The 123,908-nt window shown below is 39.3% G+C and overlaps 2 protein-coding genes and 2 long non-coding RNA genes across 5 annotated transcripts; 3 read left to right on the top strand and 1 right to left on the bottom strand.

Annotated features, from left to right (window-relative positions):
* Positions 1–10,801: 10,801 nt before the first annotated feature.
* Positions 10,802–43,407, bottom strand: LOC114458560 (protein NLRC3-like). Its single transcript, XM_028440977.1, has 9 exons — positions 43,322–43,407; positions 35,743–35,817; positions 35,530–35,640; positions 32,194–32,268; positions 31,760–31,870; positions 31,126–31,195; positions 22,398–22,449; positions 20,403–22,198; positions 10,802–11,337 (listed from the first exon to the last, which is right to left on the bottom strand). Exons 3-9 carry the CDS (start codon positions 35,574–35,576, stop codon positions 10,870–10,872), a joined length of 2,619 nt encoding a protein of 872 aa, XP_028296778.1. The 5' UTR covers positions 35,577–35,640; positions 35,743–35,817; positions 43,322–43,407; the 3' UTR covers positions 10,802–10,869.
* Positions 43,408–46,313: 2,906 nt separating this feature from the next.
* LOC114458565 (uncharacterized) lies at positions 46,314–76,350 on the top strand. Its single transcript, XR_003673062.1, has 3 exons — positions 46,314–46,340; positions 69,339–69,440; positions 76,144–76,350. It is a non-coding gene; the product is annotated as an uncharacterized LOC114458565 (long non-coding RNA).
* Positions 60,529–64,578, top strand: LOC114458566 (uncharacterized). The gene is made up of 5 exons (XR_003673063.1): positions 60,529–60,783; positions 62,407–62,535; positions 63,433–63,509; positions 63,919–64,049; positions 64,181–64,578. It is a non-coding gene; the product is annotated as an uncharacterized LOC114458566 (long non-coding RNA).
* Positions 76,351–98,739: 22,389 nt separating the features above from the next.
* Positions 98,740–104,417, top strand: LOC114458561 (E3 ubiquitin-protein ligase TRIM39-like). Of its 2 annotated transcripts, none has more exons than XM_028440978.1 (3): positions 98,740–98,871; positions 101,331–101,462; positions 102,746–104,417. In XM_028440978.1, exons 2-3 carry the CDS (start codon positions 101,442–101,444, stop codon positions 104,321–104,323), a joined length of 1,599 nt encoding a protein of 532 aa, XP_028296779.1. In that variant the 5' UTR covers positions 98,740–98,871; positions 101,331–101,441; the 3' UTR covers positions 104,324–104,417. The 2 variants fall into 2 exon arrangements, with proteins under 2 accessions (XP_028296779.1, XP_028296780.1); XM_028440979.1 differs by lacking the exon at positions 98,740–98,871 and adding an exon at positions 100,817–101,083.
* Positions 104,418–123,908: the final 19,491 nt, after the last annotated feature.

Raw genomic sequence — 123,908 nt, 5'->3', positions numbered from 1 at the left:
GATGAACTCCAGTGAATCCTTGATAAAGGAAACCCCTTCTTCACAATGGAGCTGAAGAAACGTTGGCTGAGATTTTTTTAACCAGGCACAGTTTTATGGGGTGTTCAAAAAAATCATAGGACCACCACTGCAGGACTAAGGTAAGGATGATTTATTTGCTGTTACCCACATACACAAAGACCTAAAATTATTATGATATATTATTATTGTTTAAAGAATGCACTTGCTGTCCTGAAAGTACTGCCTCAGATGTTCCCTTCGCATGTAGCTCTGCCGAAGAGGTTGGGACACCCAAGTGATGCTTTGATTCACATTTTGAAGGTAAGGTTAATATACATATATACACACACACACACACACACACACACACACACACACACACACACACATATATAATTAGAATATCATGAAAAAGTTCATTTATTTCTGTAATTCAACCTAAAATGTGAAACTAATATGTGATATAGACTCAACATCCAAAGTGACATAATGTCAAGCCTTTATTTTTTATAATTTGGATGATTATGGCTTACAGTCCATTTTCAAAATATTCAAATTTTATGAGATTTTTAATTTGGGGTTTTTACAAGCTGAGCCATAATAATCAAAATTATAACAAATAAAGGCTATACATATCTCACTTTGCATGTAATGAGTCTATCATATATTAGTTTCACAGTTTAAGTTGAATAACAGAAGTGACTTTTTCATGATATTCTAATTATAGGACGAGCACCTGTGTATATATTAGAGTGCTGCAACCCGACCGAAGTCCGACGGGACCTGTCGGAACCCAACGGATTCGGTCGGGCTCGGACAATTATTTAGAACTTATCTAGAAATATCTTAATGCCTATCGGGCTCGGTTCGGATTCGATCACTGCTCTGTCGGACGAGGGCGATGCAGTTCCGTCTTTGTGTGTGTCACAGTTGTTAAGGAGTGTTTCTATTATCATGTACTTTGTTCAAACTTATATATTTGGGTGAAGATTTAATGAATTGTTTGTTTTAGTCAGCAGAGGACCCCAACACTTACCTTCAATCAAGACCCTTGGTCAGCCCTGTGGTGATGGTCTGTGAGACAAACTGCATCCTGGTCATTGGAACAGTTCCTCTGCTGACTTTCCCCAAAGAAGACCTCAGTGAAAGCGTGATGTATCTTCTTGGCTGTTATTACACCTTTCACCTCACATATCCCAAGTGCATTGCTACCCTCCTGTCTGTGCTACAGACAGAGGTTTTGTTAGATGCCATCCATGAGAAGGACATGACTACTTCCTACAAAAAATCTATGGCTGAATGGAGAAAGTTTCATGATTAAGACAGTTTAAACATCAGTTTTAGTTTAAGTAGTTCAGCAGCATTAAGTCCCTCCTTTTAAAATGTGGCTCCTGTTCAATGATGTTAAACTACAGTCGTGTGGGGCTATTGGTTATTGCTCTGGTTTGTGGTCTTGACATTGTGATTTTTGCACAATAAAGTGTAGAAAGATATGTCTCAAATGTTTGTTTTGTTTTTTAACTCTTATTTTAAGGTAAATTGTCTTTCATTAAATTCTGATTTTAAGCATTATTTTCTTGTAAACATTATCATATTTAAGTGAAATGTGCTTGTTTTTGGAATAGCTGTTCCTATTTCAAGTTTTATTTACGAAGCTAATTTTTCTTATTTACAATAATCAGGTCTAAATAGGCCAAAAATAAGTGAATATTTCTGATTTTAAGAAAATTGTTTTAAATATTACAGCTTGAAAAAAAGATAATATTGCTTGTTTTGAGTCTAAAACTACTAATTTCAAGATTGCTGTGGGTCATATGGGGCTAGTATTATTTTCTTATTTTTGAAAATCTTACCAAGTAAAATTTTCTTGTTCTGTTGGCAGATATTTTTGCTTATTTTAAGTGTTAATTTTCTTATTTTTTAATATTTTTTTCTTATTTTTTAAGTGGAATTTTTGCAGTGCAGACGTGTATTGGTGTTATTGATCTCCATTCTGCTGATCAGTTCAGTCACTAACTGCTGTACAGTAGATGAACGCAGCCGTCCCACCTCCAGGACGCCTTCATGGTTCACACTCTGTGTCCTCGTAGCTTTCCCCCACCTGAAGGAAACCAATCAGTAGCTTTATTAGAATCTAATTCAACAACATGTTCCATTAATCAATCAATCTGGAAACCAAACTAAACACCAAAAAGGATCAAACCGTTAACGTTTGTTAAATGTTTCCTAGGCTAAAGGAGGTTATAAAGGAAGCATTGAGCCTCTTTACCTTAGCTTAAAGAGAACTTGGACACTCTTTATCATGGCCACCACTTAAACACTTCAGAGGGTGAAGGAACAGTGGATAGGAAAGGAGATAGGAGGGAACATTAGGATACAACCAGAGAGAGTAGCAACAATTCCGTTCACTCTAATGGTTAATTTTATTTACAGCGATGGCGGCTCATGGAGTATACCATTGTAGCACATTGTAGCTACAGTAGATTAGACAGTCTGTGATGAACTTTTGAACAGTAAGACGTTTAAATAATCATATTGGATATTATTATTATTATTATTATTAACGTGTTGTTATGGTCACGCGTCGGACTGTCTTGCCGGCCCAAAGCCACTCGACAGCAGGGGGGGTACCAAATTTTTCCTGAGAAAAAAAAAATGTCCCATTAGTTGCTATGAGTACATAGGCAATTACTTTTCAAACAAGAAGTCCTGGTTTAATGTGAAGAAAAAGGATAAACCTTGCTAGGGAAAGCGCTCTTTGGGGAATAGCGGTCCACCTGATTTGATACATGCTTGGTAACCGAATACCGTTCTGAACAAATTTCTACGTTCCCTTAGAGTGAGGGTTATTAGAGGTTGCGTGCTCCGTTCAATCTTAGAGGTGCCCAATAAAAGTCCTGACAGTTGTGCGAAATTTTCCCTCGGTTTGGTACCGAGGTTGAGTTTATGTGTTTTCCTTCGGTTTGGTACCGGAGGTTGTTTTCCTTCAGTTTGGTACTGTTGTGTTTTCCTTCGGTTTGGTACCGGAGGTTGAGTTTTCCTTCAGTTTGGTACTGTTGAATTATTCTCCCAAACTCTTATTTTCAAGAGCGGTGGTTGAGCCCTGCTGATTCAGAGATTCTTTTTTACATTTCTGGAGACGGACGGCGGGTGAATTTCCCGCGGTTTGGTACCGCGGTTGAGTTTGTTGAGTTAGACACGGCTGTGCTATTCCTGCCTGATCAGCAGATGAGCAGACTGTCAGTACCGCGGGCGATAATCTAAGACTCCGCCAAGGCGGAAGTAAAAAAGGAGCGTACCTCTTAGTAATCAGACGATACCAGTAAAAAGCAATGAATTAACACTAAAAGGTTGCCAAGCATGGGGGGGCAATAAGAGCTCATTGACCCCGAGAGAGGAGGTGGACTGGCTATCGCCATTGGTGGGTTAGATGAGACCTATATTCTACTTAGACACTATGCAGCAAAACCTTGTGAAATGCATGGACGTGAAAATTGAGGCATGAACGTGTGCGGTGTATGAATGACTGAATGATGACACGTTACGTATGCCTGAGAGAACCGCGTTGTGAGTGCGAATGTGCCATGGACGTGTCATTGAGTGATTGACCGATGAATGGCTGTTTGACTACACATGTTCCTCTGTTTCACCTTCCTTTCCTCCTGGGTTTTGATGTACTAGATCTTCTCCCTGTTTTTGCCAATTATGTAGTGGGGTGTTCAGAAAACACTGCTGCTTGTTAAAAAATTATGGTTTTAGGCCTTGGGCCTTCTAAAAAGTCTACCAGGTTTTAAAGGTTTTTTTTTTTTCTGGGTGTTTAAAAACACCAAACGACGTTTTTTTTATATATGATACCACTTTCAGTGGAATGACTGGTTTTGACCTTGACTGACCTTACTGTTCATGTTCAGTGTCCATGTTTTTGTTGTTATATGTGTATACTCGTTGTGGTGTGCACTTGTCTATGTCTTCGTCTTAGTTGTCGTTATTATGTAGCTTTTTCCAAAATACAGGTCGCTGGCTGTATACTCAAAGGAGACGAATCAAATCCAACTAAAGAAAAGAGATATTTTAAATTATCCAGTTAAGTCTTAATGGTTTCCTCTCTTTCTGTTTCTGAGTGTTTCCTAACAGACAATGCCACCGCCTTCTCGACTCCGATCCTACCTCTTCGCCGCCATGCCTGGTCACTGCTCTTATGATGAAGGATGAGAATTAAAGGGAAGTATTGTCCATAACTGCAAAGGGGAAATAGATTGAAATAGACACGTGACAATATGACATATTGTGGATGTTCTAACATAATATCTATTCCAGAGACTACAGAGACTTCCAATCCAACTGCAAAAGTGGGGACAGATCTTCAAATTTCCAAAGGGAGCGTACAGTTGACCCTGGCTTTGACCTTTTAAGGCTGAGGAGGAGGAGGTCGAGGAGGTTGGAGGGCACAAAGGCAGGCGGACACAAGAGAGAGGAAAATGGAGACACATCCAAAAAGATCAGATAAGTGATTTTCCAATGATATTTATCATATGGTTTTAAGAATCCAAATGTATTCTTATGTAAAAAAGGGAAGGGAGCGGGCCAACGTCCCTCTGATTTTTGATTTATATTTTATCATAGGAAAATAATATACCCCAAAACCCTCCAACCATTTTCTTCTTGGTCCAACAGCACTTAGCGTGCAAGACCATAAAACACCTTCACTGGGTTTAGACACGTTTAAGGGAAAAATTAAGTGTTCTCAACATTGGGTTGGTGGCCCAATCTGGGTCGTCTGAGATTTAAAAAGGGTCCTCCTGAAATTCTTGATAATTGATTGAAATAAGAGATAGTTTAAAGTTAAGTAACTTCCAAGCATTTAAGGAAGCTCTCCAAACCGTGCTGGGGCTCGTCACCCCTACGAATGGGATAAATACAGAGAGCAAAAGACAATATGATTGTTCGACTCAACTTAACTTTAATTCTGTCTAACCTTAAAGGGCCAATAATCTTGCTCAACTCTAACTCAGACACAGAATAGGAGACACTTTTGCCACCAATTGACCTTCAAAATTAAGTAAATTACATCTCAAATAATAATTATGAGGGAAAATAATGAAATAAATGAACTGACAAATTCAGCTCTATAAAAGAATTAGGCTATGTAAATAGGTGTGGAGTGTTAACATTATTCAGAATAAATAAAGGATAGAATAAGATTTCTCCTTCACAAATAAGAGATAGCAAAGAAAAATGAAACAAACAATTTAAATAAATAACATTTATTTATTTGGTTAAACTTATTTAGCTTTCTCACATCTCCATGTCTCCCAATTGTATGTATTCATCTTGAGAAGACATGTAATCACACTCCACACTTCTCCGTCTGACTTGCATGTCCTTCTCCGTCCGACTTGCATGTCCTTGTAAACAGTGGTTCTCAAATTGTTGCTTCTCACCAGGTAAGTAGATGTACCACAGATAATCACTGCAACTCCAGCTGCGCTTCTTCTTACTCCAGGAAAAGAAAATCGAATTAATACTTCCTGCTTATCTTTCAGCCTCATATTTTCCCACTCACGTGCGAATGGGCTACAGAGCTAGCATGGCTAAAAGCTCACTAACCCACACCTAACCATTGTGTGATTGTGCAGCAGCACCTTTTAGGATCTGAAAAGCTCTCAGATCCTGACCTCTGACCTGTCTCTGCCTTCCTGGCCATACTAACTATTCATTTAGTTAGTTAACTAAACCTAACACCCCTAATCTTTTATTTTATTTTATTTTATTTTATTATTTTATTTTATTTTATTTTATTTTGTTTTGGGTGAGTGTTTCCCCCCCCCCCCCATTTTTTTTTTCTGTCCAGGTACCAGCTACCAGCTAAAGCCTCAGTAGTGGGATCGTGCCTGTGTTCAGGTACCAGCCAATCCCAAGAGTTCTGTTTTGGTGTTTTTCCCCCTCTTCTGTTCAGGTACCTTCCGATCCCAAGAGAGGTTGCCAGGTGTGTGGAGACTACCCTTCCTCAGACAACAACCAATCATCTACAATGCCGACCGAAATGAACGACCCACACGGCAGTGAAGGTCGCAGAGCGGGCGACATGGATCCAAGATGATTGCCGAGACCAGCTGATGCTGAGACGGAGGCTGACCGAACAATGAAGGGGGAACCGACAAGGCCACTGAGACACACACAAGAAAACGCTCTAGAACAAGGGCCTAGCTTTGTTTATAAGCCACACCAAATGCTCATAGCTAGGTTGAGGGAGGACAACCTCACACCTAGCTGCAGGAATACAGTCATAAACCCTTCTGCTACAATTGAGGAAAATACTCAAGGTTCTTCACTCATGATGCCGCCAATCAAGTGCGGTGATTCTAACCATGGCTATTGGTTACCCCAGTTACCACTGAACTCAGCCGATGAAGACGAGTGATGTCCTTGATGCAAATGATGATTTTTGCTTATCTAGATGTAATAAAGGATGATTTTTGATGATTCATGCCATTGATAATAATGATGAAGTTTTTTTTAAGGTTTATTTCCACATTTTTCTTGATATATCTGTGCCTCACAAAAGAAGAATATATCCAATGTATGACAATAACGATGCTAATGGTTAACCCTGACAGACAGCAAAGGTGGAATATAATAATTTTGTTTCTTGATTTGGTCGTTGGGGCGACCAAAAGTGGGGAATGTTATGGTCATTTTTATATTCATCATCATATCCTCAAATGTATGTTCATGTGTACAATTTGTCATGTTTTAATACATGACGACTCCATTACTCTTTACACTTTTGAACAGCTGAATCATGATTAAACAGTACAGATCGTATTATTCTCAGTGCAGCACAGTCTCTGCTCACATGCAGATATACACTGACGCACACACTTATCAAGGACAGATAAAGACTGGCACCGAACCTTCTCATAACATCTTCATCATCCTCCAACATTTCCACTATGGGCATCTGACTCCCTCCCTTTTGTCTCTCACTGTTGGGACCTTTTCTTATCTGTATAAAACCTTAAGCTTTGAAACTGTTAGAGGGCGCGGCACTTCCTTCGGACGTCCGCCTGGACGGACGCTAACTTTGTTCCATCTTGTACCTTTTTTCTTAGTTTAGAATAAACTTTTTTTATATAAAATCATCAATGCTTCTCCTGGACTCCATCATTCAACCAGAGCAATGAATCATGTCTCCAAATGAGGTCAACCGTAAATTCAGCCGTAACAGTGTGCATTAAAGACTGTTGGTGCATTATCCTCTGCTAAACTAGATTGAGGCATCATTAGCAGATAATAGATGAGACTAAGATATGCTAACGTTACCGGATAAAGTTAGCATCACAGCCTTAACCATAAGGTTCAATTTTATTAATTCGATTTTATCCAAAGATGTGGAATAAAAGAAAATACTAAATAAAATAAATTAATACTAATAAAATAAATAAAAATCAATAAAACTTGATTTATTTTGTTGTAGTAAATTAAATTAATTAATGAACTATAACTTTAGGACATCTGATTGTACAGTGATGAATATCAGCAGGAAAATGAGGAATGGATTCTGGAGTACGAGCTAGCATGATAAAGTTAATGTAACAAAAACAACAATGTAGAAAGCTATTTTTGTGATATTGTTATGAATTTAAAGTGTATATTAGAGATTTCTAAACAGCAAGCTTTAATATAAAGGTAACTTATGGATTGAGTGTTTTAAGCTTTGTGTTACTCTGTAAATGGGAAAGGTAAGTTAAAAACCATCAGTGAGATTGAAAACACATAAGTTTAAAACAGACCAACAATGATGAAAATAAATTATACTAAACTAAACGAGGAACTATACTTAATACTATAAGTATTATAGGCTATTACTGTATTATACAAGTTATTATATTAATCATGTAATATTGTTAGGGTGTACTGTAAGTGACCTACTGTAGGAACACAGGGAGCAGTGATGTCACAGGACTGGTTTCATATGATGGAGCATCAACAGACCATGATGAGTCATGAAAACATGACAAGGTGTGTTTCAAATGTGTATTAGATATACTGAACATTTTATATGAATTATATTAGTAATCACACCTATTCTATGTAATAATTTCACACTACTACTGCTGTGATGCTGCATGGTGAGGACCTGTGATGCTGCACGGTGAGGAACACTGCTGCTGCATGGTGAGGACCAATGATGCTGCACGGTGAGGACCAATGATGCTGCACGGTGAGGACCACTGCTGCTGCATGGTGAGGACCTGTGATGCAGCAGGGTGAGGACCAATGCTGCTGCACGGTGAGGACCAATGCTGCTGCACGCTGAGGACCAATGATGCTGCACGGTGAGGACAAATGATGCTGCAAGGTGAAGACCAATGATGCTGCAAGTCAGGATGGCTGGATAAATTATGTTCTGTTAGGTTGCAGAGTAGTGATGCTGGCTGTGTGCATCAGTGCATAGTAATAATGTCTATTTTTAAATATTTATAAAAATAATAAATATGTTTTCAATGTGTCCTGTCTGGATTTAATGTTTTTAATTACCTCTTTTTAAAGAAAATTAAAAATACATATTAACACATCTTTAAACAATGTTTTCATTAATACAAATTTACGTTAGGGAAAAAATTATTTATGGAACTACATAAACATATATTGTATATACACATGCATATGGTGTACTGTATAAATATTGTCAATCAATGCAGTTATTGACGACAAATTACCAAAAATCCCAGATATGTCAATGTATTCAAATTGCCCACCACTAACTTCTGGAACAAACAGTTTACATGAATTATGTGATGGTCAAGCATTTTGGACTTTGTCGTACCAAAGCAGTGACCCCCAACAGAATCTGTATCCCCTGCTGCGGAAGTGCGCATGAAGGGCGGAGCTACAATTCTGTGTTTAGATATCAGTATAGCTTATTATAAAAACTAAATGTGGATTGTTACGATCATGCTTTGATTGTTAAAGATGGATAATTATTTATGGTTTCTTTTTTAACATATTATTAAATGTTATTTTCAGAACATCTAATTTTAACTTAATCTAAATCTAACAACAAAACCATGTACGTAAACAGACAAAACTGATATAATCCAGACAGTAAGATTAACAATAAAAAGACAGTTTGAGCTAAATACACAAAATCTAAATCGTTAACAAATAAAAATTATTATATTTTAAATATTAAACCTAATACACATTAAACAACTCATATATACCTTGTAAATCAAATAAAGCAGACACAATAGAGCCCTAAATGATATATATTATTATTAATAATAATAATAATAATGATAATATTCTGTACATACGTGTTGCTGAAGTTAATAGTATTCATAGATCTGCTTGACAATGTCATATATTCTCCTTTTTCTATGATAGTGTAATGTTGCTAGGCGACCAGCCTGCTAACTAAACGTTAGCTAAATACTCTCTGGGTTCTAGACTCAAACACGCTGTAATTCAGTCTTTAGATCAATGTGTCCAACTTGTGATACAGTAAAATCAACACCACTGTGAACATTTGAACACACTGTCAGACTCAGATCCACCTTTTTCACTCAATGATGTTCTGATGAACTTACTGCAGCACTGCCAACAGCAGTTGTTGATGTAACTCACTTTCCTTTACACAGGAGATCTGATCTTTAGATAATGGTGTATTTTTTTATTCAGCCTCTGTTGATCATCATAACTTCATAGCATTTATTCAGACATTCTCAACACAGACACATGGTGATACAGGACTGTGGACCAGAACATGTTATCAGGAGATACAAATGATTTCAGCCTGTCTCACTGTGCCTGATAGAAAATGTATCCCCTCTATAATCCTCAGGTGATGGACTAACATCTGCTTTATTCTGTACACATTTATCATCATTCATAATAAAACTAGTGAATTAGGAACAGTTTCACTTTTGTGGAGAAGAACATGAGACAGATGTGACGTCATGCTTTGTGTTCTCAGATGGTTCCACTTTTAGTAGCGTCTGACGCTAACAGCTCTAGCAGAAAGACAATATATCATGTTGACTTCAAAATAGTGTTGGATGAATCTTATAAGATGGGTGATGAAGAAAAAACAGGCTGTGATCAGTGGGAGGGGCCTATATTGTCACTGGAAATTCCTTCACATTCTAAATGCTATATCTTGGCTAATTTTCAGTTGATTCACATCAAATTTACATGTATTATTGACCCCAAGATGAGCAAAAAGATACATTGTGACCCCGCCCAAAACCAAACAGGAAGTCAGCCATTTAGTCTTTCTGTCTCACAGAGGACTCATAGACATGTCTGTCTGTCTCTCTGTTTTGGCTGTGTGTCTGTCTGTATTTCTGTGTGTGTGTGTGTGTATGTCTGCCTGCCTTTCTGTCTTTTTGTCTGTATTTCTGTGTGTGTCGCTGTGAGTGTCTGTGTGTGTGTGTCTGTCTGTCTGTCTGTCGGTGTCTGTGTGTGTGTCTGTCTAAGTGCCTGTCTGTGTGTGTCTAAGTGCCTGTCTGTGTAGCTGTGTGTGTGTGTCTGTCTGTCTGTGTAGCTGTGTGTGTCTGTCTGTCTGTCGGTGTCTCTGTGTGTGTGTGTGTGTGTTTGTCTGTCTGTCCATGTGTGTGTCTGTTTGTCTAAGTTTATGTCTGTCTGTCTGTGTTTGTCTGTCTGAGTTTATGTCTGTCTGTCTGTGTGTCTGTCTGTGTAGCTGTGTCTGTCTGTCTTCTATCTCTCTGTCTGCCTGTCTGTCTCTGTGTCTGTCAGTCTGTGTCTGACTGTTTGTCTGTCTGCGTGTCTGTCTGTCTGTCCCTCTGTCTGTGTGGCTGTGTCTGTCTGTCTGTGTAGCTGTGTGTGTCTGTCTGTCTGTCTGTCTCACAGAGGACTCAGAGACACAGAGGATTCATTGGACCAAATCCCAAACCCAGGATACAGAGTGTCAGTGAAGGAGGTACAGACGGTGTGGATGAGTGTCAGAGAGTCAGAGGAGACTTCATAGAAGGACAGACGTCCATCAGGACAGTCCACATACACTCCTACTCTACCAGAGGAACCACAGGGACAGGAGGTACGTGTGAATATGTTATTGTGTCTGAAGTAGTAAAAATCACTGTAACAGATCAGACTCCAGGACTGATTATTTAATCCAAACAAACAATCATCACTGTCTCCTTTTCTTCTGATTCCTCTGTAACTCACTGCTATAGAAACATCTCCATTCCTCTCCACCTCCCAGTAACAGTGACCAGTCAGACCAGTACTACACAGAACCTGACAGTAGTGATCAAATCTGTCCTGATGATCAGGATAAAGCTCCTCCTCCTCCACAAATGTCACCATCCTGTTGTTGTCAGACAGTCTGAGGTTTCTGTTGATGGAGTTTGTGTTGAGGTGAATGTGACAGAAATCTGATGAGACACAAAGAAACAACAGTTGATCATGTGATGCTTCATTCTCTCTGTATCACTGACATGTTCATTCACTCAGAGCTTCATGAGGACACTTTGAATGAACACACACACACACTTACACTTCCTCACACCAGCTTTGATCCTCTGCTCTCCTCCATGGTCCGCCCTGCAGGAGCAAACACAGGCAGTGATTTACACACCTAAAGAGTCCAAAGTGCTGCTCAGAAACCTGATGCCATCTCCATCAAGCTCTCCATGTTTCTACTGGTTTGTCTTCAACAGCTTCACCTTCTTCATCTCCTTCAAAGTGTTCCTCTCTTCATCCTCACTGATTGGTTCCACCTCCTCTGATCTTAACTATACACTATTATATATATGTATATATACACTATTTGGTCACCTAGGCTGAAATCCAATCAGAACTCATGTGATCATGTGATCTAACGTATTGATCACATCTAATCTGTCTGTGTTTACAAACATTAATACCATCATAAATCAGGTTGATCAACAGTAACTGAATATTCAGCAAGGCCACAGGAAGTAGGGGTGCTGGGGGTGTTGCAGCTCCCCCTATTGGTGAGAATGTAGGTGTTTAAATGTAGTCTATGAAAAATATTTAGCACAATTTATAAATTCATTATGAATATTTAGGGAAATGATTTTGACACACGTAGGCTCTTACGTGTATTTTGTATTTGAATGTAATTATTTTTAGACCTAATCAACACAGGTTCACGTTGACTTTTGAAGACATGGGTACGCAGCACCATGACCCAGAAAAGACTCTCACACATTTCTCTGATGCACACCCACACACAGATTCTGAACTCCCTGGACATTCATCACCTCATGAGAGACTTTATCTCCACGCCCCCAGAGCACATCTCCACATCTGGACACCTGTAACCATGGCAAGCCTCCCTGCAGCTCAAAGTAAGAGCATGGTGCCACCGTACACTTTCATATCTATTCATACAGTTTAACGTCACACTACAGTATTTTTACAAGGTGGTGGTGATGGAGATGGAGTGTGTTATTATGATTGTGTGTTCTGTGTGTAATGGATGTGGAGAGTTGTTAAATAATGTTTAAATAGTCAGATTATTTCCTTGTGGTGTGCATAAAAGGATTTTGGAGTCACGTGACAAACATAGATGGTGCAGTGACTCAGGTTCATGTCAGCTGATCTAATCTATTGCATTGTTATAGTGTTATTGTGAAGTTTAGCTAATAGTGCATATATTCATCTGAGAACTGATGATGTCTGTGCGTTACAGACCCTGGCTGTGAGTGTGCACCAGGGGCGTAGCACCACATTTTGGGCCCTGGGTACAAACCATCTTGTTGGGCCCCTCCTGTAGCTTTTAATATCTACACTTTTTATCACCTGGAAACTAAACTAGTATTCTGATATAAACTTTATTTTTTTGAATTTTATTTGAACTAGATTTATATATTTGAGAAAGTTAAAGTATAAGATACAGTTATTTGATATTTATTGTATTTGTATTTGAAAAACAATAATTCAAAAAACTTTAACAATAAAATTTTAATCAGTTTTTACCTATTTTTTCACCAATTACTAGACATTTAAACTCAATTTAATTCCAGGCTGACCCAAAGGTTAAAAAACACCGCAATAACCTAATGACTCCATATCCATTGTTTGTATTTTATAAATCTGTTCTCCTATATTTTAATGGTTTATTGAATATTGTGTTTGTGACACACACACACACACACACACACACACACACACACACATATATATATGTGTATATATATATATACATATATACATATACATATATATACACACACACACACAAAGCAAACCTGTACAAAGGTTAATAAAAGGTAAATATAGATTAATTAGAATCATAGGGACACTCTGGACACCTACTTAAGACTTAGTGGCAGCAAAATGTAGTCTTTAAAAATCATCTTTTTTTAAATAAATTTATTTCCATTTAAAATTTGACGTGCAAAAGGAATGTTCCAGCATTTAAATGTGTGAGTGCACGTAGTTAATTTCAAACTAAATAATGTAATAGACATTCATGATTAGTTGTTTGTGTGTTTTACTTTATTTTCATTTCTACTTTTTCCTCTAATTAGAGTTGACATACTGATAATGAACAATAACTTTATTTATGTTTTTGCTGTTGTTTAATAGGATTACAGTAGTTATTTGGGTTAATAATATCAAAACCAAACATTAATTAATTTGTTTAAATGGGTTTTTTCTTTAGTATTTATGTCTTTGTCCTTCATGTATAAAGTAAAAATGCTCTTAATAGTTATAACTTGTAGTTTAAATAAGTTTGGTAGTCGCACATATTTTTTATTCTTTTTAGTTTTTGATTGTGGATAATATCACACACTACAGTATAATTCTCCCTTTAGAAATACATTTGTCTTATGAATTCTAATACATTACAATGAGAAATAAATGAATAAACAAACCTCTTTGTTTCATATATCTTTGTAAAAGTACATTATTCCATAAAACAATTAAAAGAGATGGGATTATTTTTATTAAGGGATTAATAGTAAACAAATAATTTACTCAATTTATTGATTGACTGTATATAGTGATTATTTCAAAAACATAAAAATTAAACATAAGACATCAATACATATTCACAGAAGTATAATTTACTAACCTCTCAACACTTGTCTTTAATAAATAACAATAATAATCTTGATAAAATATATTTATGACTTTGTATCTAAAACTTAAACATAATTCACATAAATGTACATATATTTACACTAACACATATAATTACACACCCATATATAACTGATAAATAGAGATTGATAAAATACATAAACACCCATACATATATATCTACACATAAACACACATGAAAAAAAGAAAATAAAAAGAAACATAGATTTGAACATTAGCTGAACAACTTTACACAAATAATTAACACTAGAAATAAAAATTATAAAATACTTTAGTTTAAAGATATTTTTACTACTTTAACTTTTACAACTAGAATAGGCTAAAAATGAATTAAATGAATACATTTAGACTGAGACACAAATAAATATAAAAATGAATGAATTAAATGAAGAAATAAGTAAACAAATACTTAAATAAGGCAATAAAAAAAAATAATAAAATACTTTTGTTTTAATGACAATTTACCAAAAACCTCTTGGGTAATAATAAAATAAAATAAAAAATCAGGACAACTTTGTTTTTTGAAAATAGCCAAACACACATTATTAAACCTTATAGACTCAAAATGGCTCCATCCAGATAGTTTTGATTATGTTAAACTCAGAATAAATAACAAACTGTTTCCTACAAGAACCCGACATCAAAATAAATAAAACCAGGAAATAACACAAGCACCAAAACATCAGCCTATTGCAAAACAGAAATATAATAATAATAATATGAATAATAATAAACATAAAAATAAGAGTAAGAAAAATGAAAAGAATAACAATAATATGATCAATATAAATATGAAATAAGAATAATGATGATAAATAATCTAAATGAGACTGATCTGGGACATGTCATCTACCAGTGGCTGTTAGTGATTGGATGATGACCGTTGCTATGGATACTATGGACAAATACAGAATGAACTCTGAGGAAACACTCTGAAAAAACTCTGCTACTGGGAAAAGACTAAACTAAAGAGTTCTAATCATTCCCTCCTGATAAAACAAGTAAAGACTGAAGGACACGTCACAGAAAACAATAATGCTGATGCTGCTAAAATATGAAATCTGAATAAATGGAGACTTTGAACCACTAGGAATGAACTTTGACCCTGAACATTGAACATTGATATTACATAGAAGCTTAGTGGTGGTGGTGTCCGCTGGTCTCTTAATGGTTTTCTGGTGTATGTTAACATGAAACACATCAGTTTAGAAATCATTAAATCAAAACTATATGTTAAATTCCCATAAAGTTTTATAGATAACGCTAATAATTCTGTTATTTGTCTCATGTTTAATTAAAAAATTAATACATTAATGAAATAAGATCAAATACTAATTATTGAACAAACTAAAAAACTTGAATTGTAATATAAAATTAGGAAAATAAACTAAAATACATTTTGGTTGAGAAACTTTGTTATAAAAGTTCAGCCTTTGTTTCAAAGTTAGATTTGAAATGTTTCACATAAAAACATCTCCTCCATAAACCAGTAATTATTTTATTGAAAAGTTAAAAATAGGAAACACAACAATATTTCTGTTTTAGTTTGATTTTGAATATTTCATTTAAAATCACTAATGTCCTAAAAAGTCACAACTTTCACATTATTACATTATTTAATAATAATAAACATAGAAACAAAACACACATCAAACAAATGTTTTTCTGATCTTAAATCAGAAATGTCCAAATCAACATATATTAAATTAAAACAGCTTTAATAAATAAACCAGAAATTAATTTCTCCTCTTTTTGACATGAATGAAATGAATGATTATGAAACTATATCTTGTGTGAACTGCAGTGAACTGGTAGAAAGAACATTAGATAACACACAACACAACTTGTTCACAACTGATACAGAAAGAATATAAAAATAACATTGTTTGACCTAGAAAATAAACACTTACACAACAGAATAATTACAACATATAAACATTGATTAAATAAGATATTATGGAAACACACGCACACACGCGCGCGCGCGCACACACACACACACACACACACACACACACACACACACACACACACACACACACACACACACACACACACACACACACACACACACACACACACACACACACACACACACACACACACACACACACACACACACACACACACACACACGTGGGTGAATGAATAAGGATGATGTCATGCTGTATGTATGGGAGAAACGTGTTGTGAGTGTGCTAGTGGGCGTGTCATAGAGTGATTGATTGATGGATGATGACACTTTATGTATAACTGAGAGAAACGTGTTGTGAGTGAAAAATGTACCAGGGCGTGTCTTTGAGTGAGTGATCATGTGATAGAAGGATAGCTGTTTGCACACATATATACATACACACATACAGTACATACACAATGTAACACTCCACAACACTGTACAGTTGTAGCTTGAATAAAAGTCATATTTTTAGTTAAAAGGTAAATGAACTAATGATCTTAATAACAGACATGGATAACATTATTTCATATATTGAGGAATCATATATACTGTATAGACCCTGGCCCAGAATGCAGAACAGTGGCTGATCACCTGAGGTTATAAAAACAACCTCACCACCTAAAACGTCTAATCAAAGGTGGGGGGGCTGAACTGTACATGATACGTGGTCTATAGATTTAACTAGGACTCTTTAGAGAGATAATAAAGACATAAATACAATCACAAATCTGTTCCTTTGTAATCTATATATATATTAGTAAAGGCATAAATTAACATAACACCTGGTTACATTTGTGTTTTGTTCTAATTACTGTTTTATTCTAATGATTTGATTTATTTTACAGTTCTTTGAGTTATTTTCTTACTTTTTTATTCACTTCTTTAATAATCTCTGTCAGTTTGAATACTATGTAACACCTGTGTAGAATATTGTCATTACCCTCTCTTTATGTTCTAAAAATCTCAACTAAAACCCTTTTGTGTATTTATATCCTCAGATAGATAAATAAATATGTAGACATGGATAAAATTAGATAGAAATTATAACTTGAAATATTCAAAAAATCATAATCAATCTTTGAAATGTATATAAATGTAGTTTTTTGTTCACAGGATACAGACATCACCAGCTGAGAACAGAAACCATTGGATAAGTATTTGATTTAGTCTATTTTTAATTATGATTTATTCATTTTTAATAAATATAATATGCTACAAGACAGGGCAATGATAAAATACTTTATATATAAATTAAAATAATCTGAAACAAACCACCTGCTCAGTTAGGAAATAGAACAGCTGATAGAATAACACTAATTAACTAACATGGATTCATATAATTGTAATTTAAATGAGTAAGCGATATCACTGTGCTTTAATTGATTTTTACTTAACAAAGGTTTTTATCTTATATTGATAGATTATTTCTACACAGTTTATATTAGAGGGTGATCACGTGTTTTTGTTGTTTGTGCTTCAAAAGCTTCCATATAATCTTTATAAAGATTCATAGTAATTTCTGAAAGTCATTTCCTGACTGGTCGCTGGGGGCAGGCAGGACCGTGAATGTATTTTTCCTCACTAAGAAATAAGAATCAATCAATCAATCAGTTAAGGTTCCTGCTGTGGGTTTTCACATTCACATGGAAAGAGAAGTGATATTAAAATAAAATACACACACACTACATAGCAATCATAGACTCACCTCACTATGTGGTTGTATGTAATAAAGAAATTATAAAATATGTATTGAATAATTCTTACAACACCTTTTGTAATCATGTGATGTTTTATAAGATTGATTTTGATGAACATGTATTCAGTTATTGTTTGTACGGATAAATATAAGTGGCTAATTTCAAGTTTACTGTGTATATTTAATTTAAACACAAATCATGTTTGTATTTTGTTCTGTTCTACTTATAACTTTTTTCTTATATTAAAACATAGTCTAACAGTAAATCCAAATAAATGTAATAAAGTTAAATAAAAGTTTTTGGCCCACTCTAATGGTAAACAAAATAGGAATATAACTTGAAAAAAAATTCAAGGAAAAATAAAATAAATTAACAAGCTTACTTTAAGTAACCTGATATTATAATTTCCAAATAACGTTAATATAACATATTAAAAGATAGTCTGAATTAAATATTCTGTCTTATTCATAATTTTTTATAGTCACACTATTAAACAGTGTGAAGAGAGGGAATGTTAGAATGGATTATTATTCATGGTTTCTTTTTGTGTGTAATACTATAATTATATATCTTTATACTCAATAAATCTATTCATAAAATATATTCAGGTCAACTTGTTAGCTGTCATTTTCAGAACAAGGACAAACAGTTTCAGAACATCTGATCTAATGATCAATAATAAAGAATAAATCAATAAATCTTAAACATAATTTGTATTGCTTTAAATCACCAGTAAATGACATCTTTAACTAATTACAAGTAGCTGATCATTTGATTTCTAAATATATAAAAACACTGATAAATCTATGTTTGGGGCCCAGGGAGTGAGCAGACCCTGAGGACCACAGCTGTGTTTTAGATGAGTGTCTGTTCTTCTATTGACTTGTTATGACTTGTTGATTCATTTTCTGTTCATCTCTAATACATTGATTGATTGATTCAGCAAAACCTCTGACTATGTCTCTCTGTATGAAATCTCAGGTACTGAACACCAGAGTTAGCTCAAAAACTGATGTTTATAACATAAGTCTACAGTTTGAAATAAATTTAAAACATTTTAAAAACATACATGTTTCTGTTTTAATAATTGTATGAGTAGGTCAAGTTAAACATTGTATTATTTTATTTTATATTATGCATTGTTGGAATGTAACAATGAAATAAATATTTTCATATTTCAAAGGCAGGGTAGGTGATTTTTGAAAGCTAGCATGATTTTGAATGTAGCTTACCCCCCTCCCCTCTGTGCTCTGTCTCACTCACATGCATTAGCACTGCTGCTGCAGAAGTGGATCTAAGCTCATCGTTTGTATTGTGTAGAAACTACGTCGTCTCATTCAGCAGTAAGTAAACACAAAACTTTATCATATACTGTATGTTAAAAAAACATGATCAAAAACTCTGCTTTAAGTCTGTCACCAATGACGTACTCTGAGTGTGGGCTTGTGCACGCGAGGGGTGGAGAACGAGCAGGGAGACAGAGAGACGTGATTGGTTAATAAAAAAACTAACCATATTTTTTCATTGGTCAAAGTTTTTACAGGTTTACAGCTGCTACACATGATGGATTGTATTTGTTCCTTTTTCAGAGAACATAAGATCTCAATTTCTGTCAGAACATTAAGAAAATTTCAACCAAAAACTTAAAAAGTGTATCAGGAAAAATTCCCCTACTCTACCTTTAATTGATTGAATATTTGAAACATTGGTTTTGATTTTTAGTGATTAGTAACATTCACAGCTGGAAATGCAATCATTTATTTAAGTATTCGGGCAGTAATTTATCCATCCCTAATTTTGTGTCAGAGAAAAGATTTAAATGTAATTTCATAAGCTATATTTATATTTTTATATGAACACAATCCTCACTGATTGGTTCCACCTCCTATGATCTTCTCTCTCATTCCTTCATCAGCTCCTCATAGTTCTCCATTAGCCTCTCCTCACTCCACACTACCTTCTTATCTCTGTCCTTCATCCCTCTAACCTGTCCCAGTCCTCCTCCTTTAGTGTCCCACCTCTCACACCTTCATCACATTCCTCTGATACAGCTCTCTGTCACACATGTGATGGGGATTGATGTGAACATGTGATGAGCTGCTGTGATGTGTCTCACCTCAAAGTGTTCAGTCTCTGAGAGAGCAGCTTCACTGCTGAGTCTCCTGGATGGTTGTAGCTCAGGTCCAGCTCTCTCACACTGGAGGAGTTGGAGCTCAAAGCTGCTGCCAGAGAAGCCCCGCCCACCTCTGTGATGACACAACCTGACAGACTGGATTCAGAAAAACATCCACAACTCAGGAAACAAGTGAGGAGACGAGGAACAGGACAATGTTGATGGAACATGTGATCCACTGACCTGAGAGAGTCCAGTTTACAGTGAGGACTCTTCAGTCCTTCACACAGCAGCTTCACTCCTGAATCCTGCAGATCATTGTTACTCAGGTCCAGATGTTTCACACTGGAAAACTGAGAGCTGAGGACTGAGGACAGAGCTGCACAGCTTCTCTCTGAGAGACCACAGGAACTCAACCTGATGAAGAATCAGAAAAACCTTACAGATGTTTGTCTGTGACAGAATTAAAGACATGTTCTTCTAAAGTCACATACTCAACTTTCTTGGAGGCTTTGATCACTGGGAGCAGCTTCAGAAAAGCCTCCTCTGAAGGAGAGAATCTCTTCAGGTCAAAGACATCCAGATGTTCTTGTGATGACAGTAAGATGAAGACCAGAGCTGACCACTGAGCAGGAGACAGTTCCTCTGTGGAGAGATGTCCTGATCTCATGGACTCTTGGATCTGCTCCAGCAGAGAGTGATCATTCACTTCATTCAGACAGTGGAACAGGTTGATGCTTCTCTCTGTGGACAAACTCTCACTCAGCTTCTTCTTGATGTATTTAACTGTTATCTGATTGGTCTGTGAGTCACTTCCTGTTTGTGTCAGCAGGCCTTGTAGGAGCCTCTGATTGGTCGGCAGTGAAAGACCCAGCAGGAAGCGGAGGAACAAGTCCAAGTGTCCATTTGGACTCCGTAAGGCCTCGTCCACAGCACTCTGATGGAGAAGGTTTAAGTCAGGCTGACCTCCACTATGGGGAAGGTTCAGAATTGGTTTTTGAAATAAAAGCATCCATGACTTATTCTGTGGTTGATGTTCCAGCAGGTTGACTTTAGAGCTGATGAAGGTCTGATGGACGTGAAGAGCAGCCAGAAACTCCTGAAGGCTCAGGTGGATGAAGGTGAACACCTTGTCCTGGTACAGGCTGCTCTCCTCTATGAAGACCTGTGTGAACACTCCTGAGCACACTGAGGCTGCTCTGAGGTCCATACCACACTCTGTCAGGTCACTCTCATAGAAGATCAGCTTTCCTTTCTGCAGCTGCTCAAAAGCCAGTTTTCCCAGAGACTCTATCATCTCCCTGTTCTGTGGACTCCAGTGTGGATCTGTGGCAGCTCCTCCATCAAACTTCACCATCTTGACTTTGTTCTGAAGGACCACATAGTGGCTGTAGATCTGAGTCAGAGTCCTGGGCAACTCTCCCTCCTCTCTACTCTTCAACATGTCCTCCAGAACTGTAGCAGTGATCCAGCAGAAGAGCGGGATGTGGCACATGATGTGGAGGCTACGACACGTCCTGATGTGGGACATGATCCTGCTGACCTGCTCCTCATCTGTGGACCTCCTCCTGAAGTACTCCTCCTTCTGAAGGTCAGTGAACCCTCTGACTTCTGTCACCATGTCCACAAACTCAGGAGGGATCTGATTGGCTGCTGCATGCCGTGTGGTTATCCAGAGGAGGGCTGATGGAAGCAGTTCTCCTCTGATGAGGTTTATCAGCAGAATCTCCACTGAGGTGGACTCTGAGACATCAGTCAGGGTCTGAGTGCTGAGGAAGTCCAGAGGGAGCCGACACTCATCCAGACCATCCAAGATGAACACAACCAGGAAGTCCTGGAAGCTGCAGATTCCTGGTTCTTTGCTTCCAGAGAAGAAGTGATCAACAAGTCCCACCAAGCTGAAGCTCCTCCCTCTCAGCACGTTCAGCTCTCTGAAGGTCAGCGGAAATGTGAAGTGGACCTCCTGCTGGGCTTTATCTTCAGCCCAGTCCACAGTGAACTTGTGTGTTAAGAGTGTTTTCCCAATGCCAGCCACACCCTTTGTCATCACTGTCCTGATTGGTCGAGGTCTTCCAGGAGGTGCTTTAAAGAGCTCTTCTAGTGTGATGGCTCTTTCTGCTGTGTCTGATCTCCTGGATGCTGTTTCTATCTGTATGACCTCATGTTCCTGGTTGACCTCTCCACCCCCTCCCTCTGTGATGTAGAGCTCTGTGAAGATCTCCTTCAGGAGGGTTGGACTTCCTGCTTTAGCCACACCCTCAGACACACACTGGAATTTCTTCTTCAACTTGGACTTCAGCTCACGTTGGTATCTAGGAGCCTTTGTTCCTGAATGAAGACAAACTTAATGTTAGAGTGGAGAAGTCAGAGCAGGGTTGAACATTGGAGATCAAAGTGTGTGATGTTCTCAGTCTGGATGGTTCATCAGAATAAATGTGACTGATTGAATCATGCTTTGAAAAAGAAAAGCCAGCTTTGTGTCCTTCATGTGATGTTCCTCACAGTGAAGATGTTCACATGCTCTTACTGCTCTGCAGACGCTCAGCCAGCTCCTCCTGCTTCATCCTCTTCAGGAAATACAGTGTGATGTTCAGAAAGGCCTCCCTGCTCCTCCTCTGCTCCTCATCTTCACCCTTCATCTGACTCTCTGAGCACTCTGGATCATCTCCATCCACAATCTTCTGCATGTGTTTGAGTTCAGCTTTAACAAAGCTGATGATGTTGTCCTCCAGCAGCTGGAACACAAACACATTAAAGGTGATGAGTGAAGTCCTGCTCCGTGTGTGTGTGTGTGTGCGCGTGTGCGTGTGTGTGTGTGTGTGTGTGTGTACAGTGGTTTGATCACAGGCTGACACAGGTTTAGTGTCTTTGTAGACGTACACACCGTAAAGATGGAGTCAGGCTCAGCTCCAGAGGAACCATCCACACCCTCCAAGCTGCTGTGGAGAAGACACAGACACTCAGACATGCTGAGGAGCAGCTGGAGGAAAGCACAGGAAGCTCTGCTAACATCATGTGAACATCAGTAACAGTGGGTGATGTCCTACAGAGCCACAGTACAGTGAGTGTGGAGCACCCTTTGGAGCCCAGCTCACGTGTGGAACATCTCAGCATGTTTCCACTGAACAGGAGAACAAGTCTGTTGGACTGAGGCTTTATTTGGATTCAATCCTTCACAAATCTGAAGATCACACACTGTCTAAGACTCACCTACACACTGGAGACCATTCCTATAAAGCCTTTTCTCTTTCACCTTCCACTGTTTGCTGAGATTTACATCAACACCACTTCAAACAACAAACATAGTCCATCAAAATTGATTTTTTTTTAATTTGGCGCGCTTACCACTCTCAATGGGCCACTTTTCTTCCTGGCTTTTTAACACACCACACTAAATAGGGCAAACATTTAAAACACAATATATATACAAAAATAATAAATAATTATGAAAACACCATACACATACAAAACTAATTAACTAGGGCTCCTGCGGTGAGGGCGGTCCAGGTGAACCAATTTCTTCCAAAGCTGGCGGTCCCGTACCAGCAGATCTGCATCCTCCACAACAAGTCTGTGTTGTCTGAGATCGCCTGCTATGATGTTGACCCATTGTGGGCGGGGCTTGCCTCCTGGTTGTCTCCAATCTGCGGCCCTTGGGTCAAACTGTAGAATAGCTTTCGTCAAATGGTCAGGAGGTAGGTGGAGGACATGGTCAAACCAGCATGTGTGTCACTGTGCAGCCTAGCAAGATGCTCTAGGCTGACATGTGTGGGCTCTTAGCATTTCATTGGAATAAAAATAAACAAACAAATACTTGAAATTGTTAAAACTGTGGACCCTGAATCTATAATCTATGAAAGTTTAACTTTTTTAATAAAATTATGGAAATTAAACAACTTTTCCATGATATTCAATTTTTTATAAAGGGTCTGTATAAGAGGGTGTGCACACTTTCAGTTTTTATTTTTATTTTTACTTCACCTCCCTGAAACGTTTCAGTTTGTTTTTCAATTGCATTGTACAGTGTTAAGGCGAAATTACTAGTTATGCTTAATAATATATTTACTCATATTTTTAATCCTTAAGCCTTGGGTAACTTTCCATTGTGTGATTCTCATTTCTTCAACTTTGCTCTGGGTCAGACCGCCTTGTCCAAAGCACATGATATGCTTACACACACTCACATAGTTCCCCAAAACAACCTCAGGGCCAGATGCGTAGGCATTCTCTGTACACACACTCACATAGCACACATACACACCACATACACATCAATTCACACACACAAACACCACACACGCACACACCTCCGTCTCCTTGACAACCAGCAGATAACAGAACTGGTTGTTTAGACCCAAAGGAGAAACTGTCTCTCTTTTCACCTGCTGTCCCTCCCTCCTCCTTCTCTTTCTATGCTTATCTCCTGGGGGGGAGGAGGGAGGGGGGACTGAGCAGGGATATACGTGATGTGTCAGAATTGTCTCTCTCTCGATCATCGGACCTCCGGCCGGACGGTCACTGGTTTTTGTTTCACTTTGTTCCATCTTCGTCTTTTTTTTTTTTTGCTTAGTTTTAATAAATCTTTTTTATAAAATCATGTCTCCAAATGAGGTCAACCGCAAATCTTGCCGTAACAACAGGTTCTAGGTCACATTAAAGGTGGAAAATACTGTGAAATTATTTATTTATATTGTCCCTCCTCCGGTTACTCTCCATAATAGTTTTGAAGCCCTCTATAGAGACAAACTCAGTCCAATTGAGCGACTGAAACAACCACCAGGAAAACTCCTCCACCACTGCTGGGACTGAATTCCCATCAGTCCAAATCCTCCGTAGCCTGTCTAAAACTTCTCAGAGCAGCAGTACAGAGACACTCTGGTTCCACGTACAGCCCTACAGCCATCAACAAACACCGCTCTACTCCACCTGCTGCAGAGCTGTTTCTACGCAGAAAGACCCCAATGACGGAGAGTCCCCATCAGCCATCAGTGACCCTCTCACCATCAGAGTAACAGGTTCACACACATTCCTAGTCACTCATTATTGGTGATTCAATAACTAGGAACTTCAGATTATTTAATGCCATCACACACTGTATTCCAGGTGCTACAGTTCACACTATCTGAGACAAACTGAACCAAATGTTACCCACGCTGCCACCAACTGTTACTAAAATAGTGTTACATGTAGGAACAAACAACGTTTTAACCTGATCAGACCAGATTATGAAGTGGATCAGATCTGAGGGAGTATAAAAGCTCCGCCTCCTGGTGCACAGCACTATTGTTGCTCTTCACCGTCATCATGGATATAAATTCATGATATTTAATTAATCAATCAATCAAATTTTATTTTTTAAAAAGAAGCACCTTTCATACAGCAAGTGTAAAATCATAAACTGTTCCTACTGTAAAGACGCTCTGCCAGTTTTCTCCATTGTAGTGATTGACGCTGCTAGCTCCACCCCTTTCATGTGAATCCAGGCTGAAAACGATTGGCTACAATTAGCGTGTTGAAATCGACCTTCGTAGGACAGCTTCTCTCTGACAGGGAATGTTTGGTTAGTTGAAGCTAACAGAGATTAATCCAGGATATAATAATCTAGATTAGTAGTATTGGGCCGTGGGGGGGTGGCCTGGGGCTCCCTGGCCCCCGCTCTTTCTGCTGGCCTGGCTGCATCTGCGGGCCCGGGGCAGTTCCTGGGTTTGCGGTAGCGGTTTTTTCACATATACTAGTATACGATGCACTGGCACGCCTTGGGATGTGGGATAAAACTCATATTGGGTTTAACCTCAGACACATTAATCCCAAATACCTGCTTTAGGTACTACCATTCACTCATTCCCCCTGTCCACAGCCACCACCATTATAGCTAAGCTTCACACTTGTCACTATACTGGCTTGATTACACAACATAATAAGCACAATATATTCTACAACTTCACATCTCACCCTCACTGTAAAACAATCTATTCTTCCCCACCCTTTCTATTTCCTACCTTAAGTCTCTCCTCCCTGATGTTGGTGACCCCCCCCCCCCCCCAATAGATTCATTTACTTATTTCTTGTACTTTTTTGTAACATCTAACTAAAAAGCAAAGGACGTCTGTGTGTGTGTGTGTGTGTGTGTGTGTGTGTGTGTGTGTGGAGCAAAAATCTCCCCGACGCGGTGCTAGTTGGACCTGAAACTCGGTCGACTTGTTCCAAATACCCCGAGTGTGTGTATCTGTTATTTTGGAGTAATTTGGTCATTTCCAAATGTTTATTTTAATTTTATTTCACTTCTGGACGGCCCCGAAATGAAACCTATTCAGCTTTTGACCTCAGGGTGTGAGGGGGCGCTAGAGCATCATCTACAGTGAAGAAAATAAGTATTTGAACACCCTGCTATTTTGCAAGTTCTCCCACTTAGAAATCATGGAGGGGTCTGGAATTTTCATGGAAGGTGCATGTCCACTGTATGAGAGATAACCTAAAAAGAAAAATCCAGAAATCACAATCTATGATTTTTTAACATTTTATTCGTGTGATACAGCTGAAAATAAGTATTTGAACACCAACGTTAATATTTGGTAGAGTAGCCTTTGTTTGCAATTACAGAGGTCAAACGTTTCCTGTAGTTCTTCACCAGGTTTGCACAGACTGCAGGAGGGATTTTGGCCCACTCCTCCACACAGATCTTCTCTAGATCAGTCAGCTTTCTGGGCTGTCGCAGAGTAACACGGACTTTCAGCTCCCTCCAAAGATTTTCAATTGGATTTAGGTCTGGAGACTGGCTAGGCCACTCCAGAACCTTGATATGCTTCTTACGAAGCCACTCCTTGGTTTTCCTGGCTGTGTGCTTTGGGTCATTGTCATGTTGGAAGATCCAGCCACGACTCATCTTCAATGATCTGACTGAGGGAAGGAGGTTTTTGGCCAATATCTCACAATACATGGCTGCAGTCATCCTCTCCTTAATACAGTACAGTCGTCCTGTCCCATGAGCAGAAAAACACCCCCAAAGCATGATGCTACCACCCCCATGCTTCACAGTAGGGATGGTGTTCTTGGGATGGTACGCATCATTCTTCTTCCTCCAAACACGCACAGTGGAATTATGACCAAAAAGGTCAATCTTGGTCTCATCTGACCACAAAACTTTCTCCCATGACTCCTCTGGATCATCCAAATGGTCATTGGCAAACTTAAGACGGGCCTTAACATGTGCTGGTTTAAGTAGGGGAACCTTCCGTGCCGTGCATGATTTCAAACCATGACGTCTTAGTGTATTACCAACAGTGACCATGGAAACAGTGGTCCCAGCTCTTTTCAGGTCATTGACCATGTCCTGCCGTGTAGTCCTGGGCTGATTCCTCACCTTTCTTAGCATCATTGAGACCCCACGAGGTGATATCTTGCATGGGGCTCCACTCCGATTGAGATTGTCCGTCATGTTTAGCTTTTTCCATTTTCTAATGATTGCTCCAACAGTGGACCTTTTTTCACCAAGCTGCTTTGCAATTTCTCCGTAGCCCTTTCCAGCCTTGTGGAGTTGTACAATTTTGTCTCTGGTGTCTTTGGACAGCTCTTTGCTCTTAGCCATGCTGACTGTTTGGGTCTTACTGATTGTATGGGGTGGACAGGTGTCTTTATGCAGCTAACGACCTCACACAGGTGCATCTGATTCAGGATAATACAGTGGAGTGGAGGAGGACTTTTAAAGGCGGACTAACAGGTCTTTGAGGGTCAGAATTCTAGCTGATAGACAGGTGTTCAAATACTTATTTTCAGCTGTATCACACGAATACATTGTTAAAAAAATCATAGATTGTGATTTCTGGATTTTTCTTTTTAGGTCATCTCTCATACAGTGGACATGCACCTTCCATGAAAATTCCAGACCCCTCCATGATTTCTAAGTGGGAGAACTTGCAAAATAGCAGGGTGTTCAAATACTTATTTTCTTCACTGTATATCTATTTCACTGCACAGCTCACTTACGGTGCGTGCACAAGCTCCCGTGGACTTCTCTTTTCTCTTTTGAGGAAAAATACTTTTTTACTGTTCTTCATTTGGTGATGACATTTCGAAAATTTTATTTTCATGTTAGTTTGACCATTCGCTATTTAGACCGGACAGACCTCACCCTGAAGTTATTGACGGCAATGGCTGCTGTGTTGAAAGCTGCACATTTCTCAGCAGCGTGCGTGTGAGAGAGAACCAACGGAGGACATTTGTGTCCAAGGTAGAGAGTCACACACACACACCGATCAGGTGTGCTTCACTATCGATCACCGTCTGTGTGTTTGGTGAAAAATACACCAAACGAAAAAAATATAAAAATGACTTAAAATAAAAAAACAACACATTTATCATGCGCATGTCTCATAGAATTAAACCAGGGAAATTGCACACTATTTTACTTTGCACCTGCAAATATACCCCTTTATAATGTTACAGAGTATGTTGTTATTATTATGCCCATAATTGACAACTCTTCTTAAGCTCCCACTATATGAATACATACTTCCGACGGGCACTGTACTCTACTTCAAAAAAATACATTAACAGAAAAATACGAAAATGGCTCAAAATACACAAAACTAAATATTTATACAAAAAATGCACAAAATTACTCCTAAATCACACTACAATAGCAACAAAAACAGTAATTATACAAAAATACATGACTCCAAAAAAACATACATTACAAAAAAAAATTAAAATAAAAAACAGCAAACATTTATGCACAAAAAGACAACAGAAATATACACAAATACACACGACTCCAAAAAACATACGTTACAGAAAAATACACGATACAAAAAAATATAAAAGTGATGATGAAGTCATGCACGTCCCATACAGTGGGGCAAAAAAGTATTTAGTCAGCCACCAATTGTGCAAGTTCTCCCACTTAAAATGATGACAGAGGTCTGTAATTTTCATCATAGGTACACTTCAACTGTGAGAGACAGAATGTGAAAAAAAATCCAGGAATTCACATTGTAGGATTTTTAAAGAATTTATTTGTAAATTATGATGGAAAATAAGTATTTGATCACTTCAAACAAGAAAGATCTGTCTCTCACAGACCTGTAACTTCTTCTTTAAGAAGCTCTTCTGTCCTCCACTCGTTACCTGTATTAATGGCACCTGTTTGAACTCGTTATCTGTATAAAAGACACCTGACCACAACCTCAAACAGTCAGACTCCAAACTCCACTATGGCCAAGACCAAAGAGCTGTCGAAGGACACCAGGAAAAGAATTGTAGACCTGCACCAGACTGGGAAGAGTGAATCTACAATAGGCAAGCAGCTTGGTGTGAAAAAATCAACTGTGGGAGCAATTATCAGAAAATGGAAGACATACAAGACCACTGATAATCTCCCTCGATCTGGGGCTCCACGCAAGATCTCATCCCGTGGGGTCAAAATGATCATGAGAATGGTGAGCAAAAATCCCAGAACCACACGGGGGACCTGGTGAATGACCTATAGAGAGCTGGGACCAAAGTAACAAAGGTTACCATCAGTAACACACTACGCCGACAGGGAATCAAATCCTGCAGTGCCAGACGTGTCCCCCGTCTTAAGCCAGTGCATGTCCAGGCCCGTCTGAAGTTTGTCAGAGAGCACATGGATGATACAGCAGAGGATTGGGAGAATGTCATGTGGTCAAATGAAACCAAAATAGAACTTTTTGGTATAAACTCAACTCGTCGTGTTTGGAGGAAGAAGAATACTGAGTTGCATCCCAAGAACACCATACCTACTGTGAAGCATGGGGGTGGAAACATCATGCTTTGGGGCTGTTTTTCTGCTAAGGGGACAGGATGACTGATCCGTGTTAAGGAAAGAATAAATGGGACCATGTATCGTGAGATTTTGAGCCAAAACCTCCTTCCATCAGTGAGAGCTTTGAAGATGAAACGTGGCTGGGTCTTCCAGCATGACAATGATCCCAAACACACCGCCCGGGCCAAGAAGGAGTGGCTCCGAAAGAAGCATTTGAAAGTCCTGGAGTGGCCTAGCCAGTCTCCAGACCTCAACCCCATAGAAAATCTGTGGAGGGAGTTGATAGTCCGTGTTGCTCGGCGACAGCCCCAAAACATCACTGCTCTCGAGAAGATCTGCATGGAGGAATGGGCCAAAATACCAGCTACTGTGTGTGCAAACCTGGTCAAGACCTCGGATCGTTTGACCTCTGTTATTGCCAACAAAGGTTATATTACAAAGTATTGAGTTGAATTTTTGTTATTGACCAAATACTTATTTTCCACCATAATTTACAATTAAATTCTTTAAAAATCCTACAATGTGAATTCCTGGATTTTTTTTGTCTTTCACAGTTGAAGTGTACCTATGATGAAAATTACAGACCTCTGTCATCATTTTAAGTGGGAGAACTTGCACAACTGGTGGCTGACTAAATACTTTTTTTGCCTCACTGTAGAATTAAACCAGGAAAATTGCACCCACATTTTGCACCCGCATGAATACATACTTCCGACGGGCACTGTACTAGTACATAACAACAATAATAATAATAATAATAATAATAATAATAACTGAAAGCGTGAACAGAAACCATTATTCATTCACTCCAGGCATACTACTGGTGGCAAGCTACATTGTAGCCACAGGTGCCCTGGGGCAGACTGACAGAAGTGTGGCTACCATTTGGTGCCTACGGCCCCTCTGACCACCACCATCATTCATACACAGTTCATACACATTCCTATGGAGTTATTCACTATAAAGTTTCACTCCTCTTTTAACAGTGGCAGAGTTTTTCTTTCTTTATTTTTTAGTTTATGGGTTTTTTGTTTTTGTGGTTGTTTTTTTGTGTGTGAGGGGTTTCACATGTTTGAAAATGAAAAAATTAAATATTAGATTTACTTTACAATGTCATATATCAACTCCTGCAGGTGTAGGGATGTAAAGTCACACACACACACACGTTTTACACCAATGTGTGTAATACATGTTCATCACAATGAAAATATATCATCATGATCATCTTATGTTTAATCAATTGTATCAAATTAAGAAAAGTTGCTGTATGTACGACCTCTGTCCACACGCTTCATAAATACTGATTCTTTTTGTACTGGTGCACATTCTACATTTCATTGGTCTGAACGTATTTAGAACCAGTTCTATGATCAATAAATGAGGCCCCTGGACCATCAGGAAGACAACCAGCAACCTTCTTTATGTGGACTCACTGTGGGTCAGTAGATGGACCTCCTTTGAAGACAATGGGTACATCCATGGACTGGTCACTTCTAAAAAACACACAGCTGGGTCCAGGTCCAGATGCGAGATGCTTCCTGGTCCTTGAAAACACACACACACACACACACACACACACACACACACACACACACACACACACACACACACACACACACACACACACACACACACACACACACACACACACACACACACACACACACACACACACACACACACACACACACACACACACACACACACACACACACACACACACACACACACACACACACACACACACACACGTTTTACACCAATGTGTGTAATATATGTTCATCACAATGAATAAATATCATCATGATCATCTTATGTTTAATCAATTGTATCAAATTAGGAAAAGTCATGAAATATGGAGAAAAAAAAACAACAAATTGAAATGAGCCTGAATGTGTGCTAGCTTTAGAACAGGTGAGATTAATCAACACTGCTGTGTGTACGACCTCTGTCCACACGCTTCATAAATACTGATTCTTTTTATACTGGTGCACATTCTACATTTCATTGGTCTGAACGTATTTAGAACCACTTCTATGAACGAATCAATAAATGAGGCCCCTGGACCATCAGGAAGACAACCAGCAACCTTCTTTATGTGGACTCACTGTGGGTCAGTAGATGGACCACCTTTGAAGACAATGGGTACATCCATGGACTGGTCACTTCTAAAGGACACACAGCTGGGTCCAGGTTCAGATGTGAGCTGCTTCCTGGTCCTTGAAAAAAAAAACACACACACACACACACACACACACACACACACACACACACACACACACACACACACACACACACACACACACACACACACACACACACACACACACACACACACACACACACACACACACACACACACACACACACACACACACACACACACACACACAAATTATCCAGTTCAGACTAAATGTTCAATGTTAAAATGAACAGATTTGAATATATATATATATATATAATATTGAACTTATTTTTCAAGGAAAAATGTTTGTACACTGATGTACAGAGGTGTGAGTGCTGAGCTCTGACGTGGTCTCACCTCTGATCTTCAGTCTGGATCTCATGTTGTTCTTTCACCGTGTCCTGATCCATCTCCACGTCATGAGATGATGAGCTGAAAATATGAGTGTGAGACAGACAGCACTACCTGAGTATCATGGTAAAGAGTGAAAACACACATTAGGGAAGATAAAAGATGTCAAAGCTTTGAGTTTCACAACAAATATCTGGAGCTCTGAAGTTTAACAGCACACTGACTGGATGAGAGTTAGTGCTACACATTGTGATGCTAACGCTAAATGCTACACACTGTGATGCTAACGCTAAATGCTACACACTGTGATGCTAACGCTAAATGCTACACACTGTGATGCTAACGTTAAATGCTACACGCTGTGATGCTAACGCTAAATTCTACACACTGTGATGCTAACGTTAAATGCTACACACTGTGATGCTAATGCTAAATGCTTCACGCTGTGATGCTAACGCTAAATGCTACACACTGTGATGCTAAATGCTCTACTAAACCATTTTAAATTGGTTTAGTTGGTAAACATTATTTTTAATGTTTACCAACCAAGCTAGCTAAGCTTTTTTTTCTCTCAATTTCAGATTCTTCGTTATTTAATTTTACATTGTTAAATGCACTGACTGTAATTCAAATATGTATCGGATCGGTATCGGCCAATAGGAAACACCAGATATTGGTATCGGAGGTGAAAAAAGCAGATTGGTGCATACAGTGTGGCACCAGTATGTGGACAAAAATGGAGGACAACGCCACCTTTGGACTTTCACCCAACGAAACACAAGGCACTCAGGCCTGTATGTTAACATGGTCCCTTTTCAAAAGTGACTTTATTACAAAAACCATTAAAAACTGCATTCATACAAAAAGGGAATAAAATGAACAGAGTATAAGATGATCAGTGCTAAGGCTAACCATGAAGAAGAGGAGGTAATGCTGAGGATCCCAGGGAAAAGAAAACAACACATTCACTACTAAACAATGAAAACTAGAATATTTACATTTCCTGAATAAAATATAAGTGAGGATGCAGGTGCTGGCACTGTATTAGCTTAGCATTAGCATTAACTTTTGCATTAGCCTAGTGTTAGCAATTGCCTCGCATTGAAAAAGTTGATAAAAGCTGAAATGTGTTGATTGTTTTATCTGAAAGTGAACAGACAGATGAACATGTTAAAGGTTGAAATCAGTTGAAGAATGGATGAACAGCTGAAGTTCACTGTTAAAAGTTTAAAACGTTTAAAATGTGGATGAAAAATGAGAAGTTAAAAAGTTAAAGTTTTTTAAAAAAAGTTGAAAAGTTAGACATTATTTAAAACAGCATAAATTAAATTATTTGAACAGTTTGACACCAAACTTGTTGAAAATGCAAGAGTAGTTAAAGCAAGAGGGAATAATAATAATAAAAACTGCAAATGTAATAAACTATCTACTAGAAACTCTAGTAGAAACGACAAAGCAAACACCACTAGAGAAATGAACAAACTACAAATATACCAAAACTTTAACACAATGTACACAATAAGAAATGTCAGGATTAAAGAATAATAACACACGCACACGCACACACACACACACAGAGTGTAGACTTTAGACAATAGTCAATCATCAACTGCCTTATTATCATGGAAACCATTCAAGATACTACACAATACACTGTGGTGTCCCTGTAGGTAAATGACTTTTTGACTCCAAGCTGCATACTGTATATATTATATATTATATACTGTATTACTATCATATATTAATTCAATGAATTAATTAATTTATGACCTCACTCGTCCACACATACAGATCTAGACACAGGCTTCATCAGCTGACTGTGAATGTGTAAAAGCATGAGATTATTTATGATAATCCATTAAATGTGATATTCCATCTAATAGATTAATATCATAAATAATCTCACACTTTTACACATTAACAGTATCAGCAGCTTCCTGTCTGGGTTCTTTCATTCCTACCTTTTCTGTAACAACTGTGTTGTTGTTGGTCTGAATTATGGATTTTAATTATTCATCATTTTAAACTTCAGTAACACCTGACCTGGTCAGACCAGATTATGAAGTGGATCAGATCTGAGGGAATATAAAAGCTCCGCCTCCTGGTGCGCTGCACTACTGTTGCTATTCACAGTCATCATGGATATAAATTCATGATATTTATTTAATCCATCAATCAATAAAATGTTATTTATAAAAAGAAGCTCCTTTCATACAGTAAGTATAAGATCATTAGATGTTCCTCCTGTAAAGACACTCTGCCAGTTTTCTCCATTGTAGTGATCGGTCAGACAATGCTAGCTCCACCGCTTTCATGTGAATGTGCACGTACCCAGACTGAAAACACTTGGCTATAATTAGTGTGTTGTTATCGACCTTCGTAGGACAGCTTCTCTCTGACAGGGAGTGTTTGGTTAGTTGAAGCTAACAGATTAATCCAGGATATAATAATCTAGATTAGTAGCATAGGGCCTTAGTGTCAGACACTTTGTTTATTTGTTGAATCCATAAATAATAAACCTTGATAATGAAACATTAACCTGTTCTCTAGCGCCACCATCAAGACTAACTTTCACTTTTACAGTTAGTGGATCTGGTGAACATTCATAGACATATATATTTACTTATTTTTATCTCTTTATATAATGATAATAATAATAGAGTCAAAGCATCAACAGAAACAATTATTCATTCACACCAGTCATACTAGTGGTGGTAAGCTACATTGTAGCCACAGATGTCCTAGAGCAGACTGACAGAAGTGTGGCTACCATTTGGTGCCTACAGCCCCTCTGACCACCACCATCATTCATACACAGTTCATACACATTCCTATGGAGTTATTCACTGTAAAGTTTCACTCCTCTTTTAACAGTGGATGAGTTTTTATTTATTTATTTTTTAGTTTATGGGTTTTTTTATGTTTTTGTGGTTGTTTTTTGTGTGTGAGGGGGAGATGTAAAGTCACACACACACAAACACACACGTTTTACACCAATGTGTGTAATATATGTTCATCACAATGAATAAATATCATCATGATCATCTTATGTTTAATCAATTGTATCAAATTAGGAAAAGTCATGAAATATGGAGAAAAAAAAACAACAAATTGAAATGAGATGAAATGTGTGCTAGCTTTAGAACAGGTGGGATTAATCAACACTGCTGTGTGTACGACCTCTGTCCACATGCTTCATAAATACTGATTCTTTTTGTACTGGTGCACATTCTACATTTCATTGGTCTGAATGTATTTAGAACCAGTTCTATGAACGGATCAATAAATGAGGCCCCTGGACCATCAGGAAGACAACCAGCAACCTTCTTTATGTGGACTCACTGTGGGTCAGTAGATGGACCTCCTTTGAAGACAATGGGTACATCCATGGACTGGTCACTTCTAAAGGACACACAGCTGGGTCCAGGTCCAGATGTGAGCTTCTTCCTGGTCCTTGAAAACACACACACACACACACACACACACACACACACACACACACAGTGTAACACTGATGTACAGAGGTGTGAGTGCTGAGCTCTGACGTGGTCTCACCTCTGATCTACAGTCTGGATCTCATGTTGTTACTTCAACGTGTCCTGATCCATCTTCACGTCATGAGATGATGAGCTGAAGATATGAGTGTGAGACAGACAGCACTACCTGAGTATCATGGTAAAGAGTGTAAACACACATTAGAGAAGATAAAAGATGTCAAAGCTCTGAGTTTCACAACAAATATCTGGAGCTCTGAAGTTTAACAGCACACTGACTGGATGAGAGTTAGTGCTATACACTGTGATGCTAACGCTAAATGCTACACGCTGTGATGATAACGCTAGATGCTACACGCTGTGATGCTAACGCTAAATGCTACACACTGTGATGCTAACGCTAAATGCTACACACTGTGATGTTAACTAGGGTTGCCACCCGTCCCTTAAAATACGGAATCGTTCCAATTTTGACCTTTGACCTCCACATCCTAAACATAAAATCAAATCCCAGTAGTTTATTAAATCAGTCCAACCATGACGAGTCTACTGTATCATCCTCAGGAGATGATGATGATTGTTCATATCTACAGTGTTGTTTTCCTGAAGCTGTTTGACACTGAAAACTCTCTAAAGTTGGACATTTTTAGGGTTAGAGCAGCTCTGATGTGTGTCGTCTCTCTACTCTCCAACAGTCCCTGAAAGCACCACACACACACATCCATGTACACAGGACACACCACAGAAAGCAGGGGTCCTATGTAGATCCCACCACCACGATGTGGCTGGTCTTGGCATTTCCTGTGTTTTACTTAGTGTGTGACGGTCTGACGGACATGTTTAGTGTTCTGGTCATTTATGCAAATACGGAACAAACAGCATTCTGTTTTGGCTCAGTAGGGGACGCACCATTTAATGGTCAAATAATGTACGATTCTGTATTTTAAGGGATGGGTGGCAACTCTATTCACAACTAAAAAATAAAAACTAGAATATTGGCATTTCTTGAAGAAACTACAAGTGAGGATGCAGGTGCTGGCACTGCATTAGCTTAGCATTAGCGTTAACTTAGCATTATTATTAGCCTAGCATTAGCAATAGGCTAGAATTAGCAATTGCCTAGCATTAGCACTAACCTAACATTAGCTTAGCATTAACAAAAACATAGTGTACACATTATCCAAGCGTTAGCATTGGATAATGGGTTGAAAAAGTTAGAAATTGCTTAAAACAGCATGAATTCATATATATGAACAGTTCTTTTCACCAGTAGGGTTTGGATTAAGAACCAGATTCAACATAAGGAACAGGAACTGGTTCCTCACGTTTAGAACCAGTTCATCACACTGTCACAACTTAAACAGTAACATTCTCAATGAGTGACTTAAAGTCACACTTATAATAATAGTACATATTTCTGTCTGCCACAGATAGTAATGTGAACTGTTCAGCAGGTATTAGGCTAATACAGTAGCATTAACATATATAATATGAATAATAATTATAACCTTTCACTATTTGGCCTTTACAACTACTTGTGGTGCATTCAATGTGCCTTTGAAAAACAGGATAGATTGAAATACAACATAAATAAATGCCCCGTGACCCTGAAAACAGGAACAAGTGGGTCAGAAAATGGATGGATGAAAAAATGGATGCAATCATGGATTTTACTAATGCAGGCACGCAGTGACTGATGCATCTCGATTTCACCCGTCAATTGTACCGATGCACGCTGAATGGATCAATACACTAGCATTGCGCATCTTTGATTAGCATCGATTCATCTCCACGTGCTTAGTTGGTTCAGATCCTTTCACGAGGTTCAATGTTGAGTCAAAGCCAGCTTTGTACTGACCCTCGTTACTGAAGCAGTCTGATTTAAAGTGATTAGCACACACATACAAGCTACCACGAACCGTAGCTAGCACGTTGTCTGTTCTTCTGTAGCTGGGACAGAATATAGGCACTTATGTTGATTTGTACAACCAAAAACAAAGCCATTTGCATGTGTTTAGCTCTGCGCGACATTTAAAAACACTACTGCTATCTCACTGCGGGACACACCAAACTCCACCTCGGGGATGAACGCCCCCCTCTCGAATGTCCCCTATCAGTGCTCAGAGGAGGTCGGCCTATGAAAATGACTCCTTTGGTGACGTCACGACAGGAGCTGAATCTGAACAGCCCGTAGGAACACCGTTTTACCAGTGGGTGGGGCTGCAGAGACCATTCAGGAATCACTTGTTTTCCTCATTCTGGGAGTTGGAAGGATCAGGGAGGACCAGTTTATAGATGGAGAGACCAGAAAAGCTCAAGGTTGTTTCTGTGGAAATAGCATAGCTAGCAGCAACAGTTAGCATAGCTAGTAGCAGCAGTTAGCATAGCCAGTAGCAGCAGTTAGCATAGCCAGTAGCAGCAGTTAGCATAGCCAGTAGCAGCAGTTAGCATAGCCAGTAGCAGCAGTTAGCATAGCCAGTAGCAGCAGTTAGCATAGCCAGTAGCAGCAGTTAGCAGCAGTTAGCGTAGCTAGTAGCAACAGTTAGCGTAGCTAGCAGCATCAGTCAGCGTAGCTAGTAGCAGCAGTCAGCGTAGCTAGTAGTAGCAGTTAGCGTAGCTAGAAGCAGCACGGGTAGCGATGATGCTAATGCAGGAAAACCTGCCTCCAACAGACAGGACACAGGAGGAGAAATTGGTTGGATTTTTTATTTTATTTTAATGTTGAAAGTTTTGTGATAAAATGATGAACTGGTGAAATCACAGCCTGTACATGCAGTATGGGGATGCATTTACTCCGTCTCTGGGTCCTAGTGCCAGCCTCCAGGGAAGCCTGTTCCGTTTACCGTGTTTACCGAGGTCCGTGTGTGTTTAATAAGTCCGTGTGTGAAAGTCTGCATGTTTATGCCTCCGTCCATCCATTCTTTTTATTATATCCATGTCTTTTAAGGCTCTTATTAATTAGTCTAGCCTGGGGTTCGGGCCGCCACCATCTTAGCATATGTCGTCACCAGTGCGTGAATTTAGACTCCAATTACATTAATGTATATAATATCTTCCTTGCAATATAAACTGGCTCACAATATAACATATTTTTTATAGTTTCCACTGTATCCAGAATAATAATAATCTTTCTCAACAAGAACTGTTGATTGATTTGTCACATGACTGCTACAGGGTTTGAGTTTATTTTATTTAGTTTTACATCTACCTGTAGCTCTATGTTTTTTAAACTGGTGACAACTTGTTTGTAGTGTTGTTTCAGCAACATTCAGTTTTGCCATTACAGTTGGGACCTTTGTAAGTGAATACTTTAGTTACATTACAGCAACCAAATTAAACTGTATCAACTCAGTGAATTAATAAAAATAACCTGTGTAAAGGCTTTTTCAAATAAAACAATTATCCTGTGAAATCTGTGACCTGTTGACCTGCACAACTCAAAGAATCAGAATCAAGAATCGTTTAGAGCAGGAATCAAAATTGAGAATCAGAATCGTTAAAATCCAAACGATGCCCAACCCTCGTCCAGAACCATGTCTTGGGTTTTTCTTCCATTGATGGTGATAAAGTTGGCATCACACAGCCAACAAAGTGAGGGATACAGTGTCATCAGAACACTTCAACACATAGTTTACATTAACACTGCTAGTGTTCTATGTTTCTAGTCATAATGTCTTCCTCTAACAGACTGAAGGTCATTTGAAGGTCTTCAGTTAGAACATAAACAAAGCTCATTATGGTTTCTCTTTTAGTTCTGTGGCCTTGTTTCATAGAAAACATCTGTTTGTTCATTAGCTCTGATTGATTTAAGATAAATGGACATTAGTGTTTGTCTAAACTAACTAACATGTGTTCTTTCACTTTGAAAACAAAAATAAACAAAATTGAGATATTATTATTTTATTTTTATTTATTTTTTAGTAAAAATTTTTTTTTATAGTAATGCGCATGTGCATATATGCTCATAATCGATCTCAGTACGAGGTAAACTCAGTCCGTGACACAGGTGTTTATGCACGATCCTCAATCATAACTCTGTTGATCACTCTATCAAAGTCACTGATCCTCCACTGGCAGCTCTTTCCTTTTTCTGCTGACTCATTACATCCATGCTCTCTGTCAGTTTCAGGGGTGTCCAAACTTGGTCCTGGAGGGTCGGGGGTCCAAGGTGTTTTTAATATGTCTGTTCTAACACAGCTGGGAGACTCATTAGCAAAACTGCTTCAGGATATCAGAAGTGTTGGATCAGGGACACATTGACATCCTGGTGGACCACGTTTAGACACCCCTGGTATAGACATATGAACTACAGATACGTGAGGTGTGGCCACACCCCCTCCCATTTGCACCCCCACAGCCCATCAGCCTCGAATCCCTACTTAATTATGCTTTAAAAAAAAATTAAGAATCTGAATTAAAACCCAATTTGTCTGAATAATTAATATTGAATAATTAATGCATTTGATATGATTTTCCATCTTGTTTTTAATAAATGAAGCAGGTGATTAATTATAGATGTAGTTAGTGTAGTGGTCATGTCCTAAACATCTCATGTTCATCCATTCTACTTTTCTTATAAGTGATGCTGATATAAAATACATTTAATGATTTATGAAAAATAGAAAATGTTTTTTCTTTGAAATATATTAATATAGAGCTGTATTACTGTTCTAAAATATGTGATTGCAAATTGTATATTATTTTCTATAAGATTTGAAAAATAGTCAATTTTTTTTTTTTTTTTATCAAAAAAGGTTACTGGTTGACTGGTTTTCCAACATAAAATCTGTGGCCCTCTTGAGATCAAACTGGTCCGTATTTGGCCCCTGAACTAAAATGACTTGGACACCCTGGTCTGGGGCCTCCAAATCACTAGAACAGCCCCTGACTGCAGGAATCACAGCAAAGCAAAGCAGCAGCATCTCCACCTCTCTAAGAACACTAGCTTAGCTTAGCGTAGCTAATGGGAAAGGAGGAACAGGATAAACATACCTGTCAGGTGGTGTCACTGACGCTGAATGGACAGGTGAGCTCTAACGCAGCAGGTGAAGTGGGGCAACGAGGCAACAGCAGCATTGAGAGCAACTAAGAAAATGCTGTTGATCTCTGAGTGTGTAAACACAAGAGTTCCAAACTACACACCTGCTCCACTAACTAACCACAGACAAGAAGCTGGGACACAAGGAAGTGGGGCGGAGCCAAAGCTGAGAGCAACAGGTCCAAAGTTGATGTTTTATAACACCTGAGTGATACGAGCCAATCAGAGGGAGGAGACAGAGATCACCTGCAGGAATGCCAATAATCCTGTTATTAAACATCACACATTTACACTATATTACACCATTTAACCTGTGTTTGACCCCAGGGTTGGCCTCAGACCAACATCCACCACTTATTTCATTAGATCCAGAACCTTCTTTTTATATTTATTATTAGCATCTCATTTACTTTTAGGTGTTTTTTTTAATTTAATAATAAAGTATTATATTTAGACATCTGTGTCTTTTATTGAGTTGAAATCACTGTAAATGTCATTGTCTCCCTCTAGTACCCCTGTAGTGGCATGGCGTACCCCCATTTGAGAAACACTGGTGTAGATGACAATCTGTGGCCTAAGCAGCATTAACGTCAGCATTAGTAAATAGTTGGTATTTCCATTCCACTTCTACATCCCACCTGATTCATATTTCCTTCTGTTGCTGTGTTTACGCTGCTTACGTTCTTTTCTCACATGATTTATTTGATCTACAAACACTCAGATCAGACTCAACTGTGAAGGTCTATCGTCTGCTTTCTGACAAACTATCTCCACAATAATCACATGTAGTTTGTGATTTTAGGATAAAGGAGAAAAAGCTGCAGTTTTTCACATCTTTTCAATCCAGAGAATGTCTGCAAAACACTGGAAAGTACATGTAGAGTTTAAGAGTAGGAACCACACAGCACTCTTGTCTTTTACCAGATTGTGTATATTAATTCTCTTTGAAGCTCATTTACAATACATTTCAATGTCCAGTACAAACAATGACAAATTAAGTCAAAACAGAATGCAATTCTATATTCATTCATCTTTTGTTATCCAAAACCATATGTAATTACTGCTTATTACATTTCCAGATGACTGATTGTAATACCAGAAATTTACACATACTGCAGCTTTAATGTGCTATAGGTTTCTATGTAAATAGCGCAAAACTCAGTTACTCTCCTGTGCCTCTAGCTATGGCTGGGCAAAAAATCGATTTAATCGATTCATCGAATTTGGAGATAAGAACGATTTTTATTTAGCACATTTTAGTTAAAAAAATTATTTGTTATTTATTATTTATTTATTTGTTTACCCTTTGAGTAGGCTGTGTGTGTGTGCCACAGGAATGATTAATTTTTTTTGTCAGGGAGTAGATTGAAACAGCACCGCTCAATCCACCACTTTGTATCCCTGTCTTTGTATTATATTTGTATTTTTTGGCACTTAAAATATTTGTACATTATGTAAATTATATTAAGAATTGGGAAAACTTTTGACCACTAACTTAATGAGTTAAAAACACATTTAACTCATTTAGAAAATGTGAAAGCAGCTTTAAATATCTACTTTTGTGAATGAAAAATGTAGTTTTACAAAAATAAAACTTTACTTCATAACAAACTTAATCTGAAAACCAGAATCCAGACCAAAAATGTAATCCTGTAATGAAATCTGTACCATATTTGTGTGCTTATGTTATGGGCCCCAGCTGGCACGGTGTCCACGTTAACAAAGAGAATGTCTGTAAAGTACATGTAAAGTATAAGAGTAGGAACCACGCTGCACAATCGTCTTTTCCCAGATTGCGTATATTAATTCTCTCTTTGAAGCTCATTTACAATAATACAGTTCAGTGCTTTCAATATCCAGTACAAATGATGAATTAAATCAAAATAAAGTGCAATTCCATGTTCACTCATCTTTTGTTATCCAAAACCATATGTAACAACTGCTTATTACATTTCCAGATGACTTATTGTAATAACAGAAATTGACACATACTGCAGCTTTAATGTGCTATAGGTTTCCATGTAAATAGTGCAACATTCAGTTACCCTTCGGTGCCTCTAGCGACATATATTAAAGGTATTGTAGACGATGTTTAGCTTCCGGGTGGATCATCAAGACTATTGGTCCTCCTAATTGTCAATCATGTTTACGAAAGGCCGTCGTACGTGCTCGTGCCCGGTGCGCACCGGGTCCTTTGAAAATAGATTTTCACTTACCGGTGGCGAGTCTGACATAGTGGGAAAAGTGTAAATCTTCTTTTGTAAGGTAAGCTTGTATGACCGATGTCCACACCAACTTGTAAACAGAGCTGTGCACGAGGAAAACGGGGCTCGTGCACGCTCTCCCGCACACGTAGGCGTGTTTTTTTTTTTTTTTTTTTCTGAATGTGGAGAGAGTGTTAAACATCGTCCACAATACCTTTAACTATAGCGGGAATTACACTAAATATCGCGAGACTACCGTGGCGAGGCGGCTCGGCTCTACCGCTGTTAAAGTCTATAAAACTGACATCACAAGTTGCACAACTTATCAAAACAAAGTGACTTATAAGTAATGAAAGCCTAAAGCTTTCATTAACAGTTGTTTTAAACCAAGCACTAACCTGTAAAGTACATGTAGAGTGTTAGAGTAGGAACCACGATGCACACCCGTCTTCTCCCAGATCACGTATGAGCGGAAACAGGAAGTGAGTCCACACTAATGTAACCGGGGAACTGCAATCTATAGTGCCGAAGGTTCCGCTCCTCTACAATAGTATTTTCACAGGACTACTTTTACTAAGTACTCAATAATAATAATAATAATAATAATAATAATAATAATAATAATAATAATAATAATAATAATAATAATAATAATAATAAGTGGCATCAAAACAATTACTTATAAAATAATATCAAATGTGGTTACATTTTTTAAGTTTACCATACTTACATGTAAACAAAACAAAGCTCAACTGTCTTACTATAAATATAAATATACCTCCTTATCCTCCATGTTTTATGTGATTGTGTTTTCATGTTTCTTGGACGGAGATGAAACTGAAATGCAAATTTCCTCTTGTGGGACGAATAAAGGATCTCATTTAATAAACAATTGATGTATGAAATCATTACATGTGTAAACATTATTTAACAATTTAAATTGACTTTCTTTAGCCTTCAGCAAACACAAATATATCATCAGAATATTTTTTTTTTTACTAAAATCAGAGTTAATAACTTGTAAAAAACAAAACAAAAATAACTTACTTTCAAAGGAAGAAGAAAAACATTATGGTTCAATGCTGTTTAATTATGAAATTTTCTTTAAAAAAAAAATAAAAAAAGAAAAATAAATAAATAAATAAATAAAAAAAAAATATATATAATAATAATAGAAACAACAACAAAAAATTTAAACAAGGCAAAAGCAACTGTTGATTTAATTTGATTTACACAGTGACTTTATTTTCACTGCTCGTACAATATTAATCTAAAATATATATTGTTTCTGAGAACAAACCAATAATAATTTATTCATAAATTAATTTATACTCAACAAATTTCCTCTGAAATCCATTAAATCATCCACAGACCAAATCCTTCAGGCTGTAACTACTTTATTCACTCTTAAATCACCATTAAACACATTTATTCTGACTGGTTTGTCATAAAGTTTATAAAAAGTTGGTTGTAACATCTGCGCGACAGTTGAGTGGTTGCTAGATTGAGTATTTTCCCGCTGATTGTGAGATTATAAAATAACTAACTTAGTGATCAAACAACGTTGGTTAAAGGTGATATTTATGTTTTATTTGGATGATGAACGGATGGTTTTTGGGGCGTTTCTGTGGATATTCAACATATTTCATGCGGGGAATCGTTGGTTGTATCTGGCAACCAGCTAGAGTCAGGAACAAAGCAGTGAAATGGAGGACGGACAGAGCTGGATGATGACTTGTTAATTACAGATGTGTAGAACTGTACATAGAACTATAACATGGTTCCCCAGTTTTGCATTCAATTGTAATGGACAATTTTTATAGAATTTTCATGCCAATTACAATTACAATGTCAATTATTTGAACTCATTTACAATTTGATTAGAATTACAACAGCAACAGATTTTTTAAAATTACCATTATAATTACACCATAATTGTAATTAATTATCAATCACATTATTACTGAAACGTTTATGAATGATTGTTGTTCTTTTAAAAAAAAATAAATAAATAAATCTGATCATTGAAATAAACATTGCCAGTTGAAGGAGTGTGTTAAATTTTGAAACAAAATATAAATAACTCATATAAATTTATTATTATTAGTTTTATTTTCTATTAGTATAATCATATTATTTTAGTATCTGTAATTATTTTATTAACGTGTTATTTGCTGCTGGTATATGGATGAATCCATCTTGACAAGCATGTAACAAGTGTGAACGTCTAAATCAGGGTTTTTTATGTTTTTTTGCAATTAACAATTAAACACACCATAAAACAGTAAAATATTTACACATATATTATAACAATATTTTTTAAATGTCTTACGGTCGTTTCCATTAAAAATATCACGGCAGAATATTATTAGTTTTTTTTTTTTTTTTTTTTTCAAGTGTAGCAAGTGTGACGTCGTCTCCGCGCATGCGTTGAACCGATCGTGTTTCCTCCTCCTCCATCTTTTACTATCTGTGAACACGGAGACATCACTTCTTTAGCACCGAAGCTGATTAAAGTTCACCTAATGCGTGTATCTGATTATGTATCTGTGTTCACGACTGAGTTGTTAGCCATTAGGTGGGCTTTAGATTGGATTGAACGAAATAAACCTGAGATGTCGCATATATATTCGGATTCCATGGCTGCCTTACAGGCAATTTCTGACCATCCCTCCGGGGCTAGGATAGATACTGTGGTAGAGATTTTGTGTTGCCTTCACCGAATAGAGTTGATGGGGTCTAGTATTGTTTTTTCCTGGATCCCATCTCATTCAGGTATTGTGGGGAATGAAGCTGCTGATAGGCTGGCAAAGAAGGCTCTTCTCGAGACGGAAATTGAATATGTGGTCCGATTGGGGAAGGCTGAGTGTGTCAGTGTTTTCAAAGCTACTGTGTATCAGCAATGGCAAAGGGAGTGGGAGAATGAGTCTAGAGGGAGGCATTATTTTAAGTGTCAACCTTGTGTGCAGGGCACTAGACTCCTGTGGGCAACTTGCCGATCAAATCAAGTTAAGATAACCAGATTAAGACTGGGACATTGTGGACTAGCTGCATATTTAAATCGAATAGGCAAACATCCGGATGGATTATGTCAGTGTGGTCAACTTGAGACTATTTCCCATGTTCTATTGGCCTGTAGATGTTATTCTGTTGAAAGGGGAACGTTATTTAAAGAACTTTCAACTCTTGGGCTGACAGTGTTTTCAATAAAGTCAATATTTGCATCAAGAACAGAGTCGATTTTAATAGATAAGGCAGTAGTGAGATATCTCCAATCTTCCAACCTCTATTTGAGAATCTAAAATGGAGTGACTCTAACTGAACAGAAGAGGGCAGCATTACGCTTCTTTTAGTGTACAGCCTGCCGGAAACCATTAGAAGAAGAAGAAGAAAGTTCACCTACCGTCAGGACTGAAGGTAAAAACACTACTTTAATGGTTTAACTGATGGTTTTAGAGTAAAAACACTATTTTAATGGTTTTACTGAAAGCCTCTGATGGTTTTAAAGTGCATTTAGGCTGATGTGGAGGTTTCATGAACACAGACAGGATGCTAACGTTAGCATCCTGCCTGTGTTCATCATGTTATTGTTTATAGACTTAGTGATGATGAAGATACAGTCATTGCTAAAGTTCCTGTAGTTTATCATACACAGCTGGAGCAGATCATATTATTATTCACTGTTAAATATGGGTTAGAAACAGCGAGGCTACGTGGTTAGCTTTTAGCCCGCTAGCTAGCCGGTTCTATAGTTTGAGTGGTGACTGTGTTTAACTGGTGACTGAATTCCGTTAGCGTGGTTTGATAGACTCTAATGATAAAACCAGCTGTGAAGTTTACACAGAGATTGTGCTTGTGTCTCCTTTAGATGGTGAGATATTGATGAGATTAATTCCAATCAGTCCTTATAACTGTGTCCACCGCGGTGAAGTTGGTTTCACGTCGGCTATTCTCCTCCCAACACCAACAGCGAGCGGTATGGTGAGTGAATAGTGCCACTGCTAACCCTAACCTATGGTGAGTGGATAGTGCCACTGCTAACCCTAACCTATGGTGAGTGGATAGTGCCACTGCTAACCCTAACCTATGGTGATTGGATAGTGCCACTGCTAACCCTAACCTATGGTGAGTGAATAGTGCCACTGCTAACCCTAACCTATGGTGAGTGGATAGTGCCACTGCTAACCCTAACCTATGGTGAGTGGATAGTGCCACTGCTAACCCTAACCTATGGTGAGTGAATAGTGCCACTGCTAACCCTAACCTATGGTGAGTGAATAGTGCCACTGCTAACCCTAACCTATGGTGAGTGGATAGTGCCACTGCTAACCCTAACCTATGGTGAGTGAATAGTGCCACTGCTAACCCTAACCTATGGTGAGTGGATAGTGCCACTGCTAACCCTAACCTATGGTGAGTGAATAGTGCCACTGCTAACCCTAACCTATGGTGAGTGGATAGTGCCACTGCTAACCCTAACCTATGGTGAGTGGATAGTGCCACTGCTAACCCTAACCTATGGTGAGTGAATAGTGCCACTGTTAACCCTAACCTATGGTGAGTGGATAATGCCTTCGCTAACCCGAACCTATGGTGAGTGGATAGTGCCACTGCTAACCCTAACCTATGGTGAGTGAATAGTGCCACTGCTAACCCTAACCTATGGTGAGTGAATAGTGCCACTGCTAACCCTAACCTATGGTGAGTGGATAGTGCCACTGCTAACCCTAACCTATGGTGAGTGAATAGTGCCACTGCTAACCCTAACCTATGGTGAGTGGATAGTGCCACTGCTAACCCTAACCTATGGTGAGTGAATAGTGCCACTGCTAACCCTAACCTATGGTGAGTGGATAGTGCCACTGCTAACCCTAACCTATGGTGAGTGGATAGTGCCACTGCTAACCCTAACCTATGGTGAGTGGATAGTGCCACTGCTAACCCTAACCTATGGTGAGTGGATAGTGCCACTGCTAACCCTAACCTATGGTGAGTGGATAGTGCCACTGCTAACCCTAACCTATGGTGAGTGGATAGTGCCACTGCTAACCCTAACCTATGGTGAGTGGATAGTGCCACTGCTAACCCTAACCTATGGTGAGTGATAGTGCCACTGCTAACCCTAACCTATGGTGAGTGAATAGTGCCACTGCTAACCCTAACCTATGGTGAGTGGAATAGTGCCACTGCTAACCCTAACCTATGGTGAGTGAATAGTGCCACTGCTAACCCTAACCTATGGTGAGTGGATAGTGCCACTGCTAACCCTAACCTATGGTGAGTGAATAGTGCCACTGCTAACCCTAACCTATGGTGAGTGGATAGTGCCACTGCTAACCCTAACCTATGGTGAGTGAATAGTGCCACTGCTAACCCTAACCTATGGTGAGTGGATAGTGCCACTGCTAACCCTAACCTATGGTGAGTGGATAGTGCCACTGCTAACCCTAACCTATGGTGAGTGGATAGTGCCACTGCTAACCCTAACCTATGGTGAGTGGATAGTGCCACTGCTAACCCTAACCTATGGTGAGTGGATAGTGCCACTGCTAACCTACCGCAGGAGTCTGTCGTGTGAAATCAACATCTGAACTGGATGACATTACGACGTCGTTGCCAGCTTGAGAAACGTAATATATTGAATTATTTTTCACGTGTTCACAGATAAAGCAGGTCCTATTAGACAGTAATGTAACTATTAAGATAAGAGATAAGATAAGATAATCCTTTATTGATCTCACAAAGGAGAAATTCACTTGTTACATTTGGCATTCAGAAAGATCACTCAGGGTGTGCAGAATAGACAAGAAATGTGCAGACAGTTAAATAGTAAAAAGAGGTATCTTATGTACATTAAGTAAAAGCAAACATCTTAAGGGGATAAATACAAATTGAATAAAAGTTTACAGTTCTAGTGCAGGTTGTCAGGAAGTGACGCTGATACAGGGAATAAAGTGGCGCTGATACAGAGATTATTGCACGTAGTTTTGCAAAGGGGGGTTATTATTGCACATGTTACTTTAGGGTCTTGTTGTACAGTGTAACAGCAGTGGAGATGAAGGCCTTGTGGTAGCGATCCTTCTTGCACTCAGGGTGTCTCAGTCTGCCACTGAAAGAGCTGCTCAGCTCCTCCACAGTCCCGTGCAGTGGGTGGGAGGTGTTGTCCATGATGGAGGTGAGCTTGGCTAATACCCTCCTGTCCCTCACCTCCTCCACAGAGTCCAGGGGGCAGCCCAGGACGGAGCTGGCCCTCCTCACCAGCTTGTTCAGTCTGTTCTCGTCCCGTGATTATTAAACCTAAATATCCTGAATGATTAAATCATCAGCTTGATCTGGTTTAATAATAGTAATCAGAAATAATTATCAACCATAACTTTATGTAATTCATTAGATATAAACTAAACTAGATTCAGCAGCAGTGGTTTATATTAAACAGTAAAAACACTAATGTAGTTATTTTTGCTTTTCATGTGCTTTTTATGTATTTTTTAGAAAATAATTTCATTATTAATAACAAAAAATAATATACAATAAAATTAATGGAATGAAGCATATGCACAAAGTTTTTAATGTGTAAATGTTATTACTGAAGCATATGACATATTCAGTTTTTTTGGTGTGTGTTTGTGAGGAACCTGTTTACACTAAGTTGGGAATTGTTTTATTTATTGTTTTTATTTGTCGTAATTTATCCCAAGCTAAATTTAAAAGATTGTGGCGTTATAGAACAAATAAATGTATGATTTGTCATCTGATTAGTCGATTAATCGTTTCAATAATCAATAACTAGTCGACTATTAAAATAGTGGTTAGTTGCAGACTTAGTCTGTACCAGTGAGACATTTTATATCAGGATTATTATTGTTTTTACACAGCGTAGCTCCACTGTTTTTATATCTTTTTAACCAACGTACATCTTTTCATTAAAAAATAATAAATCCTAAGGCTCATCACTAAATGGAAATGTAAATAAAAACATGACAACACACGACAAAACGATAAATAAATAAAACACTTCCTAACTTAGTGTAAATAGGTTCCTTACAAACACGTCAGCCATGGCGACAGCGTAGTAACGTCATCCAATTCAGACGTTGATTTAACACGACAGTCTCCTGTGGTAGGTTAGCAGTGGCACTATCCACTCTCCATACCAGCGGTAGCTTCACTTAAATGCGTCCCGCCCACTCTGTCATGGTTCAGTGAGGAACATGCTGAAGGCTCTGCTATGAACTTAGGTGCACCACCCTCTCTCCTCCTGTCCTGGCTGCATTAAACTCATCTTAAACCACCACAAACAACCTCTAAAACAACGTAAATCATCACTGACTACTAACTACAGAACCTCTAGTGCTCGTTTAACTTTGCTGTGCCTGTGAAGCTCTGCAAGTGCTTCGTGTAGTGCAGCGGCGCTCCGTGAAATCATGATCAGCTTTAATCATCTTCACCTGCTCAGTGTTCGAACTGTTATGTCTGGTTAACTAAGAATAACTCAGTCTGTACTGTAATTTAGTTATTTTATTCCAGCTTTTTGTCCGTGTCTCGTAGTTACACATTCACAGTCAGCTAGCTACCTCAAGTAGACCTGTTTCAGTGGGAACTTCCAGTTTACAAAATAAAAGTCCATTGGAGCAACATAATTAGAATGTTACATTCTAACATAATCTCATCAGAGCTACAGTAAAATTCATGTTGATATAATAAATTAATAAAAAATGAACTAATGAAAACAAAGTTCATACTTAATTTATATATATATATTAAATGTAATGTTTTTTTTTATTTAGAGAGTGCATGGCTTATTAGCCAGAACATTGTTGTTTTCCTGAAAAAGATGTTTTGTTTTCTTTAGTTTTTTAACTTCAGTGTATTGCATGGTGTTACTTAGTCCTGACTATGAGGGACAAAAGTAACAAAGTGCAACATCTTGTCAACATCAAATTCCACATTACACAGAAGATAGGATCATTTAAATTAGGTTAATTTAAACTAAGTTGATCAGAACTGACACTGACACTACAACTTATATCTACTTTTTAATATTATGTACTTTATTTTTGACTTACATTTTTGTTTAATTATGAGTTTTTTATTTATTATTATTTATTTTGTTTCCTCACAGGAGTTAAAAACTAATATTTTCCTTAAAAAATGATAAATAATTCTAAAAAACGGAATTAAAAAAATTAAAGTGAAAAAAACGGAATTTGGAAAAAAATAAAACTGATTTCATAGAGCCCTACATGTTGTTAGAATTTAGGGACCGTCAATGAAAAGCGTGGGTTAAAAAAAAAAGTTTAAATCGTTAATATAATGCAAAAACACTTCTAATAAATGGAGATTTTATGACAATTGTTTTTTCATATTTTTCAACACAAGTTATTCAATCCCAACGGCAAGTTTTAAACTTTCAAAGCATCTTTTAACTGTTGTTCCGTGGGTCCACGTGTTGTGTTCTTTCCCTCTTTCTCTGCTTCTCTCTCAGTGCTGCGCTGAGTAGTTTTTAACTTTGAGAAGCAGTTTATGACTTGTTTGAATATTTATTCCTAATGTTAATGTTGATGTAATTTAGAACAGAAACTTAGACAGTTTGTTGCTTAATGCACATCTGACACCACGTTATTTTCCTCTGTTAATTTATGGTGTGGGGTTGTGTTGGAATGGACTATTATTCATGGTTTCTTTTTGTGTTTAATACTATAATTATATCTTTATACTCAATAATCCTGTTAATAAAATGCATCTTCAGTCAGGCCAACTTTTGTCAAAGCTATTTTCAGGACAAGGACAAACAGTTCTTTCATAATATTTCATGAGATAACTCACTCTATTTTTTATTTGTTCTTCTTCTACATCACCTGTTTTTATTATTTGGCAAATATTTTTTACTTGTTGTCGTTCTACCTCACCTTTGTTAATTTCAATGAATGTTCCTTTTTATTTAATTGAGACTTGTACCATTTGTTATCATCATTGTGTAATTTTTATGATGTAATTTGAGGGAGCAAAAGTAGTATCGGCTCAAGAAAATCAGCAGTCTGTATCAGTCATCGGGTAAGGCTGATGGGGGAAAAATCAGTATCGGCCCTAAAAATCGGTCAATCCCTAGTTAACAGTAGCATAACCAACTTATCATCTGCATTGTTTCACCTCATGAATTAAATTCAGAGGGTCCAGCTCTGATAGTGGGGTCTCCTAACACTCTTCCCCTGGTCAGGGGTCTGTAACCTTTACTCTACAAGGAACCATTTAACCTCATCTCACCTGGATTAAAGTCCTCCTGGAGCCATAAATACCTTCTCTATGAAGACAATACAGTGTATTACATTATATACAGTTACAATTATATAGAATAATGTTTGATTTATATTGATCATGTAAATGGAAACTTAAAAACAGTTTGAAATAGAATACATTGACATCAAGAAATAAAACAGTATCTTTCATCTTCAAATTCTTACACATCTCAGTTTACATGAACACAATGTTTATAAAGAAGATTTTTTTAGTTAATGTATTTGAAAGGCTACAAAAAGTAGCTTGAATATGATAACACATGATCATGTGATCAACACATGCTAATTACTCATTTCTTGCCACACATGAAACATACATATTTAACCTGTACATTGGTGGTTAAATGAATCTGTTCCCACACAATTAAATCTGTATTTTCTTCCAGAATAGTGTTTTTGTTGGTTTAGTTTCTTACCAGGGATTTAAAATTTAAGGTTAGCCACAGGTGTAGGAAAGTTGATGGTCTGTAGATGTTGCAGGAGGTGAAGTAGGAATGTGCTGAGTCATTGTACAACATGATTTATTTTAGGTTAACTAATTGTTATAGCTTGATTTTATTTGTCATTAATCATTAATAGCCTCTGTAAGAAAATAGCTATTTTTTTCAATAGTTTTTTTTAAAGGTATAAATAGTCATTGATTAGGTTCTCTTTTTTGGTGTGGAATCGTGTATGGGCTGTGCGTGTACGCTCTCTTCACTCCGCTCAGCGCGTTCTGCCCCGCCCCAGGTCCGATAAACGCGCCCCCCACGTGCTCTGCGTGTCTGCAGCAGCAGCTGTGTGTGTTTGTCCCAGTGTCCATGAACGCAGCATGGACCGTGTCTCTCCCAGTGTTGGTGCAGCAGCGTGTGTTTGGGGACATGGCAGCGCATGTAGTGTCCATGTCAGACCCTGATTCCAAGGAGGACGAGGAAGTTTCCTCCTTTTGGATTTTCAAAATAAGGTCTTCATACACACTCGCACAGATACGACCAGTAGAAATTTTCAGTCACACACACTGAAAAAATAGTCTCATATGTGACCAATTTAGTCGCAGTCTCAAGCCCTGTGTATTGTTTTTTAATTGTTGGCACTGGCACTTATAAACACTAAATGGTTAAATTGCAATAAATGGGCTTAGTTTTGGAGCCAAATGTTGGAGTCAGAATAAATACCTCTGTTTTTGTTTTTTTTTAGAAATAAAAGCCAAGTGCTTGATCATTTTACAGCTACATCATTTTTGTTCTGCATTATTTGGTTGTTAGGTTGTTTAAAAACATATCCGATTAATCGATCGATAAAGTGCTAGATTAATCGATTCCAAAAAGAGTCAATCGCTGCAGCTCTAAAGAACATACACTTGTTTATTTTGTGTTTATTGGGACTTTGACCTAAAAATAGTGCAAACACTGTTTATGTGTCTGTTGTTGGTAGGAGTGCTCTTCATTTAATAAGTGGAGCTTAGGCCTGGGCCAATAAACAACTTTGCTCGACGATATATTGTAACACACATTTTTGCCGATAAACAATATTTTGTTGACGTTTTTTTAGAACGAATTAACCACTAATGTAATAACATATCATAAAAATGCAAGTCCACCGTTTCAAATGCAATCAACTTGTATTTTTAACCATTGTAATTGTAATTTTAAGAACTTTTAAACAAATAAAATAAAATGGACTCAGTTTCTGTTAGCAAAAAAATGCACTTTAATAAATATCACAAACAAAAACAATAAAATAGACCCTGACTCTGTTAAGAAAAAAACACCTCAAATGCACACACACAACCAAAGCAATAAATAAAATGGTTTATCAAGTCTCTCTTAAAAACAAAATTGCACTTGAAATAAATATTAAACATTGAGGCACAGAGGTATATAGATGTACATTCCTTAACAGGTAACACTTCCAATCTAGTTAGAACCTTTCTAAACAAAATAGCTTGCGGCCCCGCCTCCCCCTGTTTTATTTAGTTCCGTTTTCATTCAGTCTTAAACCAAACAGAATGGACCAAATAGTTTCTAGTTTACTCCGTTCATTCTGCTATAGAACAAACATGCAGGTGCTAAGAGTGAACCCTCTTGACATCTAGTCTGTTTGTAGGTGAAAGACGAGGAAAGAAAAATACTTAGACTTAGCTTGGTTGCTAGCCCTGCACGGCATCCCCGCTTCTGCTTCCGATCACACCGCATATGTCTTCTCCGCTGGCGGACACCGCTGGTACAAGGCTCTGCTGCTTCACAGGCCGCTGGGTGTAGCCTGCGTAGCAATCTGAAGCTAAGTAGTAGGTCCAGAGTTGTCCCATCTATCGGACTATAACTGTTTGATTTACCTAAATCTAAGATTACCTGGCAACAGCGTTGTAACGCGTTACTGCCCCAACGTCACTTTTGACAGTAACTAGTACTGTAACGCAATATTTTTCTAAAGAAATAACGCCGTTACCATTGCAATATGGTGCGTTTGTCCTGCAGTGCACTTCCTGTTTACAGTGGTACTACATATTTTTGCGGGACGCCGTGCCAAACACGGTAAAACAGTAAAAGAAGAAGCATTGTCAGCGTGTTTCTGTTTACATCACATGCGGCAATCATGGCGAGTCAATGCGAGAGGAGGACATGCTTCTCAGAGTGGAAATACGCGTATTATTTTTGTCTCCAAAAGGTGAAGCTAAGCTAACGCTGTGGCTGGATTTTACCGGACTGTGACTGTTATCCAGGGACAGATCAGCCAAACTATTGCACGGTATGTTGTAAATAAGCAGTCTGTCACTGCTGCTGAGTCACTGCTAACAGCAGCTCGTTAGCCTGATATGTTTAGCATTGTGTAGCTGAGAAAAATGCTGTGAATTTGTTTTTCCACATTTTTTTATAAGCATTTTCAACAGCAGAATGTGCATCTGGAATATGCACAGCTCACTTTACATTACTGTGCTAAGGCTGAAAAATTAGTTTTAATTTTGGAGCAGCTGTTTTGTGCTTTATATGCACATTTTTTATGGTAGTTTTATAGCAGTTGATCAACAGTGGATTATTATATTATTACAGCACTGATATGAAGCTGTATGGACACAAATGACCCAAAATAAATAGTACATTCTTTAATTCTAAGTAACTCAAAAGTGAATTTTTCCAGTAACGCATTACTTTTTGGTGTAAGTAATCAAAATAGTATCTGAGTTACTTTGTGAATGAAGTAAGTAGTAACAGTAATTAGTTACTTTTTTTCAGTAACTACCATAACACTACCTGGCGGTTGTATACTATTTTAGAGTAATTACGCTGCAAGTTCACTGATACATTATTAGAACTGACTGCTGTTTTATGTTTGTTGCTCATGCTAGTTACTGCACCCGCAGCCAACAGGAGCGCCACCAAATACGTATGAATATGGCAATATACCGAGGCCGGAATACTCATCGAGTTAATTTTATTTATCTTCCGGTTAATTGATTTATCGATTTTCGGCCCAGGCCTTGTCCAAATCTGCCTGTTTTTCATGGACTGATCAGAGTTAAGTTACAGGAAGATGGTTATTTGTTTTTTTAGTTTTCTACATTATAAAATGTTTGTGCAGTAGACAGAGAAGTCCATCTGCCTCCAATTTAACTCAAATGTCATTGTATGCTTCTTTGCACTCGCGTCTCCACATTGAACGAGCGAAACGCTAATTTGAATAGGGCAGTCTCCATCACTTCTGCATGTGCACTAATCATTGCTGCATTCTTAGTGAATTCCTCGCAGCAGGTGAGGAAACTGCGTCACTAAAGGATTTAGGGACACAACTGGTATACCACCCTACATACAGCCTTCTACCACCTGAAGAACATCTCCAGAGTGAAAGGTTTAATGACTCAGAAAGATCAGGAGAAACTGGTCCATGCTTTTATCTCCAGCAGACTGGACTATTGTAATGGTCTTCTGACAGGAATCCCCCAAAAGAGCATCAAACAGCTACAGCTGGTTCAGAACGCTGCAGCTTGGGTCTTAACCAGAACAAAGAGGTCAGAACACATTACTCCAGTTTTAAAGTCTTTACACTGAATACATCAGTGACATGTTAGTCAGGTATGAACCCAGCAGGTCTCTCAGATATATGGACACAGGTCATAGTGGAGCCCAGAGCTCACAGTAAACATGGTGATGCTGCGTTTAGTTGTTATGCTGCAAAGAAGTGGAACAAACTGCCAGAAGAGCTGAAGTCAGCATCTAATGTGAACATTTTTAAATCAAAGTTAAAGGCACTTTTTTTTTTTTACTGTGTATGATTGAGAGAGATTTTCATGTTTCATGGTCGTGTTGTTGATGTCATGTGTTTGTTGATGATTTTAATTGATTTTACTGATGATTTTAATAGATTTTACTGATGACTTTAAATGTTCTTATTGATTTTAAACAATTGAATATTTTATCATGTAAAGCACATTGAGTTGCCTTGTGTATGAAATGTGCTATACAAATAAAATTTGCCTTGCCTTGCCAAGGGCACCAAGGGGACGCTACAAGTCGCCCAGGCGCACCGATCAAGCGCCAGACAGCCCTAGTTATAGGTCTGTTTAATATTATTTAAAGGTCCAGTGTCATGCTATTTTTCTCACATCTCCATTTGTTCTAAGAACCTCAACAACATAGTTTATTTTCCCAAACTCACCTGTTTTCAAGAGTTTTGGCCCTCTGAAAAGAGTGTTAAGCTGCAAAGTCACTTTCTTGTCATCCTCTCCTCTTCCAACTACACGAATAGTCCATTTAAAGTGATAATCATTTGTTTTGTCCAACCGCTGCGTCGCTTTGGGTCACAAACACGTCAGATTATGTCTAAGGCGATACAAGGCAGTTTAACGGGTACTAAAAAATGAAACTAATTGTGAGCTCTCACACTGTGCTTTACATTAGCAATGTACTGGATAATGTATATACTGAACATAAATATATTATCTGTGGATAAAGGGACTAGTGGTCAAGGGAGCAGGCTTGTAATGGTAGTCTCATTGGTTCTAATTAGGGATGTAACGATTCACTCAACTCCCGATACGATTCGATTCACGATACTGGGTTCACGATACGATTCTCTCACGATTTATTTTACAAAATGGGAATGTAGACAATTTTTTTTTTGGGAAAAACTAGAAAATACTGTATTATTTTCCTTTTATATTTCATTGTCAAAAGAATCCCTTGATACACTATTCAAAACAATGCAATTTAACTAAAAATAAATCTTGAATGAAATAAATAAAGGAATAATAGAAATGAAAATGAAGCCTATTAATTTAAATTCTGGTTCTATAATAAACAATGCAAAACTGCATAATAGTTCTTTTTCTTTTTAAAAGTGCAACTGAAAATGTATTTTGTGCCTTAACAATTGGACTTTAAAAAAAAAACCGTGATTACACTGATTTACGTCATATTTGTTTGGACCAGCAGAGGGCGCTGGTAACACAGTGGTCGGTTGGCATGCAGAAATTCTTGCAGTGAAGAAGAGAAGCTATGCTAGCAGACAGAGCTAATAGAAAAACGTGACTTTTACAGATATTCAAGTAATATTACAGATATTCTTTCGGTGCTAAAGGGGCAATGAATCATTTATTAACATATTTAAGAGTAGAAGGTAGCTAGAAAGAAAGTATTAGCAGACTCCGCCCGCTGCCTACACTTGTACACTTGCCCTCTGCTGGTTAAAAAAAGTACTGCGATTCAATTTTCAGAAAATCGATATCAACCGTGATACCTATGAATCGATTTTTAACTGCCTTCCGATTAATCGTTACATCCCTAGTTCTAATCTCCCTCGGTCCATCACTGTGGGATGTTGATCAGTCCCTTATATTAACCCTAACAGCTCCCTGGGTGCTACAGCGTGGCTGCCCACTGCTCCTCAAATACACAGAACACATTTAGTGTCTGTAGCTTTACATACAGTATATGACAAAGTATAATGTATATTCTATTAAACCGCTGTGTTTGTTTTACCTGTGAGATAGTTTGAAAGGGAGGAGCTCCCATTTTTATAGGGTAGGAGGAGCCAGGATTGTCAGGAGGAGGAGTTTCCACCCATTTGGAACTGACTTTTTTTTTTAATAAAATGTAGAATAACAAGGGAGAGAGGGAACAGAACTTTTTCAACCTCTGAATGAAGCTACTGTATAGGAATATATATCACTCTAGAAAAATCATTAAGTGATTTATTTTTATAATACTGCCCCTTTATTGTATGAGTAGGGTCACCTTAAACATTTCATTTTTATTTTATATTTTGCATTGTTGGAATGCCAATGCTAAATGAAAAAGTTAATATTTTTGATTATTTTATTCTTTGAGGCATTGATATTAATTTATACAATTGCAATGTTTAAATCTGTTTGAGGTTAGTACACATTCAGGGCCATAAATGCAATGGGACTAATAATCAGCATAATAGTTTATTTTGGTGTCTCGGTTACTGCCCAGAATTGTCCTTTTGGTACATTCATAATTCATGCCTGTTGTTTTTCAGAGGACCTGGGGTTCTACAGGTGGACGGTGTCGTACAAAATGGTCTACGGCCTGGTATTGATCCAGGATCTGTGGTGGGGAACCCTGACCTGACTTTTATCAATAAGTTCAGGTATATGTTGTCTTTTGTTTTATTCACACAAATGATTCAGAAACACATTTATTTATAACAACTATTATTCGTAGTTTGTTGTTCATAGATAGAAAAAACCTCTTCACAAGACATGAAAAAGGTGATTATAACAAATTGTTAAAAATTGCTTTACACTTTAAAATCAGGAATAAATGTATCAGTTTTTATTAGTTTTTTAAGTGGACATTTTTTGTGTATCATGTATTTATTTTGCATTCTCATGAGAAACTTAGTAATCCAGTAATTTTGTATTGTTTTATTTAATTTTTAATCACTCCATTATTCTTTATTTTTATCCAAATTGTCATAAAAACACTAATAAATGGACATGCTATAAACTGATTAATAACTGAATGATGAACCATTTCCATCTAAAACTGAAGAGGAACTAAGGTCATTAGCTACTGTAAAATCTTTTTTTTTTCCAAATTCCGTGTTTTTCACATTTTTTTAAAATTTCGTTTATTTAGAAAATATATTACAAATATATTTAAACAAAAACTGTTTCTTTTTAATTAAATATGTCATTAATATCACCATATTTCCCCTCAGTGATCAATGGTTTACTGAATCTGATCAGGTTTATTGATTAAGTTTTGATCAACTTCATTTAAACTAATTTAAATCATCCTGATGACATCATTCCAGACTATAATGATTAAACAAAAACAAATGCATCAGTTATTTCACCACTAGAGGGCAGAATATTGTACAGTATTAGAAGCTATCAAGTTATCATGAACCTATTGTTAGGTCTAAATACGTTAAGACCGTTGCTCAATCACAACTCAAGGAGAAAAACACTATCTGACTTAAAAGGCGACCAGAGGCAGAGAGGTGCGAGCTGCAGCTCGGAGAAAAACCCAACAAAAAGAGACACAGAAGTCCGATATAAGTTGGATTGCTCTGACGGTGATGCCTCAGAACTAGGTATTTATTATAGAAAACATAGACCACACCCAGAGGGCTGTGCAACAACGCTCTGGGTGCAGGGTTAATACCATATATGGTAACACTAAAACTTTGGGGGAGAAACAGCTCATATGTCCATGCAGTGGGTCACATACCCCCACACTGGCCCAAACTAGTTTAAACCAGCTATGGTGGACAATGGATATGTTTTGCAAACACACACACACACATACACACACACACACACACACAGTTAATCATGGATAATTTCATATTCTAACTATCGTTTAATCATTTAACTATAACTAATAAAGTAATAAAAACCACACACACTATAACATATCTTACATATCCGCCCTGTTGTGGGTTTGGAAAACATCAAGCAGACGGACGTCTTCACAGGTTTACCCGGTGCCATCACAGGACCAAAACAACAGGGATGACCACCGTGAGGTGGGGCGAAAACCCGACAGCTAGTACGGGAAAAATTCCCCACCGTCCCCCCCTGCTGGGGCGAACATCGATTCTGATCCACGGTGATCTGGAAACAGTTCAGGGTGTATGTACAAATGATGACCCAAAACCATGGTGTCGAAAATGGGGCTTTAGGTCTCAGTGTGTTTTTGGAGTTGGTAAGGGAGGGTCAGAGGTTACTAGCACATGACCCTCAGTAGCAGTGAACCTTTACCGCTCACTGTGGTGATGGGAAGATGTGGCAGGGTCTTAGTCCATCAATGGGGCAGAAGGGGAGAGACCCATCACATGGAGTTGGTACTCTGGGGAAGCCTGGACCTGCATAGCACCGATGATCATGTTGTCTATGCCTTTCTTCACACAGGGGACGATGCAGCAGCAGGCAAGACCAACGACCAGCAGCACAGCCAGAAGAGGGAGACCCAGACGTAGCAGAAATTGGAACCAGGAGCCTTGGAACAGCCAGTCCCACCCGGATGAATGGACATTGGACTCGTCAGCTGACATGGCACCTTCCAGGTTGCGGAGTGTTTGCAGGGCGTCCTCGATGGACTCCGAGGAGTTATTAGGTATGTATGTACAGCAGGTAGCACCCACCATAGCACACACACCACCTGTGGAAGCTAAAATCGTATCTAAGGCCATACGGTTCTGAATAGCCATTTGCGCGGTGGCCGCTGTTCTAGCATTCATTTTGTTATTAACAGCTAAAGTAGCATTAAGAAGCATGTGAAGGCGGTATTGGAGGGTCTCTATCATAAGGGAATTCTTACCCACGCCTATGTTAGGAAAAAGAGCATGAACGACTTTTTGACTAGTTGACCAATATCTATGTTCGTGAGGGACATCTGAGCCCCATATTGCATCATGAGGTGTGAAGGTTATAATCTCACGACGAGAACGACTAGGCATTGTCATATGAACTATGAAAGACCCATCTGTGACTGCTACTGGTACACAAACGGCTGACATATTAGTTGGAGGGGAAGGATAAACTTTGTCACCGCACTTCAACCAAACACCGTCTCTAGCAAACATTGGGACAACCGTACTGACGTTCCGAACGGTAGCACAATGGTTTATGTCTACTGATGGTAGACCTTTGGTGTTAGTTGGTGGACTAATAAATCGTACGCATAAAGGATAGCAGTGAGTATAATTACCACAAGGGACATCATTCGTGTTTAGGTGTTTAGCAGCCTGACCTAGGGGTTCGAGGGTCTTTAGCACTGGTAGAACAGGAGGGCACGAGATCAGGGACTTATTTTGTAAACAATCTATCACGTTCTTTGAGTCAGGGGCTGGCAGGGACGCAGACAACAAAGTTGGGGATGTTACAGCATGCGGCAGATGTGAGCAAACATAGCAACTATCATTAGTTACTGTTCGTGCAGATAGTTCTACCATACGGTACCAAGAATTAGCGCGCAGACGATGATGGACGTGATTGTTATGTTCAGACAGTAATGCGAGTAACGAGTCAGGTTCTTCAGTTGACATAGGTTTAGCATTGATAACTCGTATATTCTGTTTAGCCTCAGGAGACAACACTATGTCCGTGCGTGGTTTAATTACAACGGGAGTGGCCGGAGGTGTAATACAAATATCCATCCAAAAAATGGGATCTAATCCTTGTACGTCAGGGCGGAATCCCATAAATAAACAAGAAGGAGGTACCGCGGTGGTGTTAACGGTTAGGAGTAGGATGTTTTGTTTCTGGACAACTGTTTTTCGCAATGACAGATATGCCGCTGTAACGGTACGTGTAGATGATGTGATGGGCCAGGTAATAGGGGTGTAGCTTGTATGGAGGGGTACCTCAGACCAACCATGATCAGCCCATATTCGGTCTGCCCTCAGGACTTGCATGTACCAATCATAATTTGCATAGTCCTTACCATGTTTCCATGGCTCGTAGCCTTTATTAGTCAGGGCCTCTAGTGGAATTGTAACGTCACTTAAAATGTCCGGTATTTGTGGTATGCACATAACGAGGTTAAGGCCCTTGGGGCATCTACCTGTGTAATCATACCAAGGTGAGCTTAGAGCCCCTGCTAGCACTTCCTGGGATCCCACGAGGAGGAGGAGGAACAACAGATCCATCTCTGTGTTTTACTAGGGTGTATCACCTGCTGTGGTGGGTTTCAGTACCTTTTTCCCGTGTGATTGGTGTATCCACGTCTGCCTTTCAGCTATCTTAAATGCAGTTGGTGTGGTTAGCAGAACTGTGTAAGGACCGTCCCACCGTGGAGTACACCAGTGTTTTCTCTTAATCACCTTGATGAGGACCCAATCACCAGGACGCAGGGGATCTGAAACAGGTAAAGAGAGACTAGGCAGTGTATTAGCTTTAACAATTTCAGCATCTGTGAATAATTTAACCATCCATTTTGTTATTGGATCCAACTCTCCCTCCTGATCCTGCACCCACTTAGAACTGGTGAGGGGTAGGTGAAAAGGTCGTCCTGTGACAACCTCAAAGGGGGTCAAACCCTGTGTGTTTGGTGTTATGCGCATGTACATTTCTACCAGGTTAACACACTCTGGCCAGGGCCTGTTTGTTTGTTCTACAGCTTTTTTTAATCTGTTTTTAATGGTACCATTGTTGCGTTCTACCAATCCAGCACTAGCTGGGTGGTAGGAGCAGTGATGTTTTAATTCAATGCCCATGGCTTCTGTCAGCAGGAGTATTACTCTGTTAACAAAATGGGGTCCATTGTCGCTCCAAATCTGTCGTGGGATGCCATGTTGAGGTATTATACGTGTCAAAAGGGCCTTTGCCACTGTCATTGCATCATTTGTTTTAGCGGGCACTATGGTGACCCATTTTGAGAATGAGTCCACCAGAACCAAACAATACGTATACCTCTGAATAGTGTGCAGTGTTATGAAATCCATCATAATGACCTCAAAAGGATATGTACCAGCTGGCGTTTTACCCCGAGGGGGCCTAACATTACCCTGAGGGTTATGACGACAACAGATGATGCACTGACGACAAAAGTTTTTAAAATGGGTTTGGAGTCCTAGTGGTATATGAAATGACTGTTTGACTATGTCTACCATCCCTCCTGTTGAGACATGGGCCAACCCATGGCTCATTCTAGCATCGATGTCAAACAAACATCTAGGCAAACACGGCTTGTCATTTAACATAAATACTCCAGAGTCATTTTTAACAGCACCTTCAGTAACCCATTTTGTTTTTTCATTTTCAGGAGCATTAGCATGCATATCAATCAGGACTTCATCCGGCAAGCCAAGTGGTACAACATCAACAGGCAACAACTGAACAGTAAGTGCTTCAGTAAAAGCAGCTTTTTTAGCTTCAACATCAGCTTTCGCGTTACCCAGAGAGACAGCATCAGTGGCGCCAGTATGTGCCTTGCATTTACATATCGCCAATGATGTAGGTAAGAGGACTGAAGCAAGAAGGTCTTTTAACAAGGAGGCATGTTGCACAGGCTTACCACTAGATGTCTTCATACCTCTCCTAGCCCACTGAGCAGCAAACACATGAACTGTGGAAAAAGCATACTGGCTATCAGTGTAAATTGTGACTTTCTTGCCTTTGAAAAGTCTACAGGCTTCTGTCAAGGCCACGATTTCAGCTGCCTGTGCAGACTGATTTCCAGCCAATTTGCCTGATTTCAACACAGTGTCGCATGTAACTACTGCATAACCAGTATGATTTGTTCCATCAGGTGCTTTGGAGGAGGAGCCATCTACAAACACTACATCTCCGTCTTCCAATGGAATGTCTGTCAAATCTGGACGTGGCTTGCATGTCACCGACACTAACTGTCCACAGTCATGCGGTGTCCCATCGTCAGCTGTTGGTATTAATGTAGCTGGGTTAAAAGCAGCACAGCGCTTTAGAGTGAGGTTGGCTGGGGACAATAAGGTGTTAGTAAGGTGTAAAAACCTGGCAGGAGATAAGAATGACATTTTTGTTTGTGTTAACAGGATGTCAACTGCATGGCTGACTAACAGTGTCAAAGGATGGAACAACACTACTTCAGCAGACGCGTGCACAGCCATGGCTGCGGCGCAAACCGCCTGAACGCAATGGGGAAGTGCCCTAGCCACATCATCTAATCGTTTAGAGTAATAGGCTATTGGTCGTTGCTTCTCACCATATTGCTGTAGTAGTACTGATGTCATGTAACCGTTCTTACAGTCAACAGACTGTGTAAATGGCTTGTTGTAATCTGGCAGCGCCATCACCCCTGTTCCTGTTATGATTTGTTTCACTTTTGTAAATGCTTCTTCCGCTTCAGGTGTCCACTGCAAAGGTGCGCTTAAAGTTTGATGTGTGTCTAACATTAGATTCTGTAATGGGGCAGTTATGATAGCATAATCAACGATCCACGACCTGCAATAATTCCCTAGGCCTAAAAAGGCCATCATTTGTCTGACGGTAAGCGGTTTTGGTGCCATTTGTACTGCTTCCCTACGTGATGTAGTAAGTTCTTTCCCTTCAGCTGAAATGTTATGTCCAAGGAATGTTACTTTTTCCTGTGTAAATTGGAGTTTTTCCAATGAGGCCTTATTTCCTGTTTTTGCCAAATGTGTGAACAGCCTGATTGCCTCTGTTTCATTTTCCGCTTTGGTGGGACTTGCCAATAAAATGTCATCAACATAAACAATTATCTGTGTGGTCTCTGGCCACGTGTGGTGGCTGATGCATCTGTTAATCTCCGCTGTAAAAATCGTAGGGCTATCACAAAACCCTTGTGGAAGGCGAGTGTAAGAGTATTTTTTGTTCTCAAATGTGAATCCAAACCACCCCTGAGCTGTACTATGAAGAGGAATGGAGAAAAATGCATTACTTAAATCAATTACAGTGAACCATTTTTGATGAGGTCGTAATTCATTTAACAATGTGTGTGGGTCTGGTACATTTGGAGCTCGTGATTTAACAGCCTGATTTACTGCTCTTAAATCATGCACCATTCTCCAGCCCCCCTGTGGCTTTTTTACAGGGAAGATGGGGGTGTTGCATTCAGCTGCGTCATGTTCCTGTAACACGCCTGCAGTCAGTAAATCATTAATAACAGGCTTTATTCCTTCTTTTGCATCTGATTTGAGTGGATATTGTCTAATTCGAGGCCTGTGGGATGTGGCTGGATCTATGGTTACAGATGTTGCGGTTGTCATAAGTCCAACATCTGTTTTTGATGTAGCCCACAGACATGATGGCACTGAAGGGAAGTCATCTGATTTCAGAGTGCACACAGACAGTCATGCATCCAAATGCACAGCAGGGGGCGCCAAAGTACACCAGTTCAACATTTGTTTTTTCACAAAGCCACAAAAGGAGCCTCTGTATGTGACTACATTGTGTCTCTCTTTCCTCCAAAGGTCATTCTTGACAGGAAGTGCAGCCAACAGATCATTTGCATCTTTCCACTGTTTATGTGCCGGTTTTTGTAAGCAAATGTGTGGAAACCGTGGGGGTTTATTGGTGTCAGCTCTGGAGGCAACGTCACTCTGATTATAATCCATCCATCTGGAGACCAACAAACGTCTGTCAATGTTATTTTCTGTGGTGACAATCGCAGAAACTTTTCCTCCCAGGCTTTAGCAGCTGCTCTGCCCTCAGGGGACAGGTCTGGTCTCCGTTGCCAGTCTGGTTGACCTGGCAGGGGTCCATCAGGTCTGACATACATCATTGTAACATGTGGTGGCCACTGTGTCTGTGCTTCTGTGGGAACGACAAATGTTTTAGCTATTTTAGCCCGCAGTTCTTCCATAGACCCAACCACTGACCGAGGGCCTGTTGACACTGGATCCAATGTATAGAATTTATTAGGAATGACTGGGCTTTGCAACACCATAAGTGATTCTTTAGTATCTGATAAAAATTTCTTTGGCACTATTCCATTAGCCGTTGGCACTAAACTGATCTGTAACTTACTGAGGAGATCTCTTCCCATTAAATTGAAGGGACAATCAGTTGTCAAAATAAATGGGTGTGTGTAATATGAACCATCTTCATCTTGCACAATGACCTCCTCAGACCAACATGCATATTGAGGCTTTCCACCTACTCCCACTATGCCAATAACCTTTTTGGAAGTGACTACGCCCTCCACCTGATCACGGAGGACAGAAACATCAGCCCCTGTATCACACAGAAAAGTGACTGGTGTTTGTTTTGGTCCCACCAACAATGTACGTTTTGGGTATTTGTCATGTGTTAATGTTACAGCTGCATAAATGGAGAAATCAACAACATGATTTGGATTTAAAGGTGGGGGATGTTCATATTCTGCAGGTAAATCATTGTCATATTGGTTAACATCCTCATCTTGCCCTAAAAAGGCTATGTCACATTCTGAGGTTTCATTATCTGTTCCGGAGTCACTGATTACATTTCCCTCCGGCCAGTCCTGGCGTCACTGCCGAGGAGTTTGCCCGAACGACGTATGGTCTGTTTTTTGCTTTCTTTTTGGGCAATCTCTTGCCATATGTCCTTCCTCATGACAAATGAAACATTGTCTTTTTTCTCGATCTATTTTTGCTTGTTTTTCCTCATCAGGCGTTCTGGTGCGATATGGCTTTTTTCCCTGTCTTTTAAACCCTGAGCGTTGGCTCACTAGGGCTGCAGCCATGGCCTCAGCCAATACATTAACATTAGCTGACTCAGTTTTTATTTTCTTTCTTTCAGTGACTTCATAAGCATGTTCGGCCCATTCCATTAGCTCTGGAACAGTGAGGGTACGGTGTGTGACACAGTTTCTTTTTATGAAATCTGACACGTTTGGCAACAAACCACTGATTAACCACATTTTTAGCTGTATTTGGTATGGATTATCCGCCTGCGGAGAATGAGGAAGCCCGCTATTAGTCCTAAAAACCGTTTCTAAACGGGCACGATATTCCATTGGCGTCTCGTCTGATTTCTGACGACACGCACTTATTTCTTCGTGGCTTGGGGGTTTAGTGTAAGTCGCTCTCACTCTTTGCATCAGTGCTTCAACCTGCTGTCGCAGCTCATTAGAGTTATGTGCTAGGGGCTGACGGTTAACTTGTCTCCCGGTAAAACCGCCCACCACTACTGGATATCGGTGTCTAAGTGTTAGTTTTAAAACCTTTTCCACCTCCAGTCCATTTAAATGCCATGTCTCAATCAACCCACGTACTTGTTCAGCATAAGCAGTCGGGTCATTCTCGACATCACATACGCCCCTACAGGCATCTAATGCCTCTTGTTCCGTCCATGGCCGAAACAACAACAGCTGTGGGGGATGTGCACCCTGTAATGGATCCTGTGGGTTTAGGAGTTCTCCTGAACGAGGATTAGCCACCTCAATCATAGGCAAAATTGGATATAGATTTTTCTCTATTCCCGCCTGAGCTATGTGATATTGCTCATCCTCCTCACTGTTAACACTTTCTTTCATCTGTTTTGACTTTTGTTTAGCTGCCCTAGTCACAGGTCCCTTTGTTTCTTGTCCTACAACTGCACCCCCCTGCTGTGATCCCCCTGCAGCTCCAATCTGTTGCTGATCTGTCTCCTCAACTCTACGCGGTGCACACACGGTCTCATCACAAGGCTGTATTTTAGCTGCTGCTAACACTTTCTGTTTCCTTCTCTCTTCACCTTTCTCTATCTGTGTTTTCCTAATACTCATAGCATCTTTCCAGATACACACTACTCTTAAGTGGTCTGCTATTAACTCAGCCTGCTTAGGACGTAACTTTTTTAATGCCTTCACTCTTTTTCCCTCACACCAGATAGACACTTTCTCTATTCCAGCTTCATCTGACAATTTCCCTGCAAACCCACAATTTTTGTACCAATCTTCTAGATAGCAACAACTACCGGGATACTTTCTCTGCATGAATTTCACATCATTATTTTCCATCAATGCTTTACGCTGCGCGTTACCCATGTTCTCAGCACAGGATTTACAGACACTGTCACAACAAAGAAATACCACACAAAGAAACACCACACAACAACTCCCGTCTGCCCTCTGTCCCTTTACCACGCCGTGTGAGTATTACGTCACCCACCACGGTCTTCACTCCCCGTTGTACGTCACGGGTACTATGGTGAAAAGAAAACTGCTTCTCACCTCGTCAGTGCTCTCCCTGGTTCGTGGGACCCGTCACTCACCCTCCGGGTCGGTGCTGGAACAAGCTGCGACCACCCCTGCAAAGGAGGGGGTGCCGGCAGTTTTACTAATGGTCCGGTTGCGCCCGCACCGATCCAGAAGAAAAGATGTAAGGTCCCGGGTTTCGGCACCAGTGAATGTTAGGTCTAAATACGTTAAGACCGTTGCTCAATCACAACTCAAGGAGAAAAACACTATCTGACTTAAAAGGCGACCAGAGGCAGAGAGGTGCGAGCTGCAGCTCGGAGAAAAACCCAAAAAAAAGAGACACAGAAGTCCGATATAAGTTGGATTGCTCTGACGGTGATGCCTCAGAACTAGGTATTTATTATAGAAAACATAGACCACACCCAGAGGGCTGTGCAACAACGCTCTGGGTGCAGGGTTAATACCATATATGGTAACACTAAAACTTTGGGGGAGAAACAGCTCATATGTCCATGCAGTGGGTCACATACCCCCACACTGGCCCAAACTAGTTTAAACCAGCTATGGTGGACAATGGATATGTTTTGCAAACACACACACACACATACACACACACACACACACACAGTTAATCATGGATAATTTCATATTCTAACTATCGTTTAATCATTTAACTATAACTAATAAAGTAATAAAAACCACACACACTATAACATATCTTACACCTATGATGTTTCAGACTCTACAATCCCTGTCATCGTTGGTCTCGTCCACAACAGAACAACTGCAGCTCTTCACCAGAAATGGCCGTAGCTTCACAGACACACAAACGTTACGTGGGAACTGGTCTGCTCAGTATTTTGGTAGTTTAGACGTGTTTCAGGTGGACGCTTCAACATGTTGTTTAGCTCAGGACCAGGAGGGGTGCTGGGGTGCACCAAATGAACGGTCCCCTGAAACATTTCCTTTTGTCTCACGATGACAGCGTTTCATTCACATTATGTCACTTTCTGCATTTAACAGTGGATTTTATTTTTATCGGTTTTTATTCCGTCTCTTCCATCCTTCAGGTGGAGCTGAGTCCATGCTGATGGTACAGGTGAATGGAGGCATCTGAAGGAGGATTGTGGAATCTCTCAGCTGTGACAGCAAACATGGACTCCTCAGAAAAGGTGAGAAATGAGTGGATTGAAGTCTTTCAGCAAACGTGGAACAAAACCAGTGAATGTGGAACCAGTGAAGGACACCTTTAAAGCTGAACATCAGCTGGACTTCTGGTGGAACATGTGACCTCCAACTGCTCAATGACACAGACAGGAAGTACAACAACAGATCAGCCATAACATGATGAGCCCTGATAAGAAATGTCAGCTTTTACACATATTCTTTAATAATGCAGTGTGTGAATAAGAAGATCCTCCAAGAATCACATGTTGTTGTTAGACTTTATTGTTTCTATTTGTGGCTCTAGAACCAGTTCAGATCAACTTGTTCTCACTGTGTGTGACATCACTGATCTGACTTTTTAGCAGCGTTAGCCTCTGTTACTGCCTTTAACTGAGCTTGTCTCATACACAACACTAGTCTGACTCTTATTGTGAAAAGACTTATTTCTGAGCTCATAGTGCAGAGTTTATTTAGACATCAAAGGAACAGCTACAGTTACAAGCAGCAACTAGCAACACAATCAGAAGGAGGTCATCAGTTAGACAGGTTGCCAATTAATCGTGTATCCTGAGACTTTGCCAAAAGATTTTATGAGGTCAAGTAGAACAGGGATGGACTGTTCAGGCTGTGAGAGGGAAATTACAACGTCGTCCGCGCATAAAGAAAGGTGATGGTCTATATTCCCCAGGTGAATGGGTCTAACAAGAGTGTGGTGTCTAATACTGATGGCAAGAGGTTCAATTGCAATTGCAAACAACAAGGGGCTGAGTGGACAGCCCTGCCGTGTACCACGGTGTGACAGAAAGGGGGCCGACGTTTCTTGATTAGTTAAAATGGAAGAAGAGGGCTGGCCATATAACAATTGAATCCAAGAGATAAACTGATTGCCAAACCCAAACTCCTCCAAAGCTCTCAACATGTATCGCCACTCCAATTGGTCAAATGCCTTTTCCGCATCTAAGCAAAGGGCGGCCATTTTACTGCCTCTCTCATGTTTATGCTCAGTCTCATCCCTGCCCTCCTTCGGTATCAGTGAAATATTGGCCTCATACAAAGTGCGAGGACATTTACAAGTTTCAAATGAGTGTGTAAACATTCTCAAAAGGAGGGGAGCCAACTTTTCAGAGTACTTTTTATATAGTTCAATGCTGAAGCCGACCGGTCCTGCAGTCTTACCATTAGGAAAAGATTTTATGGCATCCAAAATTTCCTGAGTTGAGATATTTAAATTTAAGGCATCTTGTGGAATCTTACTTAACTTAGGAAGAGCTAGACCACCAAACCAGTCAGATAGATTCCCAATTGCTTTTGACATATAGAGTTGCTCGTGATACTCTTTAAAACGATCATTAATGCCGTTTGGGTCAACAACTACTTCTCCTGTTTTTAACCTGATTTTATGAATAGTTCTGCTGGCCTATAAGCCTCTTAACTGCCTAGATAGAAGTTTATGGGGCTTATCCACGAGCTCAATATGTCTTTGCCTTAATTTAAGAAGCTGGTCCCGCACCTGATCAGACAATAGAGTATTATATTCATATTTCAATTTCAGAATATTTTGTAGAGTAGGGGGACTGGGGGATCAATAAGCAGTTTCCAACTGCAGAAGTACATTTTCTATCTCTGCAAGACGCTTCTTCTCCTCCCTCCTCATAGAGGTCTCAAAAGAGATAATATGACCTCTGCTGACGACCTTAAAAGTTTCCCATAGGGTGAGTCATTAACCTCAGAATTGTCATTAGTTTCCAGAAACTCAGAGATTTTTGCAGACATAAACTTAGAAGGAGTGAGGGATGAAATCGCCAGTTATAATATTGTCTCTTATGGTTAAGGTCAAGGACCAAGGATGTTGGAGAATGATCAGAGATTAAAATATTATAAGTTGAAGAGATCACATTAGAAATCAAACTAGAGTCCAATATAAAATAATTTATCCCAGAATATGATTTGTGTCTTAGTGGAAAAAAAGAATAATCTCTTTTTGTGGGATACTGCAGTCTCCAAATATCTACCAGATTCATAGAAGACATTCAATTATTTAACAGTGTGGAGGATGCAGATAATTGGGTTGTATTGGCTGACCTGTCCAAAAAATTATCTAGCACACAATTGAAGTCTCCACCAATAATAATGTGTGTGTCAGGGGAGTTAGGCAGTTTATTAAATATTTTAATGAAAAGGCTGGATCATCAAAATTTGGAGCGTAAACATTCAAAAGCGTAACGTGAAATGAGTAAATATAGCCTCTTACCAAAATATATCTATGGTTTGGGTCACTGATAGTAGAAATATGTCTAAATGGAATAGTTTTACGAATCAAAATGGTAACTCCCCGGGCCTGACTGAAAAGGTGGACTGGAAAATTTGGTTAACCCAGGAACACCGTAGTCATTTTTCTTTGGCAGGTCTTATATGTGTTTCCTGTAAGGCAAGGCAAGGCAAATTTATTTGTATAGCGCATTTCATACTCAAGGCAACTCAATGTGCTTTACATGATAAAACATTCAATTGTTTAAAATCAATAAGAACATTTAAAATCATCAGTAAAATCAATTAAAATCATCAGTAAAATCAATTAAAATCATCAGTAAAATCAATTAAAATCATCAGTAAAATCATCATTACATCAACAACATGACAAAAAATCTCTCTCTCAATCATATGCAGTAGAGAAAAAAAGTCCCTTTAACTTTGATTTAAAAATGTTCACATGTGATGCTGACTTCAGCTCTGCTGGCAGTTTGTTCCACTTCTTTGCAGCATAACAACTAAAAGCAGCATCACCATGTTTACTGTGAGCTCTAGGCTCCACTATCTGATCTGTGTCCATAGATCTGAGAGACCTGCTGGGTTCATACCTGACTATCATGTCACTGATGTATTCTGGACCAAACCCATTCACAGATTTATACACCAGCAGCAGAACTTTAAAGTCTATTCTGAGGCTGACTGGGAGCCAGTGTAGAAAAATAATATCAGCAGACAGTGACTTTAAATGGGAGAAGACCTTAGCACGTTTGAGTACATGACCCATTCCCCTAACATTCCAACTGGTAAAGGTGATACCGCCACCTAGAGGAGGTGAACTAGGATGCATTTATAATTAAAGTAGGTAAACATGCACCCCTAGAAAAACAAACACTAATAATAAAAACAAGACATAAAACCAAACCTAAAGAACATTGCCCCCCTCCCCCCTGCCCCACTTTCCCAAACAAAGTGAGAACAATAACCCTAAATAATCATACAGGGGTTGCCGGACCATATGAAGTCTTGAGCTACAGGTCGGCTCTAACACTAAGTTCTTGTGGCTCTCATTCCAGCAATGCAAAAGAGAAAAACGGTCATAAAAACGTCCTCGTCGGAATAATTGCACAATAAAAGTCACATACCATGATGTGTGCCGATCCATATCTGGTCAATGTAAAGTTCCTGCAAAGTCCTCCGCCTCCCGTGGTGAGGAAAACACCTTCTCAGTGTTACCATGGGTAACCCGCAGCCGTGCTGGATAAATGAAGTCGGTCCGCTCACCGGCATCTCGGAGCTTTTTACGAGCGCCATGAAAAGCCTGCCGCTCCTTCATCACCTCTGCTGGATAATCCGGAAATATGTGGATCGGCTTGCCGTTGTGACTCAGGGGAAACTGATGACGGGCCAGCTGCAGTATCCTCTCCCTCGTCTGGAAATGATGAATCTGGGCAATCATTATGCACAGCCGCGCGTCATTGGCAGAGGGTTGCCTTCCAATGCGGTGTGCTCGATCCACATCCACGGGCTTTGGAAAATTGCCAGCACTGAGAACTCCCGTAATAAACTCCGTCACAAACTCAGTTGGGCGCCCATTCTCAATCTTTTCAGGGAGACCCACAATCTTGATATTCTGCTGCCTAGAGCGAGCCTCAAGATCGATCAGCTTCAGACGAAGCGCACCATTTTCTGCGTGCACCCTTGTGCACGTTTGTTCCAGAGCGGTGAGGCGGTGGTCATACAGTAGTCTGAGCGAGCTAGCTTCTTCCACATCTTTCACACGGTTCCTGAGGCGACCAAAGATGCTTGGGTGGATGCAAGAGACGCCTCTAATGTATCGAAGAAGTCTGTCATCATTTTTCTCATATTCTCTATTGCAGAAAGAACATTCACCGACCCACTTTCACTTCCTGGAAAAACGGGCCCTGCGAGAGGCTCCCCATGCTCCGCCACCGGTGCTTCCTCGTCCTCGCGAGGGCCTCCCTCCAAGTTCTTTCCGCGGTTAGCCTTGGGTCTTGTCATGCTCAATGACTCAAAGATGGAAAATGATGCATATAATTGACAAATTGCTGTAAAATATGGCAAAATGATTGAATAAATTATTGCATGGTGAGCAGCCCAGGTAAAACACGTCTACTCCATACGATACTCACTAGCGCCCCCTCCCTTTTACTTTATTTCTGACATAGATTTTTGTTTAATTGTGGGTTTTTTTATTTATAAGTATTTTGTTTCCTTACAGGAGTTAAAAAATGTATTGAAATTTATTAAAAAAAAGAAAAAAAAGAAATTTAAAAACAAATGATGCGGGGAAAAAAAACCTAATCTGAATTTAAATGTATAAAATATTTTTAAAAACATAAATCGAATCGAAATCACAATATATCAGAAAAATTGCAATTAGGTTTTTTGTCAAAATCGTGCAGCTCTACCATCAGTATTAAGTCTCCTACAGACAAAATGGTAAGAAAATACTGTTAAATGGTTTTTAAATCATTTTTATTTGTAAATAATCATAAAAAGTAGAATAATTTATCAAAGACTTCTTTAACAGTTACTGTAATAGCCTGAAAACAACTGACAGTCTTTATTATGTCAAATATAATAATAATATTAATAAAAAAACACTCTGATTTTCTGATGTTTTTTATTCAATAACCTTAAATACTGTCATTAATCAGCAAGGACTTCTTTTTTTTTAAAAAAAAATCACTCTCATAGCATGAAAATGACTAACAGTCTTTATTAGGTCACATCTACACACACCTCTACTACACCAAATATATTTAGAAAAAACACTTAAATATGATAATAATAATTAATCAACTAAAAATATAATTTTTCATTTAAAAAGTATCGTGTCGATGTTTTGAACCCAGTATTGGTTTGCCAAAAATGAAGAAAAGAACAAAGGCACTCCAAATGCTCCAAGACTCCAGAAGAAAACACCTCTCCCAACACTCTCAACTTTCTCTCACTTCTCACCTGTTCCGTCCACTCCACCTTAGACACTAGATGGAGCCCCAACATAAGTATTAGGTCTTAGCTCCTCCTTCTACTACTTTGACTGACAATCCATTACACCTGTGTGTTTGGACTCTCAGATAATGTAGTGGAGGAGCTCAGAGATGTTGTTAGTGAGTATCTTCAGATTTATTGAATTATTATGGTTTATTTTAAGCTCCTAAAAGCACGTATTTAAGTTAGAATATAGGTCATGTTAAAGTACACAGGCTGATTCCATGTTTATATGTATTTTGACCCAAATGTAAGTTAACTCTACAGCCAAAGTGTTTGGCTTTACCAGTTTGTTTGTTTAGTGACATCTTAGTCAAAATACATTAAGGTAATATTTGATCCAATTGGTATAATATCTGTGATTTCATAGTGTAATTTAGGTTAAAACAATGAAGAATAAAATCACAGATGTTAAGAGTAATAAATATTGGTTGAGTTTCAGATAAATATATTTACATAAATACTAAAATTAATAATTGTTGAAAAGTTAGACTTTAATTAAAATGGGTAACATTTGTACAGCAAAGCACATGATTTAATTTTACAAATAGAAATAGTTAAACATTGTAGGTTGATTTAAAAACTTTAAATATTAAATGGCAGAAAATTAATTCATTTAATAAATAAAATGTTTAAAATAGGAAAAGCTCATGTGGTTCATCTGTTTAAAAACTTTTGATTAGAGCTCATTGTTCCTTTCTCTCTTTTTCATCCTTTTCTTTAAGGTTTTCAACCTGCTACAAAACCTACAACAAAACTGAATAAACTTTTAAAAGCTGAGATGATCTCACGTCTTACTTGTTCTCCATCCATGTTCTTTCAAGCTGGACAAGCATTGTAGAAAATAAGCTTAACAAGTATCTGGTATGGTATTCTGCAAATTAAATACGGTTTAAAATTAGATTTAAATTAATTAATTGATAAAAGAAGTAAAGGAAGTTTCTCACTTTCTATATTCATAAAAAGATCATTTATTAAAAACGTGTGTGATTTCCCTGGTTTAATTCTATGGGACATGTGCATGATAAATGTGTTTGTTGTTTTTTTTTTACTAATTTTTATATTTTATTTTGTTTGGTGTATTTTTCTGTAATGTATGTTTTTTGGAGTCATTACGTGTATTAAAAAGAAAAAAAATGAGGCCAAGATTCATGGCTCTGCCCTGCAAACACCATAAAACTTCATGAAATCCAAAATCCATGGATCTCTTTTGGTGTCCCACTTCTCTAGATGATCTGCAGTGACTTTGAACCCTGTCAGTGAAACACCCTAGGAAAAGTGTTACAATAGGACATTTGTCTCATATTAAATTATCTTCACTCTGTAGGGGGCGCTAACGTGCCAATGTTCATTTTTCCACATTGAGCTGGTTTAGGGCTGGGGGTTTAACAACTGATGTTTGTTTGGTTCCTTCTCTGTGTTTAATTTCTAACTGTTCTACAGGACTCTGGAAGCCAGAACAAAGTGACACCTCAACGTTCTCAGGACCATGAAGCTCAGCCACAACAAAGAAACAAATCTAAGATAAAAACTTCAGAGCAAAGAGTTCAACAGCAGAGCCAAGCTGGAGTTAAAGCTAAACATACATGTGACCAGTGTGGGAAGGCCTTTACCAAGAAATCACACCTCACTGTACATCAAAGAATCCATTCTGGATCAAAGCCGTTTAGCTGTGACCAGTGTGGAAAAGCGTTTAACCACAGTTCTAACTTAATAAATCACAAAGTCGTTCATACTGGAGTTAAAAAGTTTGAATGTGATGAATGTGGAAAGACTTTTAATCGATCTGGAACCCTCAGTCGACATGTCCTCATTCACCGTGGAATCAAAGCTCACAGATGTGAACAGTGTGGAAAGACTTTCACACTAAGATCACATTTAACTCTGCACATGCAGACTCACTCCAGAACAGAGTTGTATCACTGTGACCACTGTGGGAAAATATATAAACACAAACAAACCCTCACTGAACACGAGAGATCTCACACTGGACATGAAGTGTGTCCCTGTGACCAGTGTGACAAAGTTTTTACAACATATCAACAGTTAAAACATCACCAAAGCAGCCACTCATCAGAAAGACCTCATAAATGTGACACATGTGGAAAATCTTACAAGTATAAATCTGACCTTAATCTCCACCAACGAGTTCATGAGAAGAATGTTCTCAGATGTGATGAGTGTGGGAAGACCTTCAGCACTTCATCTGTTCTCCACTCACATCTCTGTGTGGATGGAGACATGGAGCAGGAATCATCTTCAGATCCCAGCGACACACGGATGGTGACGACACCTTCTGGTTCCAGTGTTGGACTGAAGAACCTAGAGATCAGGCTGCACAGGATTCCAACATAAACCTGCTGTCAGCTGGAAAATGGACACCAACAGTTCAGGAAGTTGTTGATCTTTGAAGGTGTGGTCTGAAAGAAAAGATCAATACAATGATCAGTTGGAAAGGAAGCAGGAAGAAGTTTCCCTTTGTTCACTTTCTATACAGGATATACATTCTATAGCTTCTGTATTCATACATGATGTATATGAAGAATGATTCACATTATTATTATACACTAATGACAGAATCTATATCAGGTCTGTTAAACTCATTTTAGTTGATGGTTCAAATACGGACCAGTGTGGGGTCCAAAGGGCTGCAGATTATAGGAAAACCAGCCTTAGTTTATGAGTGACTTTGTTTTAATTTTCTCAAATGTTGTGGAATGAATTAGGAAAATTTTGAGTTCCTGCAACAATTGAAGTTTAAAAGTAACTCCCATCATGTGATGTCAGCATGGGAAACCTGTGAGCTCTGCTAATATTGTGGAGTTTCCTTAACATTTTTTGTTTTTAGAGTGGCTGAGATATCTACAACTGAATTAGAGAAAACATGAATAATTGTAGAAATTATTAACTGTCATTGTTACTTTCTCCTGCAGGCTGAATTAGATGCTCTAAAGGGCTGGATTTGGCCCCCGGCCCTTCAGTTTAACACACATTCTATAAAAAGACAGTCTATGATGTCCATCATGTGTTTGTATACAGTACATAATAATCATTATGCCTTATGCGGCTTGGGGTGTGGTCGTCCGCCCTGGGCGGGCTGCTCCTGGTGCTGCATCCATTCCGGGTCCTCCTGGCCTGGGGTCGGGTCCCTGCTGGCTCTGGGCTCGCCGGCGGGTGCCCGCCGGCTGCCCATTCGGCGTGGCTCTGGTCGTCTGCTGGGCGTGGGCTTCGGCTCCTCCGCTGGGGTCTCGGGCGGGGAGTTCTCTGGGCCCTCCCCTCGGGGGGCTGGGCACGGGGGTGTGGGTGGTGGTGGGGGGCTGGGGGGTTTGGGGGTTGGGATCGGTGGCGTGGTGCGCTGGGTCCTTGGCTCCTTGGGGCCTTCTCGGGTGTGTATGGGGGGGCAATGGCTGCCTCTCGGCTTGGGATCTTGGGGGCGTTCGGGGGGCTGCTTGGCCGTGGGGTGGTCACCGGGGGCCCCTAGATTTCCCGCTCTTTCTGCTGGCTTCTTCGGGCCCGGGGTCGGCTCATGGGTTTTGCAGTAGCGGTTCTTGGAATCACATTTGTCATGGACGCACTGGCCTTGGGCTGTGGGATAACACTCATACTGGGCTCAACCATAGACACGTTGTTCCCAAATACCTGTTTTATGGAATTTCCACTCACTTCCTCCTCTGCTCACAGCCACCACCATTATTCCTAAGCCGCACACTGGTCACCAGACTGGCTTGATAACACAACAATAAGCACACTATACACAACCACAATTTCACATCGCATCACTTGAAACTTTTTGACTATTCCCCACCCATTCGTTTTCCTATCTTGTATCCCTCCTCCCTGTTAACTCCCCCCCCCCCCCCCACCCCCCTCACCCTGGTGTAACACTGCCCTCTCTTTTTTACATCCTCCCTTTAATAAAGTATTTACCCTTCCCTAGGGAGGGCTGGTGATGGTCACAATTATGCAATGAAATAAATTCATTTATTTAATTGCAATAATAAAATATGCATTGCTGTTAAAAGATTGCACTTCTTGTAGTGTTAACCTTCAACAGCATGTGCAGACAAGGTGAAAAAAATAAAAATAAAAAATAAAACTATAGACATTTCAATAGATGTAATAATCAGATCCTAACTTCTAGATGAATATACATGCTGTGTTAACACAGACCATCTTCATCATGTACCTTTGAATCTGTTTCTTTTATCTGTGTTTATAAAGGATTCATATTTGTAATGAGTTTTAAATGAGTATCTAATACATCACATAATAGTATTTTCTTGATTTTAGATGTGATGTGTTTTATATAAAGTATGTTTTTCTACAGTTGAAGTGAATGTGATGAAATGGTTCCTGACAGGGAAACCCTGCCTAAAGCCTGTGAATGGATCATGCAGTGTGCTGAATGAATATCAGGGGAAGGGGAGCCCAAAGTGTCCAAACACTCCCATTTTATCACCATATTTACATTTCTATCAACTCTGTGATTACAGCTCATAGATTTATTCTAACTCTGAAATGTTCTTTTTTTTTTTTTGTATATTCTGTTTATTACAGTTTTTCTTTTTTTTTACAGGAACAATTACACAAACATTACACAATAAACAAATTATACTGCACCAACAACAACAATAATAACAGAGCCGCGAGACTGGTCCCTATAGTAATGTATGTGGCAAACACAGCACAGTGAAATACTGCAACATTTACATATTTGCCCATAGCCAATGATGACATCTACCAATATAATATGTTCAAACCCAAATCAAACTTGTGTCCTCCGTTCAGTGGCAACAAATGAAATAAAATGAAATAAAGTTATCAATTTAAATCCAGATTATAATTGAGTCCCAGAAGTTCCAGTGGTTTTCTCCATTCCTGCAAAAAAAGATGAGTCCTTCCATTGATGCAATGTCCAAGTTTTTCCAGAGTCACAACCTCCGAGATCAGAGATTTCCACACAGAGATAGAAGGAGGGTCCTCTCCAACCCATTTCACCATTATAGCTTTTCTTGCTAGCATTAAAAGGGACTGGATTACATTTTCATTATTTTTTAAAGAGGCAGGGATCTTCCCAAGCAGACGCATAAGTGGGTCTACTGACACCTGTTGACCTGTTGCTTTGCTAACACTTAAACATACTGCCCTCCAGAATGTTTGGACTTTTTTTACATTCCCACAAACAGTGGAACCTGGTGCCTATGCAAGATTTACATTTGGGGCAGTTTGGTGAGGTTCCTGTTCTATACTTACTATAAATTTGCGGAGAGATGTAGATATGGTGCAAGATTTTATACTGTAGTTCTTTATATCTGTTGCAAATTGAAATTCTGGAAGGCAGTCGTAAGATCTCATCCCATACATCATCATCTATTACACATTTAAGCAAAGTGCACCAGGATGTCCTTAAGCATGACAATTTGCTCAAGTTCAAGCTCAATATCTCAGAGTAGAATTTGGATATGAAGTGTTTTTGTTGCTTACACCTGATAAAAAAAACGGTCCAGTAAGTATGAGTCGTTTGGGATTTCCAATGAGTTGTTCTTCGTATACACAAAGTGCCTGATCTGTAAATATTTGTAAAAGTCTTTATTTGGTATATGATACTGATCCTTCAATGACTCAAATGTTTTAAATTTTCCATTCTCAAAGAGATCAAGGATTCTAACAATACCCACTTTTCGCCAAGGTGTAAAGTTTGATCCTGTTCCCTGTGGTGAGAGCTCTGTATTATCTACCAATGTCATTAAGAGTGAGAGAGGATGAGTGTCATTGAATATTTTCACACATTTCTTCCATGCCCACAATACATGAGTTATCAACGGGTTATCCTTAGCTGTGCGTGGAATTTCCTTCAGGCTTTTGCCCAGTAGGTTCACAGGAGAGAGGGGTTTACATATAAACGATTCAATATCTAACCAGGGAGAGTCCGAGCCTCCATTCACCCACGCAGAGATAATCCTGGCTTGCAAAGATAGCACATAGTATTCTATGTTAGGAAGGCCCCATCCACCTTGCTCCCTTGGAAGCTGTAACCCTGCGAGTTTGACCTTCGGTTTCCTGCCATTCCAAATAAAGTCTGATAATGCTTTGTTCATATTTGCAATGTCATTTGCACTTAAATTTACAAACAACATTGATGTGGGGTACAATATTTTTGGAAGGACGGTCATCTTAATAAGGTTAATTCTACCCAGGAACGATACAGGGAGATTCTTCCATCTTGTTAACATTTCTTGGACTTTTTTAACCAGAGGAGTAATGTTTTCTGAATATAACCGATTGAGTTGGGGGACAATTCTAATTCCTAAGTAATCAAACCCAGATGGAGCCCAACGAAAAGGTTGAATATAAGGTGGTTCTATTTTAATGTCATTATCTAGGATCATTATTTCTGACTTATCAAAATTTACTTTATATCCAGATATTAGGCTGAATTCTCTTAGACAAGTTGTTAAAGCTATTAATGACTGAGAGGGTTTTGTTAACGTCAATAGAATATCATCAGCGTACAGTAAAATTTTATGTTGTTTAGTACCAATCGTTACTCCTTGGATATCAGGGTTTTGTCTGATAGCCAACGCTAATGGCTCTATAGCCAGGGCAAACAAAGTAGGGGACAATGGACTTCCTTGAGCTGTACCTCTTTTCACTTTAAAGGGAGCAGACAGCAGACCGTTTGTCAGAACCGAAGCTGTTGGTGCTTTATACAGCAGTCTGACCCACCTCAAGAAGCCACATCCAAAACCAAATCTCTTCATTACTTCAAACATGTACTCCCATTCAATTCTATCAAACGCCTTTTCGGCATCCATAGAAACCACAGCACCCAGCGTTTTGTTAGTATTAAGATGATGAATAATATGAAGTAGGCGTCTAGTGTTGTGATAGGAGTTTCGACCGCAGATAAATCCTGTTTGATCTGCATCCACAATTGTGTTTACAACATTCTCCAACCTAAGAGCCAGTATTTTGGAAAGTATTTTGTTGTCCACGTTAAGGAGGCTGATTGGTCTATAAGAGGAGCACAATTCTGGATTTCTATTCTTCTTTACTATTAGTGTTATGTTCGCCCCATACATGGATTCAGGGAGCACAGACTCCTCAAGTGATTTATCAAAAACCCTTAACAGAAGTTTGTTAATTTTCCCTTTCATCACTTTAAAAAACTCGACTGGGAAGCCATCTTCCCCAGGACATTTTCCCGATTGAAGTGTGGATATAGCTTTATCTATTTCTAATATAGAGATAGGGGATTCTAAACGGTCAAATTGATCCTTCGATATTTGTGGAAAACATAAGTGATCTAAAAGGCTTCCTGCCCCAAGTCTCTCCTTATCAATCTCACTACTGTACAGTTTAGTGTAAAATCTTTTAAATCCCAATCCAATCCACTTTATTTATATAGCACATTTAAACAACAAAACGTTTCCAAAGTGCTGAACATGCGACCACAACAATAAAACCAAAACAATACAAATGAGCTCTGCCACTAAATGAGTATAAAACAATAAATAAAAATAAAACAGTTTAAAAGAATAAATATAAATAAAAACACATTAAAAACTATAAATAAGAATAAAACTCAAAAACATAAAATAAAAGATACAGAGGACCACACAACTTACGCGGTGCTAAAAGCCAGAGAATATAAGTGAGTTTTGAGACGAGATTTAAAACACTCCACGGTGGGGGCCGTACGGATGTGGAGGGGAAGAGCGTTCCACAGCTTAGGGCCGACAACGGAAAACGCTCTGTCCCCTTTAGTTTGACGGTTCGCCTGCGGAACCACGAGCTGGAGCTGGCCCTCAGACCTCAAAGCGCGCGGGGGTCGGTAAATTTGGATGAGGTCTGTGATATACTGAGGGGCCAGTCCATTCCAAGCTTTAAAAACAAACAATAAAATAAAATTTTAAAGCTCTCATTAATTTGACGATTATTAGTTTGTCTTTGTTGATTTTCATCCTGTACAGCTGATATATAGGATTTGATAGGGGCATTCCTTGCTAGGCGTGCTAAAAGGCGATTTGGTTTGTTAGCCAATTCAAAAAATTTTTGTTTTGTGAATAGTATATCCCTTTCTGCCTTCCTTGTTATCAGGTTATTTAGCGCTGTCCTAGTAGATTTTAATTCAATAAGCGTTGCCTCAGATCTTGTCTTGTAGTAGGTTTCCTCTAATAATTTTACTTTATTTTCTATTTCCAGTTGTTTGGCAGCTCGCTCTTTCTTCCTTCGACTTGTATAGGATATAATCATACCCCTCATATAAGCTTTATAAGTATCCCACACAATTCTTGGATCAGCTCCATTTTTATCATTAATTTCTAAAAATAAGTCAGTTTGGTCTGTCAAATATTTAACGAATTTTTCATCCATAAGTAGGGTTGCATTCATTCTCCAGGAGAATGAGCGTTCACTTGGTCTAGGAGGATGCACTGCCATCACCACAGGAGCATGGTCTGAAAGAGCAATGAGGCCTATATCAGTGTGTTCAACTAAGCCCAGGAGACATCTAGAAACAAAAATATAGTCAATACGTGAAGCAGACAGGTGGGGCTGAGAGTGAAACGTATATTGTTTTGAAAGTGGGTTATAATGCCTCCATATATCTACCAGATCGAATTCTCTATTGATATTTAAAACAGCCTTAGCATTTTTAGATGCATTTGCATGAGGGGGGAGTCTATCCATCTTTGGGGATAGCGCACAATTAAAATCACCCCCAATTATGATGTTGGGACAATCCATATCAGCTAAATGTCTAAGTAATGATGCATAAAATGCTTCATCCTGAATATTGGGCCCATATACATTTCCCAATACAATAACTTCACCATGTAGTATCCCTTTAACCAAAACAAACCTGCCTTCAGTGTCTTTAAAAGAGGCTGTAACAGTAAATGGAAGATTCTTGTGCAATAAGATCACTACGCCTCTCTTATTTGTTGAGTGTGATGAAAAGAAAATTTGACCAACCCATTCCCTACGATATTTTTTGTGTTCTTCATCATTCAAATGTGTTTCCTGGAGAAAGGCTATTTGAATCTTGTCTTTTTTAAGAGAATTTAGGACAGCCTTCCTCTTGACTACATTATTAGAGCCCCGAATATTCCATGTATTTATCTTAATAAACATTAACACCCAATTATATTATGAATTGTGAGTCACCATCAAATTTATCCATTTTGTGGAAGAGGCCAGTCTGCAGCTCCAACATATAATAAGTTTAACCAACATAGAAATGTGCTCTGAGCAAAACCTGAACAAGCCCAGAAGCACTACGAACATCAACACATGAAGAGAGTGCATTACGAACGCACACTCCCCTCAGAATAAAACTTAGAAGTGAGAGGAAAAAAAAGAAAAAATTAAATTAAAAGAAATAAACAAATAAATAAAAATATACCTAGATGTACTCTTGATAAACAAAAAAAAAGCACAGCTATGGGGGTCAAAAGCAACAAGAGATAACAGCTTCCCCCGCAGGACTGCAGATGCAATTACCAGCATATCACATTGTGAGAAAGAAAAAGGAAACCTTTAAATACAGAGCACTCTTCTTAAGCCATGAAGCTCATTGTTTATATTGCATTCGGGTCATACCTGGAACTGTCCAAATGTGGTTAACCAGACAATCAGAGGTTATTCAGATGCAGACATTTTGTTGACGTAATCATCAATTTCCTTTGTGGTGGAAAATGAGGAGCTGGTGCCGTCAGGGTGAAAAACTTTGATGACAGCGGGGTACAGAAACGAGTATCTTATTCCAGCTTCTCTCAGCTGTTTACGAGCATTGGCGGACTCCTTCCTCCTCCTTACAACCTCCACAGAAAAATCCTGATAGAATGATACGTTGCTGCCGTCGATGCTCAATGTGCCTCTATTTCTAGCTGCTTGCAGGATTTTCTGTTTGTTGGTATAATCATGCAGCCTCACCAGGACGGCTCTTGGCCCCTCCTTACCAGAAAGTCTTGTCGGTGGGCCCGTGCGATCTGGTATCCACTTTTCAAAAAACTCAACCGGTGTGCGGCCCTCCGAGCCTTCGTTAAGACCAACAATTCTCAGGTTCTGACGTCGACTTTGGTTTTCGAAGTTTTCCAGACGATCCAATGCCTTCTGCAGCTCGCCTTCCAGAGCTTTTACCCGGGGTGCTGTTGCCGCCGATGTGTCTTCGAGGTCTGAGATGCGCTGCTCGGCCGTTCCCATCCTCTGTATTAAGCTGTCGAGCTTCCCCGAGAATTCGCTAACCGGTTTAATTATGTTGGCCAGTTTGCTGTCCAGCATCTTCTCTATGTTTGCAGTAACACAGTTCACTATAAGCTTGTCCCGTTGTTCACTTAACTCTTCGTTGTTGGCGGAAGCAGGCCCATGCACAGCTTCGTCCTCCGGTCCCAGCTCATCGTTCGAGCTATCGATAGCCTTATTAGCAATAGCTTTAGCTCCCTTCTTCCGTTCGTGTTTCTTCTTCTTGTTCGGTCCAGGGTGCGCAAAAAAAGCATCGAGTGACATGATAAATCTATCGTGCACCCGACGGACCTCTCCACTGGTCAGAAAATGTTTGAAAAGTAAAGTTTATAGCAGTCCTGCAGGGAGCCGACAAACTCACGTCTGTTCGAGTGTGTGCATCACGTGATCCCCCCTGAAATGTTCTTTAATCTGTTCTTTAGCCTGTCCAGCCTTTCTTTAGAACTTACAATGTTCTATGTAACCATGATAAATCCTAAAGTTCTTCTTAAATCTTCCTCTGACATAAAGTTTGAACCAATGTAAATGTAATGATATCAAATGTCCAGTGAAGCTTTGTTCCTTTAAATAAAGACGTGTTATTGTCTGTGATGGATTTCTTTGAACAGAGAAACATGTCAGAGAGAGGGAGAGCTTTTCATTGGATAGCACATAATCCTCCATCAAACACACATGGTTCCCATGAGAAGAACATCCACTGGATGGATCTAAGAACAGGAAGTGAAGGTTCCTCTGGAAACTGAGTGTTTAGTGAAGCTGAAGTAGTTTAAAAATAGACTTTAAGAGTAACTGCTGCTTTCACATCCAGTCATGATGTCTTTCTAACAAATTCTGATAAAATGAGTCAAACAAGTGCAGAATTCTTTAGTTTGAGATTGTTCCTACATTAATAAGGCTTTTTATTTAAATGTAGTGTTGTATCAACATCTGAGACAGTGAAAGAGTTCCTGTTTTGGTTCTAGAAGGATATGAATTATTCCCAATGAACAGCACTGATTAAAAGGGGGCGGAGTCTCCCTGTATGTGGACTCAGAGTGGAGGTGTCTCCAGGTTAATCACATGTGTAAGTGTGTAAATGAATATAATATAAAGTTGTATATACAGAACACCAGGGTGGTGCATTGACACACTGAAGAACACATTAGCTGACATGTTTCATAACTCTGATGATTCAATAAAATACAAAGTGTTTGGAGTGACTTCATTATTAATATTATGAATCCAAACAGACACATAAAGACTTGTGATGTTCTACATCCAATGTACAGCTGTGGCCTGTTCTTAGTCATTCTAAAGCCAAGCAGAGTCACATTAGACACTGACACATCCATCATTAACATTTGGACACATTCAGCTGATTGGAAAGTAGATGGAGGATTATTTAGAAGTGATATCAGTGAACAGCTTCCAGTTACAAACCAGAGCTGGGCTTAGATCTATCAATGTGATCATCCAAACAATGTCTATGATGTCTTTATGTCCACATTAGTGATGCTACATGAGAAAAACTGTCCTTTAAACAAAGAGCAGGAAGCAGAAGCTTTAGAACAAGCCTTGGATTACTGAGGCCTTAGAGACTGTATGCACTGAGATAAATGTCCTGAATAAAAGCTTTATAAACCTAAAGAAGCAGAAGATTAGCATACATGATAAAAAAAAACCAATGGGTAAACATTATGACAACTTTAAAATAATATGATATATATTAGGCAGTGGCTATCCGTACGGTTGATGTATCAATATACTGACATTCTGTCTGTACGCAGCGCCCCTAATTGGCTAGTTTAGGTCACTTGACTAAGACTAAACCTAATTCTAAGAATTGTTGTGATTTAAGGTTATAACCTAAACCTAAGTACTTTGGTAAATGTACAAATAGCACATGGGGTTGTCCGTTTGGCAACTGTACAAATACACACTTTCTATATATTAACATGAAAAATGAGAACAGAATAAGAGTAACATTAAAAAACATGGACTGATGTAATCATCAAAAAGAACAGATTATCCAAATAATTTCATAAAGAGTAATGATGTAGTGAAAGAATAACAGATATTAATCCTGAATTTAACAGGTATTTGGTGAATGTTGGATATGACCTCACTAAGGAGATTGTTGAGCCAAGAAACACAGATTAATTCCAAAAAAGTCAAGTCAATAAAAGTTTCTTAATTGTTTGTTTGTTCTGTAGATTAATAATAAATAGTTCACATTGTTAAAAAAAATACATTATGAAATGTCAACCTATTGCTTTAAAATTTACTTTTCATGAATTGCTTTTATCCCTCCTATGACGTCTATCAAGTATGCAAAATATAAAAGATGGAAGAAATGATAATAATTACTGCTATTGTTCATTGTACTTTTTATTTGAAAGAATAAATGTGAAAAATCACAATAGATTTTGTTGTTTTTGTTAATTTGATTTCTATTTAAAACATTTATAAGAATAACTACAGATTGTTAATCACACTTTTTATTTGAAAGATGAAATATTAAAGATCATAAAATATTTGTTCTTTGTGTTTATTTGATTCCTATTAAAGACACTTTGCTAAAAATGACTGTATATTGTAAATATAGGCTTCAAAGTTTCTTCTTGTTGGGTTTTTTCTTTCTTACTATGGACTTTATATTTTGTTAAGCGCACTAACATGACTTTGTTGTTAATGTTTTTATTTACATTTCTAATTAGTGATGAGCCTTGGATTTATTTTTTTTTAATAAAAAGTTGTAGGTTGGTTAAAAAGATATAAAAACAGTGAAGCTACGCTGTGTAAAAACAATAATAATCCTGATATAAAATGTCTCACTGGTACAGACTAACTGCTTGTTACTGCTGTTTTGGCCTTATTGTGTTTATTAATATTTCAGTGACTTGTAGTTCCTAGACTGCTGCTCTATCATCTGCTGACAGTGTAGATGGATTAAACAATACTGTGTGCTAGGGCTGGACGCTCTCCCTACACTACATCTCAGGATTCACTATCTCTACAGTACTTTTTAAAGTTGACTCTTTGTTAATGTTGTTCATTGTCTGTTCTTACTTTTACCTGACCATACATCAAATATGAGTTTATTCTGTTATTAATACTGAGGACAATGTTTGCCTCTAATAGCTCTTTATAATTATTGTGGTGTGTGTCTGGTCCACTTTAAGTGTTGGTCCTGGTCAACTTTTTGATCTTTGTCTTTAGTTTAATGTTTGCAGGTGTTGTGAGATCACCTTGGTGGGCTTAGTGGTGGAGACCCCATGTACCAGCAGCTACGAAATATCACATTAATAAAATACTAAAATATTAATATAATTTATATTTTCTTTAAATACATTTATATATTTACATGTGACACTGAGTGTTTTCAGACATGATTAAAGAGACTTGATTGAAATATTTTGCCCCCCATTTATTTAAAAGTTGGATTCATCTGAATTCATAAAAACAGCTAAGGACTTTAAAACATGTTAAAAGTACTGTATTATTATTATTATTATTATTATTATTATTATTATTATTATTATTCTCTGAGTAACTTAATTATTTTCTAGCAGCTCTGGGTATATTTTACGTAGTAGCAGTACCTGGCCAGTAGGTGGAGCTGTGGGCATTTGGTGTCAATAGCGGACGTCAGTCACCAATAGAGTAAGACGTCAACAGTGCTAGTTACACGGAGCAACACAGACTTAAAAACTGCTTTGTTTTCTCACTATTTCCACAGGTAAGATGCTCAGAAACCATAACCAGAAGAGATATAACATGTATAAGCCTTAGACTGGGACTGAAATACAGTGATTTGGATGAATGGAGACGAGAGAGACGTTGTAATGAGTGCTAACTGAGTACGACAACGTGGCGCTAAAAAGGTTAAAAACGAGCTTTAAAACTGTTTTATAAAAATGAGAAACAATCAACTGTAGATAGTAGCACTAACAGGAATGAGAGTTCTGGTTAACTAGTGAGTTGAGAGGAGTTAAAACTTGGTTTGTGTGGATGAATGAGCAGAGGCTAATGCCACAGATGCTAACTGTGCTAACAATAGTAAAGCCTGCACGCATTGCAGCGTTATAGTACACCGTTTCCGGTTGGGTTTTCAGAATAAAAGCGGAGCAATATGTCAGACATGTAACATTGTCCTATATAAAAATGATTGTTTATATGGAAGATACAATTTCAGTATTATATTTTATTGTCATTGTGGAGTAACATAGAGCTAGACAGAGACAATAATAAATACTGGTGAGTTAAAAACAGTTCTAAGTTAAGTTAAAAAGGTAAAATTGTTCATGAGAGAATAAATATAGATTGAAAAAGCAGTTAAATGAGTATACATACTGTTAAGAAGTTAATTGAGTATAACTACTGTTGGTGAACAATGTTGGTTATAGGATGTACTATTACATAGTCACATGATTGTAATTTGAATGTTTTTGACTTGATCACCTTGTAATATGTGTTCTGAAATACGTCAGTCACCAATAGAGTGAGACGTCAACAGTGCTTGTTATACGGAGCAACACAGACTTAAAAACTGATATGTTTGGTCACTATTTCCACAGGAATAAAAATTAATGTGTAACACCAAGGATCGACCACAGTATCATTTTTATAAGTGTAATAAACACACTCAGTCAGGTTAATTTAAAATGTTTTATTCTTTATTTTTCTCAGACTCAACAGCTTCTCTGATTAGATCCAACCAGACACTTCACTTAAATCTATATCTGCAGGAAAACACAACAGATAGACGTTAAAATAGACAGTACTGGGAATTAATGTTTATAATGTAAATAAAGTAGTTTATTTCTGCCCTAAATGTAAAGTTTTTTACACTATTAATAATAATAAAAGACTGATTAGGTTGATATTTGTTTTATAAAAATAAAATAATATCCACATTAACATATATACAGAAACTGATCAAAACACAATGACAATTAAAAACCAAACAGAAAATAATAAAAAACCAAAATAAATCAGAGAAAACTAGGGATGTAACGATTAATCGTAAGGCAGTTAAAAATCGATTTATAGGTATGACGGTTGATATCGATTTTCTGAAAATTGAATCGCAGTACTTTTTTTAACCACAAGTGTAGGCAGCGGGCGGAGTCTGCTAATACTTTCTTTCTGGCTGCCTTCTACTCTTAAATATGTTAATAAATGATTCATTACCCCTTTAGCGCCGAAAGAATATCTGTAATATTACTCGATTATCTGTAAAAGTCATGTTTTTCTATTAGCTCTGTCTGCTAGCATAGCTTCTCTTCTTCACTGCAAGATATCTGCATGCCAACCGACCACTGGGTTACCAGCGCCCTCTGCTGGTCCAAACAAATATGACGTAAATCAGTGCAATCACGTTTTTTTTGTTTTTTAAAGTCCAATTGTTAAGGCACAAAATACATTTTCAGTTGCACTTTTAAAAGAAAAATAACTATTATGCAGTTTTGCATTGTTTATTATAGAACCAGAATTTAAATTAATAGGCTTCATTTTCATTTGTATTATTCCTTTATTTATTTCATTTAAGATTTATTTTTAGTTAAATTGCATTGTTTTGAATTGTTTATCAAGGGATTCTTTTGACAATGAAAAGTAAAAGGAAAATAGTATAGTATTTTCTAGTTTTTTTCCCAAAAAAAAAATTTGTCTACAGTCCCATTTTGTAAAATAAATCGTGAGAGAATCATATCGTGAACCCAGTATCGTGACTCGAATCGTATCGGGAGTTGAGTGAATCGCTACATCCCTAGAGAAAACTCAAAACACACATTTCCATAATTTGACATGTTGGCAGCAGGTTTAGAACACATAAAACTAATATTTATGAATATTTTTAACTCTATTAAAAATGTGACAAACATGACTTTGTTTTTAAATATCTGCATTTATGAATTTAAAAAATACAATAATTAAAATATAGTTGTAATAAATCTTTACCCTTAAATTTTAAACCAAACTTAATGTAATCAAACTCAAGTATTGGAAAATAAAAAAAATCAATTATGTTATAATTTGTTGGATTTAAGGCTGCAAAGCAGAATTATTAAAAAAATAAAATAATTTATTAATAAGATACAATAGATTCTACATAAAAGAAAGAGCCAGGGGGAAGAAAGAACACATTACAAAAACAGAATAATACAAAGATTAATGCCATTATATATTTTATTCAAGTTAAGGGATGTTATGGAATTTTTACCAGATTATATATTTTTCACAGACACATTAAGTTGTTGGTTTTTCACTGATTTGATCAAAGTTGAAAAATATCTTGGTTCTAAACATGAAGCAAAGGGAAAACTTAGATTATTTGTTCCTTTTTTTTCTTTTATTTTCTTAAAATAGTTTTAAAAAAGGGAAACAGAATAGGTTGATAACCTTAGACAAACACTAAATAATACTCAGTATTATTACCACTGGTAGTGATGAAATCAACTTTCTAAGTCATTTTTACAATTTAAACAAAAGTGTTTTTTAAACTTTTCTAAATCTTTGTTAAAGTCGTTCACAATGTGACTGGTACCAGTTACGTGTTCATGTGGAGTGTCACAGTGTGTGTGTTTGAACCTTCTCAGTTGGTCAAAAGGCCAATGAACACACACACACACACACACATTTTAAATCATGCTTTAAATGTTTGTTATTTCAATGATCATATTTATTTATTTTTATAAAAGGAACAACACACATTCATAAACGTTTCATGGAGGTTGATGTCTTTATTATTCAATTAAAAAAAAAAAAAAAATCATTTCAATCAAAAATAAATATTTTCAATCAAATAAAAAAGTGTTCAAATGCAAAAAAAAAACTTTTTTTTTGATTGAAAATGTTTTTTTAATTATTTTTTTAATTAAATAAAGACACAAATCTACCTCCATAGACCAGATTATAATTTGTTGACAGAAAAAAGTTCAAATTCTAAGACTTTGAACTTATAAAATAAGTCAAAATATACAGTATTACGGAACCAAAAAATACATGAAAAATTAAATTAAAAACTATATATATATATATTTAAATATAATACTGTCTTTTCAGTATGGCTCTTCAGCTCCACCCACTAATCAATGAGGGATCCTCCCACCCTTACAACATGACTCCACCCATCACCCTTAAAGTCCTCTTTGGGGAGGAGCTAGAGAGGGTTATAGCTTGGGGAGTGGTAGAAGACAAAATTGTCCCATGGACAATAAAGAACAACCTGGTTGCCATAGTAACCGATGCCAGGACTGTTTCAAAAACAAGTTTTTGACGAACAAAAAAAAAAAAAATTGGAATAAAACATTTAGTTTCAAGAAATATACCCTTGAGGGTAACCCCCCCCCCCCCCCTACAGACTGATGATTGGAAGGCAGACAATGCTGTTTAAAACAGCAGGGATTGAGGTTGAGCCTCATTCAAAGTGGGAGGCTGCTCCTCAACCCTCCCTCAAAGATGGCTTCTGTTTCTGTTATATTCACATGTTAACTTACTATATGCCTTGTTTCTTTGTAGTTTGAACATAAATTGATGAGATCACCTGGTAAATGACTGACCATCATAATCTACTATTTACACCAACTCTTCTTTAATCCAGCTTTCAGATGCCAGAATGGTGTGTGTGAAGGGGAAAGACGTTACCATGGCAACGGTTACTATGCTAGAGGTAAGTTTCCCTTTGTAATGCAGCTCATCATTTATTGATAGAAAAAACAAACTTTAGATGATACATGCAGTCATTCTATCAGCACACAGTACATTATTCACTCATTTCTACATAGAATGTATGTTCCACATGCAGCGTGTTCTACACACACTTTACTGTGTGTTCTCTATTCATTAAACACTGTGTATGTATACATGTTCCACATGAGGTGTCCTATAGGGAACATACAGTAGTCATAGTTACACCTGTGAAGTCCCAGCAGTGTTAAAATACAACTAGACACATTTATTTATGAAAACCTCACCAAAAGGCTTCTGAGACCATCCAGTCAGACTGATGACTATGGGGAGAGATTTGTCTCAAAAACATTCACAAATAGATTCACAATTTTTACATGTGTTTTTCAAATCCACAAATATATTTACAATTTTGACATGTACTTCTTAGATTTTCACATGTTTTTCAGATTTTCACATGTTTTTCAGATCCACAAATACATCAACAATTTACACACGTGTTTTCTCATTTATGTGTGTATTTATCATGAATTATCATGTGTAAATCCTCAACTGTGATTGTGGATTGAGCAAAGTACGTTTGTGGATCGGCCCGGAAATATAAAGAGAACCAATATTACAAATTTGGAAATATAAAAACAGTGAAAAATAAAAATGTGGAAATATAATGAGAATCAAAAATGAAAAAAAATATACAAAAGTAGTATATTTGTTTTCCATTTTGTGCTTTTTCTGTTTTGTCTTTGTCTTTTACTTCATGACTCAAGCTGTCGTTAAAAGCAAAGGTCAATTCAATGGTCATTCTGCCCAGGCTGACTAGTCGATACCTGATCACATGATTCCTCTTCTCTTGGAGGTAAAGTTAAAAATGGGAGACGTGGATGAATTGAGAAGAGGCGTTCAACGACAGTTATTTGCAATATCTCGGTATGTGGAGGAAAATTCTCCAACGGACTATATTTTAAGGTTGGTGGAAGATGTCATGGAAAGTCTTGGAGAAATATCTGCGCTGACAAATGCAGACATGGACGAAGCTGTGTGGTGCAATCTTGAGGAGGTAAGTGTAAAATACGATGCCGTCATGTTGTCGGTCAGCTTTGTACACAAGTTTTAAGAGGGACAAAAGCTACATCATGACTCTGATTCACATATTAGGCATTCAGCCCTAATTAGCAGCCACAGCCAAAGTTAGCCCCTGCTATGGGCAGACCTGTGTTCAGCTCACACAAACGGACAGATTAGAGCTCAGACACACAGTGTGTCCCAGAGCAGGGATTAGGATGATCCATGGTCTTCTTAAATCACAGGGTGTACAATTGCAAAGTGAGTATTGATGCTGGATTTTTCCAGATCAAAGATGCAATTTAAAATGTACCAAGTATATAATTGACCCAATGGAAATAAATGTAGAAGTGATACATCAATGAAATATTTCAATATTTTCTTTGAAATGCTGTTAATAAAGATTTCCTTTGCAGACAGGTTCCTGGGCCCTGGTAGTCCTCAGTGTTTAGAGCTATAAGGACAACTTCAGGGCCTGAAGACCTGTCAATGAAATAAAAACATTTATATCATTGTAATAACAAACCATGCATTGCTGTCTTAAAAAGATTGTACTTCTTGTAGTGTTGACTTTTGACAACATGTGCAGACAAGGTAAATAAATAAATGAAGACCTGTCAGAGACAGTTTAAATGGTAGCATGGTAATACAGTAATAGATCCTTTTATAAATGCTCCTTGCATTGTGTGTTTCTGGATATACAGGAATGAAAGACTTGAAATGAGAAGCAACAATTATGGTTATGTCATTGGCAGTGATAGAACTTCTAACAATAATAAATTCAAATGTGCTATTGTGAGCAGCTAGACAGATAGAAGTACTACTTTTAAAAACATTAGGACTGTAGTTTGAATATTTTAGAAGTTATGACAATGTGTTGACAAAGAGTTGAAGGTAAAGCTGTCCCTCTACTCTAGACGTTGGTCAAAGCTAAAAATGGAACTCATTGAAGGGCTGTGAGTCAAAAACGGTTAAAGATACAGAAAAGTTGAAGGTTTTCACTAAAAATAAACAAAAAAGCTGAACATTTTAAAAGTTGAAATGGGTTTAAGAACTGCTGACCAGTGGAACGTTACATTTTCATTAAAATTAATTAAAAAGTTGAATAGTTTTAACAGTTGAAAAGTTATTAAAAAACTCAAATTGAAAATGACAAAACACCACAAATACATCTAAAGTGTAGTCTGTAAATCTGCCTTCATCTACATTTTAGTTTCTATAATCAACATCAGATGATGCGTCATACTGTCTTGCCAGCAGATAGCGGTCCACCTGATCTGATACATGCTTGGTAACTGAATATCGTTCTGAACAAATTTTAAAGCAATGTGAAATTAACAATAAATATGCAATGTGTTGACTTGTATATAAACTGTAAGTATATTAAATAAACACATGTGCTTCATATACACATTTATGTTTTTATTTTGGCTGTTTTCTAACTTAGGAATTAGGGCTGGGCAAAAAATTGAGATTCAAGATGTATCAAGTTTTCTTTTTTGGCGATATAGAAAACTATAATATTTCATATATCAATATATATATATATATATATATATATATATATATATATATTATAGCTTATTATGTATCAAAATTCTAGTTTTAAGAGTCACTGCTTTTACTTCTCAGAACAACATGTAAAGCTCAGTTAGATGATTAATAAGTGTCACATATTGATCAGGTGTTTATTAATAAATGAGCCTGTGTAACATTTTCATCAGCAAATTTAACACAGAATTGTCTTTCTGATCAGACTTTATTTGATAAAATTAACTAGATTTATATCATATATCATCATTTAGATAAAATATATTGAGATATGAGTGTTGGTCCATATCACCAGCCCTAGTAGGAATGTTCAAAACATTTAAATGTTAATAAAGGTCGACCTACCAGATTCTAATCACATCATTGTATTTAGTAAGTAGTTGACAAGTGGGTATTTTAGATTTATTGTACATCTATATTAAAATATAAGGAATACTGGAGCTTAGTTGGGAGGGTGGGACGGATCGTAGTGGGCGCCAGAAAATTTCCCTTATTTTCAAATCCAAAAGTTGACAGATATGATCTAAGAGAACCAGAACTGAGATCAACCTTCTGTCTGAGGTTAAGAGAAGATCATTGGTTACTTTTACTAAGACAGTCTCTGTGCTGTGATTGGCTCTAAAGCCAGACTGAAAGCTCTGTATAAATTGTTCCTAAGTAGGTGATCACATAGTTGACCTGTGATGACTTTTTCAAACATTTTGGAAACTAAAGGGAGATTAGATATTGGTCTATAATTGGACAAGTCATTTTTATGGAGAGGTTTGATTACAGTGGTTTTAAAGGTCTGTGGTACATAACCTGTTACTATAGATGTGTTAATACAGTTCATCATATTATTAACCATTTATTAGTAGTTTTAACCCACAACATGAATGGTTTTATCACTTATCAAGTCAGCCTGCTTTGATAACGGACAGTGATCAGTTTCCCTTCATTACTACAACACACATGTTTTTTTATCGTCACGTGTCATCACCTTTGTGAAGAAACTCACTCTGCCAGTTTTCTCCATTGTAGTGATTGGTCAGACTTTGCTAGCTCCACCCCTTTCATGTGAACACGCATGTACCCAGGCTGAAAACACTTGGCTTCAATTAGCGTGTTGTTATCGACCTTTGTAGGACAGCTTCTCTCTGACAGGGAATGTTTGGTTAGTTGACGCCCGTTAATGGAGATTAATCCAGGATACAATTATCTAGATTCATAGCATAGGGTCTTTATGTCCTAAAATTATATCTAATTCATTCATTTAATTTACTACAGCAAAATAAATCACGTTTAAAAGTATATTCTATAATTGTATAATAATGGCATTATTAAAACTGAACCTTGTGATTAACGCTGTGTTGCTATGTTTATCCAGTAACGTTAGCATATCTTCATCTGTTATCTGCTAATGATGCCTTAATCTACTAGTTTAGCGGGGGATAATCCACTAACATGCTTTAATGCACACATGTAAACGTAAAAAAGTGCATCACAAACTGTCTAATCCGCTCTAGGGTGTTTTTGAAACAAAGAGGAAAAGTTTTATAGATATTTATCATAGACTCAGAGCTAGCGAAGCTTTACAAGCAGTGAATATTTGTTTGACTGAAATACCGTAAATTCTGTAATATGTCACACCTTTTTCATTTAAAAATATTGATATGTGACTTATCAGAGCTGAAAGTAATGGATTACAAGTACTCACATTTCTGTAATTGAGTTGCTTTGATGGGTACTCGTACTTTAGTATATTTCTAAATCACTAATTTTATTTGTACAAGTACGTTTTAAAACATTTCTACACCAACCGCTACTGAGTGAATTATTTTCTGTTTTAAAATGATCAACAGACATTGTGAAACTACAAAAAATGAAATGACCAGACAACAACAAATGCATCACATCATAGCCGACAAATCAGATTAAACGTAATGCATCACATCATAGCCCACCAATCAGATTAAACGTAATGCATTAGATCATAGCCGACCAATCAGATTAAACGTCATGCATTAGATCATAGCTGACCAATCAGATTAAATGTAATGCATTAGATCATAGCCCACCAATCAGATTAAACGTAATGCATCACATCATAGCCGACCAATCAGATTAAACGTAATGCATTAGATCATAGCCCACCAATCAGATTAAACGTAATGCATTAGATCATAGCCGACAAATCAGATTAAACGTAATGCATCACATCATAGCCGACCAATCAGATTAAACATAATGCATTAGATCATAGCCCACCAATCAGATTAAACGTCATGCATTAGATCATAGCCGACCAATCAGATTAAATGTAATGCATTAGATCATAGCCCACCAATCAGATTAAACGTAATGCATTAGATCATAGCCCACCAATCAGATTAAACGTAATGCATCACATCATAGCCGACCAATCAGATTAAACGTAATGCATTAGATCATAGCCCACCAATCAGATTAAACGTCATGCATTAGATCATAACCAATCAATCAGATTAAATGTAATGCATTAGATCATAGCGCTCCAATCAGATTAAACGTAATGCATTAGATCATAGCCCACCAATCAGATTAAATGTAATGCATTAGATCATAGCCCATCAATCAGATTAAACGTGATGCATTTGATTATCACCCACCAATCAGATTAAATGTAATGCATTAGATCATAGCCAACTAATCAGATTAGCGCCAAAACAGCATTGAACGCCAATTATTTTCTCAGTTTTAGAGTTTATAAATGTATCTATACTTGGAGCCTGATACTTTTTTTTATTGTGAATTGAATTAATTTGTTATTATTTTTTATTTTTTTTAAATTTACATTTTGACAAACCTTTTATTTAATACAGATGCCTTTGTGGAAAATAAATTAGATTTCAATTGTGAAAGACATAATTTTTTCCTTTTTATGGTTTCTAAATGAGATGTTTACTGTATGTAAGAGAACCAACAATAACTGTGGGGGTGAAAGTAACTAGTAACTTTGACTTTGAATACTATTTAATTGAGCTAATTTTTACTTGTACTTGAGTATTTTATGTATGACTTACTTGTACTTGTACTTGAGGATATATCAGTACTCTTTACACCTCTGCGACTTATTCAATGAAGCGACTTATATGTAAGTTTTTGGCCAACAGCGCCCCCTGGTGAGTAAAATGTTCATTAATTTTCTATTGTTGTATAAGACGCTCTCTCATTGGTAGTAATTATGCCTGATGTAACAGTCCATACATACAGTATATCCACTATGAGGAGTAAAATGTGTGTTTGCATTATTTAATTTAATATATTTGATCTTCCTATGATAATATGACACACATTTATTCACAAAAGGCAACTTCGAACAGCTCAATGTTGACAGGTTGTCATGGCAACTCAGGCTAAAATGGAAGCTCAATGTTGACAGGTTGTCATTGCAACTCAGGCTAAAATGGAAGCTCAATGTTGACAGGTTGTCATTGCAACTCTGGCTAAAATGGAAGCTCAATGTTGACAGGTTGTCATCGCAACTCAGGCGAAGATCAAAGCTGCAGAATCTCCATCATTCAACAGAATCTCCTCCTGCACCGTCAGAAACGACTAAAGTAGTTTTAATAATAAAAATTAACGTTGACCAACGGTTGTCATCAGTGAGCAACGTTTGAGACCAAGGTGAGTTTCTAATAATAATGTCAACTTTAATGACTAATTTAGTGATTTTCCACAATCCAGTGAGTAAATACTGCTTGTTTTAATCTAAATGTGTTTACATATTTAGTCATAATCTTGTGTAAATGAGCTGATATTGTAAAGATCTTTGGAACGACTCAAGCTCCTCCCACTGCTGGTGCAAACTCCATTATTGGTTATAAGATCTTCTTCGTTCTAAGCATTTGGATGATTAGGGGCTAGATTTCCTGTGCATTATATCAATTCTGGACTGGTGTGGGACAACATATATGTTTGGGACGATGCATCAATACAAAACATTTACGTCGACATATTTTTTGTGTCAAATGGGCGGGGCGATATGGCCTTTTTTAAATGTCTGAATATTTTCAAGCTATATGATGATATATGATATACATCTCAATATTTTGCCCTTGCCTTGAGATGATGCTTTGATGTATAAAACCAGAATGACAATATTCAATATATATTGTTGTTTTCTCTGTGATGTAATTGGGGTTTCCCCTATTATAGCATAGTGCACCCTCGGATCTGGGTTGGTTGCGTTTGAATATGCGATCGGAGTATCAAATGATTTGGTCTTGTACTTTCCTGGTGTGCCTAAGGCATAAAGCGGAGGTGCAGAAGGCAACTATATGTGACAGAGAATAATTACAATGACTAGGGCCATGTCTGGTGTAAACCACATGTACATTAGAGGTTGGATAGGGCTTTTGTAGTGGATTCCAGTCCTAGTTTCTAGTTTACTATGTCCTTGAGGTGGTAGATGTTATTGAATGCGACGACTGGTTGGCAAATTAGGAATACCATATCTCGGCTTGTAAGGTTTATTCAGCTTGCAGTTGACGGCTCGTCTGTTGGTTTTGCTGTTCTGTATAGCTTAATTTGGTCTCTGTGGACCCACTTGAGCTTTGTTTGGTCTTTGTGTTGGGAATCTTTATTTGGTACACCACTGAAGACAGTTTATCGGTGACGAGGTAGGGTCCGGTCGATTTGGGAAGAAAGTTCTTATCTAGTTTTGTTGCATGATAAGCGTTTTTGCCGGCGGGCAGAGCAAAACTGTAATATTAGACTCTACCTCCCACCTGTAGTTCGTCATAGGCATGTGCCAGTATCACCCCCCTTTGGTCTTGCGGGACGATAAATGCATGCATTTGTGAGTCAGCAGAAACATGGAACCAAGATGCCATTGACTATCCGTAACAAGTGACGGACAGCAAACAGATGGTTGAGGTTAAGTGTGGAGGCAAAGTCAGAGGAGGAGGGATTGTCTAGTGTATTGTCCCCCATGAGGCGAATCATCAAGGAGATCACGGGGGCCTTGGCCTTGTAACATCATCAGGTCTGGTTTTGCATGCGTAAGCAACAACTGGTCTGTTCGTGTATCTGGTACAGACCGGCACTGAGGCAGTGTGCTGAAAAGCCCAGATGGAATTCCTTGTTGTGGTCAGGGTAGGCGAGGCACGGAGCCTTCGTTAGCATATCGATTAAAGTCTGCATAGCGTGTTGTTGGGGCTCACCCCAAGTGAAAGGGACATCCTTCTTTAGGAATGTGTAAAGAGGTTTTGCTAAATTGGCGTAATTGTCAATGAATTGCCTGGAGTAGCTACAGATACCAAGGAAGTTTCTTAAACCTGAGACATGCTGGGGAACCTTGAAGTTCTGAAGACCCTGAATGTGTTGTGCCTGTGGTTCCACACCCTTACCGACTAGGAGACCGACATAGTTCACTGTTGTGCGGGAAGATTGACACATGGACAGTGAGATTTTGGCACTGGCGCAGGTCAGTACATGATCAATTTCACTCCTGTGGTTTGCAAATGTTGTGTTTTTCATTAATATGTCATCAACAAATATATGAGGGTGCCATGAGACTTTCAACATGGCTGCTGTTTGATTCAAAGTTGTGCGACATCGGATTTGTCTCGACTACATTGATACCGTTCCTAAATTATTTCATAAAATGGTCCTGAGAGCAGAGCCAGCGGAGTCACGTGCGCGCTAGAGCCAATCACTGGAGAGCTCATGACATCATCACTGTGGAGTTAGAACTGATGACATCATCACTGTGGATGAGCTTTTTCTGTTTTTGATCACCGTCTTGCATCCAACACTGCACTATGTAGAGCACTTAGAGGTTCGCTTCCGTTCTGTGCATCTAAACTGAACCAGACTGACTCTGTTCCGCCCATCTGTAAGATACACTGTCTCAAAGTAACTTTTGTGTGTGTGTGTGTGTGTGTGTTAGCGGCATATAATATATACATCGGAAACTATAACAGAATGTCTCACTGCATGTAAAGCTACATATTATTATTATTATTATTATTACGTATTATGACAGGCCCATATTTCACTGGCCTCAAATCAACAGGAACAAGTATTTATTAATTTTAATGTGACACATTTAACATGTGATCATTACTTTGTTTTATTCCAAGATATAAATTGTAAATTGAGGAAACATTGGAGTTGAGCTGCTGAAAGGAAGTGACGGATTGCTGCTCTGCTGCTTTTTATGGGAACACCTTTAAACACTGAAGGGCTTAATTATGGGACATCTAACGTCAAAGGTAAGTTACAATTTTCTAACTGGTTTCTGCATTTAGCTCATTTTGTTAACATTTAAAACAGGGATTCACATCCAACAACATGTTACATATAATTGTACACAATATGTTTCAAGGCTGTAGCTATTGAATATTTTTGTAATCCAGTATTCTACTGAAAATTCCATAGATTAACATATTTTTTTAGTTAAAGAGAAATTATATTCATACATGAGAAACTAACATATTTGATATAGGAATGAATGAACCATTTGTTTCCTTTTTTAGACAATCAACACTTTTGCTTTTTAGCAAACGGCAATTGCATCTCAGGAAATGTGACGAGTTAATATAAAAATGAATAAAACAAACAGAATAACATAACTTTCTACTTCTGCCAAGTCCAAACATCTTCTCAGATATCTACAACTACATAGATATCTTTATTTGAGGAACATTGAAGATAAATTGAACTAAAGTTTAGACTTGGTAACGTGACGTTTTCCATATCTTTAACTTTCATTCTACGGAGTCCAAATGAGGTTTGATATAAATGTAATGTTCATTTTGAAAAAAAAAAAACAGGATTGAAGTGCAAATATATCTAACCAGTTTCTAGGTTAGAGATTAAATATGTAAACAGTTTGCCATTGGTTTCCATCATCTACCACCCACCACTAAAATTCATGTGATGTGTGATATCATCTAAGAAAGGTCTCTACTGCTCATGGGGAACGTATTTTTTTAATATAAATTAGCCGTGAATGAATTAAAAAATAACCAATCAATTGCAAATCTGACTAAATAATCACGATTAATCACAACTTGTGAATTTCAGTCACAAATTGCACAGAAATTACGTGTATTTATAAGTTACAAATAAAGTAATTTAATTTGTTCCCAAACAAAATCACTGTTAAATGTAGTGTGTGGTCCATGCAGACTTTAAAGATTTGTGCTATGTTAAACTTCAGTCTGTTATTACACAATATCTTGGTTATTTTAAAAAAAAAAAAAGATTGTACATTAAAATAAAATGCGCAAAAAACCTAACTTATAATTTAGAAAAATTCCAGTGTCAATACGAGAGAACTTTAGAACTAATTTGAACCTTAAACATTCAAACTATTGCACTTTTACATTCAGCTGCTGAGGCACAGCCGACTGTCCACATTACTACAGGATGACTGAATCAATGCTAAATACTAGAGGTGATCTCAGTGAGATGGACTCAGAAACATTAGTAAAGGAACATTCCACAACAATGAGAGTGTCCTGTTAATGTGCTGCTTGTCTCTGTCCCTCAGTTTGTGGACATGTCTCCTGCCTTCCTGTGCTCCATCTGTCTGGAGGTGCTCACTGATCCAGTCACCACACCATGTGGACACAACTTCTGCAAAACATGCATCAGCACACACTGGGACACCAGTACCACCAGCAGGTGTCCCGTGTGTAATCAGGTGTTCAGCACTAAACCTCAGCTGAAGGTCAATATTATGATGCGTGAGATGGTTTCTCAGTTCAGACGTGAATCTGAGAAGAAAGCAGCAGCACCAGGAGAAGTTCTCTGTGACGTCTGCACTAGAACCAAAGTGAAGGCACTGAAGTCCTGCCTGGACTGTGTGATCTCCTACTGTGAGACTCACCTGAAGCCTCATCTGACAGCATCAGGCCTGAGAAGACATCAGCTGGTGGAACCTGTGGAGAACCTGGAATCCATGATGTGTCCAAAGCACAGCAAACCTCTGGAGCTGTTCTGTCAGAGTGATCAGACACGTGTCTGCTTGATGTGTTCTGTTTTGGAGCACAAGAGTCACCAGTTAGTCCCTCTGGGAGAAGATCTGTTTGAAGACAAGAAAGTTTATCTTCAGCAGATGATCCAAAAGAGACGAGAGAAGCTGGAGGTGATCAGAGAGTCAGTGAGATTCAGGAAGGAAGCAGCAGACAGAGGGAAAGCTGAAGGTGTGGAGGTGTTCACTGCTCTGATGGAGCTTGTTCGAAGAGGCCTGAAGGAGCTGATGAAGACAATGGAGGAGCAACAGGAAGCAGAAGAGAGAGAGGCTGAAGGTTTGATCAAAGAGCTGGAGGAGGAAATCTTTGAGCTGATGAAGAGAAGCTCTGAGGTGGAGCAGCTCTCCCACTCTGAAGACCACCTCCTCCAAGACTTCTGCTCCCTGAAAGCTCCTCCAGCCACCAAGGACTGGACAGAGGTCATGGTCCATCCATCATCATATGAAGGAACTGTGCTGAGAGCTGTGGCTCAGCTGGAGGACACACTCAGTGACGAGATGATGAATATAAAGATGTTAGAGATGAAGAGGCTGCAGCAGTTTGCAGTAGATGTGACTCTTGATCCTCTTACAGCTCATCCTTACCTTGTCCTGTCTGATGATGGAAAACTAGTTTACTTCAGTAATGTGAAGAAGAACCTTCCACACAACAAAGAGAGATTTTCTTATTGTGCCTGTGTTTTAGGGAAACAGAATTTCAGTTCAGGTAGATGTTACTTTGAGGTTCAGGTTAAAGGAAAAACTAAATGGTATTTAGGAGTGGTTAAAGAATCCATCAACAGGAAGGGAAAGATCACTCTGACTCCTAAGAATGGTTACTGGACTGTGGCACTCAGAGATGGAAATGTGTATGAATCATATGAAGATCATTCAGTCATTCTTCATCTGAAGCGTGTTCCTGAGAAGGTGGGTGTGTTTGTGGACTATGAGGAGGGTGTGGTCTCCTTTTATGATGTAGATGCAGCAGCTCTGATCTACTCCTTCACTCACTGCTGCTTCACTCATAAACTACACCCATTCTTTTGTCCCAGTTTAAACTATGGTGGTAAAAACTCAGCACCTCTGATCATCTGTCCTGTCAATCAAAGTGAATGATCAGTGTCATGATGAAGTCTCACCAACAATAGATTCAATGGTTCTCTGCAACCATTCACTTCTCCAGGTTGGTTACGCACTCCATCCAACCTAACATGTATGATTCTCAACAGTGGGAGGAAACATTTCATTAAAGAAGTTTCACATTTGGTGTTTGGATTGTGATGAAATAAAAATGGATTTAAAAAATATTTTACAAAATGATTCATTGTACAAACGTGTTACATGTTTTATGATCAGTTAAAATGTGTTAGTGGTTAGTAAAATAGGAACATGATGATTTTTTTCTATGAAATGTAATAAAAATATGTTGAGATATGCTCTCATTTCTGTTATTATTATTATGCCCCTGAATATTTGTGTTTAATGTTGTCATTGGCGGCCGCTGTGGACGCGCTGGTCATGTGACGTGCAATCAGGAGATGACATGCATGTGTGTGTGAATAAATGAGGTGATCCCGTAGGTGCGGATGTTCACCGGAAACTGCAAAACGTGTGCTGTGTTATGTCACGTTAAACGCTGTGTAGAAGTGACTCTTCTAACAGGTTATGGGCCCAGATCCATAACGCACAGTTTGATGAACCTGCCGGGTGAAGGTCGCAACGTTCACTGTGTGCACCTGAGCGGCGAGTTGGAGTAATCAGCCTTCAACATGAGTAAAAGAGACAGAGACGTGGTGCCGAGCAGCCGCTGGGCGAGACTCGTTTTTGATGGTGACGAGAAAAAATATGAGCTATGGGAGACTAAGTTTTTGGGCCACCTTTGTCTGCAAGGATTAAAGGACACTATTTTAAAGGATGCCGCTCCAGATGATGACGAGGATGACGAGAAAAATGCAGAGGCCTACGCGGAGCTCATTCAGTTTCTGGATGATAAGAGCCTGTCGTTGGTGATGCGAGATGCCGGGAACGACGGACGTGAGGCGCTAAAGATTCTCCGGCAATACTATGCTGGTACAGGCAAGCCCAGAGTTATTAACTTATACACCGAGTTGACCTCACTGCAAAAGTCACCCACTGAGAATGTCACTGAATATGTAATCAGAGCAGAGACTGCGATTACTGCTTTGAGAAGCGCAGGAGAGACGCTCAGTGACGGACTATTGATCGCAATGGTTTTGAAAGGGCTGCCAGAGACATTTAAGCCATTTGCCATACATGTGTCTCAGAGTGACGATAAAATGACTTTTGCTGCATTTAAGACAAAGCTCCGAAGTTATGAGGATGTTGAAAACATGCGCGCAACTGCATCAGATGATAATGTCATGAAGGCAGGAGCGCAGTTTGGCACAAGGCGTGCGCCCGAGGGAGCAAAGTACAGTGGCAATACAGACATTGTGTGTTACAAATGCGGTAGCAGAGGTCACATAGCCAGAGCCTGTCTGCGCAAACAGTGGTGCAACCATTGCAAAAGTAACACACACAACAATGCTAGCTGCAGACGGACGAGGCAGTGGGATAACGCACGGAGAGCGTCCGAGGAGACGGAAACGGAATACGCATTCCAAGTGAACGACGCGGAGGTGCGGGTGCCGGATAACAAGAGGAAAGGTCTGATGGTGGATGCGGGTGCAACGTCACATATCATCACAGACATCGCAAAGTTCAAGCGTTTTGACGGCAGATTCCAGGCCGGGACGCACAGCGTTGAGTTGGCTGACGGTTCCAGGAGTAACGGAGTCGCCAAGCGCAGAGGTGACGCGGAGGTGTGGCTACTCGACAGCGAGGGACGGCGTTTCCGAACGACGCTCAGGAACGCCCTGTACATCCCATCATATCCCCAGGATATCTTCTCGGTGAAAGCTTCCACCTCCAGCGGAGCCACAGTGATCTTCAGTGAGAAGAAGAATGTTCTACTTCATAAAGACGGTACAAAATTCCCCATACACGTACACAACAAACTTTACTATCTCCACACATCAGAAAATGACTGCAATGACTACTGTAAGAAAAGCCTTGATTTACAGAGTTGGCATGAAATTCTAGGCCATTGCAATTATGGAGATATAATGAAGTTAAGAGATGTTGTAAATGGAATGGACATTAGGAATGAAGGAAGTAAACCTGCCCCACAGTGTGAAGTATGTACTCAGGGGAAGTTTGTTCAAACTAGAAGCAGAGAGCCAGATATGAGGGCTAAAGCACCTCTGGACATGGTGCACACAGACTTAGCTGGTCCTATAGATCCAGTGTCCAAAGATGGTCACAGGTATGCACTATCCTTCACAGATGACTTCTCGAGTGCAGTGTTTGTATACTTTTTGAAGAATAAAAGTGACACAGTGCAAGCTACTGAGAAGTTTATAGCTGATACAGCCCCTTATGGCAAAATAAAATGCATGAGATCTGACAATGGTACGGAGTACACAGGAAGAGAGTACCAAACATTAATGAGCAGAAGTGGTATTAGGCATGAAACCTCAGCCCCATATTCTCCACACCAAAATGGTACTGCTGATCGCAACTGGAGAACTTTATTTGAAATGGCCAGGTGTATGCTCATAGAGAGTGGATTACCAAAGATGTTATGGACCTATGCTGTCCAGACAGCTGCTGTGGTGAGGAATAGGTGCTTTAACAACCGCACTAAACAGACTCCTTACTACATGTTAAAGGGCAGACAGCCAAATATTGCCAGAATGCAGAAATTTGGACAGGTCTGTTATGCTTACAAACATTACAAAGCAAAGTTGGACTCTAGATGTGAGAAAGGCATTTTTGTAGGATATGACAAAAATAGTCCTGCCTACATGGTGTACTATCCCAGCAGAAACAAAATACAAAAACATAGACTTGTGGAATTTGTATCTAAAGTAAACAGTGAAAAGCTGGATGCTGAGGATGATGATTTTGTGATCCAAAATAAAAGCCAATCTGTAAAAACCCCACCAGTTAGCATAGAAATAACTGAAGACCAAGAAGTTTTTACACAAAGTGAGACAGAAGAGGGTGAGACTAAATCAGTGAAAGTTGAAAGTGAGGAGACAGTTGAAAATAAAGAAGACAGATCTGCAGAAAGGCGATATCCTGATAGGGAGAGAAAAAAGCCAGAATATTATGGTGACTATGTTTGTGGTTTTGAAGACGACATAACCAACATTGACTATTGTTACAGACTAATATGTAATGTGCCTCAAACATATAAAGAGGCAGTGACCTCAGTGAAAGCCAAAGAATGGGCTGATGCTATGGAGGAGGAAATGCAGTCATTAAAAGACAATGTGACATATACCCTAACCACTCTACCTGAGGGCAAAGATGTAGTGGGGGGTAAATGGGTCTATGCAATGAAAAAGAATAATGACGGATCAGACAAATTCAAAGCCCGATATGTCGCCAAAGGTTTCAGTCAAAAGAGAGGTGTGAACTATGAAGAGACTTTCTCTCCTACAGCGAGCATGACCAGTATCAGGGTGTTGGCACAGAAAGCAGCACAGGACAATCTGATTGTCCACCAGATGGATGTAAAGACAGCCTATTTACATGCGCCAATCGAATGTGAGCTCTACATTGAACAGCCTGAGGGTTATGAAATCAAATCTAAGGAAGGTGACAAACTAGTGTGTAAACTGGAGAAATCCCTGTATGGACTAAAACAGTCGGGGCGCAACTGGAACAAAATGTTGCATGATTATTTATGTGAAATGCAGTTTGCACAAAATCCAGCTGATCATTGTGTGTATAGCAAAGTTACTGACGAAGAAAAAATTCACATAATCATATGGGTAGATGATTTGATTATTGCCGCCAGTAATAATGATGTATTGAATCGTGTAAAAGAAATGCTTAAGTCCAAATTTAGAATGAAAGACCTAGGTAAACAGACACATTTTCTCGGTATTGACTTTGAGCAAACTGCTGATTGTGTCAAAATGTCGCAATGCAAATATGTACAGAAAATTCTGGAGAGATTTGACATGATAAACTGTAAGTCTAGAGCTACCCCTTGTGAACAAAAACTTGACTACAGTGATGATGCTGAACTAATGGATGATGTGAAGAAATACAGAGAAGTAGTTGGGAGCTTAATATACTTGGCAACCTGTACAAGGCCAGACCTGAGCTTTGTAGTAAGCAAACTGTCTCAGTATTTTTCTAGACCAACTACTGAACAATGGATGACTGTCAAGCATGTTTTAAGGTATTTAAAAGGTACTCAAAACAAAGAACTTTGTTTTAGAAAATGCAAAGATAAGACCATAATCCATGCTTACAGTGATGCTAATTGGGCCGCTGATGTTAGTGATCGAAAAAGCACCACAGGTTACTGTATCAGTTTAAACAGAAATGGTCCATTAGTCTCATGGAAAACCAAACGACAGCCGACAGTCGCACTATCCACCTGTGAGGCAGAGTATATGGCTTTAGCTGCGACTATGCAAGAGTGCCTGTATTTACAACAGCTGTTGAACTGTTTTGATGGTGAAACATACAGGTGCATTATCTATGAGGACAATCAGGGAGCTATAGCCTTAGCTAAAAACCCTGTACACAGACAGCGATGTAAACATGTGGATATTAAATATCACTTTATAAGATCTATGTTGAATGGTGACCAGATGAACTTGAAGTACTGTCCAACCAATGAAATGGTTGCAGATGTCCTAACTAAACCAGCTACAAAGCTGAAGCTAATGACATTTGAGTTGTTTATGTTTGGTATATGAACTATTACAGTGTGAGCGCCTAAACATGTATGAAAAAAAAAAAAAAGAGAAATGATTTTCTAAATGTGAGCAAGTGGGGGTGTTGAGATATGCTCTCATTTCTGTTATTATTATTATGCCCCTGAATATTTGTGTTTAATGTTGTCATTGGCGGCCGCTGTGGACGCGCTGGTCATGTGACGTGCAATCAGGAGATGACATGCATGTGTGTGTGAATAAATGAGGTGATCCCGTAGGTGCGGATGTTCACCGGAAACTGCAAAACGTGTGCTGTGTTATGTCACGTTAAACGCTGTGTAGAAGTGACTCTTCTAACAAAATAAGATGCTCAGGTTATCTAAGGAGTTTTTGTAAGTCCATCTAAGTTTAATTTGTAATTGTGTTGAGTATAACTGTGGTACATTGTATTTTTAAGTGTTGTATGTGGGTATAAATGTTGATATATAAAACTATTGTTAAGGTGGAAAAAGAGGAAGGTTACCTCGTTTTGGCTGTATGACACCCTCTGCGTTGGGAAGTGATGAAAACCAGACTGAAGAGTTGGTGAATTAATAAAAATGATTTTATTCTAAACTAAATAAAAGAATACAAAGTGGAAACAAAAATGGTGACCCCCTGGCCAGGCGATCCAAAGACAGAATGACGAGACACAATATTAAAGCTACGTATATCTCCCCTTAGTTCCCCTCCTCCCTCCTCCCCCCCCCGAGACATAGAGATAGGGACAGTGGGAAGGAGGGAGGGCAGGAGATGGAAAGAGAGACAGTTTTACTCTTTGAGTCAAAACAGTTCGCTCCTCGTTATCTGGTTGCTATGGAAACTGAGGTGTGTGCGAACTATGTGTTTGTGTGTATGAATGAATGTGTATGGGGTGTGCTATGTGAGTGTGTGCGTCTGTCCTTGTGGTTGTTTTGAAACTTTGGACAGGTTGTTCTGACCCAGAGTGAAGACAAGTTAAAGTTGAAGACATGAGAAATCACACAATGAAAAGTTACACCCCAAGGCTTAAGGATTAAAATATATAAGTAATTATATTATTAAGCATAACTAATTATTCTGCCCCAACAATCCACTCTTTTTGGACAAAGTCCAACACAAAAAAGCGAAATTAATTAGTGAGTTGTTTATCTTTAGCAAAGCACAGCCCAAAACACATAAAACATTAATCAAAATTAGTGTAACTTTAGCAACCTTCTGGTCCGTAGGACAAATGATATTGACACCGTTATAACACTATGGATATAAGCATTATTTTTTTTCAGGGGACACAGGCATCCCCAAAGTTGGAGCAAGAAAAAGGAGGAAAAGTCAAAGAACCCCATAAACACATAATGAATATTACGTGAGACGAGGCCATCACAATAAAATCAAATACCCTTAGCAACTAAAATCATTGGCGATCACGGCAATGAATATGGACTATGTATATCACTAATAGCAAAAATACACATGGTAAAAACAATGTCAGTCAGCATAGCATAGCACAACAAATAAAACAACATGTGTAGGTGGCATCACTGAGCAGAGTCATCATCAGAATCAAAAACATGCATCATAAACACCTCAGGCTGGATCTCCATCTCTGGAACAGTTATGCGGACGTGCCGGCTTGGGAAAGCGCTCTGCACTAAACCCTCTACTATACGACGCAAGATCGGTATACCGCAACAGAGAAGAAGAAGAACTGACACCAGTGTAATAGCGATCTTAACCAAGAGAGGGCGCCAGCCTACAAGTAGAGTGGAAAACCAATCCGGTCCGGCCAAGCTATCCTTATTCATGGCATCGCGTAGCCTGGAAATGTTTTTGACTGCCTCTGCTATGATCTGACCGTCTGCCGTGTTATCCGGGATAAAGCTGCAACAAGATGCACCTACCATTGCGCAAACGCCTCCTTTGGCCGCGGTCTGTAGGTCTAGAACCATTCTATTTTGCAGGACCATTAAACGTATATTCGTGACCTCCCCCGAGAGGCCAGTAAGGGCCAAAAATGATGTGTTAACGAAGGACTTAAACCTGTAGTCTAAGGTTTCGACGCGCAGCAGTGTTTTGCCCACACCCGCCCAGGGGAACAGCGAAAGAGTAACCTTCTGGCCTGTCGTCCACAGTTTATGTTCGGGGGGAACGTCCGTGCCCCAGATTGCGTCGTGTGGATCAAAACCCAAAGGAGTGTGTGATTCGCGTTTACGTCGTGACGAAAGGGGAATAGTTGAGACTACGTATGTGTGATCAGTCACATGCACGGGTGCACACACCCCATCCCAGTTGGGGGAAAGGTGTGTATACAGTCTGTAACCGCATAGCCAAAACCCTTTTGCTAAATTGAACGTGCCATTAGTCCCGGGTGTATGAACGTGGGCACAGGTGTGCGAATTATGTGCGGTGTCGCATTCAGGACCCATAGTGTAATTGCAATTGTGACCGGGAATCTGGCCTAGTTTGCGAGTTCCGTTTCTGGCGAAACAGAAGGGAAAAAGTGTGGTTCGCGTGTAATCTACATACATAGCGGAGGATGTATCATCGCGCAGTATAGTCAGTTTTTTTACTGGCTGTTTAGAACAACGGTTGGGGTCCCCCATGCCGAAGTTAGAGTAAGACAAATAACAAAAGGAGTCGGAAGCATCCATTGGTATCGCGGTTAAGCGGGGATGTGTTGATGACACAGGCATGTAAGAACAAACATAACAGTTGGATAGGCCCCTACTTTTAGCTTGATAGTGCGCGTATCGGTACCAGGTGTTTGTGAAAAACGGATGAGTAACATTGGTCGCAGCTAAAGTGTCGTGCAGGACGATATCGTTTATCCAGCGTCTATTTCTGCTTGCATTAGTCACCCTGTAAAAAGAATCATTCACATTAGGAACAACACTTGCATTCATTGGTTCAAGTCCAGTGTCCTCAATTGTCCCCCTGGAGGCCAGTAGCCAGAGGAGTACTGGAGCCGCGGACAGGACCATCGCGCCAATCGATGACCAGAACACGAGTGACATGAAACGACAGAATAGTGGCATAATTCCAGCCTGCTCCTGGGGCATAAACAGAGGGGCTCGTGACCTCTTCATCACAGCGGGAAAATGCTTGTGATCTCCCACGATGTCCTCAAGGTTGGATTTCAAAGGTTTCAACAGACCATATGCCCCGTTTGAAAGATTAGCTTGTAACCCCGGGGACTTTTTCTTCTGCCCTTCGTTGCAACTTTCAGGGCAAACAAAGGCTCCTCAAAACACTGCTCCTAATCCAGAAAAGAGGAAACGCTCCTTACTGCGGTTCCACGATCAGTGGTGATGTTGGTACTTCCTCCGTTTGACCAGTCGCCTCAAGATCAGGGTCGACTGGTGTTGGCACCTTCCTGCAGTGTGATGCGTGAATCCACGTGGCTCGCTCTGCGACCTTCACAGCCGTGTGTGTCGTCAGTTGAACCTGAAAAGGGCCGATCCACCTTCGGTCGGTCCACCTTTTTCGTCTCGCGTTGTGCACGATCACAAAGTCACCTGGAAGGATATCATGGAGGTTCTCGGTGGTAGTCAGTGGGAGGGCCGCTCGTACTCTGGACCTGTTGAGAGTAAGAATCGTAGAGAGTTGTGCACAGTATTTTATCAAACTGTCGTCCTGGAGCGCTGTCTCAGCCCAGGACGAAACTGAGGGGGATAAACCCACATTGGGTGGGCGTCCAAAAAGGATTTCAAAGGGTGAAAGTTTAGACTTTGGATGAACCTGTTGTCTCATTTGAAGGAGGACAAGCGGTAAAGCTTTGATCCAGTTCAGCCCTGTCTGGTCCATGCACTTGTTCAACTTGTTTTTCAGAGTACCGTTGGCTCTTTCTACGGCCCCAGCGGACTCAGGGTGATAGCTGCAGTGTTTTCTAAGATCCATGTCTAATCTTAGTCCCAACTCTGTTATCACTTGGCTGGCAAAATGTGTGCCGTTATCAGAAGAGATTTTGTATGGAATGCCCCACCTAGGAATGATGTCAGTTAGTAGTGCTTTGGCTACTGCTGTGGCCGTCTGGTGTTTGGTTGGAAAGGCCTCTACCCATTTAGAGAACATGTCTATGATGACCAGACAGTGCTTCTTTCCTTCACATGGTGTTAGCTCAACAAAATCCATCTGCAAGTGGTGAAAGGGCATGGATGGCTGAGGATGGGCTGTCTGGCTAGTCAAAGGTTTCTTTCTGCCTGGGTTGTTTTTAGCACAGATCATACATTTCTGACAAAACTCAGCTGCAAAGGAAGAAAATCCCTTTGTGTACCACACTGTCTGAACAGCTGATATCATACCACCCTTTGACACATGGGCTTGACCGTGTGTCAATTTAGCATAAGCAGGGAAAAGAGCAGTCGGTAGGCAAGGTTTTGAATCGGGGCCGTACCAAACCCCACTCACCTGGTGACAGTCTGAGGCCTGCCATTTGTGGCGGTCGGCTGGTGTGACAAAGGCGGAAAGTTCAGACAGAGAGGCGACTGGTTGAGGAGTGGAGAGAAAGGAAGAAGAGGGAGGAACACATGTGCGGGCCGTAGACTTGGCCGCCGCGTCAGCGCGTGCATTACCACGAGAGACGTTGTCAGTAGCAGAGGAGTGAGCTGCACATTTGCAAACAGCAACAGAGGAAGGTAGCTGAATAGCATCGAGAAGAGCAGACACAAGGGTAGAGTGAAGGATAGGAGAGCCATCAGATTTGAGAAACCCACGCTGTTTCCAGAGCGCCCCAAAGTCATGCACTACCCCAAAGGCATAGCGAGAGTCAGTGTAGATTGTAGCGGACTTACCTGAGGCCTGGCGGCACGCCTCGGTGAGAGCACAGAGTTCGGCGGCTTGGGCGGAGTAGTGAGAAGGGAGCGAGGAAGAGGAAACAGTGGCTGAATCAGAAACAACAGCAAAGCCCACTTTGTTAGTCCCGGTGTCAGGGTCCCGGGATGCAGAGCCATCCACGTAGAAAATGTAGTCAGAGTTAGTGAGAGGGACAGAGGAAAGGTCAGGGCGAGGAACCAGGACCTGAGAGAGAGCAGCAATGCAAGAGTGAGGCTCTCCATCCTCCGGGAGAGGTAGGAGAGTAGCAGGGTTCAAAGTAGAACAACGGCGGACATGCACATCAGGAAGACCCAACAGGGTAGTGTGGTACTTGAGCCAGCGGGCCGCTGAGACGTGTGAGGTCTGCATGTCTCTCAGAATGGAGGTGACACAGTGAGGCACATGGAGATGCAGGGGAGCATAGCCAGTGATTTCACGAACTGAGGACACAGCAGCCTCACAAGCCGCGACTGAGCGCAGACAGGGCGGAAAGGCTCTTGCAACTGGGTCAAGTTTCTTTGAGAAGTAGCCACAAGGTTTCAGCTTGTCCCCGTGCAGCTGGCACAGGACGGAGGTCATGCAACCACCCTTTTCATCCACAAACAGTGTGAAAGGGCGTTGGAGATCAGGGATGCCCAGCGTAGGGGATGTCTGGAGAACCGTTTTTAAGCCCTCAAAAGCACGGAGGGCTTCAGGGGTCCAGACAAGGGCCTTAGGGGGTGAGTTTTTCACCACTGCCCTCAAATGACATTCGTAGCTTGAAAAGTCAGGAATGAAGTTTCTGCAGAATGAGCACATGCCCAGAAAGGACAACATTTGCTTCTTGGTCGCAGGTTTTGGGAGAGCGACAATGGAAGCCACTCTTTTGCTGGACAAGGTTTTCCCGTCACGTGAAATGGAGTGACCAATGAATTGGACGGCCTCCTGGACAAACTGAAGTTTGGAAAGTGTAGCCTTGTGGCCATGTTCATGAAGGTGAAGCAGCAGAGATATAGTGTCATGTTCACACTGTTCCTTGGAGGGAGCTGCAAGGAGTATGTCATCAACATACTGAAGCAGGGAAGATCCCTGCGAGAGGACAAGGGAACAGAGGCTCTGCTCAAGGGCAGAACAGTAAATGTGAGGGCTACACGTGAGACCTTGTGGCAGTCTGGTCCACGTGTACTGGTGTCCCTTAAACATGAAGGCAAACCAGAACTGTGAGTCCGGGTGTACTGGGATACTGAAGAATGCGTTGGCCAGGTCCACAACCGAAAAGTACTTCGCTGATGATGGAATCAGCGAAAGAATGGTGTGGGGGTTTGGAACAAGGGGAGCAGGAGGGATGATGGCTGAGTTAACAGCCTGTAGGTCCTGCACAAACCTCCACTCGGTCGGTTGGCCTTCTGGGCGAATCTTCATCACTGGAAAAATGGGGGTCAGAACTGGGGAGTCGGCAGATGGCACAATCACCTTTTCTTTTAAAAGAGAGTCGAAGACCGGTTGGATACCATCTAAGGCATCACGTCGAAGGGGGTACTGTTTCCTGTGGGGCCTGTAGGAGGACTTAGGTGTGATCACCACAGGAGCACAGTCTCTGATGAGGCCAACGTCATACTTGTGTTTGGCCCATAGGCCAGATGGCACTGAAGACAGCAGGGGTGAGATGTCCCCTGTTTGCGGTGCTGTCAGCGAGGTCAGTCGATAGCCTGTGGACAGGCTGATGGCAAAAACCGAACGGAGGCAGTCAATGATCAGTGGGGGAACCTTAACCCGATGGGCACTCGCGGCTGGTGAATACCACGTCAAAAGGTCCTCAGTTTGTTGCCAGTCATTGGTTAGATGACAGCGCAGAACAAAAGGGCCCAAGTCCTTCCACTGAAGGTTAGGAATTTTTGCCACCGTGATGTGAGGAAAAGAGTTGGGTACGTCAAACAAAGGTAGTTGGTCTTCCGTTAGCTGTACAGCAACAGCAGCGTGTCGAGAGTCAAAGTAGAGAAAGTCGGCGGTTAGGGTGTCATTTATACAGGTGTCCCTGTAAAAGGTCTCAGCAAAGGGATGGTCTGGGTGTTGTGAGACGTGTACTGTGCAGTGGCTGTACTCAGGTTTCTTAAATGTGAGGTGCTTGGGCACATGTTGTGCGGCCCAAAATTTAAGCGTGCATGCATCATCAAAACTAACCCACCAGTTGTAAACAAAAAGTGTGCCAGCGGACTCTTCTACAGAGTCTGACAGTCTGAGGAACATTTGTGCTGGGGTTAAAGGTCGTGAGATCTCGATTCCGGCATCGGTGCAGGTGAGAACTGCTTTAAGTTTAAGAAGCAGGTCTCTGCCCAGTAGGTTCACTGGGCAGTCGTTTGAAACCACAAATTGATGGGAGAAGTGTGTGTTCCCTGCTGGCCAAATACAATAAGCAGGTGTGGACACGGGTTCGCGAGAAGTAGCACCATTAGCACAGATCGAATAAACGAAAGATGGGATGAGCTGTAGACGGCAGCGTTCGGAAAGTTTAATCACCGAGTTTGTCGCGCCAGTGTCGATCAAAAACTGAAGCGGAGTACCGTTAACAATGATTTTGGTTACCGGTAACCTTTCGTAGGCGTCGGCCTTCATGAACAGACACGATGTCGGCCCATCAAGGGAGGCCTCCGAGTCAAAAAACAACCTTTCATGCAACAAATCTCTTTGGAGGGCTTTTTGAGCTTGCACCTCTTCAGCTAGGTCTGGAAAAAGCCTAAATAACTCATCATCAGTGTGAAAATCCGGGTGTTGCAACGCGTGTCTCTTTGTGTTAATCAGTTCTATAGAATGTGTGTCTGGGGCTAAAATGGATGATGTGTCCGGTGCATTGTTAGTCGGAGGAGTAAGCGTTGTATCCTTCGGTTGGACGGTCACGGCTTCTCCCAAACCCGCGTCCGCCAGTCAATCTGCCTGTTGGTCGTTCTCCCTTGGAGGGCGACCTTCAGGTCTCCGCTTGGCAGGGTAGCGTTTTTTGTTGTTGCGTTTGGGCTTTTTCCTGTGGGGACATGTGTCTGACCAGTGGTCCGGTGCGCCGCAGATGAAGCACTTGTCTCTGTTTTCTTTTATCCTGTCACGGTCATCATGTCGTTGAGAAGTGTGGCCTTGGTGTTGTCGGAACAACGTGAGGGCGGGGAAGGCATTTGCCAGCATAAGTCCATCATTGCCTTGTTTTGCTTTGTTTTCAAGGTCCTCAGCATGTAAGGCGTATTTGAAAATGTCAGTCCAACGATTCTTTTGCCATCCGCCAATCAGTGTTGTTTCGACTGTGGAGCGGAGAGAGGGGCGGAGCCCCGATACGAGGAAGCTTTTAGCTAGGGCCTCGTAGGATGATTCATCAGGTGTGTTGTAGCCTTGTGGCGGCTTGACGTGGCCGCTGAAGGTGTCGACACAGGCTGTCAGCCTGCGGCTGTAGTCGTCAACCCGCTCAGTAGGTAACTGCGTGCAGGCCTGAATTTGGCTCATGTCCACGCGGACGCTGAAAGTCTGAGCGAGGAGTGCGGCGGTGGCTTGGACGTGCTTTTCCCAGTCTCCATTGGGGTTCCAGCCCAAAACCGTCTGACGTAGCCCAGCATTTTGGGGTGCTTCGATGAAGATCTGAATGCGGGCATATTCAGTTGAAGTCAGCAGAGTCTTGAGAAGTCTGTTTATTTCTGACCCAGTTGGTCGCCAAACTTTACAGAATGCGATGAGAGCATCCCCAAATGGCCCTCCTCCATTTGAGATGGGTGGAAACTCATCCTTTGCTGCTGTAAGCATTTCAGGCAGCATGTGTCTGTAAACCAAAACATTGTCTGTTGCGCCTGGGTATTCGATCATTGGGAGGCGGAAGTTCTGGATTGGAGAGTCCAAATCAGAGGTGGAGTCCACCTGCGCCCGTGATCGTGTCAGCGGTCCACAGTGGCAACCGTGGTTGATGGTGGGTGTACTTTGCGTTGAAGAATCGGTTGTAGATTGCGGCTCTTGCACAGGTTGAACAGCATGTGGGCATGCCTGTGGGACCCAACGGGCCAAATGTGCTGCCCCAGCGTCATCGTCATGTAACGTGGGTTTGTATGATGGTGGTTGAACTTGAATTGCTGGCAAAGTGTATGAAATTGGAGGAAAAGCATTAGATGAAGTCTCTATGGCTCCATTGTGTGTCATTGTTTGGCTGGGGGTTTCAGCTGTGGCCTGTGGGTAAATGTATGGTGGAGCTTTGGCTCCCTCTGCCGGATGACCAATAGCATTACACTGTGAATTTGGAATTTTACTTGTGTTACCCAATTCTGCCACCAGAGGGCGGCAGAGAGCCGTGGTAGAAACGTTAGAGGCAGGTGGTGACGTGGTGGAGGGTGGAGCCGTGACGTCCGGATACAATGGAGCAGGGGGTGTGGTTTGTGTGTGTGTGATGAAAGGGTTTTTGCTTGTGTGTGTAAATGTGTCAGTGTTAATTTTTTCCTGTTTTGGCATTATAACCGCTTCTTTTTTATCCCTAGCAGCCCTGTGTGCACTTTCTTTCTGCCAAATGTGTAAACAGCGTTCATGTGCCATCATTTCTTTCACATAATTGCTTTTAACCTTTGTTTTGCTCAAAAGTTGCTGTTTATGCTCAGATAGCGCATCTCTCAGCTGTGTGAGCTGGCGTTCGCTCAAGCTGCCTCTGTTTGGAAAACCAAAGCATTCCACCCAAACCTGTAGCTTGTCACAACAATTTTCACCATACTTTTTCTTCATCTGGTCTACTAATGGTGCACTCCAGTCCACCTCCGGCTTAGCGGGGTTTACACTTAGATTATTGCCCATTATGCCCCCCGACAGTCTACTAGCTGCTGATCAGGCAGAAATGGCACGGCCGTGCTCTTAGTCACAATCTCAACTCCGGTGCCGAACCGAAGGAAAACTCACCCGCCGTCCGTCTCCAAAGATATAAAAAAATCTCTGAATCAGCAGGGCTCAACCACCGCTCTTGAAAATAAGAGTTTGGGAGATAATTCGCAACAGTACCAAACTGAAGGAAAACACAACCTCCGGTACCGAACCGGGGTAAACTCGACTGTCAGGGTTCTTTTTGGGCACTTCTAATATTATTCAACTTTAACTGGACCGGAGCGACCTTCTCACGCACCACAGCAGAGGTGTCAAAATAAAACAGAAACAAAAAGAAGCATGAAGGCTTTGTGAACAAAAAACCAGCTTCTCACCTTTTTTAGCCGAATTGTTTGAGGTCCACCGTGGTCCGTTTTGGTCCCGTGCCAACCGTGCGACGACCCGATGCGAGCCTTCACGGAGGTATCCTGCACATTAAATGCTGGCTTAGGATCATTGACGCGTCCGTCACCCCCGTAATGGGTCGCGGGCCGCGCACACGGTCCGGACAGGGATCTCGTTCGTGACGCCAATTGTTAAGGTGGAAAAAGAGGAAGGTTACCTCGTTTTGGCTGTATGACACCCTCTGCGTTGGGAAGTGATGAAAACCAGACTGAAGAGTTGGTGAATTAATAAAAATGATTTTATTCTAAACTAAATAAAAGAATACAAAGTGGAAACAAAAATGGTGACCCCCTGGCCAGGCGATCCAAAGACAGAATGACGAGACACAATATTAAAGCTACGTATATCTCCCCTTAGTTCCCCTCCTCCCTCCTCCCCCCCGAGACATAGAGATAGGGACAGTGGGAAGGAGGGAGGGCAGGAGATGGAAAGAGAGACAGTTTTACTCTTTGAGTCAAAACAGTTCGCTCCTCGTTATCTGGTTGCTATGGAAACTGAGGTGTGTGCGAACTATGTGTTTGTGTGTATGAATGAATGTGTATGGGGTGTGCTATGTGAGTGTGTGCGTCTGTCCTTGTGGTTGTTTTGAAACTTTGGACAGGTTGTTCTGACCCAGAGTGAAGACAAGTTAAAGTTGAAGACATGAGAAATCACACAATGAAAAGTTACACCCCAAGGCTTAAGGATTAAAATATATAAGTAATTATATTATTAAGCATAACTAATTATTCTGCCCCAACACTATGTACACTTTTCTTTTTCTTTTGTTTTTTGTCATATTACTTTTGAAACCTACATGTAAAAGAGGGTGATTGAACGTCGAAGAAGTATTCTCTGTTTATCCAGGTTTACTTAATTTTAATTGAATTTAACTGTTTTTTTTTGTTTGTTTTTTTTATTTCTCTTTAAATTTTCTTTCAAGAAAAAAGCACTTGTAAAGATCACAGGCATCTATACACTTTATTATTGTATCTGTCAAAGTGTGTTGTATGCCACCCTTTGTAAACTTTGTGTAATTGTTTAAACAAAAATACAGAAAAATAAAGAATTTACAAAAAAAAATGTGGTGAAAATAAAGCATTTGCATGAATTAAGAAGAATAAAGTGTTGAATGTTCAAACTTTAAAATGTACTTTTTAAGTCACTACGACTCTTCCTTATTATCTTACCCTTTAATTAAAGAGAAACCGTGAAGTTTTGGTGTTTAAGAAGTGTTTATCTCACTGGTAGCCCTTTGGATTATTCACTAGTTTTAAAGTAGCTCCATGTTTCACAAAGGTTGGTGACTTGTTCTTTAGATCAGTGGTTTTCAACCGTTTCAGGCCGCGACCCCACAGAAATGGGTTTAAAGTAGCAAACTAGAGCGGGCAAAAACTGACATAAAGTGCTAAAAATGGTTAAAACTGTCAATATTGGAACAATTAGTTGAAACTGGCTAATAATGGGAATGACAAATTGTGAATGTGGTTAAATTGACAAAAAAAAAATTGAGCATGGAATATGATGAATATAGGTTAAAAGTGACAATAATGGGTCAACATTTGTGACATTAGGTGGAAAAGTGGTGGAAAGGGTTTATAAGTGCAAAAGTAGAAACACGTGTGCAGAAAAGGCATTGAAATAAGATTGGAAGTGTCAGAAATGGGAGTAATATAGTAAAAATATGGCAAGAAAAAGGGATGAAAGCATGTTAAAATATAGCAAGTTTGGTTTAGTTGCAGAAAAAGGGAAAGTATGAGCAAAAAACAGGGTCCTTGCCCCAAGGTTGAGAACTCCTGCTTTTGATGCTGGTTCCAGGCTGCTGTGGTGTGTGCAGTCTCCTCTGTGGCCACTAGGTGTACGCCTCCCTCTGCTAACAGCCTGACTCTTTGGACTGTTTGGCTACAAAAAGTCTACAAACCAGTGACAATAAGCTGTTTCCTCATCAGAATCCCAGTTGTGAGGGAAGAAGAGGAAGTTTGTGTCGAGTTAAAACTTAAAGGTAGGGTCGGTAACTTTCTAAACCTAGCTTGATTTTGATGTAGCATGCTCCGACAGCTCCGCCTTCCGACTCCCCCTCCCCCCTGTGCTTCCTCTGAAGCCACCCCCCCTCACTCACATGAACGCGCACGCAGAAGCAGACCTCAGCCAAGCATATGATGTCGCATTCAGCGGTAAGATATACTTTATCATTTTATATGTTAAAAAAGTGACTAATTTACTAACAACGGTGGCGGCCAAGCTAGCATGTTAGCATTAGGTTACCCGGTAGTAAAGCGTTTAGAAGGAGGGCGACATTCGTCCCCAAGTTGTAGTCCTCCTGAAAACAAAGGTTTATTATAATCAGTTTTTCTTTACCATTACTCAGAGTATCGATCAGCTGGTCTGCCACTGTCCTAGAACATAAGTAATACATCTTTTACCTAATTTATTTTATTATCATTATTTTCATCTATTTGGCACCTTATTCATTTTCACCTTGTTATTCAGTTTCCCTTACAAAATCTTACTTTTCTGCGTGTCTATAATTATTATTTTTAGTGTTGTTTTCATTTCTTATTGTTTCTTTTTAGTGCCACTTTTTGCCTAATTACCAGTCAGGGATAATATAACAGACAGAGAGAGGAGTATAGCTGTAGTCTGTAGAAAACTTTTTTATTATTATTTATTTCTGTACATTCTGGTTTCTTTTTTATATTTAATATTCTGTATTTATATATTATTTCACCCGAGTGCTGCTTTTCTTTTCTTTCTGTAATACAACTGGAATTGTAATTTCCCTGCCCGAAATAAAATAAAGTATATCTAATCTAATATTGTTTTTTTTTAATTCAATAGATGTAATAGAGCTGGGAAAAATAATGTCATGTCTACAGCAATTACAGATACATTTTTTGTTCAGTTATAATCATTGACGAAAAGCCTAAATGTTTGATATAATTTCTTATTTCTCTTTTAGAGTTCAGAAGGTGAGAGGTTTTATGCCTCTGACCCTGATTACAGTCCGGAGCCAAGTACATCGTGGAGTCAGAGGAGACGTGGCCGAAGTCAAAGGAGGATTGCCACAAATAGAGGCCAACGTCTCAGAGGCAGAGGACGGGGAACCAGAGGACGGGGAACAATAATCCTCGATCAAGATAATGCAAGTCGTGCTCAGATTCTGCAGGAATCGAATTGCAGATGAGCAGGTATAGCAAATATAGGTTCTGCAATCAACATCACATGTAATAAACTGGCACGCTACTTAGTGTGGACACTAGATTCCTCTTAGAGAACAGTAAAGCTATATTCAATGAAACATTCCTAAATATCTTGAAAATGTTATGCTTTACAGGCCAGAATTCAAACACTAAACTTAGAGGAATGTCGTCAACTGCTGCAGCGCTGCTTGTCACGTGAACCAAGCATGATGTTTGACCTGCTACACATCACATCAGCAAATGCACCAGCACCTGGCACTCAAGTGTCAAATCAGCTGAGCTGGTGTGTGTGCAACAACTGCAGGGATATGCCCACAGATGTAGAATGCAAGTGCTGTGGGCAACAGCCAGAAGCTTGTATTTCCATATTGCCTCACATGGCAGCCTAGATACTACAGGAGGGCCACCTGCGACTTGCCAGCCGAATTTGGAATGATGTCCGGGGCTTGGATGATCTGCCCAACCGAGGGGAGAGCAGCAAACAATTACGCCATGCAGCCTACCGTCAATATGTTATGTGGCAATATGGGGCACTGGGACGAGGCAATAGAGTTGTTATTCCTAGTTGCGTTGTGTGGAGAATCAGAGATTGCTTTCCAGATCTACTGGGACATTATACGGGTTACATCCCTGGAAGAGTGCAATAATGTTTCCATTATGACAAGTGTAAATAAATGTGTAAATATGACAGCCCTGCACTGAGCAAGGTGTTGTTTTTTTGTTTTATCTATTATCATTACAGAAGAAGTAGCTGTATTTACACATTTTTATATAGTATTTTGGCATTTGCACAGGATTCCAACATAAACCTGCTGTCAGCTGGAAAATGGACACCAACAGTTCAGGAAGTTGTTGATCTTTGAAGGTGTGGTCTGAAAGAAAAGATCAATACAATGATCAGTTGGAAAGGAAGCAGGAAGAAGTTTCCCTTTGTTCACTTTCTATACAGGATATACATTCTATAGCTTCTGTATTCATACATGATGTATATGAAGAATGATTCATATTATTATTATTATTATTATACATTAATGACAGATTCTATATCAGGGCTGTCAAACTCATTTTAGTTGAGGGTTCAAATACGGACCAGTTTAGGGTCCAAAGGGCTGCAGATTATAGGAAAACCAGCCTTAGTTTATGAGTGACTTTGTTTTAATTTTCTCAAATGTTGTGGATTAATTTTGGAAAAATTGCATAACTTTCGAAAACTGAGAGTTCCTGCAACAATTTCAGTTTAAAAATAACTCCATCATGTGATGTCAGCGTGGGAAAACTGTGAGCTCTGCTAATATTGTGGAGTTCACTTAAAATTATTTGTTTTGAGAGAGGCTGAGATATCTACAAGTGAATTAGTGAAAACATGAATAATTGTAGAAATTAACTGTCATTTTTACTTTCTCCTGCAGGCTGAATTAGATGCTCTACAGGGCAGGATTTGGCCCCCGGGCCTTAAGTTTAACACGTATTTTATATGAAAGACAGTCTATGATGTTCATCATGAGTTTGTATACTGTACATATTAATCATTAGTAGTTTTTTTATAGAATGTAGAGAATGTGACTAACATTCTAATAGATGTAATAATCAGATCCTAACTTGTCGATGAATATACATGCTGTGTTAATGCAGACCATCTTCATCATGTACCTTTGAATCTGTTTCTTTTCTCTGTGTTTATAAAGGATTCATATTTGTAAT

This window comes from Gouania willdenowi, unplaced genomic scaffold (assembly GCF_900634775.1).
Source record: "Gouania willdenowi unplaced genomic scaffold, fGouWil2.1 scaffold_129_arrow_ctg1, whole genome shotgun sequence".
Classification (NCBI taxonomy): Eukaryota; Metazoa; Chordata; class Actinopteri; order Blenniiformes; family Gobiesocidae; genus Gouania; species Gouania willdenowi.
Note: the sequence above shows the minus strand (reverse complement) of the source record. Positions and strands in the feature narration are given on the sequence as shown.

Coding starts and splice junctions, on each gene's coding strand:
- LOC114458561 (XM_028440978.1), top strand. CDS start 101,442: ATGGGACATCTAACGTCAAAG. Junction 101,463..102,745: donor TGGGACATCTAACGTCAAAG/GTAAGTTACAAT, acceptor TCTGTCCCTCAG/TTTGTGGACATGTCTCCTGC.
- LOC114458560 (XM_028440977.1), bottom strand. CDS start 35,576: ATGGATGTACCCATTGTCTTCAAAGGAGGTCCATCTACTGACCCACA. Junction 31,196..31,759: donor GGTCCATCTACTGACCCACA/GTGAGTCCACAT, acceptor TGTGTTTTCAAG/GACCAGGAAGCATCTCGCAT. Junction 22,450..31,125: donor GAAGTGACCAGTCCATGGAT/GTACCCATTGTC, acceptor AACATCACACTG/TATTTCCTGAAGAGGATGAA.